The sequence below is a fragment of the Ctenopharyngodon idella genome, chromosome 5 (genome assembly GCF_019924925.1).
Source record: "Ctenopharyngodon idella isolate HZGC_01 chromosome 5, HZGC01, whole genome shotgun sequence".
Taxonomy (NCBI): domain Eukaryota; kingdom Metazoa; phylum Chordata; class Actinopteri; order Cypriniformes; family Xenocyprididae; genus Ctenopharyngodon; species Ctenopharyngodon idella.
The window spans coordinates 4710550-4846773 of record NC_067224.1 but is presented as its reverse complement, the minus strand read 5'-3'; the positions used below and the strand labels follow the sequence as shown (position 1 = coordinate 4846773).

General features: G+C 38.0%; 1 protein-coding gene across 3 annotated transcripts; it reads right to left on the bottom strand.

Moving 5' to 3' along the window:
* Positions 1-32546: 32546 nt before the first annotated feature.
* flrt1a (fibronectin leucine rich transmembrane protein 1a) lies at positions 32547-121963 on the bottom strand. 3 transcript variants are annotated; one of them, XM_051895131.1, is made up of 3 exons: positions 120772-121874; positions 65200-65881; positions 32547-42353 (listed from the first exon to the last, which is right to left on the bottom strand). In XM_051895131.1, the coding sequence occupies exon 3, from the start codon at positions 42223-42225 to the stop codon at positions 40135-40137; it is 2091 nt and encodes a 696-aa protein (XP_051751091.1). In that variant the 5' UTR covers positions 42226-42353; positions 65200-65881; positions 120772-121874; the 3' UTR covers positions 32547-40134. The 3 variants fall into 3 exon arrangements, 2 of the variants coding, with proteins under 2 accessions (XP_051751091.1, XP_051751092.1); XM_051895132.1 differs by lacking the exons at positions 65200-65881; positions 120772-121874 and adding an exon at positions 50795-51881; XR_007930397.1 differs by lacking the exons at positions 32547-42353; positions 65200-65881 and adding an exon at positions 106676-110794 and having other exon boundaries at positions 120772-121963.
* Positions 121964-136224: the final 14261 nt, after the last annotated feature.

Below are 136224 nucleotides of genomic sequence, written 5' to 3'. Positions count from 1 at the left end.
AATTTTGGGTTATACAGACATTTACGGAAACTTCAATACCTTGGCTCAGAATGGTCCTTGCTCAAAACATTGATTTCTAGTGCACATTCAAGGTTTTGCAAATCACAGTAACACAATGCAAATAAATCATTTTATTACATTTTATCCCTAACCCTAAACGGTAGGTCACAGAAAACTTTCTGCATTTTTACATTTCCAAAAAAACTTAGTATGATTTATAAGCTGTTTTCCTCATGGGGACCACAAGGACAAGGATTTTGAATATTGCTGTTAAGTTTGGTTTTGAATTATGTTTAGGTTTTCATGTCTTTTATATACATCTCTTTTGTATTATCATAGTTAAGTGGTGCTTCTCACTTCTTATTTGTGGATCCCCCTGCGGGAGCGTAAAGGAACATTACTGCTGCGGCAGTGGAGAAAATTTTCAAAGAAACAGCTCCTGCGGGAACAGGGAACATCACTGCTGTGGCAGTGGAGAAATTTTCCCAAAAAACTGAGCTCCTGCGGGAGCATGGGGGAACATCACTGCCACAGCAGTGGAGAAAATTCTCCAAAGAAACTGAGCTCCTGCGGGAGCAGAGGGAACATCACTGTTGCGGCAGTAGAGAAATTTTTCCCAGAGAAATTGAGCTCCTGTGGGAGTATGAGGGAACATCACTGCTGCAGCAGTGTAAAATTTGCCAGAGAAAACTGAAAATTTTCAAAGAAACTGAGCTCCTGCGGGAACGTGAAATAATATCACTGTGGAGAAATTTTGTCAGAGAGAACTGAGCTCCTGTGGGAGCAGATGGGAACTTCACTGCTGCAGCATTAGAGAAAAGGCATTTCTGTGGAAGCGCAGGAAATAGCGTTGCTGAGGCAGTGGAACAATTTGGATGGAGAAGCAGAGTTTCTCTGGGAGTTGTTGTGACAGTTGGTTCCTGCGGGAGCGCGTGGGTGGATGCTGCTGCGGCAGTTAGAATGGAAATATTTCCACTATTTAGTGGATTGATGGTGTTAAAGTGGATAAGATGAGCCTGTAGGTTTGGGTGTGTGGAAACAAGCTGGTGTTAATGAATTTAGGTGATGAGAGTTGTTGAGCGTCTTTGATGTGGGAGTGATTTGATCGAATGTAACTCCTGAAAGCCTCTGATGACCAGCATTTAATTGCTTGGATTTGCTGCTGGGAAAGCCTTTTTGGGCAGCTATGGTTGCTGCACCTATACGAAATGAATGGCTGGAAAAAAAACTCTATCTGGGATGCCGGATTGGAGCAAAATAGACTTAAGGTGTCTTTGAAACCAGAAACGTGTGACGGGGAGTCATTAGAGTCATCTGAAAAAAAAAGGGTCATATGGTATTTTTGCCTGTGAGCTTCTGAAATGAAGGTAGGCTAAGAGGGATTGGTATGGCTGAATTGGTGATGGGAGATTTTTCATTTGATCTGTTTTGCTTTGCTTAATGATGTAAGAGATGGTTTCGTCATCAAGCACTGATAAATCTGAGATTGTGGGATGGACTTTTTGATTGAAGCGTGTTGGTGAGTTCTGAGCATTTGAGGAAACAAAAAAGCCAATATCAACATTGCGTCAAGTGTGTGGGCAGTGTGGATGGAGTGGTGTCCTCGGAAGAGGGTGAAGATACATTTGGTGAGTATTTCTAAAGTTATTGGTCGCCTGCCATCTGGGCGGGTGGGTTGGGTTCTTTGGATACCTTTGATAAGCATAGATGTCTGTGAATTGGCTATTTCTGAGGAGGGTGAAACAAAAATGAGTTTGTGGAAAAATTGGATTCCGCTTAGGTAACCTTTGATAGAGCTGGTTTTGACGTTCTTGGTGATGTTGAGATGAAAAATGAATGAAGTGATGGTGAGCAGAGAAAAATTGGGAAAAGGCAGGTTGTATGTGGAGTGGAAAGACTTAAAACACTTCCATGCAGCTAGGGAAATGGCTTGATGAATGGAATTGAGAGAGGCATCAAGGAGGGGTTTCAATGGGTGGTTTATGGGAATATCAGCTCTGAATAGTGAGCTACCGGGGCTGAGAATGGGTCCGCCTCTGGTGCCAGCAGCCGTGGCCCAGACTGGCTGAAGGCCTGCTGCCGCGACCTGACGCTCACAGAAGAACTGATCTTGCCAGGGAGGGAGATTCTTGGGGCCTGGCGATTCTTGCTCGCTTTGTTAGCGGCTTTGGAAGGTGGAGTGGATTTTGGAGATAGGAATGCTGACTGCAGTGAAACATACAGGTTAGCTCTGTCTTATTCATTCTTCTGAAAATATTAGCGCTTGTCTTATCCCCAACACTGTCCATTTTTCTAATGTAAAGATTGTGGGGTGTGCTGATGTGTAGGAGGATGCTGAAGATGATGGTGGATGTCTTGACAGTGTAGTTGAAGGCAAACCTCAGTGTCTTGGGGTACGAGAAGCGGCGCAGCTGGGCCGACGACCGCACGGTGTTGCTGGAGGCTCGGTTGCGGTGTCCTGTCAAGCACGTGTGCTCCTTGCATCGGTGGTATGCGGCGAAGGATCCTGGGCAACGAAGGATTTGTCATCAGACGGGAACAATTCAGTCTCAGACATCGTAACAAATGTGTGGGCCAAAATGTCGAGGAATGTAGGTGAGTCGACTGGGCTTCCTCTCATGCTGCTAGGATAGACATGGTAATTGCTGATGACGAGTTGATTGGATAGATCATTTGCACGCGATCCGAACTTTGTTAATAAAACATAATTTTGAGTCCATGTTTATGTCCATGTTTATTTTCCATTTAAACCATGTATTAAGTCAAGTTATTTCAAGTCTACATTTGGTTTAAGTTTGCTTCACATCAATAAACTGCACCTGGGTTCTCGCTTTCAGCTCGCGTCATGGCCTCAGTGGATATATTGCAATTTTTGAGGGGACATTTTGTCCCCAAAACGTAGGGAATACTTGAACACCACACATACACAGGTTGGGTTATCATGTTATGGACCTTCCATAGACATGATGATTTTTATACTATACAAACTCTAGCCTATATTCTATACCCTAACACTAAACCTACCCCTAAACAATCCTCACAGAAAGCTTTCTGCATTTTTGCATTTTCAAAAAACATCATATAAAATGATTAGGACCAAAATAAAAAATGGGGACCAAAATAAAAAAAATAAAATAAAAGATTTCTGGTATTACTATTCTCGTGGGGACATTTTGTTCCTATAATGTAGGGGATACCTGAACACCCATCCCCCATCTATTAGTGTGGATGATTAAAGACCAGCTTTCATTCACAGGCACTTCACACAGTTTCATCAGTGTCAGCACTGCATACACAGGCAGCAATCAATACTGTGGAATCAGTCTGTCTGCACTACTCAGTGCCTGTCACCACCTTTTTGTCTGTCTGACCTCCTGCCTGTCTGTCTCCCACCAGAAGCTCTGGAGTTGACTTTGGTGTGACAATCTCTCTTCCCCAAAGAAACTTGGGTGCTGTAAGCCAATTTGAACTATCAGCTATGACACTTGAGGCCTCTGGAAGCATGAAATGTTTCAGAAAGATATTTTTTTGCAGTGGTTCATCAGCAGAACAATCTAAAAACACATTAAATAACAGTACAACCCACAGAAGAGATGCACGTCTATCCCTCACAGCCTCGCTTTCATTCCTGTAAAAAAATCAAAGATGGCGCTGCTGTGAATAATGTCTATTATCAGGTTAAGTGACTCGTGACGTGTGCAGGTGCACGACCACACAATTTCTTTCTTTCTTCTTTTCTACCATACTCATCATCACTCCTTTTCATGAATGGATAATCATCATTTTAAATAATATCTGCAGCTCCATGTAACTGTAGTTACACGTATCTTACAGCAGATGGCAGTCACAGCATTTATAAATAATAAAAATAAATAATAAAATGCAGGCCTGGATTTTCTCCAGTTTTCCACTATTTATGTGGTTGCATCTGTATGTGCGCGCATAGGACCATGCGATATGTATTGTGTAATTAAATCATTCAACTTAATTGTATAATTATATAATAATTGTCATCATGTGTATACGCACACAAATTATGCTTAAGCCAAGACACAAACAAAATAATAACAGGCTATACTGTGTGCACTATGAAAGTCCCATGTTTTTTTTTGTTTTTTTTTTAAAAACATTTTGCAATAATAGGTAAATACAATGATATATGACTATAGCAATCATTAAGCACCAAATTCAGGGGCCATTTTTATTTATTTATTTTTTTCTTACTTCATTTGTTTGTTCCTACACTGTAACAATAGATAAAGTCTTGGGATTTTGTCATGAAACTTATATTTTGGCTGAAGTATATTTTTCTGGGTTACACTTTATTTTAAGGTGTCTTTGTTACACTGTAATTATACATTTAAGTACTGCGTATTATTAAGTAACTACATGTACTTACTATAGGGTTAGGATTAGGGTTTGGTTTTGTTTAGGGTTAGTTGCATGTAATTATGCATAATTTATAGTTATTACTATAGTAACTACATGTCACATATGTAACAATAACACTGTAAAATAAAGTGTTACCTTTTTCTGTCTACTCAATACATATTATAAACCTGGTTAGATTGAAGGTGAATTAACATCTACAAATCATATAGGCTATTTTAAAATGCATTCAAAGCTATACATATGCAATCAGTGGATGTTTGTAGATTTCAAGAGTAGCTTGGCAGGAAATCCAGCTTTCACCATATCAGAGTTATAAATGCTGACATGAGGATGTTTGCCAAGTGAAGTGTCACAAGTAAATCTGCCATTTAGTCTTGGCCTAGTGGTTAGCAAATGTGCTTTGACACAGAGCTGGGGTTCTTACTAGCCCATGTGTAAAGAGCCCACCTCCAATAAACACACCTTATTTTACAATGCGGAAGTAAGCTATTTTCTGTGAATGTGTGAGAATTCATTAGCTGCTATGGGTAAATAACAAGAAGAATAACAAAGCGCAGTAAACAATAAAAATATTTGCACTACAAACCAGTGTGTTCCTGATTATGATATTCAATTAAAATAATACAAACCCGATTCCAAAAAAGTTGGGACACTGTACAAATTTTGAATAACATAGATGACATATCAAATGTTTAAACTGAGAAAATGTATCATTTTAAGGGAAAAATAAGTTGATTTTAAATTTCATGGCATCAACACATCTCAAAAAAGTTGGGACAAGGCCATGTTTACCACTGTGTGGCATCCCCTCTTCTTTTTATAACAGTCTGCAAACATCTGGGGACTGAGGAGACAAGTTGCTCAAGTTTAGGAATAGGAATGTTGTCCCATTCTTGTCTAATACAGGCTTCTAGTTGCTCAACTGTCTTAGGTCTTCTTTGTCGCATCTTCCTCTTTATGATGCACCAAATGTTTTCTATGGGTGAAAGATCTGGACTGCAGGCTGGCCATTTCAGTACCCGGATCCTTCTTCTACGCAGCCATGATGTTGTAATTGATGCAGTTTGTGGTCTGGCATTGTCATGTTGGAAAATGCAAGGTCTTCCCTGAAAGAGATGACGTCTGGATGGGAGCATATGTTGTTCTAGAACTTGGATATACCTTTCAGCATTAATGGTGCCTTTCCAGATGTGTAAGCTGCCCATGCCACACGCACTCATGCAACCCCATACCATCAGAGATGCAGGCTTCTGAACTGAGCGCTGATAACAACTTGGGCTGTCCTTGTCCTCTTTAGTCCGGATGACATGGCATCCCAGTTTTCCAAAAAGAACTTCAAATTTTGATTCGTCTGACCACAGAACAGTTTTCCACTTTGCCACAGTCCATTTTAAATGAGCCTTGGCCCAGAGAAAACGCCTGTGCTTCTGGATCATGTTTAGATATGGCTTCTTTTTTGACCTATAGAGTTTTAGCCGGCAACGGCGAATGGCACGGTGGATTGTGTTCACCGACAATGTTTTCTGGAAGTATTCCTGAGCCCATGTTGTGATTTCCACTACAGTAGCATTCCTGTATGTGATGCAGTGCCGTCTAAGGGCCCGAAGATCTCGGGCATCCAGTATGGTTTTCCGGCCTTGACCCTTACGCACAGAGATTGTTCCAGATTCTCTGAATCTTTGGATGATATTATGCACTGTAGATGATGATAACTTCAAACTCTTTGCAATTCTTCTCTGAGAAACTCCTTTCTGATATTGCTCCACTATTTTTCGCCACAGCATTGGGGGAATTGGTGATCCTCTGCCCATCTTGACTTCTGAGAGACACTGCCACTCTGAGAGGCTCTTTTTATACCCAATCATGTTGCCAATTGACCTAATAAGTTGCAAATTGGTCCTCCAGCTATTCCTTATATGTACATTTGACTTTTCCGGCCTCTTATTGCTACCTGTCCCAACTTTTTTGGAATGTGTAGCTCTCATGAAATCCAAAATGAGCCAATATTTGGGATAACATTTCAAAATGTCTCACTTTCAACATTTGATATGTTATCTATATTCTATTGTAAATAAAATAGAAGTTTATGAGGTTTGTAAATTATTGCATTCCTTTTTTATTCACAATTTGTACAGTGTCCCAACTTTTTTGGAATCGGGTTTGTATAACAAATAACATTTTCCAATATCAAGCAGCATAACGGACTGTTTTTGTACACATAGAATCACTGGAAGCCAGACACATTTAAGTTCAAATGGCCACACCTGCTCTTAAATCAAAAGTAAGGTGAATTGTGACCTGTATATATGGCTCTAGTCTATGTTTTCTTCAGCCATTTTATCATCCACCAGGCAAAAGTCATAAGTCTGAACATTTATAAAAGCAATAGCACACCTTTTCTCAGCAAGCTGCATGGTTTGAGGTATCATTCGTGCCTTCAACCTCGAACACTGCAGGACGAGTTACGCATTGAAGTTTAATATCTAGATTAGGGGTTGCCTTAGCAAACACCACTAAAAACCTGCCACTAAAAACCTGTCACTCAGATGTTTACATTCACAGTCTTTCCGCACCACTTTTCTCTCTAAAGACTCTGTCCTCAGAAATGTCTCTCTCGGTGTGTGTGTGTGTGTGTGTGTGTCCTGTGCACATTGACGTGATTGGGAGTGACAGACTGAGAAGGGAGAGAGACTGTAAACAGCAGAGGAGCTGTGAAATCAGAGCTGGGAGGTAAACCTGTGTTCCCACTGCACCAGGATCAGTCATTAAAACCAACACAAACCTGCTGCATCTAGTCATGCTTAGAAGGAAATTCAAAGTCTTTGTAGAAATACACCAGAAGGATTAGGGCCGTTTTTTAAATGATGCTTGCTAAGGCTCAAACTTAGTGTAAAGGTGCAGTCACACCAGTGATTCCCCGGAGGTTTACCATTTTGAATTATCCATGGTCTATTTTTCTCATTCTTTGTGACGACAAACCTTCAGATACTTTCAGATATTTCAGAGAAATTTTGTGGGCAAAAGTCCATTTTTTATGGTCAATAGTGTAGAGATGTATGAAGCAAAGCTTGCTTTCAAACCAAGCATCTTTCTGTTGGTCAGTGCGCTAAATTTGCGCGACAGCAAAATCTGCATTCGCCCTCACACAAAACTCCCGAATACGCAATTTTGGATTGAAATGACTAGATTTCAATGGTAAATATGATCATAAGGTCCTTGAAGGTTCTTAAATCATGTTACTTTTTAAGAAGGTGTAATGCTACTTTTCTATCTTCTTAGACTTTGATTTAGGGGCCCAAGCAATATCTAGAGACCAGAATATCTAGACTTGGATGAGAACGTTTGACTTGAACCAGTAAGCAAAATTATTATCAATGTATTAGGAAAGGTGTTTATCTCAGGTACTGTTTCTCAGGAACACTACTTTACATTGTTATCATTTTTATTCACCTTTTTGCCATCATTTTAAAAGGTCCTATGGGAAATTAATTTTGAAAACACAAGGTGTGTGTGTAGTTCAGGTATTCTGTATATTGTGGGGACAAGTAATACCAGAAATGTTCAACTTGTGGGCACATTTTTCGGTCCCCATGAGGAAAATAATTTATAAATGATACTAAATGACTTTTTGTTTGTTTGTGTGTTAAAAAATGCAAAATGTTTTCTGTGAGTGCTGTGTTTAGGGGGTTAGGGGATAGAATATACAGTTTGTACAGTATAAAAATCATGTCTCTCTCAAATTCAGTGTGTGTGTGTGTGTGTGTTTTCATGGCTTGATTATGCAAGAAAAATCATCTGTCTCAGCTGATAGAGACACTTACCTGTAAAATTTCTTTTTCATGTGCCAAATAGCTGTTGCTGCACTGATAGGTGTTGAGAGGCTGTATAAATCTGTATGTTTGTGTCTTGAGTGTGTGTGTGTGTGTGTGTGTGTGTGTGTGTGTGTGTGTGTGTGAGAGAGAGAGAGAGAGAGAGAGAGAGAGTCTTTCACAGCCCAGTGCACAGCTAGATTGCCTGCAGAAAAAACGACAGCATGAAGAGAAAAATGAGGGAGGCCCTGCCAAAAGGAAAGGAAGTACAGCACGCTGAGGACAACTGTGGAGAGATAGACGAGTAGAGTGTGAGATAAACGTGTATATGAGGAGGAAAGACCGGTAGCATGCTAAAGAGAGCAGTGCACAATCACATAATCATGCAGACAAAAAAACAAAACAAAAAAAAAACATTGGCTCTGATTCAAGAGTGAGCCGCTCTGCTGTCTACTGCATACATAGACAGCATTCATGTAAGACAACCACATAAGTTTCCTAATCTTACTAACATTATTTTTCATTTTTAAATTTTATATATCCTCATTTTCTGCTGGACAACATTAAGCATTATTAGTAATATTTATTATTTATATTGAGTTACTTTAAAACTAAAAACAATCTGTAAAGTGGGTGAAAACAGACTCTCTGTTTACATTTCCACCATTATTATTCACCTTTTTGCCATCATTTTAAAAGGGTTGCAAAAGGCAAAGGAATTAGGAGCACTTTATATTCAGAGTATTCACTACTAACTTAGATTGATAATTTGATTTAATGCATGTATTGTGTACATACATGTTTTTAAGTTATACTTGCATTTAGAACAATACCTGCATGTACATCTGTAATTAATTTCTGTAATTGCATATATAATTACACGGTTCAACCGTCCCTTACATCTTAACCCAGCCTTAAACCTAGCCATACCATGCAATCTGTCCCTAACCTTAACCTTATCCTGCTTAAATAATATGTAAGTTTACGGAATCAAACACTTAAGTTCATGGTAAGTACTTAGTAGGCACCTAACATAAAATGAAATTGTGTATTGAGATACTATTATAGTTTTTATTAATATTTTGAATCAGTTTTTATTTTTACATTTTCTGATTTCATTTTAAATTTCTTTAAAGTTTTAGTTATTTTGTTGTGTATTTTTGTAATTTTTGGTTGTTTCGTTTTTTTTTTTTTAAATATATATATATATATATATATATAGTTTTAGTTTTAGTTATTTAGTCTACAAGTCATGTTAAACTAAATTAAAATGAGAAATGTTGCCTTGGCAACTAGCTAAAATAAGTTTTTAAAATATTATTTAATTTTAGTTTTTATTGATTTTCAGTTAATAGTTTTGCTTCATTGTAAACTTATTTTAGTTTATTGCTTATAAACTAAAATAATTTAGTTTATAATTTTCGATTAGTTCAAATTTTTCAACTAATATTTATATTTTATTTAATTTCAGCTTTATTTCAATTAACAGAAATAGTTTTAGTTTTAGTTAACGACAATAACTTTGGTTGTGACATTGTAATGTGAAACATAAGGGCTGTTTACACGACACTATTTTTTTTAGCTAAAAATGGAAAACTTTGTGTTTTTTTGCATTCATTTACACAACAACAGTGTTTTGGTGGCCTGAAAATGCAAGCTTTTGAATTCCGGTTTCAAAGTGCACGTTTTTGATACCGTTATTGTCTCCATGTAAACAGCAAAAACATGAATTTATGAAAATAATGACGTCATGTGCATGTGTACGCATTCAGTGTATAGGCATGTAGTGTTTCTTTAGTAATGTTCTTGATGTCGCCAACTACTGGCCTGGCAGCATAACACAGCGTTTTTAGTCATTTTTGCAGATCCTTGTGAACGGGGATTGTTTTGACAATGTTGTTGTCTGTACGCGAAAAATGCAAAGAAAAAAACTTTTCCGTATTTAGTACATTGTTGTCGTGTAAACCTACCCATAGAAACAGAGTGAGAAAGAACAGTTGTAGAACTGACGCAGGTGCCCAGCTGTGACGACCCCTGCTGTTTGGTTTAGGGAGTTTTTGTGGTTGCTCCGCCCACTAAATCTGCAGTCCATTGGTAACACCTGTCACTGTGGTTTAGACGCTCCTTTAAAAAGAGACTGTCAACTGAGTCAAATGGGGGACTTTGGTTTGGGACATCGTTTGTGCTGTGTTTTGTTTTTTTCTGAGCACTTGCTACACTGCAGCAGTATATTACACATCCAGCCATTATACTCTGATGTTACTGACACTTACAGAAACTTTATTTCCTTAATTATTGTGTTCTGTCAATGAAGATTTACTTTAATTTTTGTGATTACTAAAGCCTTATCTTCTGAGTCTAATTTACATGTGTCCCTCGTTTTGTTGCTTCCCCTTGAGCCAGGAGTCATAACACAAGAATGAGGAGAAAAGATGGGAAATGTTAAAAAGGACATCTTCTGTGTCAGAGAGAGAGAGAGAGAGAGAGAGAGGATATGCTGGAGTGATATTTGATTGATTTATTCCATCTGCAGCAATGTCCAGACAGCTGTGTCCATGTGGGAATAGTCGTAGGATTAAGGCACTGGTTCGTGTAATTAATGGCTCGTGTGTGCCAGCGAGAAGGAGATCAACACTAAATCAAAGCAGAGAATGTGTGAGTGTGTGTGTGTGTGTGTTACACAAGGGAGAAAGGGTCAATACTAAATCACAAAAGCGCAAAAAAAAAAAAAAAACCCTCAAACCAATAGGCTTTAGAAAAGAGCAGAGATTGTGTATTTAGTGATTAAAGCATGTCTGTGTGTGGCATGGAACATGTGTGTGTGTTTGTATCTGTGTTGCATTAGTGTGTTTTCAAGATAAGAGATTAGATTAAATTTCCTTGTGCTCACAGTGCACCAACTTCCAAGAGGCCACATCTCATGTTATCGGGAGCATGTTTCAACCGAGGGGGAAACCAATCATGCGGTTGTTCTGTATTCCAGGAGTGTTGTGATGACCATTAGCCTTGTGCCTGCATATGCAAAACTCTTGCTCGTGTGATATTGCTTATAGCGATGTTCTTGATAAATCCTAGCTGCTGTTTTAATGTTCACAATTGTATTACAGTTTTTTGTTGCTTTGGTGCTGTTTTCACAAGCCTGTAAAAACTCTTAGTACTAATGTCACAACAGATCATTAAGCACAAGCACAAAACCTAAACCATAGTAGCACAAAAACTCATGGCCTCATATCTTTTGATAACACACTGAAGAAATACTATTAAAAACATTATGGATTTGATGTCAATTTAGTCCCAGCCTCAGACATCACACCTTCGGACTATTGGCTGAACGTCTGATGCATATGGCACACTTTTTTTAAATTTTTTTTTATTGCATAACAATAACAATAACAACATACATACAGAGGATCACAGTGTATTCAACTATTATCTATTACATTCATAATAGCATCGAAGGAAACAACAGAAAGAAAAAGAAAAGAAAAGAAAGAGAGAAAAAAAAACTATACAGGGGAAAAAAAAACTTCCAAAAAGAAAAGGATTCAAAAATTCTATACATCCGTTTCGCTTTTTTATTTCTTGCATCTTTTAGGGCCTCAATATAATGCTTAAGTTCAATTTTTCATAATATAATGTTAGGTTTATTATTATTCCATTTCTGTTTGTGTATATGGTATTTCCCATACATAATTATTAAGTTAATCACCAAATTATGCTCCAAAATTTTATTTTTTATATAACAAAAATATATCTTTACCAGATAGTCAAATCTTTAATTTTGTGAATTTGAATATTAGATATTCAATATCAATCCAAAACGATTGGGTAAATACACATTCAAAAAATATGGATTCTTCTTCTGAATGACAAAAGACGCATATAGTCTCTAAAAAATCTTGAGACTACTTGTCTCACTGGATAAATCAAATGAATAACCTTATATGTAATTTCTTTAACTTTATTGGTGAGGCAGTATTTATCTTAAACTCCAGACCTCTTTCCATTCAATCTGATTATACATCGAGTTCCAAAAAGGTTTGCATTTAGGCAATAATGTACTTCTACATAATTTTTTAATATAAAAGTTTTCACACCATTAATACTTAACTGATCTGTATATAAGGGAACAGGCTCAGAAGATATACTGCCTGATAAAAGTTAAATAAGACCACTAGGAATGGCATCAAATACTACTGCAAACTCCTTAGCAGTTACAGAGATCTTATAATGATTCAGGAACTCACAGTAATTAAAGAGCTGTCCGTTATTCTTAAATAGTTGCCTCACCAAAATTATACCATTATTGTGTAAAATAAAGATTTATTTTTAAACTTAATATATTTGTTGATCCAAATCACAGAGTTGTGTGGAGAAAAGTTATGCTTAAAAATGAGCATCCATAATAAAAAAACCTGTTTATGAAAAGAAGAAAGCTTTATCGGAACCTTGTTTACATCAAAATTACACCTCAAAAAAAATAAATAAATAAATAAAAATAAAAATTCTAAACCCCCCAATTTATCAAAAATGAATTCAGGGATGATATTCCAAATCTTGTCTTTAGAGTTCAAATAGTTCTTTATCCATTTGTTCTTATAGTTAGCAGTATTAAAGTCAAGTACATTTAGACCACCATCTTCAACTGGGTTACATATAACTGTTCTTTTTTAATAATGTGGTCTGTTCTTCCAGATGAAATTAATATTAGAATAAAAATATTATCTACCTCTTTTATAACAGATTGTGGAACGTCTAATGCAAGAGATGCGTGACAACCCTTCAGTTTTAGATAATAATTCCTTTTAATGATAGATCTCTCATTAACCATGAGTTTCATTTTTGTTTAATTTTCTTAATAATTGGTGTAAAATTTTAATTATTTCTCTCCTTTTGGTCCTTACAGATCTTAATACCTAAATAATCTAGTATCTCCTTTACTGGAATACCCAGTATGTTATTATGATTACATGTTTTCAAAGGAAATAACACACATTTTTTAATGTTTAAACATAAACCAGATACAGACGAGAAAATATTAAGGCACTCAATAGCTTTTTTAATTTCAGTTTCTTTTTTTTTCTTTTTTTAAATGGCAGTGTCGTCTGATAATTGAGAACATTTTAATTCTTTCTCTAAAATTCTAATACCACAAAATGTATCTCTTTTAATATGAATGGCCATGGTTTGTGTTACAAGTAAGAAAAGAAACGGAGAAATGGGGCAGCCCTGACGTATACCTCTACTGATTTTAAACCTGGATGACGTTCCATATGATCATTTAATTGAGCTGTTACAGCCAATTTGCCATAGTGTTTGAATATTCTCCAAAACCAAACAAACTTAAGGTCTCTAACATAAAGTTATGATCGATAGTACAAATGCTTTAAAAAAAAATCAACAAATTAAACTATTATCTGTAACAAATTCATTATAGACAGTTAAACATAAAATGAGCCTAATATTATTACAAATGTGTCGACCTTTCATAAATCCTGATTGACAATCATCAATTATAGGATCAAGACATTTCTTCAATCTTTCGGCAAATATGCATGCAAAAAATTTTGCATCATTATTAATTAGTGTAATTGGATGCCAATTTTCTAGAAATAATAAATCTTTATTGGGCTTTGGTAATAAAGTTATTAAGCCTTGTTTCAGTGAATTGGGTAAATAACCTTGTTGTACAGCTTCACTGAATACACCTACCAAAAAAGGTGACAATTCTTCTTGAAAGTATTTATAAAATTAAACCATCATTTCCAGGTGACTTATTGTCTTTCATTTAAAGAAATCTCTTGGTCGCACATTTTACTAGAAGACTCACTTATCTTTTGAATGTCATTTTTTATAGATTCTAAGAATGACTGTGCATTACTCAATTTGTTATCACAGGAATATAATTTCTCATAAAACTCGGCTGCATATTTTGATATTTCTTTAGAATTTTCTGTTAACTGTCCATTAATATTAAGTTTGACCAAAGAAGTAAGTTCTACCTTCCTTTTTTCCATGTTAAAAAAGTATTTTGCATGTTTTTCTCCTTCCTAACCATTTCTTTCTTGATCTTATGAAAGCACCCTTTGCTTTATATTCATATATTTTATCTAACTCTAACTGTAGTTGTAGTAATTTATTTTTCTTTTCTTTATATATTTTTCTATATTACAATTTCCAGAAAGGCTTATAATTTCTCGTATAATTTTTCCTTCATTTTCTCGTCTATGTTTTGCTATTTCTTTTCCTCTCCTTATGGCTAAAGTTCTGATTTTATATTTCATGAATTCCCAATTTGCACCAAAAGGGTTAGTTAACTTTGCCTTCTTCCAGGATTCTATGATAACCTTTTTTGCTTCATTTTTAAACTGCACATCTGTCAATATATTCTGGTTCATTTTCCAATACGTAACATTTTTTACATCTTTGGATTTAGTTGTATTTAATGAGAGAAAAATAGCTTTATGATCTGTAAGAACAGATGGCTCTATAGAAACCTCATTAACATAATTAATTAAATTCCTTGAAATTCTGGACACGTATGTCTCCATATATCAATCAAATCAAAAGTAGAACATAAATTATATAATTCTGGAAGAACAGACCTGTTACTTGGAAGGGGTGGATAACAATCCTTTTCAGAATCCCGTATTGTATTAGTACTATTTTTTTTTTTTTTTTTTCAATTTGTTCTTCAAAGTTCAAAAATAATTTTTTATTTTGTGTGGTAAAATTACATAGATATTCCCCAAAATAAAGAATTCAGCATTCTTTTCAATTACCGATATTACCCATCGACCCGAATCGTGCATTTTAGTTTGAATTATTTTCCCCTTAAATGTACCTTTTAAGATTCCACACCAGCTGCTCGATTACTCCCATATGACATCCATAAATCATCCCCCCACTGACTCTTCCAAAAATTATAATCTGACAAAGATGCATGTGTTTCTTGAATATAATAGAAGTCACATTTAAATTTCCTGCAAAACAAAAAAAAAAACTGCTTTCCTTTTCAGCAAATCACGAATTCCCCTGACATTTAAAGATAAAACTGACAAAGATACCAATGTGCTATATTAGCAACCTTAGGCTTAACAAATGTGAAACAAAACATGTTCCCAACACCTCAACATTATAACTTCAACCCAAATTGACCTTAATAATACTTAACTTAAATCAAAACCTTTAAAAATACTGTACAATATAACATTATGTGTGTGCTTGAGATAACACTTGTGATGTGTGAACACAGAACAGGATAGAGTACAAGGAAGAGGAAACAATCAATGACTGTGAAACCATCAGATTGATCAGAGATGCATCAGAAGGAGGGAGACGGATAGCAGGTAACTGCTGTATCAGATACAGACATTTTGCTTTACAGTGTGCCATGTGATACTGTAAACCGAGGCCTTACCATGGGACTGTCAAATTACTGTAAGTCACCATTTCAATTACCAAAGTAAGCTAATGTAAGTCCATTTTCTAATGTGACATATCTTTATTACTGTTACATATTTATTCAGCAACTAGAGTGATTTGAAACATGTATCTTACTTTGTTTGCTATTGACTGGAACGTAGACTGAGACTAAAATTAGCTTTATCAGTTCCTTTTTGTCCTTCTTAACATCATCTCAAAATACTGCTGACCTCATTAGAAAGTAGTGATCACACAATACACATACACACAGTTGAAAATTTGTCCTTGCTAATGCTATCTTTCCATGCTTAATTAGCTGCTTTGAAATGCACTAATCAAATGAAATAATACATTATAATTCAATCCCCTCTCTTAATAAGATTTGCAAGGTAAGTAAATGCTGTGTCCTGCTCTCTCTGATGCTTTCAACCTTGCACATGGCTGTAGGCAATTCAGCCACGCTTACTGTTGTGAGATAAAAAGGAAAATGGGATTGATTGATTTATAAGAGTCAAATGAAGAACAAAGAGTCAGAAAAGAAGGGTTGAATGAATGGACAGTTGGATGGAAGATTAGGAAACGGAGGGAGCATGGCGAGACAGAGACAAATGGAGGTCAATGAACAAGAAGACAGGGGAAAAAGTCAAATGTGTAGCCAGTGACCTCTCCCTTTTTCTGGGATAATCAATAAGAGAGAGAGAGAGACAAACAGTGACAGAGACAGAAGGGGGGACTATAATAACAAAACCCATCTTTCCTTTTACATTCTTTCGAGTCCATTCGACTTCTGTGGAATTCTCAACCAAAGTCTTTTTTAAGCATGTCAGTTCACCCGATGACCATTTTGGTAACGCCCCGGGGCTTCTAGCCATGCATGTACATCTCCTACTGTATGCTTGAATTGAAATGCAGGACTTCCTGCAGCTGGCATGATGGGCCTGTTTCACATGTGTAAGCGGTAATGCAGCATGACTGCATCAGTAGACTTGCATTGTGCTTTCACACTAAGAGCCAGAGCCTTTACATGCACTTTAAAAGTTCGATTTCAAAAAGGACAAAAAAAAAAAAAAAACGGGCATGCACAAAGCTTTTATATAATCACCATCTACTTTCATGTGGAAAAGAGCACCCTTGTGAAAAACAAGTGTGCTTAATTGTATTCAATGTGCACTTGTAGTGTATTTAAAATCTTAAAAGTGTATTTAAAAAAACTGTATAATATAATTGTCATGGTCACCAGCTCAGTCACCGTCACTAACAATTGCTCATTGGAACAATACGTTCTATATGCCCTCCTGCCGAGCTGGTCCACTCCCGAAAGACCGCCTATCCTTCCTGTGATTCCAGAGTCTGCTCCAGAATGCTCTCCAGAGTCCTCTCCAGAATGGTCTCCAGAGCTCAGCCAGGAGCCTAGAGAGCGTTGCATTGCCTATAATGGTACTAACATTTGTGTGTGTCTGGCCCACACACATTGGCTCCAGCTCATGACCCCGCTCCAGAGTCCACTCCAGCCCATGAGCCCACTCCAAAGTCTGCTTCCATTTACAACCCCATAGCTGCCCCCAAGAATTTTGTTTTTGGGTCGGGGGTGGGGGCATGTCATTGGCCATAGTGTCTGAGCCTGGCTTCCTTGGCAAGGCCATGAAGGCTGATCCTCCTTGGGCCCCTGAACCGCCGGAACCTCCCTGGTCACCCGAGCATCCGGCGCCTCCCTGCTTACCGGTACCGCCCTGGAGGCTTCTTAGCCTGCCAGCACCGCCCTAGTCGCCTGCCAAGACTCCAGGACGCTTGTTGCTGAATTAAAAAATGTTACGGTAATTCAGACTACAGTTGCTATATTGGAAAATACACTTACATTAGCCAACTGACATAAAATCCAAAGTTTACAATAGTTCTGTCCATTGTCTTATCAAATGTGTGATGAAGGTATGACATGGCCACAGTTTGCTGCCAATACCATTTTCACTGTACCATATGATTGAGTCTATATCCTTTCAAGGTGAGATACAGTCATTTGTCAGTTTCTACCATGGTAAGGCCTGTGTTTACAGTATCATGTGGCATACTGTAATGTAAAATGCCTGTATTTGATGCCATCTGTCTCCCTACCTCTGATCAATCCGACGGTTACACAGTCAAAGATTGTTTCATCTCTCTTGTACTCGATCTTGTACTGCTCTGTGTTCACAAATTGCAAATGATCTCTCTCTCTCACACACACACACACACACACACACACACACACACACAAACATTGTGGTTATTATCTGACATAAATCATTTATACTGTAACAAGAATTCATTACATTTAGTTATCCATTTAAGAAATTGCATGCTATAGAATCTATTTCTATAGAAATCAATATATGTACCAAATAACCATTACAATCAAGATTAAATGATAGAAAAATGCATTAAACTCAATGGGTAGAAATTCAAATGAAAAGTATGATAGCAATAGCATTATGAAAGGCAGTTAATGTGAATGGAATGTTTTGTATAGTACAAAGGATAAAGAATTTTGAAAATGTACCACTTGCTTCTGAAAATTGCACTAAAGCAAATAAAAAAGTGTAAGTAACAAGTAGGCTCTAGAATGGCAGGGGTAGTAAAGAGTATGAATGAGGAGAGGGAGTGAGTGAAAAGGATGGACGGTAAGATTGTGTCCTCTGGTGCAGTATGGGTTCTCCAGAGAGGCCATCTGTCATGTTTGACTGCACAGCCTCCGGCCCTCTGTCACTTCACCCTGTTACCCAAGCCTACACCAGCCCAACATGCCTTTCACAGTCATCATTTACCTAGCAGCTGAGTGAAGGGAAGTATGTGTCTTGCTCCAGCTCTTGTCATCAAGTATGCGACGAGCAGCACAGTATGTCTTTGAATGCTACAATATGAGGGACAGTTGGTGATCTGATCTGATCTGTCTGTGCCTCCATTACTAAACTTAGATCTGTTATCACTTTATTTAGCACATTTAATTTATGCTTGGTCTTTTGTTTACCTTTCTTTTACACTTTTAATCAGTGTACAGTAATAGAAAACCAGAAAATATTAGGGAATTTTAATAGATATACATTTTTTCTAGTTATGCTCAGCTCTGAAATATTTAATCAGCTAATTTTGCTAATTTTGCTAATAGCTAATTTTGAATGCAATCACTTTATGAGATTTACAAGATTTTTTGTCATTTATGAAAATTGCATAATGTCAGAGAAGGTACTACATTTGAATTTGAATTTACTTCATGACCGTTAAAGGGGCGGTTCATTGCGATTTCACTTTTTTAACTTTAGTTAGTGTGTAATGTTGCTGTTTGAGCATAAACAGTTTCTGCAAAGTTACAGCGCTGAAAGTTCAATGCAAACGGAGATATTGTCTTTTAAAGTTGTGGCAGTTTAATGCCTATAATACGACCGGTTTGGACTACAGCGAGCTTCTTCCCGGGTTGGTGACATCATAAACCCTGCAATTAACATAAACACTGCCCATGGGAACACGCAACAAAGTGGGCGAGGTCATGTCGCGCGGCATTATGGAAGCTGAAAAGTTGTCTACATCGGACACGAGCGATGCGCGCAACGCGTCAAAAGATAATAGAACCCATTATAATCAGTGATACTGTCTACACTGGATGTGGCGCGAAAGACAGCTTCCAGAATCTACACGAGTTCAATGTTGGATTTGCACAAAGGCTATTACTGAAAGATGAAGCAGTTCCCACTTTAAAAGCAGAAGCTGCTGTTTATGGGCCCCAAACTGTAAGTACGTTTTATTGTTTGTACATGTCTTTTAAATGTATAGTTCTGTTGCTATTTTCTGGTTGCATCAAGGACGTAAACAAAGACCAACACGGTTTGGCTTCGCTAGCCAGTTAGCTAAATTCTATTGCATACTTCTCCAACAAACGCCTACAAACACCAACTTCACCAACTTCTATGTTCATAGACAAACAGTTGTTCATGCTATAAATTAAACGATACCTTTACAAAAATGCTACTACTCAGTCATGTATTAGGCTACAGTAAAGCTTTAATCAGGATAAAACCGTATATTGAAAGCTAACATAAACAGCAGTAACTTTTACAAGTGACAGCATATCTAAACACTTTGACACAAATACAAAAATACTTACCATTCAGAAACATCCTTTAAAAGCCGTGCTTGAAGAGGTTCTGCTTGACCCTCTTCATCATTACTGCTATCTGGGTCTGATTCGGGCTCAATTTAATACGGCAATATAGACGCCATTGTTTACATTTCCACAGAAGCACATGTAACAACTAATGGTAAGGGGCATGGCATTTTCTGCGAATCACAATACACTGGGCCAGCTAACCAATCTGAGCCCATTGCGTATTTCGGAGTCAGTGGTATCATAGAATCAGGAAGTCAAACCGGCCATTCAAATGACAATGGAAACAGTGGTGTAAAATAAAGGTAAAATATATGAAAAATAGGGCGTTTTTTTTTTAAAAAACTAAGCATTAAAACATGTTAAACTGCGCCCCATAAACACAATCAAGCCTAGAAAAAAAAGTGAACCACCCCTTTAAAAACATATGTTCTATGAATATGGGAAGTATGAAAGAAAATTTGGACATATTACATCTGCCATATTGTTACTGTCACGTGACCTACCCGTGTCAGCTGGGTCGCTTCACTGCCATTCACAAATCTGTATAGCTACTATATAGTAGGGAAGTATTTGATGTCACACGCAGCAAATGCCATTAACAAGATTTTCCATCATTTATGACTCAACGATTCCCTGCCATTGAAGGGTTTTTCCAGCAATCCATGTTTTCACTGTTATACAGTAGGGGGCGCAGTTACGGATCTTCTGAAATAGTACAACAAGCAAAGAAGAAGATCTGCATAAACATGAAGGAGTGGAGAGATGTTTTTTTTTACGCACAAGTAAACAGGTAAGCTAATGTGATAAAACATTCAACAGCATAATATATAAATCAAAACTGCCTAACAGTACTGAAAAAAATGTCGAACCAAAGAAGAGGAATTTGACTGTGCAAGGTTTGGAAGTGTTGATGGACTCAGTCTACTCTATCTATGTTTTGATCATCATTCTGAATCAGATTTAGATTCAGTCTTTGACAAAAATGCTCAGCTTTTTGTTGTTCACTTACATTCAAGTGTTGATAAAAGAAAAATGAAAGAGGCTCTCTTTTCTCTCCCTTTTGATATATTGTCTGTTTACATATTTGTACAACAAAATTTTCTTGAGGTTATGAAATTTTTGTGAATATGATCAAAAATGCTGGTGCTGGCTGGCAACTTTTTAAGTAAACGCTGGTGGGGAAAAAGTTAAAATGATTTGTCAAAATTCTAATCAAAAATCACAAATGAAATGTGTTATTTTATGTTTATTTTATCTGATTGGACAAGCATTGTTACAGTAACACACAAACCTTGATGCTTTGGCTTTTCTTTTTCTTTTTTTTGTAGAGGGTGAACAATTTTGCTTATTTCATGTCAATACCTAGGAAAAATAAAAAGTAGAGGAATGTTGATATTGCTGTGCCATTGCAGTTAGGAGAAAGATAAATGAGAACGAGAGAGAGTGGAAAGCATAGAGAGAGACTGGTGTACTATTACCTTAGGACTGTCTGTCTGTTGTGGAAATGACAAACAAAGCCATTTCTGGTAAGTTGAGGAAGGCTGTTCAGAGCCACATGTGTTGACTAAAAAGAGTCATTTTCAGCAGATTCTTTCCCCACGGATGAGGACGATGTTGATTCAGAATAATCTTTTCAGCATTTCTCTCACCTCTCTCTTATTTCCTCTCCTTCTGTTCAGAGAGGGCCCAGGTGCAGGGATAGACAGAATCATAGCTCTTCTCCATTGGACTGATGCACATTTCTCAACCTGGCTTCACATGCATCCACAGCATCTCTTTGCATTTTTTTCTGTTTAGGGATTTGTAATATTGGCAGTCAACAAAGTAGCACAAAAATACAAAAAAAAAATTCTGCAAAGCACAGCTAAGTGTGTTTATGTGAGACAGAGTAACATTTAGAGTTTTCACGCTACGTTTAGCCAGTGTATAAATGTCTACATGCTAGCAGTTATGTGATGTCTACCATCCAATCAATTTTGATTAATTACACCATGTACAATTTAAAAAATTGTTTTTCAAAAAAATTGCTTTTGTTTTATATTTTAAAAGTTTGTGTCTCCACTGAAAATAACATAAAAAATACTTACCTTGAGGTCAGTGGTCTTCACATGGCGTGCTGCCTGTGTTGAGCGGGGCGGGGCAGAGAGCCGTGGGAACGGAGGGAGGCCAGTGGCAAGAGTGTGAATGAGCATCACATGCGCACCACACCAGTCTCAAGTCCCACGGAGGAGCTCCGAAAGGATAAAAGGTGCGAGACGAGAGAAGATCAGGCCTGGACTTTATGATGGTGCTTTATTTAAGTTTATGTGGCAGTCGTCCATGAGGGGCTGCCGCTTTACTTTCGCTTTGTTCTTTATGTGTATTTGGTGATAAAATTTTATGTTTACTAATCACTGGGTCCTACCTCCTTTAACATTATTACACTGCTATTTTATTTTCCAGATGTCAGTTATTTTCAGTTATGTTGTCCTGTGTAGAATTTAATATATCTTTGTAGTGATTTTTACTTTCGCCCATCCAAGGATGCGAAGTAAAATAGGGATTGGTACTCACGTCACCACTGACGTTGTAATTTTTGGATCACACGTCTCTTAAGGTGTGGTTATGAGTACATCAGATGACCACTTCCCCCCTTTTCCTAGTTCAGGGCACCATTCAAGGTCTTTACCTTGGCAGTATGAGAACACTCCCAACAGGGGCTTTCATTCATTTGGAGTTAATGTAAAGCGGTCAGCTGATTTATCTGAAAGATTGGTGAGATTGCTAACTTGTAGAGCCTTTTCTGTATTATCAGCACAAGGAAGACACAAGTGTAATAAAATAAATTTTATTAACAAAAGATAAACAAGAATAACTAACACAACTACTAAATGAATGCCATGAATGATAAAGGAATAAAGTGCATAAGATACATAGAATACAAGTGATTAAGTTGGGTGTGGCTATGGAAGAGTTACGTTATCTTATGGAAGGATAAACTGTTTCTCTGAAAAATAATAAGGTGGAGAACCTTATTATGCACTAAACAAATAAACGAAAGATTATTTGTTATTAACTAACATCAGCTATATTACATCTAATGGGAATTAGGAAATTATATACTGATAATATACAACAATGCCAAGGTCTCTGGAAAGAGGTTTGGTTAAGTGATATTTACGTTCCACATGGTTGAGTCCGATGACGGTGACGTCTTCCACTGGTTGTGCTGGGTGACAATGCAGTGAGGAGAGGAGTCAGAATCTGTTTCAACAGTCTTGAACACGAAGCTCTGCGGGATGCTGATCTCCGGAAGCACCAAAGGGTCCTAAAATCTGGAACACGCAGATGAGGCCCTGGTGTAGGTGCAGAAGGTCCTTAACAATCTGGAACACGCAGACGAAGGTACCTTGGAGTGAAGGTTTGCTCTCCTGAGCTTAACCTTGTTGCAGATGTCGTTACTGTCTCGCTGGACGGAAACTCTGAACGTAGTGTTTGTTAATGTCTCTTTCCTCACAGGCTGGAGGCTCAGAACGTGGTCGTCTCTGTTGCTGCCTCGCCAGCTGTAGACTCAGATCATGGGATCTGTTGTTGTCTCTCTGGACGAACCAGAGGCTCAGAACGAGAATGTATCTGTCAATGCCTATCCCCGTGCAGGACAGACTCAGAACGGTGTATCTGTTAATGTCTCACTCCTTACAGAGTTGAGACCCAGAACGGTATATCTGTTATGTCTTTCCCCTTTGAAGGGCAGACTCAGAACAAGGAATGTCTGTTGAAAGGGTACCTTTATCCCTTTCCGATGAGGAGGAGATTGCAGTTTGGCGCTTCTCCATTCGAGTGCTGTGATTGGCTGCTGGCATCAGAGGGGACACACATAGTGTGGCCCACCCTTCTTTCCCCTGTGGAACTCATTTGCATAAAGCACAAAGTTGGAAGTCTTTACAGTGTCTTTAAAGTTTACCAATGCATTTCTCACTTTCCAAACCACCACCAGAATACCTTTGGCAATATTCTAAACAAATAGAGACTAAACATGATGGAAGAAGATTGAACCGTCATGCTTTCATTCAATTGTACATTAACAGCTGAATCTGTGTCAGATGTTGCACTACAAATAGCTGTCACTGAGAATACTTATTCCTGTGAATAAGTATGAAATGGATGTGTAGTTTGCATCAGTTCTAAGGTTTTCAAACATAGTTTTGAATGGCTTTGGATGGATCTTTGTGATCTCTCTTTGCTTCACCCATTGCTGCTGAGGTCCCAAGGAATTTTTATGGCAGTCTCTGGCCAACCTTAGGAAGTAGTCTCTAGATGGGTGAAGGGCAGAAACTGCATGTGGACCAATGAGAAGTCCTGTCCTTCCCAGGCTTGGTACAAGAGGTCTTCTTCTTGCCCTCTAAGAGAGGTCTGGATGTTGTCCTTACATCTTTATCTGATGGCGTTGGACAGTTTGTTTGTGTTAGTCCACCAAGATCCAATCAAAATGTAGCAAACCTTTGTCCGCTGTTACGGACAGAGAGGGGCCCGGCCATAAACTGGGCCCTGGAATGTGCTGTTCACTACATCCCCCCTGATCGGCTTGATCGAGGACCTGAAGTCGTTGATCTGGGCGATGCACTGAAAAGGAACAGTGGGAACAAAACACACACACCTCACCTCCTCCGTCTGACCAATGGCATTGGAAATAAAATTTGGCTCAATATGTTCTACATAGAGTTCAATGAGCTAAATGAAATGTCTGTTAGAATAATTTCTAAACAGGTTAGGAGCATTCTAGAGAAGGTACCTATGTGTGGATGAAAATCTCTAAAGAGTATTACGAGTGAGAGTAAACATTAAAAAAATGTTTTAGCAGATTTAGCAGGAAACCAGTTCTTTAAATGTCTGGATTGACAATTTGGTATGGCACTTTTCAAGCTGTAAACTAAGTGCACCTGCTTTGTTTAAATAGTTCCTTGCATTGCCTGATTACAAGAATCCTCAACTAGTTCCCCTGGTACCACAAATGACAAGACTGTATCTATTGTCACCTTATCAGGAGCAAAGCTCACAAGTAAAAATTGCACTAATATACAGACTAATTAATGGGAGTAGTCATGTTGTATGACATCCATTATCTTGGCTACCCTAGATGGTGCAGCTCAAGGGGCTGTATGTTGACCAGCAGTGGGGATTGGGAATTTAAGTGTTCTGCCTAAAGTCTGCAGCTTCCTCTGGAGGACTGCACCACAGGTCCAATCCACTATCTCTTATTTCTGGAGGTCTCCTATAAGGAAGTTTGAACGACTGGAATGAAGAACAAAATATACAACCCTGGCTGTGATCTGCAATATTTTACTCTACATGTGGCCAGTAAACTAGCTGAATGGGAATTTCACAGGAGGCTTTGACCCCCCTTTCCTGACATCCAAAGGGATTGTCATGGGCATGCAAAATCAACTTTGTGGTTTATAGAAATTGACTGGAAAGTCTTAAGCAAAACTAAAGTGGAAAGTAATGAATCCTTCTTAGGCTGAAGTTGAGGTTTAAAAGTTACAGGGACTTGATGTCTGCCGAATCTGAAAGACCCTGTTCAGTTATGGGCTACCCCCCATTCCCTGGCTGTTGTCCACAGTCTGAGATGTTATGTGGAGGGGGAGGGGCCCCAAACTGGTTATGCTGAGAAAACCAGGTCTCTGTCAGTGGAGATGTACTCCTCTGACTTAAGGTCTTTGAGGGCTTTGAGAAGTATGTGCTGGATCTCTGCTAAGTTCTCAGCATCCTTACTTTTGGTCCCTCTAGATTTCCTACTTCTATTATGACTACTCTGTTTTTGGCCATTCTCAGAGTTATCTCTACCCTTCTTCTGTCTTTGCCCTCTGTCATCCCACTGCCTGCTCTCCTTTCTGGGGGCATACCTGTGATTGTTATGTCCCCTGTAACCTGAGAACCTAGGGCTCTCTGTGCTCTGCTGGAGATTGCTGCAGTGGGCATAGCTGTTTTGGGGAAGTTCTGACTCTTCCATTTGAATGGGAGTCTTAGAGTCATGTCTAGATTCATGCACAGAAGCAAATGGCTCTCTGTCTTCCCTGTCTGTGCCTATACTGTCCCAGGCTCGCATGGCGAGCTGCCTCAGTTCTCCTGCAGACATGTTTTCAATGTCTACCATGAGTATGAGTGGTTTCCTAACAGTGGGGTAAAGGTTACTTACAAACAGGCTCTTAAACATAACATCCTCCTCTGCCCTAGGGTCATCTTTGCCAGCAAAATACATTTTCCTTAATCGCTCATAGTACTCTCTGGGAGATTCATGGCGGCCTTGCTTAATTCGGAAAGCTGAGAGACGAGAGGCAGATGGGTTCTGATACAGAGTGTACTCTACCAGAAGGGCTTTACACAACTCGTCATAATTGTTAGCGATAGCTGGGCTTTGTCTATCCATAAAGCCATGGACAGTCTGTGCTGTGGTCTTTCTCAGAAGAAAGACTTTGTCAGCCATGCTGGCTTCAGGAAAGTATGTCAAGGCTGCATTTACGTCCTTTAAATACAGCTCTATGTTGTTATCAGTAGTCTCAGGGTTAAAAACCTCTAAGTCACGTGCCAATTCTCTAAGAATTTGCAGTCTGTTGCTAGATGGTAGCATACTAGGAAGCTCAGGTAAGGAGCGGACAGGTTTAGGAGAGTCACTCACAGTTAGGCTGCTTGAGGCTGTGACATCACTGTCCTGATAATGCTTTCTCTGTTCAAAGCTATAAAACAGTGGGTCCCTAACAGCTGAACCAAAGGAGCAGGGGTGCACACTTTGTGGTTCAGGTTGCTGGTGGGGGAGACGCCTGCCTTTTTCCAAGTCACTGATCCTTGTTCCTATTCCTTCACATCTCTGCCTTGCAATGCTATCTTTGTTTACCAACACTGATGTTTTAGCTGTAGTCTCAGCTCCTACTCTACCCAAGTGTTCCCTATGCTGGATTTGGGTACCATTTGAGTCGGGAAGCTGTTGTTTGAACAGAACACAAGTTTCGTTTTCTATTTCTTGTTGCTTTTTCAGCTCAGAAATTTCAAACAAAGCTGAACGTAACTCAGCTTTAGTCCTAGCCTCACTAGAGCTTAGAGAATTTAACTTCTCTGTCTGTACCAGCAGGTCATTTCGAGTATGGGTCAACTCTGTTTGCAGAGTGCCCATGTCAGTTTTGACTCTTTTAAGTTCAACTTCCTGACTGTCAGTAATGGACTGTAAGCTTTTTGTCTCTGATGACAATCTACATATTTTAGCCCTTAATTTTAAATTATCCCTACGCAGATCAGCCAGCTCATTTTTGAGTTCCTGGAACAAATCTTTGTTCTGTTCTTGGGCAAGGGATATTTTGTCTGTGGCCTGGTTTGGTTGTACAGGCCAATTTAGTGCTAGGCTGGAAAGAAGCTTTATTAGTGAAGCGCCCTTTAAGGCCTGGCTTACTGCTTCAGCGGTCATATCAGCCATCTTTATTTATTATCTATACACTTGTCTTGTATATGTAATAAATAAATACACCACCTGAATTAGCTAAACTCTGAAAGTTTACCACAAGTGTAAGCAGCTCTGAGCCACTGCGACAATGAATGTCACACACACACTAGGGGGTGAGAATACAAGCACTTGTCTATAAATTGTCAGAGGGCATTACCCTTACCTGACAGATTCACGTAAAAATTCCAAAACCGTATGATAGACTTACAAGGTGAACACCATATGCTATATTTCTAGTAGTAATTAGTTATAATCAACAATTACAACGTGCGCTAAAATAATGCAAGCTCTTACACAATAAAATCACAATTCTATACACTTTGCAACCAATCCTATTCATAAATAGTACCAAAGAGTTTAGCAGGGAAACTATGAATCAGGCTTAGAGAGAACCACTCTTGCTGTGCAATTGGTTTCTGACTTGGTGAAAGACTTTGTTTCCTGCTAAAGTTACTTTGTTTGTTATCTTTCAGTGTATTGACTTGTGTTGATAAAACAGAAGGCTCATTTCAATCTAAATTAGCCCACCCAGGGACGCCAATTATGTAGTGATTTTTACTTTCGCCCATCCAAGGATGCGAAGTAAAATAGGGATTGGTACTCACGTCACCACTGACGTTGTAATTTTTGGATCACACGTCTCTTAAGGTGTGGTTATGAGTACATCAGATGACCACTTCCCCCCTTTTCCTAGTTCAGGGCACCATTCAAGGTCTTTACCTTGGCAGTATGAGAACACTCCCAACAGGGGCTTTCATTCATTTGGAGTTAATGTAAAGCGGTCAGCTGATTTATCTGAAAGATTGGTGAGATTGCTAACTTGTAGAGCCTTTTCTGTATTATCAGCACAAGGAAGACACAAGTGTAATAAAATAAATTTTATTAACAAAAGATAAACAAGAATAACTAACACAACTACTAAATGAATGCCATGAATGATAAAGGAATAAAGTGCATAAGATACATAGAATACAAGTGATTAAGTTGGGTGTGGCTATGGAAGAGTTACGTTATCTTATGGAAGGATAAACTGTTTCTCTGAAAAATAATAAGGTGGAGAACCTTATTATGCACTAAACAAATAAACGAAAGATTATTTGTTATTAACTAACATCAGCTATATTACATCTAATGGGAATTAGGAAATTATATACTGATAATATACAACAATGCCAAGGTCTCTGGAAAGAGGTTTGGTTAAGTGATATTTACGTTCCACATGGTTGAGTCCGATGACGGTGACGTCTTCCACTGGTTGTGCTGGGTGACAATGCAGTGAGGAGAGGAGTCAGAATCTGTTTCAACAGTCTTGAACACGAAGCTCTGCGGGATGCTGATCTCCGGAAGCACCAAAGGGTCCTAAAATCTGGAACACGCAGATGAGGCCCTGGTGTAGGTGCAGAAGGTCCTTAACAATCTGGAACACGCAGACGAAGGTACCTTGGAGTGAAGGTTTGCTCTCCTGAGCTTAACCTTGTTGCAGATGTCGTTACTGTCTCGCTGGACGGAAACTCTGAACGTAGTGTTTGTTAATGTCTCTTTCCTCACAGGCTGGAGGCTCAGAACGTGGTCGTCTCTGTTGCTGCCTCGCCAGCTGTAGACTCAGATCATGGGATCTGTTGTTGTCTCTCTGGACGAACCAGAGGCTCAGAACGAGAATGTATCTGTCAATGCCTATCCCCGTGCAGGACAGACTCAGAACGGTGTATCTGTTAATGTCTCACTCCTTACAGAGTTGAGACCCAGAACGGTATATCTGTTATGTCTTTCCCCTTTGAAGGGCAGACTCAGAACAAGGAATGTCTGTTGAAAGGGTACCTTTATCCCTTTCCGATGAGGAGGAGATTGCAGTTTGGCGCTTCTCCATTCGAGTGCTGTGATTGGCTGCTGGCATCAGAGGGGACACACATAGTGTGGCCCACCCTTCTTTCCCCTGTGGAACTCATTTGCATAAAGCACAAAGTTGGAAGTCTTTACAGTGTCTTTAAAGTTTACCAATGCATTTCTCACTTTCCAAACCACCACCAGAATACCTTTGGCAATATTCTAAACAAATAGAGACTAAACATGATGGAAGAAGATTGAACCGTCATGCTTTCATTCAATTGTACATTAACAGCTGAATCTGTGTCAGATGTTGCACTACAAATAGCTGTCACTGAGAATACTTATTCCTGTGAATAAGTATGAAATGGATGTGTAGTTTGCATCAGTTCTAAGGTTTTCAAACATAGTTTTGAATGGCTTTGGATGGATCTTTGTGATCTCTCTTTGCTTCACCCATTGCTGCTGAGGTCCCAAGGAATTTTTATGGCAGTCTCTGGCCAACCTTAGGAAGTAGTCTCTAGATGGGTGAAGGGCAGAAACTGCATGTGGACCAATGAGAAGTCCTGTCCTTCCCAGGCTTGGTACAAGAGGTCTTCTTCTTGCCCTCTAAGAGAGGTCTGGATGTTGTCCTTACATCTTTATCTGATGGCGTTGGACAGTTTGTTTGTGTTAGTCCACCAAGATCCAATCAAAATGTAGCAAACCTTTGTCCGCTGTTACGGACAGAGAGGGGCCCGGCCATAAACTGGGCCCTGGAATGTGCTGTTCACTACATCTTCATGCTCATAAAGTATTATATTCGTTCATTCTGCATCATGCATCATCCTTTGGATCATCTATACAGCTAACCGCTGACAGAACACAAGACCGAGAAAAGATTTCAACAGCAAAATTAAACATTAAATAGATATCCCCCCTGTCCATCTCCTCCTGCTGGAGCAGGGGGATCGCTCCCTCAAGGATCACAGAAGGGAATTTCTCAATCTGGTGTGCCTAACTCACTACCCTTACCAGGCGCTATGTGTTTTCTACAACACCAGCCTCAAAGAGCAGTCGTAGGCACTACTGCCAGTGCAAGATACTTGAGGGAGCTTTGCTGAGTTTGTGGAGTGGGTGCTGGTAGAAAATGACTCACCATTTACTGTTTACATCGCTGAAGAGGACATCGCCATCCCCACTCTAGACACAGAGCTCAGCCAACCTTCAGCCATGCTCACCGAGGATATGCCAGAGCCCACCGCTGACTTGGAGCCCCAGCCAGCCATGAAAACAAAGCCAGAGCAATATCCAGAGTTCGAGGGTATGGATTGGAGCCCTGCCACAACCCCACCGCTGATGTCGTCTCAGTCATTGCTGAATAAGCCCAGTTCCAAGCTGTCCAAGTCATCACTGGTTAAGCCCAGCTTCGAGTGTCTCCTTCATTGTGGATGGTCCTGCCCAGCCTCCCTCTTTCTCCTCCACTGCCAAAGCCAACCAGTTCATCTGTGTCATCTCAGCTGTCTCCCTTCACCCCTTCGGCTCCTCCAGTAGTTCCGCTCTGCTGCACAGATCCAGATCTTGGCTTGTGGATCCCTCAGCTCCACCTTAAGCCTCCAAGCCCCGGACTCCACCTCGGCCCTCCAACCCATTGGCTTAACGCTCCCTCAGCTCCATCATGGACCATCATCCCTCAGGTCTGCTGGGCTCCCTCATCCCTCTGGCTCCACCTTGGACCATTGTAGCTCTGGCTTTGCCTCGGACTTCCGAGTCAGCAGCTGCACGTTGATCCTCCGCTCCTCTGACTCCACCAGGCTCCTGCTTTCCAACTGGAAAGCCTGGTAGTGTGATCTTCAGTCATTTCTCTTTAACCATTTATAAAGTTAGTAAGTGTATGATGCCTAATGTTTTAAAATCTTTTCAGATTATTTAAGCCTTTGAGAGGTGCTTTTTTTACTTTTTTACATTTTAAATTTCCTTTAGTGTGTAATGATGCTGTCTGAGCATGAAAAAGGTCTACTCCAAAGGGAGTTTTTCTCTTTATCAGTAAGCACTATTTCTGAACTCCTTCAATTGTATTCTTAAGTTTTCTTCCAGGAACACGTCACAATATTCCTCATTTAAATAATTTCCACTCAAGGCATACGCTATATAAAGCAACAAAAGCCTGGTTGAGTTGCATTAGTAATGTTTTGAAACTTACTGTTGTGGTGAGGGGTGTGACATTTCCCACAACACGCTGGACCAGCAGACCAATCAGAGCACATTGCACTTTTTTGTAAGGTGGGGCTTTATAGAAACAGAAACTATACATACAGACTGGAAAGAGAGATACTGCAACAATGTAAAATATGTGAAAAACAATGTTCTTTTTTTTCTTTTCTTGTTTTTTTATTTTTGAACATTCAAGCATGAAAACCTATTCTAGTAGGTAAACAAAATCAAGACTTTGTAAAAGGGCATAATAGGTCCCCATTAAGAATTATTTCACATCTGACAAGCTGCTAGAACACTAATTGCTCCTTTTTGGGACTATTTTCAAATTATTTTCATAATTAGAGGAGTACATATGTTGCCAATTGTAAGGACTCCTTTAAAAGACACCTTTTTGCCTAACAAGCCTTAAAGGAGGATGAAAGATTGTTTTAAAGAAATAAAGTTCGAGTTTTTATCTGCAGAATGAGTGTTGCACTTTTTTTTCTAAAGTGTGATACAGACTGGAAATATACCTGTATCAGTTTTCATTGCTGTGACAGCAATAGAAATCAATATAAATATCTAGTTCAGTCATGAAACTCTAGAGAGCACAGGCTGATAGGTCCTTTCCATGCAATCTGCAAGCAAATCATTACCACATGGCACAAGCTAATTGGCTTCTGCTGATCCTGCAGCCAATGAGATTGCTTGCTCAACATTTAAATAGTCTGGTCCTGTTTGCTGTAAGCTAGTCCTGCAGCGTGATTTCAAAGTTTCCCTGAAACCCTCCACCTCCCCCAGCTCCACCTGTCTAGATCTGCTATGGGATTAATGTAACCTATGTCTATTTATCAAGCAGCAGAATATCTTATATGCTCACCACAGCATGTCTGTGTATCTATTAGCAGTAGCAAGTCCATACTTGTTCTGCAGCAGCAGCAGCAGCAGTTGCAACAATCAGCAGCATAGCAGATCTATTCCGCCAAGACCTAATACATTAACATTGCCATATTCAATAACATGCTAAAACTGTTGTCATGACTGAAATCCATGTTTTGCTTTGCAGAGATTAACATACTGTATTTGAGTAAACACCAATCTAATTCACCAAGTTATGTATGAGTAATGATACATTTTCATTTTTGGGAAAATTATTCAGTCTTACTTTATATTAGGTATTGTTAACTACTATGTGCAATACAACATGAATACAAGTACTTTATTTGGTACTGACATCTTTCTAATGCACATATAACAGATAAAACATACAAGTTAACAAATTCACATTGTTTAAAGAACTCAGTCCCAGAGGCAGTTTCAATACATTTGCCTTTATTCACATAGAAAAAAAAAACATACTTTATACAAAATAGTGTTGTTGTTTTTTTGTTTTTTGTTTTTTTGTGTGTTTTTGTCTCTGAGTTTTTATCACACAGCTTGACAGAGAAAGAGAGAGTCATATTTTCAAAAGCTGCAACCTACAAAAAAAAAGACATTCATAAAACTGTTTTTCTCTTGCTTGGTGAGATGACAAATAAACAATCATAAGACAGTCAGTGACCTCATACCTACTACTTTTAAAAACACTTAAGAGAACAGAACTAAAACATAACAATGTGATTCACTTGGGGTTTCAGGTTTTGTTTGTTAAGTAATGATAGCAGCATTTGTTTGCTCTGATGATATTATCCAACAGCAGTTCATACAATGAAATATGCATCAAACATGAGAAACAGTAAGGGGTTCTCTTAGTCTGAAAAATAAGGACAAAAATGTAGTAAATATAACAAAATGATAAGGATTGAATTAAAAAGTATGATGTATTTGTGTGCACTGTGTATCTGGTATACTGCCAACTTTAACAATAATTAGGGGTTTAGTTCATTGTAAGTTACATTTACTATATTTGCAAAGAAAAAAAAAAGAAAAAAATGTGATTTTTTTTGTGCGTCTTGAAAGTTCCATTATGATAACACAATAACACTATTATCAAGTAAACTGGACTGAATGTTACACGTTTTCGGTACAGCACTATTCAGTACAGTATTTACCACAACACATATTTGCTGGTTTTGTTGTAAATATAGGGGCAACAAATAAAAAGTATAGAACCATTTTATTCATGCTTTTAATGTCAGTAAATAATAATAATAATAATAATAATAATAATAATAATAATAATGGTAAAATGTAATACCATGGTGCTTTATACACTACACAAAAATGATTTAAACCATCTTAATCAGTATTTTGTCATGTTTTCCTGTAAAAAAAAAAGTATCTAAACATCCTTAAACCATAAATTTACTAAACTGATGAATACAGTCTTTTTTTGTTGTTGTTGTGAATAAATTTGATTTGGCGTCCCCCATTGGCATTTTTTTTCTTTTTCTTGTTTTAAAGGTACACTATGTAACTTTTTTTGTTCACAATTAACAAAAATTAAAGTCAATACATCATCAATTCTTTTTTTCTAAAACGTGTTTTTGTCTTACCATGATTCACTATGGTAAGCCTATTATAAGTGTTTATTAATCCCCCATTTTTTAAAAAAACACCGAACAGAGGAGTCTGCTGGTTAAAAGAGAACGTGACAAAGCTTGTAATAAAACAAGAATCAACATTGTCTTGACTTTTTGGAGATGATGAGAATCAAGGGATTAGAAATGCTGTAAAAGCAATGCACACATGACGTTTTTATTTGGCGTTTTACTCAACAGATAAATTGTCATATGTAGCTCTCTAAAAGAGTTCTTTGTAGCATTATCTATTGTGAGGGGTCATTTCATTATGGTTGTTGTAGCGCTGTGCTGGAATTTATTTTCAAGGAAGTAGCGTGTCTATTAACGAGTAAAGCTACAGTAATGTCTTCAGCTAGTCAGCTTGAGATCCTTTCCATCTAAACTGGTTATATATCTCTTTAGCCTAGCAGTGAATGTTTTATGAGCAGCAGGATCCGCACAGTCACGCAGAGCCGAAGCTCAACCAAAACAATGTTCTTCTGCAAAATGCATGAAGTTTTGTTTTTTAACCTCTAGAGGGACAAAAGTTACATAGTGTTCCCTTTTTTACAGTGTTATAATCATTCAGTACCAGTATATGTCAAAGTACCATGTTATTACTATCTGATACCTCTAGTGTACCATGCTCTGCCACATAACTTGTTATGAGGGGGGATCTACTGTAATTTTCCCATAACATAAAACTGACTGCGAATGAAATGAAATCCATTTTGAAATCCACTGAAGCCTTGTATCGGGAATGTTTTCCTATTGTTGCACACAACCGAACTCTATAAGCCAGGGGTCATTAACTGCTTGCATCACTTACATCACTTAGACAGCATAAAAGAGTCATATTACACCATTCCCAGATGCCTCAGTTATGACAGTGTGGAAGGCCATAGAGATGAGATGAGAGTGCACCAGTGACATATGACAGACAGAGAATGAGTGGAAGCCTTCAGATGATATCGCTGAGTGACAGGCTCTCACTCTCAAGGCATCAACTACTGCCAAGTTCAAATTGAAAATAATACCCCAAAATATCATCACTCCGAATTCTTCATATACAGAAGCAGCTGATTAAGGGCCAGATTTACTAAATATGGGAAATTAGTGTGCAGTCGCAATCTAATAAAATCTCTGATGGGAGTTGAAAGTTCTGTGGGTGATCTACTGAGAATGCGCAAATTCAGTGTCAGGCACAAAATTTGTGTTTTTGAGTAGTAAATAATGGCGCAAAACATGTCACAAACTTTTCAACGCTGCATTTCTGAGTAAATCCTGACAGTAGTTTTTAAAAGCCAAAAGAGGTTTTGCGCTGGCGCAAGCTGTTACTAAATCTAGTTTTAAATGCACAAAAATACTTAATCAATTTATAATACAGCTTCCTTTTGAAATCTGGAACATCATAAGGCGGCTTTCATACTAGCACTTTCATTTGAAGTCAGAGTTTGGTTCGTTTGAATGATGTGAATGCTGTTTGAACTCAGTTGCGCACCCGCAAACTTTATCCGAGTCCACTTAAAAAGGTGGTCTGCGGTGTGGTTCATGTGAACTCCAGTATGGTTTACTGCTGATATGAAAGGAATCGTACTAAATCAGAGAGTGAACCGCTATTGATGACATGTGATTTGGTAAATTTGTTTGTGTTCTCACTCGCTTTTCTGAAGAGGGACTGACGCACTGCAAGCTGCAAGAATGTAGCCTATATTTCGTTTTTGCTCGCCTTCAGCAGAAATGGACTCCTGCTTTCTTTAGATAGGGTTTCCCAGACAGGTTTGCAACCCCCCGGGGGTTCGTGAGGGAACTGCAGGGGTTTCATGATGACAAGCTAATTAATTGAATCAAATGTAATATTAAAATAAATACACACAATCCTGCACAATTAATCGAAATAAATATGAAATTCACAATGTAGCTTAGTGTGATTGTCAAAGCTATTATATTACACATTCACATAATTTCCACCAATTTTTGTGGATAGAAGTTTACAGCATTCCACCAGTATTCCACCAAAATAAAAGCTTTATGATTTGAAATGTTAAAAGCTTGAGAGTTTGAACATTTGAAGTAAAAAAAATTTAAATTTAAGACATAAATATTAGTATTAGAATTGTTTTTATAATATCACATATTCATTTTTTTATTTGACAAAACAGTTGTAATTTATAACAGTGATACATTTCTGTTATTCATTATTCATAATTAAAGTTAAAATTAAAACTACTACTACTACTAATCCTTAAATGCATACCTCGGGTCTTTATAGACCCGGGACATCATTCACCAAATTCCCCTCTCCTTAATTTTTTAAAGTTATAAACATCAACCTTGTTAGTATTCCTGAATCTATTCATAAACAATATAACAAGAAAAAAATACAATGATAAAAGAACGTCTGTTTTCTAATTATGTGTATAGTGACCCGAGATATGTAATAGTGTAAGAATTTTTTTTTCTGAGCAACAATTGAATCTCTGATGACTTAGTAAGTGCAATTCACCTTTATTCCTCAAGGTGGTGATGTCTGAAACACAATGATGACAAAAGAATACAAAAGAATACACAAGTATCATCAGCAAAACTTGAAATGGCTCAGCGATTTACTGCAGTTCAAGTTCTGTATGCAATCAAATATTAGTATCACTATCCTTTTGCTGCATTCTCCTGCGTTGTTCTTACCTATCAATAGGAGCAAACAGCAGCTGCTTTGATAATGTACAAATACCGCAGTTCAGAATAAAAGAAATATACAGTGTGAATACAATTCAGTGGAGGATGGGAGGAGAAATCGAACTCTGGTTCGGACCAAGCAACTGATCCAAGTATGGAAGCACCCGACACTAAATATTTTGTGCTGAAAGCAATAGAGTTAATGGCCATGTTGCTATAAAGGCACTAAGGGACACCTTTATCATCTGTGTGTAGTGACATGAAAAACTCGAGCAGCAGTTTTTGATGCCTTGGGAGTGAGAACGGGTTGTGTGTGAGGTGAAAAGAATTGCTGTTATTTTACAGAATGAGTATGCAGGTTGAGCTCCTGTCTCAGGGGTGACAACAGAAGGAGTGTGTGTGCTTGTGTATGCGTGCGTATATACAGTTGGAGTGTGTGCTTGTGCAAAGAGACATCTGCGTTAATGGGGTGCAGGTGGAACAACTGCTGGTCAGAGTCGGCAGGAGATACCGAATTTGCAGATGGTTTAAATAAAACAGACAGGAAAAATTGCAACAGAAAATACTTTTAATGTACGCCTCCATATTTTTGAAGCCCTAAAGAACATCATCATCACACACGCAAGGACACACACTGACTCTGTAATCCTTCTTTGCACATGCTGCAAATTCAAATGAAAACAATGGCGGCAGATCAAAGAGGTTTCTCAAGATGGGAGGGGGAAGTGAAGACAGGAAATGAACGCCTGAACATTTCAGCTGCAAGCTGAGATAAAAATACGATCTATAGGTGGAAGTTGAATGCAAGACCCCATTTACACCTGTAGAGTTGCAAAACCTGCAATCTCATTGCCTTTGTGAGAGCTGCATGAATCTGCATTACAGTAATAATGAGAAATAAAATAAGTTTATTTAACCGGTTTCAAGTGCTCTTGAGATGCAATGAATATTCTCTTGAAAGCAGTTGCAAATTATATTTGAGATGAATGCAAACAGTTCAGCCAAAAATGAGCTAAGAATTTACTAACCTTCATTCAGTTAAATTTGGCTAGTTTTGATTACAAGTCATACAAGAACTCATGGCATCTTGTGTCATTAATTTCATATATCTACAGTATGAGAACTATTCCGATAAGTGCTTGGAGAATGGATGGAGAACTATTCCTTCATGGTTGAATGAGTGCAAGCATGAATTTGATTTGATAACAATTCAATTTCAACATGTTTCTCACACAAAGGATTTGGAATATAGTCTTCAGAGTCATACGGACTATTTTTTTTGTGCTTTTATGGTGACTTTTTGTCTTTTTTGGAGCTTGGCAGCCCCTAATGACTGTTTTATCAACATCCTGCTTCACCAATCTGGTAAACTATTTTTCCAAAACAGTTTTTATGTGTTTCAAAAGTAAGTCCATTTCTTGTCAATTTCATGTTATCAAAGCAATGGCAACAGTGGGTGGTTGTCTCTCAACTGGCCTATAAATAAAAGTCTGAAAACCCCACAGGTAAAATTTAAGAAGGCTCATTAAAAGCACAATGATATTTTTGGTTTACAAAGAAAAACTTATTGTGAGACTGTAAAGCCAATTTGTACTGAAATGCCATGAAGTCTTGATTCATTTCCGTCTCTGAAACAGAAGTTAGTAGTCATCCTTTGTGCAGAGAGAAAGGAGAAAGACCAAACGCCAGCACAACAGCAGACAGCAAAAAGATGACAAAACATTTCATGCACAGTTCACACCACGGCCTTCATTTCGGTTAGGCCCCTGTTTTAATATGAAATCCATGTTTTATCTTTAAAATCTCTTGGTATTTTTCAGTTTGAAACATTCTACTTCTCTCTCGCTTTCTCTCTCCATCCATCCTTTCCAATTTTTGACAAGTACAGTACATTGCCAAAGAGTACATAAAATACAAGGCAGTGTAAGCTGTCTTAAATTCTCCACAAGTCCTCAAATACATAAATACAAATACAGCAGAGCAGAACAGAAATGTCCAGAGACTCAGGGAAAGTCTTTCGTACAATACACACATACCTTTCCTCGCTGTCTACCTTTGTGTAAATTGACTGATAAGAGCTCCTTAATTAGCATTCTCTCCTGCTGTTGGCTTAAATTAATGGGTTGAAGACATTAACAAACTGATAATTGATACACAAGGAAATAAATGAAAAAGAATTTTCAGCAAAAATGTATCCACCTTACAAAATTATACAACATTCTAATGCACTCTCTATCTCCCACAGTGATGGTCCACAGTGTTATGGTTCAAATTCCTGGTTTCCCTCTAACACCCTCCCTCTTCTTCCTAAAACTCGTAGCAGTACAACCGCTGTGGTTAGCAGCGAGGCCATATCCTTTTCTTCAGTGACATTTGGAGATGTAAATAAGCAATATTGTGCTAAGAATGTGGCTAAGCAACCTACAAACCATGGTCCACCTTAATAGAACATTGGTTTACTCTCTGTGCAAAACATTACTGGGGACAATCTATTGAAAACAAGCAAGTTTTGTGTTACCATGAAGTTTTTTACAGACATATTCCCATTTTTAATAAGTGTGAGACTGTCATGTTTGTGTAAACTGGGACAGTTTGTTGATATAGTGGGATAGCTTGGCTTGTCTGGCTGCTGTAGGTCTGATTGGTTGTTTGGGGGATTTAAAAATGGAAAAGTGATAACTCACTGACCTCAGTTATAGAGGAAAACCTTTGAATAGTTCACTTTAACTATCAGCAGGGCTTTATAACATAAAAATTTAAGTGAAACAAATTTGGAAAGAACAATGAAACAAAAATCACTAGGGAACAGAGTCATGACAATGTCAAATATCTAACTTGCGTTGTTTGTATCTATCAACACACCAGGGTTCTGTTGCAATTTTAAAAATTGAAAGTTCTCAAGACACATAAACCCCTTTCATTCATCTTCTCAACTTTACACCAGTCTGAAAGTAATACAGTCAGCGTAACGCTTGTTGGACGTTATCATAGTAGCATCAGGCAGCTTTCAAGTGTATAAGATTTCAAATTAATTTAGTTTTTGAGGCATTTCAAACCTTGCTGTAGTTTTTCGGGGCCATGTCGTTGCTTGGTCCAGACACTCCTTCTTTAATAGGAATAGTAGTCATGTTCTGCAGCTCATATCTCCAAAAAAAAAACTATGCATGTGAACCCATGCATTTTCCATAAGGATCACATCCCACAACACATTTCCAGTTTCTCTGAGCAAAAAAGTTATCTTCCTTTATGCAGGACTCACAATCCTGGATCAAATCCTTGACTCAGGGACCTTCATTTCACAGGAGTCAACTATTAAAATGTATAGCAGGTTGGTTATTTCCTTTGAGAAGGCTGCCTCTCTGCCATATATGCATTGAGCTCTGTGAACTGTCTGTAAGCTGAATGCAGTGTGGGCTGCCCTTGAATCCACCTCAGTGCACGGCCAGAGATAAAACAGCAATGTCAGGGACACTGATCATTACACCGGGAGGTGAAAATAGCATTTGGTATCACCACCTGAAATGGCATCATTGCCTCCTGGCACCACATTTATAATGCTTCCTATAAGCATCTGGGCCAATTAAAAGTTTTATAGTCTCATGAACAGCAGGCTACATTGTAATGGAGACCAGAAGGCACAAAGGGATTCTGCAGAGCCCATGTTGATTAAAAACTGTGTATCTATGCAATACATGACTCCTAATTATGGTTTCTAAATCAAAGCTATCATGTGTAAGAGTAATCTATATCTGGAATGCCTCCTTCTCTATAGCCACGGTTGGTACCATAGCCAGAGTTGGTCATGTTTTGGGATGGCTTGTATAGACCTGTGCCATTCGAGGGGAAGATGGTGTGTATAATGTAGTCCTCTCGCACTGGTTTGGGTTGAAGAGACTGCCTTGTTGCCATTGGTGTCATCTGAAATCCAGGACCTCTGATCTCTAAGATAGTATTGTCTTTCTTTGTGCCTGACTCAATGTAGTCATCATAGTGTTTGCTCTTGCGAGAGCCACTATGGCTGTAATGGTCTCGTGATGCGAGGTGCCCTGCACGGTGCCCATACCAGCAGAAAATGGCAATAATAAGAGCAAGGGAAACTATTGCCGTAGCACCTCCAATAATTCCCGCAAGTGGAAGAGAAGTCATTTGATCAGAGCTCTCGTCTTCACCTTGTTCATCATCAGGCTGGCTGGGATCAGACGTTTCTGTTCTGGCACAAACTGGAACATCATTTGATTCTGTGTCACCACCAGGCAAACTGCTTCTGCTTCCACTGTTAGACACTAGAGGCACCATGCAGATGATGTAGCTGGAAGCAGGCTGCAGGGAAGTGAGAAGGTACTCTCGCCGGTCACCTCTAACCAAAGTTTCTGTGATGGACCCCATGGCAGAGCTAGTTCCTAGGCGAAGCCAGCTTAATCGAAAGGAAGAAGATGTTTGTGCTACACTCCAAGTAACACGGATGCTGTCATGGGATAGGGGTTTCACATTCAGGGCTAGGTTCTTGCCCACACCACTGCTGCTTAATGTGTAGTCCAACCCTGTTTCTGGAAGACCCAGGCCTGGTCGCTTGGATCTGAGAGTGAACAGGGACCCTTGAGGGGGAGAAAGAGTGGTAGAAATAGCTCCCACCGCTCCTCCGCTCACCCTGTTACCACCAACGCCAACCCCTGTACCTACTCCTCCACCGCCAGCAGCACCAGCTAACTCACATTCATCCATCTGATTTGTGAGGTCTCTAAGCGCCATGTCTCGGACTCGCTCTGGTGTCTGGCAGATAAAGCCTCTCACGGTAATTGTGTTCCCCTTTGCCTCAAGCCAGTCATGCAGCCAGCGCAAGTTGCACCCACAGTGCCATGGGTTTCCTCGCACAAGTAGCTGCCCAAGGTTCTCCAAGTCCCTGAACAATCCTCTGGGAAGGGTAGTCAGATTGTTTCCAGAAAGATCTAGGCGTTGTAGTCTGCGCATTCCATCCAGTGAGCCCCGAGGCATGTGTATAAGGTTATTGTCCTGAAGGGAGAGTCTCTGCAGATGGGCACTGGGCAAGTTAAGTGGGGGTGTTTGAAGTGAATTACGGACCAGGGAGAGTTCTGTTAAGTTTGACAGGCGTGAGAAGGTATCGTCAGCTATGCGTTGATTAGCTAAAAGATTACCATCCAAGACCAGGCGGCGTAAAGAGGACAAACCTCGGAAGGCATGAGTGGGAATTGTAGAGATTCGGTTGTCATCTAAACGGAGCTCTTCAAGTGAGGCAGGAAGACCAGATGGGATGCTGGAAAGGTGGTTTCTGGAAAGGAAGAGGAGACGTAACCGAGGGTTGTCCGCAAAGGCTTGGTCCTCAATACTCACTGTAGAAACAGAGTTGTCGTCCAGATGCAACTTTTCAAGGAGCGGAAGTCTAGCAAGTGCAGTCCTTGGCAACACTCTAATGTTGTTGTCCTGGAGGTGGAGCTCTCTTAATGAAGGTGGCAAATGCATGGGAAAGTCATCAAGCTCGTTATCATAGAGATATATAACACGCACAGTAGTGTGATGCTCCAAGGACCGAGGAAGCCCTGCATTGTCAATGTGATTGTTCTGAAGATAAAGGACAGTTGCAGATGGTGGTAGAGGTGGGATTGCACTCAATCCACGGTCGTTGCAGTAAATAAAGTCCTCATCACAGCGACACACAGAAGGGCACACTATGTCACCTTCACCATCCAATCCCTGTGAAGAAGCTGCAGTCATCTCCAGTAGCTCAGCCAACAGTGTGAAGCACAGCAGCAGAAAGAAGAGCAAGTCTCGAAGCTCCCCTATACCTTCAGGAGCCATCATGCAACCAGCAAGCTCTCCTCACCTCTGCTTGCCTTTTATAGCACAATTCAACCAATATAATGGTTCTTTACAGAAGACGATTCAGAAGTCCATTTGGACTTTGGACTTGTGGTGTGTTTTCTTTCACCCTGGAAATAGATATAGAGAGAGAAACACACACTAGTTAGCAAGTTAATACCTTGCATAGATTTTTATGATGTTCCAATAAAAGTCAGTGAAAGGTTAACATCATACATGAAAGCACATGTTAATTGAATCATGTCCAATTGCTTAGTCATGCTGACTATTTAAGCTGTTTTGCATAGTTGCAGTTTAATTGATGTTTGAACTTGCTGGCCTCATTTACTGATGCACTAATCATGAAGTATTAGTATGTTTTGAGTGAGAAAGACTGACATAGTATGACATGTCTTCCTCTTCAACAAAAAGTTATTGTATGACAAGTGTTGTAACTAAAAGTTGCAATGCTACAAATTTAACATTTAGTTTAGCAACAGTAGCTTAGCTAAGTTTTCAAAATAATCTATCTTATGAAAACTAACAACACATGAAATATGTACCAAAAAACAATATATATAACCATGGAAATCATTGGGTTAGTGAGATATCTTTTCAAATATTTTGTTTTAATTGGACATAAATGTCTGGCAGTTGAAAAAATGTATTCAATATCATTAGAATATATAAAAAGGTAAAGGTACTATTTAATCTATAAACATTTTGAAGATCACAGATTTCTTTGCAAAATGAATTATATTAAAAGTTATACACTAAGTGTACCATGTTAGTACAAATTGATTTCTATTTAATTTTTTATTGCATGTTCAGCTATTCAACCAAACTATGAGACATAAAAAGATGTATTACAGCCTTCCTCTGTCATTCACATTGATATAAAATGGCTAAACATTTAGAGATAATCATCATGTGTGTTCCAACTTTTGTAAAGTTTGGACATTGTGTTTACCAGAAATAGACCAATTTATCATTATGGGCAACACCCTGCAAAAGCATATGTTTCAACCAGGTATACCAACGCTATCCCACGACCAATTCGTACGTATTTTATGAGGTGGCTAATTCGTATGAATTCATACGACCTCACTCGTACGAATTTGTACGGGTCATCCCAGTGACGGGTAGGTTTAGGGGCGGGGTTTGGGGTAGGTCATTCGTATGAATTCATACGAATTTGTCGATTTAGCAAAAAACATATGAATTCGTACGAGTGAGGTCGTATGAATTCGTATGAATTAGCCACCTCGTAAAATACGTACGAATTGGCGTGAGATCGGGTTGGGTATACCCAATGACCTAAGAGGAGACTCACTTTTAGGGCAGAAAAAGCATAACTGGCAAAACGTTACAAATACAATAGGGTGAAAATGGAGCTACGGTTTAATGCAAAAGCAGTGCATGTCTGTTTGCAGCCACATATGTTGTGTTTTAAGCAAAACATCTGGTCAAATGAGACTGCTGACCAATATTGAGTATTCAGGTCACTGCATACAGTACAGAGATGAATGATTGAGAGAGAAGGAGAGAGACTGATATGCAGAGGGAGTGGGAGAGATTAGTAAACGTGTTTGTGACTGTCTGGATTAAGCAGGTATTTTAGCTTACAAGCTTCACACACTTTTATGTTCAGCCTCAACTGACAGCAGAGACAATCCACAATCTATGTTTATGATAATATTTACATGTGTATTTTCTAGAGCAGGGATTCCAACCTGGGGCTTTAGTTGGGCAACATTTTTTTTTTAATTATTACTGTTTGGTGGCATTTTGCATATGCAAGCATTTCTCACATTTTCTTGAGAAAATGTACAAATTTAGTTTTTAAAACAATTCCATTTCTTATCATGCTAAAAAATGGATAGATGTTACCTAAAATTTCAGGTGATATATACATCAAATAATTTAGATCATAATTTAAGGCTCGGTTGTAAAAAAAATGTTTCTTTTTCATTCTTACATGTTTTCCCAATGACCCTTGCATGTAATAGCTTTTACCAAAGTGCATGTGGTGACATTTCTGCAAAAAGATAGTTTGTTGCTTCTTGCATATTTCGTGACACTTTTAAAGTAAAATGTCCAGTGAGTAGCGATAAAAGTTTGTTCAGTTTTCTCCGAAACTGATGAATGTGAATCTTGATGAATCTTAAAACATTTTATATCAGTTGTAGTAGCCTATATATATTAGAATATTTTTGGTGCGCCAAAAAAACTAAATAACTACTTATATAGTGATGGCCGATTTCAAAACACTGCTTCATGAAGCTTCGGAGTATAATGAATCAGCGTGTCGAATCATGATTCGGATCGCGTGTCAAACCGCCAAACTGCTGAAATCACGTGACTTTGGCGCTCCGAACCGCTGATTCGACACGCTGATGAACTGATTTAAATATGTTTTTAGTACATTAATGGATCTTGAGAGAGGAAATGTCATTGCTGGCTATGCAGGCCTCATTGAGCCATCGGATTTCAACAAAAATATCTTAATTTGTGTTCCGAAGATGAATGAAGGTCTTACGGGTGTGGAACGGCATGAGGGTAAGTAATAAATTACATTATTTTCATTTTTGCGTGAACTAACCCTTTAACGTCATTTTCAAGAGATGGTGGCAAATCCTGCTTCCAACGAGCGTAGCGTGGAGCTGCCTTATGTCATACATAAAAATAAACTTTAACATTAGACATTATGTTTACATAAGGATACCTTCATTTTTGCTTTTTTACAGCCGTTTTTAAAGCAAACTCCAGCATTTTTTTTTTTTTTTCTGTTTTTGCCATAATTGCCAAAAACACGAATGCTTACATGTTTACTACGATTATGAGCTTAATCACATTACTTTAATTAAAGTTTTGCATTTACATGAGGAAAAGTTTAATTGCAATATTGCCAAAATCCCATTATAATCGCATTACGAGGGTGCATGTAAATGCACTCATTGAGCTCTTTTATTGTGACTCGTGTTTCACAGGACTCGCACCCGAGTGCTCCGCATCACAAGTGCAGTGCTGTACCAGGTAAACTACTGAGCAACCTTGTTATTCTAGAAAATCCATAAATACGGAGCTGGTTATGTGATGTGAAAATGTATTATTAATGGTAAAGTGTTTTAAGGGCATAATATCCCTGCTGAAAAATCCTACATAACCCAGCATAAATTCCATGTTTGTCCAGGCTGGTTTATGCTGGTTAGAGCTGGTATAATGCTGGTGTAGCTGGTGGACAGACATAGTCATGCTGTTCTCAAGCAAAACTGAGCTGGTGTTGCTGGTCCACCAGCACTCCTGCTTCCCATGTTGGGGACCAGCAAACCAGCATCCAATGCCGGTCCCAGCATGCAGAACATACCTTATGCTGATGACCAGCAATGCTATATTTTCCAGCAGGGATAGCATTGTGAACCATATGAAAATAAGTCTTTATCTACCCCCGTAATCATAATTTGTGTGTAAAGGAGTAAAAATGGTTAGTGTTTAACTGCCACTAGTGTTCATTTCAGCTGGAAATGCAGTAAATTATATGTGTAGGTACGTTTTTGTTGTTTTTTGCTAGTTTTGCAAAAATCTAGGCAGAGGCACGTTTTTTTCCCAATGAGCCTATGCTGATTATGTGTGTATCAGACATGGACACCACAGCTTACAAACCAGGAGACTGACTGTAATTAGACCATCCACACAGCTGGTGTCATTGTATGTATATGTGCACATACTGTATGCTGGTATGTGGATGTTTGTATCTGTACATGGCATATGTTTTATGCATGCCATCCTCAGTGTGTATATGAGATGTTCAGGTGCACGTGTGTGGAGGCGAGTAAGGAGTGTGGCGTAGTCACAAGGGGACTTGTAAAAATGGGGATGTCCAGACAGACTGTCGCCTTGGGGTGTCTTGCACTCTCTCCTTTCCAATATTCCATCCATTGGGAGGGCAGGACAAGACTATATCAATTTACATCCAGGGACTCTGGGACAGACCAGAGGAACATCTGAATGACTCTGTGTGCATCGCTTCAGTGCTGTATCTACCACTAAAACTCAGTGAAATAAAATGATTTCAGCTCATCCCTACTGCCAATTGGTAGCTTATAGTAAAACTGTGTTTTATTTGAAAAGAACAATACACTAGTCTGGCTACATTCTTGAGCCGTACTATAACAATAAGGTTTGTATAAAAATGCTTGTTTCATCAAGCTGTGGTTATGTATAGCCTATTGGTTTTAAAAACCAGCTCCAAATGTTCTAGACTGTCAGTGTGAAATGGAAGTTGTGATCGTCTTTTCTTCTTTGTTGTGCCATATATCTGAGTTCTTGGATTCTTGAACAAGAAAAAAAAAAATGTAGGGTAGGACTTTATTTTGTCTATCAGGAATTGATCGCTGCAAGAGTGAGGGGATGTTATTTGTGCACAGATAAATAATTTATAATAAATACTGCAATATTACATAAAAAAAAAAAAAAGAATTGACATTTTTTATTTAACGGTGAGTATAAACAAAAATAGTAGATGTCACAATTGTTTTGAAACAGTTTAACACATTCATTTACAATCAACTAGAGTGCATTCAGAGTGCCCATTTATTTTTTTGTTTGTTTGTTTGTTGCCCAAAACAAAGGTTTGACATTTTGGCATGTTATCTTTTTCATTTTTGCTGTTTCATGAATTATTTTTTTATCTCTTAATTATTAACATTTTGCTGAAAAGGTATTAAATTGCTTATAGATTTTAAATACAGATATAATGTGAAAGATATCTTTTAATACATTAGATAGTATTTCATATTTAAACAAAGCTATCCTTCTCAAATTATTGTCAATAAACAGCAGGTTCCTGTTGTATCAATTTAGCCCATATAGTATGACAACATACCCGGTATAGATCCACATGTGTTCAATGCAATATATCTTTTTTTCCCCTAGCAATGTTCAATGTAAATTGGAAAAAACAAAAAAACAAAACAAAAAAAACACTGAGAATCATTTACTAGACTTACTTTAATAAGTGCATCAAGTTAATTTCAAAGTATTTAAATTGATATTTTATATTTGCATCTATGCAAAATTGTTTGACTAATTAACTATTAGAGAATATTTGTTTCCACTTCTGTTTGCTTTCAATTACAGCAAACTACAGAAGCCACATGGCCGTTCAAACTGCGTGGATGTGTTCTCTCAGAGGTTTAAGCCAACCTACTAATTGTAATGATTAATGAAGGTAAGAAAGAAGGTAAGTTAGTCTTTTATTTGCTTTAAACTGAAAATTGTCATGTCACTTCATAGTCCTATTACTTTTTTCTGTTATATATATAAAAAAATAATAATATAGTCTCAAATCTCGCCGCATAAAAACTGGACTATGAATACTAAAGAAGAAGTGAATGGTTGTGGTCTTCAGACCATGTCTATTTTTTAAAAGCATGCTTATGTTTCAATAGATCTTGAAGTTTGTATTTTGGCTTTTTGACAAATGGACTGTAAACACTGTTAAAACACAAATTTATGGCATCATGTGTCGACTGCAACGTTCCTGTGGAAAGTCGTTACACGCCATTACAGCTTATCTGTCAGGCAATGCATTGCTGTAAATATTTTGGGAACTGAAAATGTCAGATTCAGGAGAGAGAGAGAGATGGGTATGATGATGGACGTTTACAAGTAACTGAGGAAACAGAGCGATTAAAGGTTGAATGAAAGCTGCGAGGGAGATGGAGGGACAGGGGTGAGAGACACTGTTAAGTCAGTGAGCTCTTGGATTGATGTTTTGGGATGAGATGTCTCTTTATACAGGTCCCACTGTGGATTTCACATAGCGTTAAAGGATTTACCTAATACATCCGTCAGTTTACTGAGACAGGCAGCATGCCAGTCAAATCTATTCATACTCCTGCTATCAATTTACTATCAATCTATCAATTTATTTTTACAACAGCCTGTTCAAGTTGTGAAGTAAAACACATTTCAACCTTTTCAGATCAAACACCTAATGCTGATTTCTCCAGCGGCAAAAAATGCCAATTTTCAATATTTTAACTTAATAAAAACAAGTATTAAATGTATGTGTCAATGTATTAAAACTTAATACATTAATCAACAAAATCACAATAAATTAGATTATATACAGTCTCTCACAGAAGTGAGTACACCCCTCACATTTTTGTAAATATTTTATTATATCTTTTCATGTGACAACACTGAAGAAATGACACTTTGCTACAATGTAAAGTAGTGAGTGTACAGCTTGTATAACAGTGTAAATTTGCTGTCCCCTCAAAATAACTCAACACACAGCCATTAAAGTCTAAACCGCTGGCCACAAAAGTGACTACACCCCTAAGTAAAAATGTCCAAATTGGGCCCAATTAGCCATTTTCTCTCCCCAGTGTCATGTGACTCGTTAGTGTTGAATGGGGAGCAGGTGTGTTAAATTTGGTGTTATCGCTCTCACTCTCTCATACTGGTCACTGGAAGTTCAACATGGCACCTCATGGCAAAGAACTCTCTGAGGATCTGAAAAAAAGAATTGTTGCTCTACATAAAGATGGCGTAGGCTATAAGAAGATTGCCAAGACCCTGAAACTGAGCTGCAGCACGGTGACCAAGACCATACAGCGGTTTAACAGGACAGGTTCCACTCAGAACAGGCCTCACCATGGTCGACCAAAGAAGTTGAGTGCACGTGCTCAGCGTCATATCCAGAGGTTGTGTTTGGGAAATAGACGTATGAGTGCTGCCAGCATTGCTGCAGAGGTTGAAGGGGTGGGAGGTCAGCCTGTCAGTGCTCAGACCATACGCCGCACACTGCATCAAATTGGTCTGCATGTCTGTCGTCCCAGAAGGAAGACTCTCCTAAAGATGATGCACAAGAAAGCCCGCAAACAGTTTGCTGAAGACAAGCAGACTAAGGACACGGATAACTGGAACCATGTCCTGTGGTCTGATGAGACCAAGATGAACTTATTTGGTTCAGATGGTGTCAAGCGTGTGTGGCAGCAACCAGGTGAGGAGTACAAAGACAAGTGTGTCTTGACTACAGTCAAGCATGGTGGTGGGAGTGTCATGGTCTGGGGCTGCATGAGTGCTGCCGGTACCGGGGAGCTACAGTTCATTGAGGGAACCATGAATGCCAACATGTACTGTGACATACTGAAGCAGAGCATGATCCCCTACCTTCCGAGACTGGGCCGCAGGGCAGTATTCCAATATGATAACGACCCCAAACACACCTCCGAGACGACCACTGCCTTGCTAAAGAAGCTGAGGGTAAAGGTGATGGACTGGCCAAGCATGTCTCCAGACCTAAACCCTATTGAGCATCCTCAAACGGAAGGTGGAGGAGCGCAAGGTCTCTAACATCCACCAGCTCTGTGATGTCGTCATGGAGGAGTGGAAGAGGACTCCAGTGGCAACCTTTGAAGCTCTGGTGAACTCCATGCCAAAGAGGGTTAAGGCAGTGCTGGAAAATAATGGTGGCCACACAAAATATTGACACTTTGGGCCCAATTTGGACATTTTCACTTAGGGGTGTACTCACTTTTGTGGTCAGCGGTTTAGACATTAATGGCTGTCTGTTGAGTTATTTTGAGGGGACAGCAAATTTACACTGTTATACAAGCTGTACACTCACTACTTTACATTGTAGCAAAGTGTCATTTCTTCAGTGTTGTCACATGAAAAGATATAATAAAATATTTACAAAAATGTGAGGGGTGTACTCACTTCTGTGAGATACTGTAGTTCTTTATCTTAGCTAGCTGCTGTACAGCCGAAATGAACTCTGTTTGCATCACTGAATCATTTTCCTGTTATCACTGTAAAGCTGCTTTGACACAATCTGTATTGTATAAAGAGCAATATAAATAAAGGTGACTTGACTTGACTAGGCTGTTTACGGTACAGATATGTGTACAGTATAAGGTGCTCTGAATGGGACTCATCCAATCTGATTTCAGAATCCAGTCGTATCTATTGTTAAAAGTGGCAGTATAGAGTGTAACAATTGTGTTCTGAAGGAAAAAAACATACAGTACCTATTTCCTCGATAGGAAAACTAATTTTTAACGATAACTTATAAACCTTTAAAGGACCTACTGTGTTTTCCGAGGTTGTTAATCAATGGTATTTGGTTTTGTTAAAGCCATTTGTTCACTTTATTTAAACTTATTTTTAAAATAATTATGTTTAACAGCTAAATTTGTTGTGAAAAACTTTATAACTCATGATGCTATACAGAAAATTCCACCAATCAGAGAGCAAAATTGTGTCAAAAAAGCTTGCTGGAAACATCCACTCCCATGAAGCACCGCAAATGACATTATCGAGTCGGTCTTGCTATGCTGGCAAAATAATAAAATGTGTGTGTGTTTTAATATATATATTAAAAAACATAAAAATTATTGTTTCTATAGATATAATTAACAACTTTAAATGACTAGCTTTATATTTCTACAATCGTATTATGTCATTCACAATGCTTCATGGGATTGTAGTTCTTTCCCTCACTAAAGCAATTAAAGGGTTAGTTCACCCAAAAATGAAATTTCTGTCATTAATTACTCACCCTCATGTCGTTCCACACCCGTAAGTCCTTCATTCATCTTCAGAACACAAATTAAGATATTTTTGATGAAATCTGAGAGTCTTTTTTATCCTCCATTAAAAGTAACAAAATTACAGTCATTCAAGGTCCAGAAAAGTAGTAAAAACATCATTAAAATAGTCAACATGACTAGTGTGGTTTCATTCTCATACGCTATTTTCATTGCAGAGCTTCTGTGTTTACGTCCAAATGCCGGCTCAGTATTGGCTGGCTCTGGTCATGTGAGCAGCACGATGAGCAATACTGAGTCGGCGTTCGGACATAAACACAGAAGCTGAGAATGACAGAGGACAGACGAATTTGTTGAATAAAGTGGTTATTTTTGTTTTGTTTTTGCACACAAAAAGTATTCTCATTGCTTCATAACATTAAGGTTGAACCATAGTATACGTTGACTATTTTACCAATGTTTTTACTACTTTTCTGGACTTTGAATGATGGTAATTTTGTTGCTTTCAATGGAGGATGAAAAAAACCTCTCGGATTTCATCAAAATATCTTAATTTGTGCTCTGAAGATGAACAGTCTTACGGGTTTGGAACGACATGAGGGTGAGTAATTAATGACAGAAATTTCATTTTTGGGTGAACTAATCCTTTAAGTACACAGTTGTGTATATTTGTCTTTTTGACTAATTTTAAGATACTCCTCTGCTTCAAATCAAAATTTGTAATGTTGTAATTCACCTTGTAGCTGGTTGCTTTGGTTCATGGCTTATAAAGCTTTAACAAAGATGTTTTTTTTTTTTTTTTTTTTTTTTTTTTTTTATCCCTATGGTAAAAATGACTGGAGTAAATACTTCCAGAACCAACACTGCTGAAAAGTGGACAGTACAGACTCATGCCTGACTGTCATTGTTTGTGGTGCATGCACAGCGCCGGATGAAATAAAATAGACTATTTAACCCTTAAATGCATACCTCCAGTCTTTATTGACCCGGGACATCATTCACTACCCTCCACCTCATTCATTTTTTTTTAAAGTTAGACATCAACTTTCTTACACTCTAAAAAATTCTGGGTTGAAAATGGACAAACCCAGCGATTGGGTTCTTTTACATGTTTGCCCAACCTGCTGGGTAGTTTTATTTAACCCAACTATTGTTTAAAAATGACTATATGGATGGCTTAAAATGAACCCAAAATAGGTTGGAAATTAGAAATCAGAATTCATAATTACTAGAGGCAACCATAGTAGGTGAACAAAAGGTGAACATTTATTAATAAGCAATTTAATAAATGTGTAGTTTAATTATTATTCATTAAACTTATTAATAAATGTTCATTTATTAAACATAGTAATACATGTTAATTTCCAACATACTTTGGGTTCATTTTAAGCAAGCAATACAGTAATTTTTAAACAATCATTGAGTTAAATAAAACTACCCAGCAGGTTGGGCAAACATTTAACCCAACTGCTGGGTTAAAACAATCCAGTTCAGTTCAGGCTGTTCTAAATTTAGCGGGCCAAAACGAGTGAAAATGAATTAAATTTGGTAGTGGTATCATGGTAACTTGTCTGTATTCACTGTAAACCTGCTGTGTATCTAAGACATATTTATGTCTTAATATGTCTTAGATACACATTTAGATGTGGTCTGAAATGTGTTTATATCATGGATGTAGACTTTTCAAACATGTTGACCTAGTCAATTTTCCTTTTTTATTTATTTATTTATTTTTTTTATGTAATATTATACAATGCTCTGCCATCTGTAAGTTACTCAGTATCTTTTAGTCTCATAGTTGTAGTAACATGTTTGTTAATGTCCGACAAATGCGTGAATGGGCCACTTCTGTACTGGTCACAATTATTTGTTGTTGTATGTAAAAGAAGCATCTACATACTTTAATTATTCTCCACAAAAAACAATAACAACTTTCAGGTTTTGAATAATTTCATATTTTTGTTTTTTGAGTGAACTATTGCTGTAAAGTGGGAAAGGAGAAACACAGACAAAAATTACAGACTTCACCTTTAAAACGACATTGTGGTTCCAACCTCCATATTTTCTCTGACACAATGTACACAAGCCACAAATCCTAACAAAACCTGAGGAAGAGGGAGAAATAATGGTTTTCATATTCTCCTTGTGTCAGCAGTCTGCTGTCAGTGCAACTACATTTTACTGACAATCAAACCTTCAGATCTCTATCTCTCTCCCTCCCGCCTCTCTTTGAGAGTGACGTTAAATAAGTACATATTCGAGATCCCTGTTGGATGCTAAAGGAGCCGTTCCACCATCAAAACCTGTTGCCATCAAATTCATCTGGCTCAATGTCTGTCCCAACAGAATCTCTGATTAAAAATAAATCCTGGAAGCATTAGCGCTGAAGCTGTGTTCGCCTCCACAATCAAGTGGCAGGGGACTGAACAAAAAGGCCACACAACCATGTGAGGAAAACTGGAGGAGAAAATAATATTCAAATGTGAATAACTGAATAAGAATTAAATCTTGTGCTGTCATGTTTTTTTTTTTTGTTTGTTTTGTTTTTTGGCATGAAGGATATGCTTCGTATGGAAACTTGTTTCTGCCACTGAATAAAAAATGAAAAAGGTATAACTGCGACTTTTTCTCACAATTTTGACTATTTTCTCAGAATTGCATGATATAAACTCAATTGCGAGAAAAAAAGTCAGAACTCGCAATCGTGAGTTTATAACTCTCAATTTTGAATTTATTCCTTGCAATTGTGTTTATATCTCACAATTGCAAGAAAATAAGTCAGAATTGTGAGTCTATATCGCAACTGCGAGAAAAAGTCAGAATTGCGAGAAAAAAGTCAGAATTGCGAGTTTATATCTCGCAAATGCAATATAACTAACATAAATGTAATTTATAACTCGCAATTCTGACTTTATTTCTTGCAATTGCTTATTTCTCGCCATTCTGACTATTTTGTTGCAATTGTTAGTTTATATCAATTTTGAGAAAGAAGTCAGAATTGCGAGATGTAAACTCTCAATTGTGAGAAAAAAAGTCAGAATTGTGAGATTAAAAGTCACAATTACCTTTTTTAATTTTTTATTTATTGGTGGAAATAAGCTTCCATGGATTCACTTTATAAAGTAATTTAATCAAATGAAAAACATTTTCTGCTATAAAATATGCAGTTTCTTCTTTTTATTTGTATTTGTGAACACTGAAGACCATTTCTGGACACAAAGGAAAGAAAATCACAAAGGAATCTTTTTAATATCTCGGATGTGTGCTAATGAGATCATGTACAGACTTTTCTCAAATCTGCTTTTCTCCTGAGATTAAGACTTCAAGAATCTCACACGAGTCTCCAAGAGATCTCAACAAAGTTCTAAACAGTGCTCAGATTTGCAGTGTCCCCAGGAGAACTCATTATGAACTCAAATATCTTTCTCAAACTCTCCCAAGAGTAAATGATCTGAGCTATGCTTCTGTTCTCTTACTGTATGTACTGTAAGTTATTGTTTATTTTTATTAAGTCCTGAGCAAAAGAAATAGCAACATCTGAGCAATAAAATTGTCATCTGAGCAAGCAGCTTGAAAAATTGATATTATCCTTATCTTTATCGAACATGCAGTGCCAACTAAAAGTGACTAATACAATATTACAGCTGGCACTATCAACATGTTACTAAAGACTTTGCATTCATAACATGCATATCTTTAGTGTCACATGCAACAAAAGCTTCTAGCCTGTTGGCAGTGGTTTGAAATGTGTCAGTAGCAGTAAAAGAAACTGGCATGATTAATTTGTCATTTTCTTGTACAAGAGCCCTCATGACAGTCATGCAGTAGTCATTGAAATTTTTTAAACGCCTGCATATTATACATGTGCCATTCTCTGCTCTGTGTCTTTTCATGTCAGCCTTCTCTTTACCGTAAATTTTAAAATTTTATTCTAGCTTCATAGCATGAAAATGGATTTGGATAGAAGGTATTTAATATTACAATGAATAATAAGCGACACACATTCATGTTAGGTCATGTCTACTTTAAAAAATGACTTTCGGTTGCTTTGTTGCTTCAAATCACTGTCAGTGCTCTTTTACAATATAGATCATAATTTTCACTTTGTAAGTTTTGACATTACATAACAGATTTAAAATCATTCTAAGAGCTACATAATAGCAGCTTAACATAAAACTGTGAACCAAGTAAAAATTACAGCAGTTTTACTACCTAGGCTATGTTCCAAATAGAATAGGCCTACAGTATGTGGAAATTATGTATTTCAGTATGTGAAATAATATGCTGTACTTTGTATGACGATAAACATTTTCTATCTTACTCTTGTCATATTTTATCAAATGACCTCACTACAATATGTAGCATTTTTAATGGCATCCAGTTATCACATATATATATATATATATATATAAAAATATAATTTTGCCTTTTTATTCTGATTTTGTCTTTGTGCAGTCTGATCAAATATTTAAGAAAGACTCGTTTTGGTTCATTCATCACATTAAAAACAGAAGGTCATGTCAAGGGCATTGTAGGATATGTAGTCCATGCAGTGTGCTTCTGTTATATAAGATTATTGAAGATATTATACATCATCGGCATTGCTGGATTATGAACTGAGCCAACGAGGCCTGCCAAAGGAAGCTGAACACCAGAACCATTGGTGCAAACAGCACAAGCTGACCACTACGATCCCCTGTATAGGGCAGGGCAAGGCCTGGTTGAGCTGAGTTAGTAGTGTGTTGAAACTTGCGGTTATGCTGAGGGGTGTGACATTTCCCAAACACGCTCGAAGCGTTGACCAATCACAACACACTGGTCCAGCCGACCAATCAGAGCACATTGTGCTTTTCGGAAGGAGGGGCTTCATAGAAACAGGAACTAAACATGGGTGCATTTCCCAAAGCCAACTATGGTCACAAGTTCTGTCGTTACCAACACAATTCAACTGAACTGGTGACCTAACAATGCTTTTGGGAAACGCACCCCATATGACCATCAGAAATGCACCATCAGATGACGACTTCGAAACTCCTGGAGTGTTTCCAATTTTGTGTGCCATCAGATGCTCAGCCAACGGTCCGTGGGCGTGACGTCTGAGGCTGAGACTAGTGACAGACTGGGAGAGATGTACTGCAACAGTGTATAATATATGAAAAATAATGTTTTAAGCAACATTCAAAGCATGAAAACCTGTTGTAGTACACTCCAAAAACAAAATCAAGACTTTGAATAAGGGCATAATATGGCTTCTTTAAAAAATAGCAGGTAGACTGCTAAGAAATACTGTAATGTCTTTCAAGACTCCATTATTGAACGTTTTATTGCTCAGAGGTGGCTTTCTCTAAGCTTATGAGCTCAGGATATTTTTCTGAGCTTTGTTCCCATTTAATGGACAGGACAGCATGGAAGAAGAGACATTAATCAAGGACAGGAGAGAGAGGAACAGGAACGGGAAAGGACCTTCAGTCAGGAATGGAAATCATGTTGCTTGAGGCTCTTTCTAAACTCAGGAGTGGTGATTCTCTTAAACATCTCATTTAGGTATCAACTTTGTCTTCAGATGATTCTCCTAAAATTCCTTAGCAATATGTGCTTGACTGAAATGTTGTGGATGAATAGGATTGAAACTAATTAAAAGGTACTAAATAAAATAAAACATAAACACTGATCATGAAATCTTCAAGTTTATGTTGAAGGCAGTTCACCAAAAAATGAAAATTCATCATATAAAAGCAATCATTTTTCTTCACAAGACTTAAACTGCTTGATTCATATGGATTCATTTTATGACACATTTATAAGCTTTTTGGATCTTTTAAAGGGTTAGTTCACCCAAAAATTCTGTCATTAATTACTCACCTTCGTTCATCTTCGGAACACAAATTAAGATATTTTTGATAAAATCCGATGGCTCAGTGAGGCCTGCATTGCCAGCAAGACAATTAACACTTTCAATGCCCAGGAAGCTACTAAAGACATATTTAAAACAGTTCATGTGACTACAGTGGTTTAACCTTAATGTTATGAAGCGACGAGAATACTTATTGTGCACCAAAAAAACAAAATAACGACTTTATTCAACAATATCTAGTGATGGGCGATTTCAAAACACTGCTTCATGAAGCTTCGAAGCTTTATGAATCTTTTGTTTCGAATCAGTGGTTCGGAGCTTGTGGAGCTTCAAACTGCCAAAGTCACGTGATTTCAGTAAACGAGGCTTCGTTATGTCATAAGTGTTTCAAAATTTCAATAGTTCACCACTGGGGGCGTGACTTTGGCAGTTTGACACACGCTCCGAACCACTGATTCGAAACAAAAGATTCGTAAATCTTCGAAGCTTCATGAAGCAGTGTTTTGAAATCGCCCATCACTAGATATTGCTGAATAAAGTCGTTATTTTTTTTTTTTTTTTTTTTTTTTGCCACACAAATAGTATTCTCGTCACTACATAATATTAAGGTTAAACCACTGTAGTCACATGAACTGTTTTAAATATGTCTTTAGTAGCTTTCTGGGCAAGTGTTAATTATCTTGCTGGCAATGAAGGCCTCGCTGAGCCATCGGATTTTATCCAAAATATATTAATTTGTGTTCCAAAGATGAACGAAGGTCATATGGGTGTAGAACAACATGAGGGTGAGTAATTAATGACAGAATTTTCATTCATTCAACCCTTTAAGTTTTGGTTACCTTGACTTTCAATGAGGACAAAAACGTCTCAGGTTTCACAAAAAATATATTAATTTGTGTTTCAAACACTAACTAAAGTCTTATGGGTTTGAAACGACATGAGAGTGAGTGCATGATGACAGAATTTTCATTTTTGAGCACTGACTTAAACACACTGTCCTCCCACCCTCTCTTCCTTCTGTATGATTCCGTATGATTCATCATTCTAAGGTGCGGTTCCCAGAGGCAAGACATGTCTTTCTCTACACGTGGACATCTCTATTCACAGCTTTGATCTTAAACAGAGCAGAAATGAAATTCCAGGGAATGCCCATTAATAAATAATGAGGCCACCTGTTTAAAACAGGCCGCAATAGAGGTTGTTTAATTTCAGCCCACATGTATATTTTAGATGAATAAGAGTTTAAAAAAATGGCCTTGATATTGCCCTTGTCCTTCAATATATGTGCATGTATATGTGTGCTGGGTTTAAAATAAATGAATGTACTATTGAATCTCCAGCTGTTCTAGACACCCTTCATGTCTTTATGTGACTTTCACTGCCACATTTTTGCTATTCATTATGATGTGGATCTTTTTTCCCCTTTAGCACTGATCTTTTTTCATTCTCTTGCTCTTTCTTTCTTTATTTCCACATGACGTGAGAAGATTCTTCACTGACAAATGATGTCCAACTCTTTTATGAGGACTTGTGTCCACAGGAGAAAAAAAAAAGAAAATTAAATCTCTTACATATCTCAGTTGTTTCTAGATATCAATCAATCAATCAATCAATCAATCAATCAATCAATCAAATCTGTACGTTTCTCCATCCATGCATCCATCCATTTTCTGAGAAAATAATTATATCTACAAAAATCAACAAAGAACTCAATAAATCTCCTGAGCTATGACAGATAAAGCTCTAAGCAAACATAATTTTTTTTATTTTTTTTATTGTGTTTTTTATGATGGGCAAATGTTCTTTACTGAAAGTATCTTATATTATAATAAAGCTTGTTAACTGAGCAAAAGGTTCCTCCGCTATGTGCTAGATTTGAAATATAGCTTATATTTTCTGCTTTGGTTGGACATAAAATGACTCAATAACAGAGACTGAATCAGAATTAAGACAAATGCTTCACAGTCAACTAAAAAGTCAGAAGCCTCAATTAAAAGCAATTACAGTTAATCACTATTAGCATTTGAACATGTCTTTAGTTACTATAGACACTACAATGACCTGAATCAATACATAAACAAACTGAAATTAAGTTAAATTATTATACCTTGAATCAAATGTTGGCACCATAAGAACTATAATAACCATAATAAGGAAATGTTAGTGTTGGTATGAAAAAAGAAATAAAATCTACCTGAATCCTCTCTCGGAAACAATTTTATAAGTGATCCGGCAACGTTTTAAATTTGCTCTTTTCCATCTTTGCACTGTCATTTGTAATATATACAAAACTTAGTTCTATAACTTCTATCAGTGTTTTGCAAACTGAAATCATTGCTTACACTGGCAAGTATGGTAAAGAATAATTTGAGGGTAGTTAGCTCTATAGCCATTAACTGTATATGAATACATGCTGTATCAATTATAGAAGACCAAAAGCAATTAGAAATTTAGACTGTTTCTTGGCCAGGTGCGTGTCATTGCATCATTAGCTTCTGCACCAAACGTTTTAGAGCTGATTTTATGCGTGACATTTGCATTTGCAGTCTGTCGTTGTTGTTGTTGTCTCTCAAGTGTAGATTTTTTTAGGGAATGACGATTTCACAAGAATGTTGCCTTTCAATTTGCGCGTTTGTCTGGTTGAGTCAGTAAGGTGTGTATTTATTCAGCAGGAGAACTGCATTTGTATTCAATTCATCATTCTTTGTAAGATGGCAGTGTGTTTAAATCCAGGCCGAACAATCTCAATCCCCTCGCCACATCTCCCTCCCTCTCTCACCCCCGTCATCTCTCTCTCCTTTTCCGAACGTGCCCTGCATGAGAAGCGAGGCAGACGATTGAGTCGCAATTTCTCTGCGCCGCTTTCATGCCCTTCTGTTTCATCATGGCACTATTTTTACTGTTCTTTTCAAATTTCAGCTTCTTTTTTTCCACTGACGCTTGCATTTGAACTGCAATATTTTATAATCTTCCTCTCAATTCATCTTTATTTGATTCTCTTTTCATTTGTCAGTTCCTGCAAACCACAGACCTGACTTCCTCTAACTCTTTAATCCCAAATCATTCCTTTATAGCAGACACAATCCTGATAGTCTTGCATGCAAAAAAAAAAAAAAACATGTAGTGATAATCTGCTTTCTGACTGCCGATGTCTAATAGCATCAGTGACCTCTGCCACATCCCTCAGTCTGATCTGATTCTGATGGGCTGAGCAGTTGGAACAGTTGGATTCCAACTGTAAGGATTAGGGATGTAATGATTCATTTGTTTTCTTGATGAGTCGATTTAAAATTCTGACACAACCGCATTGATCTGTTCCCACCAGTTTTGGCTTGGCTGGTTTTGTCAACATCACTTTATGAAATAGTGCTCCTTCCTGCAAAAACTATGAAAAATTTCAGTCCGGATTCAGGCTCCATAAACTGCGCTTATTAAAATGACAAATGACTTACTTCTAGCTTTTGACCAAGGCTGCATCTCAATACTAGTTTTACTTTATCTTAGTGCTGCGTTCGACACTATAGATCATGACATGCTCTTAGATCGTCTACAAAATCACACTGGTATTCAGGGACAGGATTTAGGGTGGTTTAGATCATACCTACCAGACCATTACCATTTTGTTTATTTAAATGAGGAATTATCTAATTTAATGTCAGTAAATTATGGAGTGCCACAAGGGTCTGTGTTAGGCCCTCTTCTGTTTTTAATATACATGCTGCTGCTTGGTAATATTATTAGAAAACATGGAATTAGTTTCCATTGTTATGTCGATGATACTCAGTTATATATTTCACCATGACCAGAAGAAATCTCTAAATTATTTAAGTTGAGAGAGTGTGTTAAATATATAGAATATTGGATGACCAGTTATTTTTTTCTATTAAATTCAGATAAGATTGAGGTATTACTTATTGGACCAAAAACCTTTACACTGAATTTGTTAGAATATAATTTGCATCTAGAAGGATGTACTGTTATTGTATCCTCTACAGTTAAAGACCTGGGTGTTATATTAGACAGCAACTTGTCTTTTGAAAATCATATTTCATATGTTACAAAAGCAGCCTTCTCCCACCTCAGAAACATCGCTAAGCTATGGAACATGTTATGTGTTTCTGATGCAGAAAAGCATGCATTCATGACCTCTAGACTGGATTACTGTAATGCATTACTAGCTGGTTGTCCTGCATCCTCAATAAACAAGCTACAGTTAGTCCAAAATGCAGCTGTTAGAGTTCTTACAAGGTCAAGAAAATATGATCATATAACACCAATTTTATCATCTCTACACTGGTTACCTATTAAGTTACGTATCGATTACAAAGAATTGCTACTGACCTATAAGGCCCTAAATGGTTCAGCTCCTGTGTATTTAACCAATCTTCTATCGCCTTACAATCCATCACGCTCTTTAAGGTCACAAAACTCTGAAAAAAAAAAATTCTAAAAAATTTTGGTTGTACCTAGGATATCTAAGTCCACTAAAGGAGGTAGAGCGTTTTCACATCTCCTAAACTCTGGAATAGCTGGGGGTTTATATCTAGATTAAAGACATATCTCTTTAGCCAAGCATTCACATAACCTTGTACTCCAGTTATATCAGATCCTTTGCTTGAAATGCTATGAACAGCAGCTATGCTAATTATTTTCCATTTGCTTTTCTGTTTCTACCTCGGGATGCAAACCACACCAGAGTTTGTTGATGTACAAAAGAAGGGTTGATAATGAATTCAAGAATGTCCTTTACATAGCAGCAGCAGTTAGTATACAAACTTAATGCATCCAGGTCAATAGGTGTCAGTATAAAGACCAAAGATTCTGCTACTATATGCTTAAGACGTGACGTAATGAATACTGTTTCTGGGTCTGAACTTCCACTCCAATACTATCTCAACAGCTGTTTATGAACACTATTTATATCACACATTTAAGCTAAGCTTTACAAAAGTCACTCATAAAAAATGAATCACTGTCTAGGCAAATTGAGATTTTGGTTTGGAGATAAATATTAGGATCATGATTTTTCAGTAGTATTACAGCACACTGAGAGTGTAGAGTAGCACTGTATGTTGTTTTCTTATAGAATCATATTGGACCCTTAAACTGTGACACGTGTCCTCAGATTCAAAGTCACCGTGAAATCAAAGCTGACTTTTTTAAAAGTGATTTATCTTTTTTCTTTTTTTTCTTTTTTATTCGTGCCTTCATAATCTTTAATCAAAATAACTTCCCGTCCCTGTTGCAGCAACATCTCTTCTCTTCTCTGATGACGTGTTTGCTGGCACCAGGGCGGGACAACCTGTCACTCAAATGAGATTGACCAATAGCAAACCACAATGATCCAATCAATTCCTGATGGACAAAATCAAGTCCGCCCTACCTTTTTGTCTTGTTTGAAAAGCTGTTTCACTCAAACATGTCACAACAGGGAACTAATGAAACTAATGAAATGTGCAATTAATTTGTGATTAATGTAATTCATTAATAAGCATATCATGTAATTTATTGGATCTTTTTATTCAACCTACAGCCCTATTTTAAATATATATGGTCATTTTTGTCCCTGCCATTTTATGAAATAGCTTGCAGCAAGGATATGTCTAAAACAGGAAACATCTACAGTTGTTGAGCAGGATTTTCATTTTGGAGATGTGCATTATAATAAGAGGCAGTCCAGCACTATAATTTGTTATCAGTTGTGGAAAGTGACAGTGGCAATGTTCTTTCGCAGGCAGCTCTAAGACATGCGCTCTAATCTATTGTCTATTCGTGGCTCGCTATGTTCTAGTGAAATCAAAATACAATGCAAACTAATGTGTCACCAAATCATCATGGTATACACACAAGATACAGTAGCAATCTATTAAAGTAAAAAGTAGGGCTGTGAATCTTTTTTTTTTTTTACTAATTAATCACGCATGGCTTGATCATATTTAACTGCACCTAACAATATAAAATATTTAAACATTTAATCTGTATCTTATGATAAATATAAACTTCAATCATCCTATAAAGCTATAACAATAAATGTCTCGTTTACTGTAGCTTTGGTTTATTATTTATGAGAAGTAACTCCAGATGGTGTTTCTCTGTCTCTGTCATCATTCTATCTGCTCTACTGTTTGGATGAAATGTCTGTTCATATTTTACTTCAAAGCTGATTTTACACATTCATGCAAATTACTTGCACTAAATTTTATTGCTTAAATTACTAATTAAAACATTTGTGTCAGTATTTTTATGTGATAATTGATCCTCTCTTGTATATAATGTCAGTATCGTGTTTCAATATTTCTATGAAAAATGCCCTGTATGGACTTAAAGACAAGAAGCATTATTTCCAAACATATTGCCACTCTAAGCAAGATGATGCATGGTGTAAGACTATGGATTTCAATGCAATGTAGTACAATATAGTATTAGAGGCTTGGAATTTGCTCATAATCAAAGTGAAAAAAACAGATGATGCATTAAACACATAAATTATTATTATTATTATTTTAAAATGTACCTACATTTCACTGCAGTTTCCAGCTGAAATGAACGCTAATGGCAGTAAATTCTTTTCACACAAATTATAAATGGGCTACAGGGGTAGGTTACTGATTAATAAAAGCTTATTTTTGTATGGTTACTACCTCAAAACACCTTTACCATAGTGCATGATTTGTAAATGATAATTACATTTTGACAATTGTATCACATAACCAGCTCTATATGGCTTTTCTGATGTAGTAAATTTGCTTTGTAGCTCAAGTAGTACAACACTGAACTTGAGTCATGATAAATAAGCTCAAAGACTTGTAGAAGCAAGCTAAAATGGCATAGTTGCTTCAGCAAATGCATTTTATTTCACGTTTGCTTTTAACACTCGTTAGATTTAGGGTGTGTGTGGTATGTTATTTTCAAAATCGGTAGAGCATTAACCTTTTATGTTTTGTTAAAACTGAAAACACTTTTTGCACCACTTACTTTGAACTTTAATAGTGCTGTAAAAAGTGCAATAAGCAACATGTATCATTTTGCAGAAGTGTTACTATAGGCATGTTTTTCCTTGAAAATATTACCACTAGACCAACATCTCATATTTGCAAAAAACTTTAGATTTGAATTTAATGGGAAAGAATTGTAATTTATTAATACATTTCAGTATTAAATATTCATCCATTCAACCAACCACTTGTTACCCACTGAGCCACCATGCCACCAGTATTCAACATAAGTACACATATAAGTATATCTTCTGCTTTTTCTGCCATTTAATTGGAGAATTATCTTGGAGAACTCAAAACAAAGGGCCAAAACAAGATATCTTTGAAGGCAGCCAGCAATTTGGAATAATCTTTGTGTTATGTGTCTAAGTGAAAGTCTAAGAGTCAAAGTGTCTATAACTATACTTCCATCCACCTATATTTATGTGCATTTTTGGATATTGTATAAAAACACGCTGGATGGAAGAAAATGCCAAGATGCGCATAAATTCTAAAAAACATGCTCAAATGAATCAGATAAATTTTTTATGCGATACGAAACATGCACTCTGAGGCGCAAGTATTTTATTATATACGAAAATTATTATATACTGTGGCCTCTATTGCAGCAACTTCCATTTTTAGTGATATTTAGCGGCAGTTTATCAGGATGTGACGATTCTGTTCGCTTCCACTTCTTCCGGTCAAGCATATGTGGGGTAACGCAGCGCTGTTTTATCATATTAGATACATTTGTGTGCTGAAAGTTGTTATAGTGCTACTCTGCGTTCGCTCGGTGGCTGCTATGAGACACTTGTTGCGCACTGCAATAAGCTAGGCATGGTAAAACATGGTACTCGCTGTAAATCAGGAAAACGAGATTTAAACAAGACTTATTGAATGTATCCAAACAGTTGCTCACCGGTCTAATAAAAACATAATATATTAAAGCGTCTTTAGTATTTCCATGGAAACCAAGGGTAACGCAGGTATAATGTCGTTGATAGGCGATGCACGGACATGGTCCGTGTCCTGGTTAAAATTGCTTATTCCTCTGGATTTAAACATTCTTGGAAACAATTGGGACATTGTAAGTGCACAAGTCAACAAAATATATAACACTGTTCTAGTGGTTTTTGGATATTTTAATTAAAAAATCTTACATATTGTGCCTTTAATTTAGGGCATCATCCGGGTTTTTAAAGTGCACTTTTTCTTTTTGAACACACTACTCGCACTATTTATTCTTAAAAACATAGAATACTGCATAAGTACACGATTAGGGACGCACCTATAGCTTATGATGCCTGAAAATGCTGTCTAGGTAGGCAGCTCACTAGGTTTTGAAATCCGTTTAGTTTACACTTGATAATTTGTCAATAACTGCTTATTTAATATGGACCTTAACCACATACCATCCAAATCAATTGGCAATTCTGGTGGCACAAAAGTAACCTGAAAACAGGACAACAAAGACTAACGTACCCTTTTAAGTTTGATTTGGACATTAGTTCTGTCAATAGCAGGATCAGGATAAGCTAGCCGGAGAGAGTGGGACAGAAGGAGATAACATAGAGAGAGCTCTTACTTCTGACACCAAAGCTGAGTAGGTGCTGTTTCAGCTCTGAGGGAGATCTGGCAGTGAAAGCTAATGGACTCCACATCGACTCACTGGATTTCTTTCCTGCTGTTTGAGTGACTGTTGTTTGCCAGACTGTGAGTATGCTTCTTCTCATTGGGTTGATGTTTGAGAATCAGTGAGATGCAACGGTGTACATCCTGAGCGGTTTTATTCCAGAGGATTGGCGGTCCGTGCAGAATGTCCAGGAAAGTTGAGAGTCGCAAGAACTATCCAATCAGTAAAAAGATTCTGTGACAGGAAGTGATTGAATCATTTAAATCAGCAATAATATGCTCACTTTGTGTCAATAAAATGGCCCTCAGGATGGAAAAACTATAAGATATCTCACCCAAGATCCCTTATGAATTCCAACTAACCAGTTCAGTTGCAAGCCAGTATTTCAAATCCTCTTTCACGGCACGCAAGCTCACAAAATCTGAGTTCTCTTCCTCACTCAGAATGAAAAGCCACAAAAAGGAGTTATTTGTAATTATGTGCCATTGTTCACTGTCATTGTTCAGTTCTGGCTTTAGGAAAGAAGTGTCCTCAGATGTCCTCGCTAATTGAAGTGGAGCCCCTTCTGTTGTGCCGGACCAGTCAAGGAAAAAGCACATTCATCATTTTTTGTTTAGTCCAAAGGGATGTTGTTCTGTAGACAAAGCAAAAGGGAATATTCAATAATCAGATATGAGCTAGCGTTGCTAACAGTTTTCAGTGATGGCAGCTTTAAAGATACATCACACTGACAGTATAGTCCTGTTGACGTTTTGTATGAAAGGAAATGGGTCATTTATTAAAGATGGATAGAGAGTGAATGGATTCAAAGAAACCAGGGCTGCGTTTCCCAAAAGTATCGTGAGCCCAAGATGATCGTGGAGACCATTGTCACCGATGTTCTTTATGATCAACTTGGCTTACAATGCTTTTGGGAAATGCAGCCCAGAACAGTCAAACCTTGTTTAGAAAATCAGGTCATTAATGCGCTCTACCAGCTCTAACCAGCCTGACCAAGATGAAACATCTATACCACCATGATCATAACTTAGGGTGTGTTCTCTTGGTTCTTTTGGTCCGGACCAAAGAAGAAAATTATACATTTAGTCCTGGTTCCCTTAGCATTCACACTGTCATTTTTAACACCAAACCTAAAGATAAAAAAGGCTTTTATGATGTATATTTTGCGACGGAACTTGCCGAACATCCAAAACAATGCTGCGTGCTGAGCTAAATGCGCTCGCTGTATGTTCGTACATATGATGGTATATGATGGAGCACACACAAATTAAGATCTGCTTCGAGGAGACGCGGTTCTGGTGTCTGTACAGAACTGTAATGGACAACATCGCACCAATGACGAGAAAAACAGGTATGCTTAAGCATTCTCTACTTTTTAAGGCTGCATCTTGTAACATCATGTCCTGTTTTTGGTTAATTTAGATGTCTTTGGTCCATGTTGCATTCATATTTCAGTCGAACCGCACCAGAGTTCATTTGAAAGCAGACTAAGACCCACCTTTTCAGTGTACTGTATTTAGGCCCTAGACAGTAAGATGGCTTCCTAGGTATTGGAACAGAGCTACTGTGTATCTGTGTTTGTGTTGCAGGCTGATATATCATATATTCTGAACAGGCAGTGTGAATGTAAATTCAATTACTGCCTGTTTTAGAACTACTTGTGTTCACAAGTTTCATCCATATACACCCACAAACAAAAATAAAAACAATTCAAGACACACACATACTGTACCAGCATATGCAATGCAGAAAGAAAATGTTAATTAAGTCGCATATACAGAATATTAATTTAATGCCAATCTTAATTACTTTTTAAAGACTTAAATATTGGCAAGCGATCAGTTACAATGTAAAGAGGGATAGCTAGTGGATGTGTCACTGGGCCTTTTAGCGACAGGAGATTTCAAAGTCTGTCAGTCATTCTTAATACTGACAGTCACTCTCAATAGAGTTCAAAATCTGCCAATAAAACGTATCCATTCGGCCTGATGCCAGAATGCTGAATGGCTATAAAAATGCTAAATTTAATCTACTAAAATTGAATTCTCTGACCTCTATGAAAAATGCAAAAGGAAAGAAAAACCATCTTAAACCATACAAAAGTAGAAATACCAATATCCAGAGTGTTTCAGTTTTTCAGAGTCTTCCAAAATAGTTAAAATAACCCAGAGGAAATAGGCTGCTCTTCCATAGCTCAGGGTATGAGTTCTCACATAGTTTTCTTCTACGTAATTAAATTGTTCATTTAAATATGTTCAAGATGTTCTTCCTAAAATTTCAAATATATACACATATATACATATATACACTATATTGCCAAAAGTATTGGGACACCCCTCCAAATCATTGAATTCAGGCGTTCCAATCACTTTCATGGCCACAGGTGTATCAAATCAAGCACCTAGGCATGCAGACTGCTTCTACAAACATTTGTGAAAGAATGGGTCGCTCTCAGGAGCTCAGTGAATTCAAGCGTGGTACCGTGATAGGTTGCCACCTGTCCATTTGTGAAATTTCATCACTACTAAATATTCCACAGTCAACTGTTAGTGGTATTTTAACAAAGTGGAAGCAATTGGGAACAACAGCAACTCAGCCACGATATGGTAGGCCACGTAAAATCACAGAGCGGGGGTCAGCGCATGCTGAGGCGCACAGTGTGCAGAAGCCGCCAACTTTCTGCAGAGTCAATAGCTACAAACCTCCAAACTTCATGTGCCCTTCAGATTAGCTCAAGAACAGTGCGTAGAGAGCTTCATGGAATGGGTTTCCATGGCCGAACAGCTGCATCTAAGCCTTACATCACCAAGTGCAATGTAAAGCATTGGATGGAGTGGTGTAAAGCACGCCGCCACTGGACTCTAGAGCAGTGGAGACGTGCTCTCTGGAGTGACGAATCTCGCTTCTCTGTCTGGCAATCCAATGGACGAGTCTGGGTTTGGCGGTTGCCAGGAGAACAGTAGTTGCCTGACTGCATTGTGCCAAGTGTAAAGTTTGGTGGAGGGGGGATTATGGTGTGGGGTTGTTTTTCAGGGGTTGGGCAGTGAAAGGAAATCTAAATGCTTCAGTATACCAAGACATTTTAGATTATTTCATGCTCCCAACTTGGGGAGTTTGGGGATGGCCCCTTCCTGTTCCAACATGACTGTGCACCAGTGCACAAAGCAAGGTCCATAAAGACATGGATGAGCGAGTTTGGTGTGGAGGAACTTGACTGGCCTGCACAGAGTCCTGACATCAACCCGACAGAACACCTTTGGGATGAATTAGAGCGGAGACTGCGAGCCAGGCCTTCTCGTCCAACATCAGTGCCTGACCTCACAAATGCGCTTCAAGAAGAATGGTCAAAAATTCCCATAAACACACCCCTAAACCTTGTGGAAAGCCTTCCCAGAAGAGTTGAAGCCGTTATAGCTGCAAAGGGTGGGCCAACTCCATATTAAACCCTACGGATTAAGAATGGGATGTCATTAAAGTTCATGTGCATGTAAAGGCAGGCATTCCAAAACTTTTGGCAATATAGTGTGTGTTTGTGTATATATATATATATATATATATATATATATATATATATATATATATATATATATATATATATATATATATGGTCACACTAGTTTAGGTCCAATTCTGACTATTAACTACGACTTTTGCCTCAATAAACTTCTAATTACTGCTTATTAATAGTTAGTAAGGTAGTTGTTAAATTTAGGTATTGGGTAGGATTAAGGGATGTAGAATATGGTCATGCAGAATAAGGCATTTTGGTAACACTTAAGGGAACACTTATAGGGAACAGATATAAACTATTAACTATGACTTTTCCCTTAATAAACTCCTAATATACTGCTTATTAATAGTTAGTAAGTTAGTTGTTAAGTTTAGGTATTAGGTGGGATTAAGAATGTAGAATAAGGTCATGCAGAATAAGGCATTAATATGTGCTTAATAAGTACTAATAAATAACTAATATTCTAGTAATATACATGCTAATAAGGAACTAGTCCCTAACTAGACCCTAAAATAAAGTGTTATCAGCATTTTGATGTGCTTTATAAGTACTAATAAACCAACACAATCTTACGGCAATTCGTAACTATTTTATGTTTTGTTGATTCATATGTTTTCAAATGATCTGTTTAAACCCCAGTGATGGGTTAGAGGTTAGGGGTGGTCCTTCATAATGAGATTCCTTTGAAAATCATACATTTTTGTACGAATCAAATTGCACAAATTGATACAAAATCGTCACCTCGTAAATTATTTACATTTTCACGTGAGGTTGGGTTAAATGTAAATTTTCTAGTTATAATGAAGTATTTCTTCAGCTAAAAAAAAGTTCTCTTTGTGGGTCCAATCTCTATGTCTATATATTTTCCTGTTATCACAAGCATCTGGAAAAATACAGTCAGGAACCTTGATAAAAGTATAGAGTTTTAAAATCAATGTGCATAGCTTAGATGTTTTAGTCATGGAAGAATGTTTTGAGTTCAAGCTAAAATCTCAGAATCTCTGTCTTTAGTGTCTTGGCAAATCAGAGCAGTTTGTGAGATTGCTGAGAACTCTTCTGAAACTCAAGAGACAAGTGTGAGATTACTAGAGGGGTTTTTCAGGAGACTTAAGCAAAAGCATTTAGCAGATGCATTTAATCTCACTGCTATCTAGTAGGAACAATTAAGATAATAATCATCTCATTATTTCATCATCTCATTATTTTTTCTTTCCTTTGGGAAAGTGTGCCCTATAACAGTTGTAGACAGAAAACTGGGGACTGGGGTTAACTAAAATCTGTGAGCTGTAGTGAATTTGTGTAGGTAATTTTGCCTCAGCAAATAAGCCACTTTGAATGCATGAAAATATCGACTGCTATATTAACATGTCTACATGTCTGCCGACACTTTTTTCTGTCAGAAACTGATCCATGAATGGTGTACGTGACAGTTAGAGAGTTAACCTGGTCTGCTAGAATGAAACCAGGTCCAACAGCTAGACCATCCAGTGACCAACTACACTATGTCAACTATATACCTATATGTAAAACCAGCTACCATCAGAAGCATAGAAATGAAGCTTCAGCTCTTTTGAATTAAGAGCAGAGGTGATAGAAACTAGCATTTTAATATAGTACTCTATCTGTGATCTCAACAATTTGCATCCAAAAGAAAATCTTAAGAGTGAATTTCACATCTGGATACTATTTCACACTATTTCAGTAAAAACAAAAATATTTATTTGCAGAAAATTAAGCCTACTTTAAGACTATTAATAATGCACTGCAATGTCATTTTCATGACATTTAAGCAAATTTTCCACCAGAATGTTTAATTAGGAATTTGCTCTTTTAAGTTTGTTTGTAATTTGTATTGTTCCCATTGATCATTCTCATTAGATTTTATTGCTGTAGTTTTATTGTGTGTGTGTGTGTGTGTGTGTGTGTGTGTGTGGCCATGGTAAACCCTACTTTACTGGGACAAAGTGTCCCCACAAATATGGCAATATCCGAAATCCTTGTCCTCCATACTAAGTGAAGTTTTTTTGAAATCTAAAAATGCAGAAAGTTTTCTGTGATGGGTAGGTTTGGTGGTAGGGTTAGGGTTAAAGGATAGAATATACGGTTTGTACAGTATAAAAATCATTATGTCTATGGAAAGATAACTGGTTATTATTATCCTTGTGAGAACATAATGTATGGAACACACACACACACACACACACACCAGTGCTTAAATTCTCAATTATCGTTTAGAGAGGAATGAGAAAATGAACAGAAATGATGAAGGCTGAGTGGGAGATGGTTGTGAACTCTGAATACATTGGAGGCTGGAATTACTGTCAGAGGGAAGAACGTTTGAATTAATTGGACACAGAACTCATATACTGACAAGAAACAGCATACAAACCTGAGAGAACCCATTTCACAGTGTGTGCATGTACGTGTTTAAACCATAAAAAAAATGTGAGAGCAGTAGAGCGGTAATAAACCTCTAGCTTTATGTGTACAGTAGGAATGGCTCTTGATGTGTGAATGCAGAGCTGTTCTCAAAACAGGGCTTCTATAATGAGCAGTAAAATGTGAAGAGAAGCATGTATGCAGTGTTTATTATACTCTTTTATTATTAAAACAATCTCTCTTTTTCTTTCTTCTAATAGCCATAGCCCATCTAGCTTAAATCTCTGAATCATATTCTCGGTAACACTAGTATAGGGAACATATATAAACTATTAACTACAACTTTTCCCTCAATAATCTCCTAATTTACTGCTTATTCATAGTTAGTAAGGTAGTTGTTAAGTTTAGGTATTGGGTAGGGTTAAGAATGTAGGATAAAGTCATGCAGAATAAGGCATTAATATGTGCTTTATAAGTACTAATAAACAGCCAATATTCTAGTAATATGCATGCTAATAAGCAACTAGTTAAAAGACCTTAAAATAAAGTGTTCTCTACTCAGAGCTTAAAAGCTGCTCAGGTTGAAGGACAGAAATGCTTATAAAAAGCACATTAGATGGTCAAACATTTACTCCAAAGAATCTTATAAAAATTCAAGAAAGGTCACTTTTCAGCCCGAAAATCAAAAGAAATAAATACAATTTAAAATTTGCTATAGGACTGTTATTTTAACACAGTTAATGTAGGCTATATATTAAATTTGACACTGCCAGTGTTGGGGTAACGCATTACAAGTAACTTGAGTTACGTAATCAGATTACTTTTTTAAGTAACTAGTAAAGTAATGCATTATATTTCAATTTACAACAAAATAAGTTACTTTTTCAAACAAGTAACGCAAGTTACTTTTTCACATTTATTGACTGACAGCTCTCCTGTCCCCAAGTGCAGAGGTGTTGTAGTTCTAGACTAAATGTGAACATGCATTTACTCATCTCACTTGCATAAAAACATTCAGTATTCCTCAAAATGAATAAAAACAGTGAAAAACAATCTCAGAATTATATGCAAACCTGTAATAATTAACTGTATTAAATTACACAAATTAATCGATGTCTTTGCTGATGACCTTTAATGATCTAATTCAACCATACTAAGCAAAAATTACTTTAAATTAGATTTAGAAATACGAGTGTTGAACTTCTCCTGTATCATATTCTTCTTTAATCTAGTATGGCAGCACAGCTGAAAGGTTTATTTAAGCTGCGCCCTCTATTGTACAGGCATAAATATGCATTTCCTTCAGCCTGAGGCTTATTCATTTCACTTTTGGTGTGAAAGGTCCTTAACATTTGCCAAAAAATAGAACTTATTTGTTGTTATTAAAAAACAAACAAGCAAGCCCAGTCCAGGTGAGAAAAAGTAACACAAAAGTAATTTGACGTAAAGTAAATAAGTAACGCAATTAGTTACTTTTTTAAGGAGTAACGCAATATTGTAATGCATTACTTTTAAAGTAACTGGACAAGGGATTGATCATAGATAAACATTTTAACTAGCAGCCCTAATTTTGCACAAATTGAGCATATTTTAGGACCATTCAGATATTATTCATATATTATTTCACAACAATAAAGTACATTTGCAGTCAATATGAAATCAAAATCTACTCTACATACTTTCTTAAAGTGCTTTTCTGGTCTTATTGTGAATAATTCATAAGTGTCTGTTATTCCAAGTAAATGGAAATTTGTCTCTGAGATCTTTCAAAATGTAATTTGTAAGTTGCTCTGTCTCTGAAATGACTTTTCAGCTAACGTCACAAATCCCTCTTACATATCAAAAGTGTGCTTCTTACAATAATTAGTATTTTGTTATACCAAATGCAATTTAAAATGATGTCTGTAAGATGGTGTCAGTTCTGTATTACAGTTAAACAAGCTTCATTTGTTTAATGCAATAACTTATTTTAATTTCTGTGTCAATAATTTCATACAAAGTCCATGAAAAGACATTTCTTCATGAGATTTAGACGCACACATGTATGTGATACACAAGCGCACCCGTGCACACGCAGGTAAACCAGAGATGTGCTGCTGTTCCAGGAATGCAGTTTGATATTAATTAGCCGTGGGAGTAACGGAAAATGCAGTAACCTGAAATGATTGGACGCCACACACATAAACACATACAGGGTGACGTGACCAGACTCTTAATGCACTGAGGCATAATAGTCATTCAGAGAGAGGTAGAGAGAGATCTGAGGAGAACAGCGCAACACAAAGCCGAGAAGAGCGAGATGAGACACCACACTTCTGTTTAAATAGCTCTGCTCAAGCACCTCCACAGCGACACGTGCCAAACGGCCAAATGAGACCGAATAAAAGGAAGACACAGACAGGAAGGAGGTGGGATGGATTCATCGTCTGTGAATCCCCTTTCTATTCCATTTCTCTTTATTCCCTTTGTTAATAATGGTGTCATTTTGAGCCTTCTACATTTATGTTCTTATTTCTGAGTTCTGTCTGTCTCTCTTCTTTAGAAATGCTGGAGGAGATGAGTTTCGGTGTGACTCATTTAGGAATAGAGAACGGAGAGGAAAAAAAGGTCAAAGACAATATGAAAAGAAAGTTAAAAAGGGAAAGTGTAAAAGAAAACGAGGGGTTTTCATGATACCATTATTTCTGAATGAAAAAGAAAAATAGGTAGAAAGAAAAAATTGTGTGGCAGTTCTGTGGGAATGAAAAATCACAAATGAGATGCTTTTAAAGGTAAAGTGTGTAATTTTTTTTGATGTGTATAATTTGTTCTTTCTCCTATCCCATTTTAGTATGCAGATGCAGCTAGAATTAAGCCATTCGTAGGTTGATTCCCATGAAACCTCTGTGGCTCAGACTGTGCTCAGATTTGCAATCAAGTGTCAGAGATCTCAATATGAACTCAAATATTTATCATCAAATTCTTTAACTTTATGAGAAACATCTGCATAACTGAAAACTGAAAAATCAGCAATATTTTTTTTTTCCTTTAGCATAGCAGTGCTGTGAAGGAGGAGCTAAACTGGTAGGTCATAAAGACCTGTTACGTGTGATCACTGAGCAGGAGTAACAATAATAGTAATAACAATACAGTAAACTCTAAAAGAAAAAAAGTTGACCTAACCTAAAAAATAAGGCAAACTAAACAATTTGTTAAAGGGGACATATCACGAAAATCTGACTTTTTCTGTATTTAAGTGCTATAATCGGGTCACCTGGTGCATCTACCAACCCAGAAAACATGAAAAAGGACAACCCAGTAACTTTGTTTTGGCCTTTCTCTGCAAGCATGTAAAAAAGCTGCTCAGATTTCACTCCCCTTGTGATGTAGGAAGGGGATCTCATTATAATATTACTGCCCCTTAATCTGCATGTTTCCACCCTCGGCGCTGCCATTTTGTTTTTGCAAGTGACAACGATATACCAGATCTAACACCATGGCAAAAGTTGGAGCAAAGCATGCTAACTGTTCTGTGGTTGGCTGCGGAGACGAGCACTGAACACTATTTAGAGTCTCGTTAGCTTGGATAGCCTGCAAGTTGACCCTGGCAAGCTTGATTGCTAAAAAAGAAGCGTTTCTGTCCAACTGATATTTTGGAAAAAAATATTAGACTATTCACAGCATTTCATAGCAATCATAAACGTTAGCCTGGTGTGTATGACTCTGTTTGGGAAACAGGTACACTATGTATAGTGGGTGTCCATACGGGTTTTGCACAAAAGATTAACATGACGGCACATGCTAGTCGATGAGTTGAATCAACTCCACAGCAACTACATAAAATTATCCACTAACCATTCAGAAACGTCCAGTTTCATTCTATAAGTTGAGTCTCTCCATCAGTGTCCGACTCCAGTTTGAACAATGTAAGGCTGAACACCATTACGCTGCATTCACATGGGGCATCGGCATCAACACTTAACGGAGGGAGTGTCTGAAGCTTGGTGCTGACGCGACCATCATAGTGGCAACAGCCAATCACATTATTTTCCAGTGTTGCATGAACACAATTGGCTAGCAACTGCTCTAGGGTATCTGCATAAGGCAATCTCATTGGCTGACGCCTGTGTTGGAGCTTGAAAAGTTGAGAAATTTTCAACTTCTGCTGCGAGCAACGCGAGTGAAGCGACGCGACGGAACCCACAATTCAGTTCGGCGACGCTTGACATCACCTATTCAAGGTAAATGCAGAATTACTGGAATCGTCATTTTGATTTTGGCTGCATGAGATTCTCCAGCTTTGTTGCTGTTGAGCAACCGAAGCGTGAGCTGTTAAAGCTTCTGGAAAGGGGGCTGGGAGCAGCAGCTCATTTGCATTTAAAGAGACACACACAAAAACGACATGTTTTTGCTCACACCCACACAGGGGCAAATTTGACAAGCTATAATAAATAATATAATAACAAGTCTTAAATATGAAACTCTGACTCTGAACTAACAATGACATAAGCAGCATAAATGAAGCTTCAGAGCAATGATACTTTTTTAATAATAGTTGCCACTTTTTTTTTTTCATGCTGCAATGCATGCTGGGAACTTACACAATATTGTGCAGCGTTAATGTTTTTGTTCAGATGACTCAATTTGGAAAGTTGGGACATCTGGACATGTGTTGAACAAATACTTGAGTATATAAGTAAGGTCAACAAAACAACTTTTGTTAGAAACAGGTTTAGAGTAATCTTTTTTCAGTTCACACAAAATAATAAACTGACTCCTAAATAATCATTGCTCAAGCTACCTTTTTTACATTTGTTAAAAGAACTTTTTTGCAGGTTGGATTATTTTTAAGAAGAAGAATGAAGAAGAAGAAGAAGAAGAAGAAGAAACATAAATTGGTGCATTTTGCACACACAAGTTGGGTTCCCTTTTGTGGGAACTGTCGACGCTGCGTATAACGCATTGGGAACCTTCTGCGTGATAGCGTCATTGAAGCACTCATGTATCTAACCAATCGCGTAGCGAGACGTCAGAGGCGGGTGACGTCACGGACCAGGAAACTATAAAGCATACCCGGATGCAGAGATCGCTAGCTTCTGTTGTCTTCAGCAAGCACTCTATGTTATCTTGTGTGTCTTATTTGGTGTTGTTTGTCTACCATCAAAAGTAGCCTGTTTAAGATCTCTTCGTCTGAGGACAAGAGTTTCACAAGCACCATATATATATATATATCACATTATATATAAAAGACACGAAAAAAAATGGTGGAAAAACAGCAGCATTTTGTCAAGTGTGTTCATCCCTGCGATAGATACCTGACACCGGGGGATACACACGAAATGTGTGTTGTTTGCCTGGGGGTTGAGCACACACAGGCAGCTCTTGAGGGGGCTGTCTGTGTGCACTGCGATAAGCTCACCCTCAGAGTGTTAAGATCACGCCGGGCACTCTTTGATAAGGAGGGTGCCTTGGCTGGTGTTCCCCGCGGATCGGGTCCCGCTGCTGCTGAGGCACAGCGCAGACTCCATTCGTGGGGTTCACAAATAGAGCTGGCAGAGGGGATGGAGACGGGCCCAGCCTTATCTCGTCCCTCACCTGCCAGGTCCAGTGTCTCTCCTCTGGTGGTGGAAGCACGCGCTGCGGTTTCTTCCCCCCGGAGAGAGACACCGGCGCTTCACTTCTCTTCCTCCGAGGAGGTTGATGCGGCGAGCGCCGAGGCTGGGGAGGAGGAACCGCCATCCTCTTCCCCAGCATATGAGGAGCTCTTGGAGGTAGTGACTAGGGCAGTTGATAAGTTAAAAATCGACTGGCCAGCAGAAAGAGCTGAAACGAAACCAAAGAGTAAGCTCGATGAACGGTTTCTCCCGGCCCGGTCACTACCCCAGCGTCAGGGTTTGCCTTTCTTCCCCGATCTCCACACCGAGGTGTCGAGATCGTGGAGAAGGCCAGTACAATACAGAGTGTTCAGCCCCCAAACATCGATCTATAGCAATATAGTGGGGCTGAAACAGCATGGCTATGGGGTGATGCCTCGGGTTGAAGAGACGCTCGCGGGCTATCTCTCGCCCGAATCTGCATCGTCCCTAAAAACCCCGACGCTGCCCACTAAGCCCCTAAAGACAACATCGGGCTTGGTGGGCAAGGCTTATGCGGCAGCAGGCCAGGCAGCAGCGTGCTTACACAATGTCGCTGCTGCAAGCATATTAAGCTGACCTGCTGGGGGAAATTGATGAGAGCGGGGAGGCCACATTTGAGTGCATCCAGGAGCTTAGGAAAGCAACAGACCTGGCTCTCCGTGCCACCAAGAGACGGCCAAGTCAGTAGGTCGCTCTATGGCAGCCTTGGTGGCCACGGAGAGGCACTTGTGGCTGAACCTCTCGGACATAAGGGACAGAGACAAAACTGCCCTTATGGACGCGCCGCTGTCTCCTGCGGGCCTGTTTGGCGACGCTGTAACGTCAGTCGTCGACAGGTTCCAGGAGACCAAAAAACAATCTGCGGCGTTCCAGAGGTTCCTCCCCCGCCGCTCAAAAATTCCCCCCGGGGCTGCTGAGCGGGAGCAGCCTCGGCCGTCTACGAGCTCCTCTGCGCACCACAGAGCGCAACAAAAGTTTAGTGTGGCCACCCGTACTCCTCCGCAGAAAACCTGGGGGTCGGGGCGGTCCACACAGCAGAAGCCTTCTGGGGGTAAAGCGGACCTGCGGGGCGTTATTATCGCCAAGAAGGCTTCAAAGCGGTCCTGACATCTGTGGGTCAGGACCCAGTGAGGGCGGCCCCCTCCGGAGGGAGCCCGGTGTTAGAATATCTGGCACCCGCTTCCCTTCGGCGCCCTCAGGGGACCGTTATGCTAACCCTGCCATCCAGTGTGCGTCAGGGCGCAGCGGTCCCCGCCGACCCTCCGAGGAGGGCCGGTCGTCACTTGATTCGGCTGTCTGTTGCCAGTGCGCCGCTTCAGAGAGCCGAGCCAAGTGCTCAAAAAACACCAGAGGCCAGTCTCGAGAGACTGGTTCCCTTAGTAGATTTTATGGCAGAATGGAAACTTCTACCGAATATATCGAAATGGGTGCCGCTCATTATAGAGAAGGGTTACAGAATTCAGTTCGGGTCTCGCCCGCCCAGGTTCAATGGGGTTCTTCCCACAGTGGTGACCCCCGAGCAGTCTCTGGTGATGGAACAAGAGGTTGTGACACTTTTGCAAAAAGGAGTTATAGAAAGGGTTCCTCCTCCCAGCAAGCTGTCAGGTTTTTACAGCCGCTACTTCATCGTTCCAAAGAAGGATGGGGGACTACGTCCTATCATAGATTTACGTGTGCTAAATCGCTCTATACAAAAGCTAAAATTCAAGATGCTTACACTCAAACAGATTATCCCACAAATCAGGGCGCATCTGTCCCCCGCTCGTGTGAGTTCCATTCTCTGTAAAACAGTTTCAGAAATTGTTGGGTCTGATGGCAGCTGCATCCAACGTGATACCTTTTGGCCTTCTGCACATGAGACCCTTACAGTGGTGGATCAAGACCAGGGGGTTTTCTCCGAGGGGAAATCCTTTTCGCATGATCAAAGTCACGCGGCGATGCCTTCGTGCTCTGGCCATGTGGAAAAATCCCTGGTTCCTGTCCCAGGGACCTGTGCTGGGGACTTCTGGTCGTCGTGTAATGCTTACGACAGATGCTTCCCTCACGGGCTGGGGGGCGATCATGAGTGGTCGCTCAGCTCAGGGTCTATGGGAGGACCATCAGCTCTCCTGGCACATAAATCGGCTGGAGATGATGGCGGTGTTTCTAGCACTGAAACACTTCCTCCCAGACCTGAGAGACCACCATGTGTTGGTCCGCACGGACAACATGTCGGTGGTCTCATACATAAACCATCAGGGGGGTCTGCGGTCTCGCCAACTATATTACTTGGCCCGTCGGATCCTCCTGTGGTCCCTAGGGAAGCTGCTCTCGCTAAGGGCAGCTTACATCCCGGGGTATCAAAATGTGGGAGCAGACGCCCTGTCGAGACAGGGGCCGAGGCCCGGGGAGTGGAAACTCCACCCGGAAGTGGTGGACCTCATATGGAGAAATTTCGGTCAAGCAGAAGTCGACCTATTTGCGTCGGGAGAATCAACCCAGTGTCCACTCTGGTACTCCCTAACACACCCAGCACCTTTGGGTCTGGATGCCATGGTACAGATGTGGCCGAGGCTACTTCTGTACACATTTCCCCCGTTCGCTCTGCTCCCGGGGGTTCTGGAGAAAGTACGCCAGGAGGGGGCCAGCCTGATACTGGTAGCCCCGTTCTGGCCAACCAGGATATGGTTCTCGGACTTAGTGTCCCTACTAGACGGCTCCCCAATGGAGCTTTCCCTCAGACAGGATCTCCTGTCGCAAGCGGGCGGCACGATAGTACATCCTCGCCCAGAAGTGTGGAAGCTATGGGCCTGGCCTCTGAGGGGGCCAGGTTCATAGATGCTGGTCTCCCAACTGAGGTTGTGGAGACCATCCTTAACTCCAGAGCTCCCTCCACGAGGAAGCTATATTCCTATAAATGGAATTTATTCTCTACTTGGTGTAGACAAAATGATACGGACCCTGTCCACTCTTCTATAAGCTTCGTGCTAAGATACCTTTAAGAAAAATTCTCAGAAGGCTTATCTCCTTCTACCTTAAAAGTCTATGTTGCGGCTATCTCAGCCTATCATGCTCCTCTTGAGGGGGATTCCTCGGTTGGACGAGACTCCCTCGTCACACGCTTCCTCCGTGGTACACTGAGGTTGAGGCCTCCTTCGGATCAGGAAAAGCTGAATCTGCTCTGCCCAGTGAGGGCTTTAGATGCGTACGTCCACAGAGCTGCCCTGTGGCGAAAATCAGATCAACTGTTTGTCTGTTATGGGTCCCCTAAGAAAGGGGGCCCAGCATCTAAGCAGAGGATGAGCAAGTGGGTGGTCGAGGCCATCTCACTTGCATATGAAGCGGCCGGACAGCCTTCCCCACTGAATGTCCGCGCCCATTCTACTAGGGGTATGGCGGCATCAAAAGCTTTGATGTCTGGAATTTCCATCAATGATATCTGTGATGCAGCTGGATGGTCATGCCAGCACACATTTATTAGGTTTTACAACCTGGATGTCGGCTCCACTCCGGGGTCTTCTGTATTGTCAAGCTAACATTGGCAAGTACTTGAAGTAACGGCACAGTTGGGATTGCGTTCCCAATGCGTTATACGCAGCGTCGACAGTTCCCACGAAAGGGAACGTCTCAGGTTACAGATGTAACCCTGGTTCCCTGAGTAGGGAACGAGACACTGCGTCTCCTGCCGTACCCCCAGCATACTTGCGAGTGCTTGCTTCAGACTTATCCCAGAAGCTAGCGATCTCTGCATCCGGGTATGCTTTATAGTTTCCTGGTCCGTGACGTCACCCGCCTCTGACGTCTCGCTACGCGATTGGTTAGATACATGAGTGCTTCAATGACGCTATCACGCAGAAGGTTCCCAATGCGTTATACGCAGCGTCTCGTTCCCTACTCAGGGAACCAGGGTTACATCTGTAACCTGAGACGTTTTCATGTTTTATGGGGACTTTCCAAAGACATAATGATTTTATACTGTACAAACTGTATATTCTATCCCCTAACTCTAAACCTACCCCTAAACAACCATCACAGAAAGCTTTCTGCATTTTTATATTTTCAAAAAACATAATTTAATATGATTCATAAGCTGTTTTCCTCATGGGGACCAATAAATGTCCCCACAAGGTCAAAGATTTGGTCCCCATAAGGGTTTACCAGGACCACACACACACACACACACAGACACAGAGAGAGAGAGAGAGAGAGAGAGAGAGAGAGAGAGAGAGACAGAGACACACACACTGTACTGTTGGGTTTTTGGGTTTTCGAAGGAATCGCCATAATATACAATCATCATTTAGATTAAAAGCTGTTTTCCTCATGGGGACAAAATTTTGTCCCCACATTGTAAAAATTCCAGGTTTTATTATCCTTGTGGGGACATTTGTTCTCTACAACACCAGGAAATACTTGGATCACACACACAAGCACACACACAGTCATTTTCATCATGCTTCAACGCTTTCCAGCATTTTCTTGTTGGATCTTTCCAACACGCACAGTTAAAAAAACACTCAGCTTAATCAAACCCCCTCTAACATCCACCCTCAAAAAAAAAAAAAAAGACCCCCACACACTCTCACACACACTGCCAGCTATCACTTCCCAGTGGAAATGATGAGGTGGCTAGAAATAAACAGGCAATTTAAGTGCTGGACACTTCAGTGATCCATCTTAACACACACACACATACACAATTTAAAGTGTGAGACCTGCCCCCCCACACACATTTGCTGTCAAGGTGTGAAGCGAGCAAGGTCAGTGCATCAATGGAAAAGAGATGAAAGAGGAATAGAAGAAGTGAACATGTTAAAGACAGCTGTAGTTACAGTCGAGTTGCTCTGAATTACTGAACACAATCAACACATTCATCCTATCTTTTCCCACATATTCTGTGTAGATCATATTCAACTTAAAATGTAAAAAGGACATAGGCCTATTTTTGCCCAAACGATATGCTTAAATGATAAAAATTTAAAATAGTTAAATAATTGTATAAATATAAATAATTTATAAAATTAATCAAAATAAAACACACTAAAAAAGAATATTTTTTAAAGATATATTTTATTTGTTTACTTGCATGTCATGTGACCATTAACCGACATCAGAGCAGGGTTATTATCATTAACTAAAACCATTACCTGAAATAAAATTAACATTAATTTAAAAACAATAAAATATTTTTTAAAAATTATTTTATTTTAGCTAGTTGCCAAGGCAGCATTTCTCATTTTTATTTAGTTTGTTGAAGCTCTAAAATAACAAAAACTACGTCAACTAAAACATAATAAAAACTATGTAGAGATATAAAAACAAATGCAAATGACAAAAATATAATTAAATAAAATTACTAAAATTTTCAAATTAAAATGAAAAATATAAATATAAAAATAAAATCTAATTCAAAATATCAACAACAAATAATAGAATATCAACAATACTGTTTACGTTTTGCTGTAACAAGACAATGTTTTATAAAAAGTATGGTATGGATTAAAATGTGTCTATATATTGTAAATTAAATAGAAATAAATAAGTATAAGAAATACAGGTGCTGGTCATATAATTAGAATATCATCAAAAAGTTGATTTATTTCACTAATTCCATTCAAAAAGTGAAACTTGTATATTATATTCATTCATTACACTCAGACTGATATATTTCAAATGTTTATTTCTTTTAATTTTGATGATTATAACTGACAACTAAGGAAAATCCCAAATTCAGTATCTCAGAAAATTAGAATATTGTGAAAAGGTTCAATATTGAAGACACCTGGTGCCACACTCTAATCAGCTAATTAACTCAAAACACCTGCAAAGGCCTTTAAATGGTCTCTCAGTCTAGTTCTGTAGGCTACACAATCATGGGGAAGACTGCTGACTTGACAGTTGTCCAAAAGACGACCATTGACACCTTGCACAAGGAGGGCAAGACACAAAAGGTCATTGCAAAAGAGGCTGGCTGTTCACAGAGCTCTGTGTCCAAGCACATTAATAGAGAGGCGAAGGGAAGGAAAAGATGTGGTAGAAAAAAGTGTACAAGCAATAGGGATAACCGCACCCTGGAGAGGATTGTGAAACAAAACCCATTCAAAAATGTGGGGGAGATTCACAAAGAGTGGACTGCAGCTGGAGTCAGTGCTTCAAGAACCACTACGCACAGACGTATGCAAGACATGGGTTTCAGCTGTCGCATTCCTTGTGTCAAGCCACTCTTGAACAACAGAAGCGTCAGAAGCGTCTCACCTGGGCTAAAGACAAAAAGGACTGGACTGCTGCTGAGTGGTCCAAAGTTATGTTCTCTGATGAAAGTAAATTTTGCATTTCCTTTGGAAATCAGGGTCCCAGAGTCTGGAGGAAGACAGGAGAGGCACACAATCCACGTTGCTTGAGGTCCAGTGTAAAGTTTCCACAGTCAGTGATGGTTTGGGGTGCCATGTCATCTGCTGGTATTGGTCCACTGTGTTTTCTGAGGTCCAAGGTCAACGCAGCCGTATACCAGGAAGTTTTAGAGCACTTCACGCTTCCTGCTGCTGACCAACTTAATGGAGATGCAGATTTCATTTTCCAACAGGACTTGGCACCTGCACACAGTCCCAAAGCTACCAGTACCTGTTCTTAATTGGCCAGCAAACTCGCCTGACTTTAACCCCATAGAAAATCTATGGGGTATTGTGAAGAGGAAGATGCGATATGCCAGACCCAACAATGCAGAAGAGCTGAAGGCCACTATCAGAGCAACCTGGGCTCTTATAACACTTGAGCAGTGCCACAGACTGATCGACTCCATGCCACATCGCATTGCTGCAGTAATTCAGGCAAAAGGAGCCCCAACTAAGTATTGAGTGCTGTACATGCTCATACTTTTCATGTTCATACTTTTCAGTTGGCCAAGATTTCTAAAAATCCTTTCTTTGTATTGGTCTTAAGTAATATTCTAATTTTCTGAGATACTGAATTTGGGATTTTCCTTAGTTGTCAGTTATATTCATCAAAATTAAAAGAAATAAACATTTGAAATATATTAGTCTGTGTAATGAATGAATATAATATACAAGTTTCACTTTTTGAATGGAATTAGTGAAATAAATCAACTTTTTGATGATATTCTAATTATATGACCAGCACCTGTAATAGCCTGAAATATACATATTTTATATATTTGTTGTTGTTGTTTATCATAAACAAACATGAAATATTAACAAGCAAACTGAAATATTAAAAAAATATTTTGATATATAAATACATATACATTAAACTATATGAGAACAACATTAATACTTCAGATGTATTATGTTCTCCATTTTGGAGAGAATTATTTTTTTCTGTTCTCTGGACTTGAAACCATAAAATCTCTCTTATACTGAAAATGAGACTGAATTGATCTGTTAAGAAATCTATATTTGTGTATGTACTGCATATTTGTTGGGAATACTCTAAGGGGAAATGCCATACGATAATCAAAAATCCAGCTTTAGTTTAAAATCTTAATTTAATAAATCACAACATATTTATTTTTACAGGGTTAGTTTAACCAAAAAGAAAATGCCAGCAGCCTCATGTGGTTTGAAACATTCATAATCTTTTTCTTCCATCAAACACAAAAGAGAGATTATTCACTGAATGATTTCACACTACTGTATATTGCATACTTGTTCACAATAGACATAAGAACCAAAAACATGTCTGTGTATTTTTTTGTTTTCCCTTCTTATACCAACCCACATATAAAAATTCTCACATAGGTCTATATTGTCTCCTCCTTAAAGAAAAGAGCAACCTGAACCATTTTACTATATATTTCTATTTTTGTTTCAAGGGAACAAAATCATATAGGTTTTAAGTGGCAAGATAAACAATAACCTTGTTTCCATCCAAAGTTGTGAATTTAACTGACAGTACACGCAAAATTTCACATAAAACAATTGCGAACAAAGCACTGTTTCCATCTAATGTTTTCAACAGAACAAAATCGTCTCTACCGGCAAATTGGCGCGAAATATCTGTAATAAAAAATAGAACATCATAAATCGTACATCATAAATGACTTGCGCCTCAGAGCACACAGACACAACACAATAAAACAGTCATGTTATCCTGCGTTCGGATGCCTGGTGTTTGAGAACACAGTCATGAGAGACACTTCTGGGAGGTCAATATACCCAACCAGTTGGATGACAGTTTTGGCTCAGGCATTTCAGACCAAACCAACATTTAAAAATGCTGTGCAGTGAAACTGATCTGTACTTGTATTTGTATAGCAATATGGTCAAAAGTAATCTAAAAGTAATCTAAAAAGTAATCAGATTATATTACCTGTAGTAATATGATGCCAACTACAGGTTTTGTCATATAATTTGTAATCAGTAACGGACTACAATTTGTAAATAATATACCCAGCACTGCTTATCACGTTTGAGTGAAATAACCCTTTAAGTACATAACACATACAATAGTGTAGCTAATTTATCTAATTGTGTGACATGAAAACTACTGCTTCACCTCATGATTCAAATGGGACCTATTATGCTCCTTTTCACAAGATGTAATATAAGTCTCTGGTGTCCCCAGAATGTGTCTGTGAAGTTTCAGCTAAAGATCATTTTTATAACTTGTCAAATTGGCCCCTCTTTGGGTGTGAGCAAAAACATGTTTTTGTGTGTGTGTGTGTGTGTCCCTTTAAATGCAAATGAGCTGCTGCTCCCAGCCCCCTTTCCAGAAGAGGGCGGAGCTTTAAAAGCTCGCGCTTCGGTTGCTCAACAACAACAAAGCTGGAGAATCTCACGCAGCCAAAATAAGGATTGTCAGTAACAGTGTTCAGCCTTACATTGTTCAAACCGGAGTCGGACACTGATGGAGAGACATCTGGACATCTGAAATGCATCTGGACATTTCTGAATGGTTAGTGGATAAATTTATGTAGTTGCTGTGGAGTTGATTCAACTCATCGACTAGCATGTGCCGTCATGTTAATCTTTTGTGCAAATCCAGTGTTGAATTGACCCTCGTTTGTGAAGCAGTCCGGCGTAAAATGACGGCATGGCAACAACACTCTACTACAACAACTCTTCCTCTTCTCCAAAGCAGCCCAACATGGCCTTGCCCCCTTTGTTGTGCGTTCTCGGGGGCAGGATTTATGTAAATTTTGGAGTTTGTGATGTCACCAACCCAGTAAGAAGCTTGTTGTAGTCCTTAGCGATTTCTGTAAAAGAAAATATCTCCCTTTGCATTGAACTTTGAGCGTCATAACCTTGCAGATGTTGTTTATGCTCAAACAGCAACATTACACACTAACTAAAGTAAAAAAAAAAAAAATGAAATCATAATCAAGGATTCCTTTAATGTTACCCTAGATTGTGTTTAAGGCATTCATTCCCTTGTATACCCACTGCCACAGGCAAAAAAATGCCATTGACAATATAAACTCCATAGATTGTATAACATAATTAAGACATATTACTACTTTTTTCTATGTATGATACCCTATACACTAACACACACAGCCTAATCAATAACTCAGATGCATGTGAGAAACTCAACAATCTAAGCAGCAGTCTAATGGCATAACAGGTCCAATCAATGGAGCAGATGGAGGTGTGTATGTGTGCACTGAGAACGCTTATAACCCTTTTCAATCTGCGTCTGCTCCTCAAACGTGTAGACACTCTCAGACTGACAGCTTCCGCTAGTGTAGAGCTCTCACTTCTCTCCCCGATAAATGTGTGTGAGTGTGCGTCTGAGTGTGTTCTGTAATGACAGATCTAGAGGAGCAGACCTAATCAAGCCTTGCTTCACTTTGCACCGCACCACTTGACGAGCAGAACCAAATGGTGCAAGAGCTGCTATGTGCAACTCTCTGCAGATTGCCAGAGAAAGACTGCTAGCATTAGACTGGCGCTCAGACTCACAGCGTGAATATTAAATGACTGCAGGTGTGGTTGGTTTTGGAGTGGAGTGGAAGCTGGGCTTAATAATAAACTGATTAATTTAATAGTGGTGCTTGCTAGGCAGTGTTATTATTACTATTTTTTCAAATTCAGGGTTAGGGAACAAACCCCTTACCTACATTATTACATTCTGATACGTACTCTTCCTGCTTCATTTGTGTTATCAAGTGGCTTGTTGAGGAGAGGTGTGGTATTAGTTTTTCAGATGACAATCATATGGCCAAAAAAAAAAAGAGATTCGATTAAATCAGTTATATCTACAGACCAGAATATCAAAGAGACTCCTTTTTCCTTAGGCTAGTAAGCAACCACTCAGATCACCCTAGCAAAAACTTAGCAACCGCATAGCAATGCCCTGGCAACCATTCAGGACTCTGCTGGAAAGATGTGGAAATGGGGGTTTGTGGCATCAACCGCCAAATGTAAATGCACAAAACCTCCAGGACTTATATGATTTGTTTAAAAGTAATTCATTTACGCTGTAGCTGCACACTGCAACACTCCAAGTACCATTTTTGTAATCAGTTTTTTCCCCTGTAATAATATCTACATGTCGTCAAAGTCGGCTGGAAACATTGTATCTCCATATTCCGTTTTTTTTTTTTTTTTTTTTAAAATAAATCAATACTACTGGTCACCCTTTATGTTTGTCTGTGGGTTTAGCAAATATGGTAACACTTTAGTTTAGGGTCCAATTCTCACTATTAACTAGTTGCTTATTAGCATGCATATTACTAGGATATTGGCTGTTTATAAAGCAGATATCAATGCCTTATTCTGCATGACCATATTCTACATCCCTTAATCTCACCCAATACCTAAACTTAACAACTACCTTACCAACCATTAATACGCAGTAATTAGGAGTTTATTGAGGCAAAAGTTGTAATTTATAGTTAATAGTGAGAATTGGACCCTAACCTAAAGTGTGAATGCAAATATTTGACCAATGAAATGTATTAAAAACAGCTTGTGACTAAACCTCATAACTCCATAGGATCCTCAAACTGTTTAATGTATTTGATGAGTGGAGAAGAATGTCTTAGTCTAGCATTTGTTGTCGAGTCAAAGACAATACGGTCTTAAACAGCCTATCCATAGCACTTTGTCTTTAATAACATGAGATTTTAGCCAAATGACACAAATCTGAGCGCCCAGATAGCTACAGTAAATGTTATAACCTCTAAGTTGATGAAAACGTAATGTGATACCTCAGATGCGGCCATTCTAATGACGGACAAAACACGTACCGTATGTCCGAATTTCTCCAAAATTCGCTGGTCAAAAACCATGCAACTCCATATGAGCTTGATTTTGGTAAAATTCTAATAATGTCATGACACATGCAAGTGTCTCAGCAAAGCCACAATATCAACTTTTATTTTAAAAATACAGTGTTTTTTTGTTTTTGTTTTTCATTTCCTGAAAGCTTGCTATTATGGTAAGAGCTGTGACATTTCCCAAACACGCTCAAAGTGGTTGACCAATCACAATACACTGGTCCAGCTGACCAATCAGAGCACAATGTGCTTTTCGGAAGGATGGGAAGAGAGATGCTGCAACAATAGCACCTCATAATGTGTTTCTAAACATTCAAGCATGAAAACCTATTCTAGTAGATCCCAAAAACAAAATCAAGACTTTGAAAAATGGCATAATATGGCCTCTTTAAAACACGTTTCATCATAAACAACGCTGGGTTTCTTGTTTAACCCAAACGCAGGGTTTAGACTGTAAGGAAGCTGGGTTGATTTTCCCTAATTTGGGTAGGTAATCATTCATAATCAGTAACCCAACGGTGCTGGGTTGGGAATGCAGACATGAAAGAGAACAAGCATGTCACACAATTTCCAACCATTCTCTGAGTGCTGAGTGCACTTCACCTATCCGTTTATGGCACTCATGACAGGAATATGTGTGGAAATTATAAGATAATTAATTGAGAAGAGAGGACTTTGAAACTGGAGGGTTTTGTCGTAGTGTGTTCTCTCACACCAAAATCACTGGCGTGGTGATCGAAAGCCAGAATTGCTCTTGAGAGGAGTGATTAAAACACTTTAATCCTGTCAATTCTTTATAATTCACAGTTTATTCCTGACTTTCAGTGTTTATTATAGGCTTTCAGTCCGTGTGTTTCTTGGCAGCGCACAAAGCCCAAGGATTGGCCCTAGTGGGACTATTTTCAGTGGCGGAAGAAAATAAAAACTGCGAAATTTGTTCTTAAATGTAAGTTAGTCAATATTTATTTAACAATGTTCACTGAACTTTTAAAACACAACTTCGTTTCACTGTATATGCTGTGTAACAGTTGATTTGCCATTTATTTTTTTGCACCTTTTCTCTATCACATACACCTGTACATTCTGCTGCCTCTGTTGTTACTGTAGTCATTTTGTTAAGGTGATTTTAATTTTTAACCCATTTTGGGTTGATTTTAAAATGTTAACAAAGCAGTATAGTATTTTTTAAACTAATCAAATATTTAACCTGCAGCTGGGTTAAAACAGCACTGTTTCATCTCTTTTTAACCTAGTTTTGGGTTGCCAAAATGTCCCAAATTAAGTTGTTTTTAACCCAGCAATTTTTTAGAGTATAAATTTACTTGAGAAGCAAAACTGTGTAAGATGTTCATAAAATGTATCTTTAAATATATTCTCTAAAAACAAGTCATGATATCTTTTGTGGAATGATCTTGGAAATATCATCTTCAGAAGAGAGTCAATATTTGAGAACCCACATGCAGTTTATTATTTTCTTTGTATGACTCACTATACAAGTTACTGTAAGACACAAATAAGACATGAATCAAAAGCATGAAACAATAACAAAACTTAACCAAACATGACACCGAACAGCAGATTCCATTATGATGGTTCAGGAACATCCAAAGACTAACCTTTTCTGTGAACGCTTGACTGAATCCTGAAACTGTATATTAAAGGGGACCTATTATGCCTCTTTTCACAAGATGTAATATAAGTCTCTGGTGTCCTCAGAATGTGTCTGTGAAGTTTCAGCTCAAAATACCCCACAGATCATTTATTATAGCTTGTCAAATTTTCCCTTATTTGGATGTGAGCAAAAATGCCATTTTTGTGTGTCCCTTTAAATGCAAATAATCTGCTGCTCCCGGCCTGCTTTTCAGAAGAGGGCGGAGCTTTAACACCTCGTGCTTCAGTTGCTCAACAGCAACAAAGCTGGAGAATCTCACGCAGCCAAAATATTAATTGTCTGTAGCGGTGTCGGCCACTGATGGAGAGACTCAGGAACTTTTAGAATGCAACTGGACGTTTCTGAATGGTTAGTGGATAAATTTATGTAGTTGTTGTGATTCAACTCATCAACTAGAATGTACCGTCATGTTAAAGGTGGGGTAAGCCATTTTTCAAAAACGCTGTTGGACACTGATGATATTTGAAATCAATCCAAACAAACCCACCCCTCTCTTCATTGCTCCGCCTACAAAACCCCAGTTTTACTCACATGTGAAGCAGAATCAAAGCAGCCTCCGCGTCTGTTTTCAGGCCTTCCTGCTTAGCTCTCTCCAGCGCTGGAAAGCTTTTCTAATATTAACACGGGTCCTAAAGTGCTTGCCCAGTCATAAACCTTCATTCCAGTGATATTCTTTTGAGCTTTTTATTGTGTCTCATCTCTCTTTCTGTTTTTCTTCAAATCTCCCTCTTGCTTGTTCTCTCTCCTCGACCGTCATACGCCCCCTAATGCTGATTGGTTACACGCTTGTTGGTGTCTGCCCGACTAACTTCCAAACAGTGCTTTTGAAAAATGACTTACCCCACCTTTAATCTTTTGTGCAAATCCAGCGTTGAACTGACCCTCGTTTGTGAAGCAGTCCGGCATAAAATGATTTGTGGAAATATATAACACTTTACTGACATTATAGGCTGGTTGTTTACACACACTGTGGACACACATCTGTGTTCAAAGTGAATTTTGCATAAATGGTCCCCTTTAACAAAAAGAATCTTCTCTATACTTTCATTTATCCATTTCTTTCCTTTTTCTATGTTCCAGCCTGTATGCTGGAAGCACTGTAGCACTTCTTGTGTTACTGCCTCTTTAGAATTAATTGCTTGTTGTATAAACACCATGGGGAAAAGTGTCTTCTAAATGAATAAATGTAAAATATCTTATTCTAGCTTATAATATTAACCCTTTATTTTGATGGTCCACTTTAGATATTCCACTAGTAACTGTGCAACTACATGTCAACTAACTCTCATTAGTGTATTAGTAGACTGTCTGCTTAAAGGATTAGTTCACTTTCAAATGAAAATAATGGGGGGGGGGGCCTTCCTAAGCGAAAATGATGTGTTTGTGTAAAAAAAAAAAAAAAAAAAATCCATATTTAAGAAGTTCTTCCGCCAGACCGCCTTCCGTATTCAAGTTACGAAGAAAGTGTAAACTGGCGTCACGTCAGTTAAGCTTTTTCCGTAAGTTGAATAGAGAAGGCGCAGGACGTAGTGTAAGCTTTTTGAACTGCGTGAGTTTTACACTTTCTTCGTAAGCAGAATACGGAAGGTGGTCTGGCGGAAGCTAGAAGGCCTTTATTAACCCACCGGAGCTATGTGGAATATGTTTATGATGGATGGATGTGGATGAAGACACTTTCTTCAGCTCATACTCGTTGGTCCTGTTCACTGCCATTATAAAGCTCGAATGCGTCAGGATATTTATTAAAATATCTTCGATTGTGCTCATCAGAAAGAAGAAAGTCATATACACCTAGGGTGAGTAAAGCTTGGGGTAATTTTCATTTGAAAGTGAACTAATTCTTTAATATCTGCTAACACTTTATTTTGATGCTCCCCAACAGACATTCAACTAACTATAAGTAACTTTGCAACTATATGTCAACTTATTCCACTAACCCTAACCCCTTATTCTACTAACCCTAACCTAACAGTCTACTAATACTCTAATGAGAGTTAGTTGACATGTACTGTGGTTGCAAAGTTACTTATACTTAGTAGATTGTCTGTTGGGGAGCATCAAAATAAAGTGTTAGCAGATATTAAGCAGACAGTCTACTAATACACTAATGAGAGTTAGTTGGCATGTACTTGCAGAGTTACTAGTAGTTACACAGTTAAGTAGACCATCAAAATAAAGTGTAACCATATATTTTTCTAAAATCAATATAATATTAATATCGTTCAAGTTTTGCTTATCAAGTAAACTGATCTCGTTTTAAAGATGTCTTGTCGTTGTATTGATACAAAAGTGTTCCAATGTATTAAGTTACTAAAGGATAAACAAATACTAAAATCTCTCATTTAATGCACAAATAAATGTGAGCTATTTCCATTTGTATTCTGTCTCAAAGTTATCCACTAATGCAAAATGACTTGAGTACAAATGCACGGTTCGTTATTTAATAATAAATAACTTTATTTATCACACAGTGAGCTCACAAAACACAGTATATTTTAACGCATGCATTCGAGGAAGGTGTTCATGTACATGTGGATCTTGTGTGTTAATATGAGATGTGCAAATACGAACTGATGTGTGCATTGATGCTGATTTAATTTTCACCATATATCCAACTGGTTCAACGTATCTCTATATGCATGTTATGCAAATCTCCCTGGAGGTGTTGATTCACCCTCAGCACCCTGGCTTCTCACAGCCTTAGGCTCTGTTTCCACCTGATGTTAAGATGCGTTTTGATCGATCGGATCACAAGTAGATGAGAGAGGCACAAACCCATTTACACCTGGTGTTTTAATCCGTCTCTTTTGTCCACTTTCAACCACTTCTGTCCTGATTTCTTCGAGGGGAGGGTCTATGTTTTTTGTTTTTTTTAATGGACAAATTAAACTTGCGCAATTTACATATGAACATGCCCAGAGACAGCGGAAAAAAATACGGAGAGCATCAGCTTTCATTTCTGCTCTGACAACCGCAAGACCACAGCGAACGCTGTGAGTGCCTGTCAGAAATCAGGAATGGTGAGAGAACATTGTGCTCGGTACGTTTTTCGTCTTCAAACCAAGTTTGGGTATTCAGCCGACAAAGTTTAAATCCCGTCTGGCTAGCACGCTTCGCATAATGTTTACGCAATAAGTCAGTAGGTGGAGAGTAGGGGGTCTTTAGTGGCTGTTCGAACACATTCGACCACATGAGCGTTTACACTACGAAAGAAATCTGGTCCAATGCGTTTTCGACTACCTCTGGAAGTAGTTGAAAGTGGACAAGCTCAAAACCTTTTAGACCCCGTTTACACCTGTATTTAGCATCATCCACTTGTGATCCGATCTACAAAATGCATCTTAATAGCAAGTGATGAAGCTTGTTGACCGGGACAAGGTTTTACAAGAAAATACTACATCAGTTTTTTTACTTCAAAATTTCACATTAAATTGACCCTTCGCCAGGAGTTTGATTGACAGGCGATCTAACCAATCATAACGCCGAATCCGCCATTTTGTCCGACAAAGCAGTCAGGGGAGTTAGCAGATTAACGTAGGTGAACTTGAACTTGAAAAACGGTGTGAACTGATGTCTTTCTGCGACTGAAACAACATTCCTTATGATGTTCATTCATGTTTATTTGATGCTATAAATGAACTAGTAGGAAGAGATGATCGGTTCACAAGCCGTTTGAACTGAGGCGCTACAGCAATCTGTCACGACACATTAAAGAGCCACAAAAACGGTATTTATTGTTTAAATTTCTTTAAAAATGACAAAATTTGAAATTTGAGACTTTTTTTCATATCAAAAGTAACCTAATCCGTCTTGTCTGTCAAGGCGTTGTCAGTGTCCTCTTTGCTCCGCAATGTATTTTTCACTGCGTCAGAACATGATGTGTGGCGAGAGATCGGCATGGCTTGTCGGACATAGCAACAGTAACTAAAGGGGGCGGGTCTTTGCGAATGGTCAATTCAATGTATTACTTTCTGTTTCTTTGTAATTATTTGTAATAATTAAACTAGCAATTCGCTATAAATTTCTGAGTGAAAATTGTTTTCAACACCATTTTCTTTATTCAGTGTAATCCTGCCATCTGCATTCTATTTAATTATTCTTCTCTGGTCTTCTTTACCTATTGGATCATGTAAGCAAGTCTTTCACACTTCTTTCAATAGTGTTCACACTCTCTTTGTTTCCTCTTATTTTCCACTCCACTACAGATGGAAATTGAAGGCACAATTCTAGTTTTGATTCTTGAGGAAGGACCCTATCTCTGATAAAATGGTCTTAAATAGATGCTAAACAAAAACAACAGAGTTTTGGTAACAGAAAGTTCTGATTGTGTATCTTTAATTTGTCATAAAATGTCATGAATGTCATAAAAATAATTAGTTTTGTGTGGTTACCAGTCTTTTCTATCACTGACAGCAGAGCAAAACTCCATTAGCTGGATTGTATTTTTTACTATAGTACTTCAGAGTACAGACACAGAGTAAACCACACCCTAATCAATCTTAACAAGGCAATGATGCAAACCATGAACTCCTAAAGATTCCTGTCTGACATGGACCCTAAACACAGAACGAACATCAATACCTCCAGATTCTACAGGCTTCCAGGAAATATGGCACAAGAACTGCAGTGAAAAAAAGTGAAATGACCGTCTCATTTATTTGAAGTGCATTTGTTTATTAGTTTAATCGAAAATCATGGTTTCTGGTTTAAACCTGTTTTGTTCAGTTTATCTCAAAGCAAATAACACTCCCCAAAGTATGTTCAAATGTATGTTCTGCTCTGTTTAGTTTCATTGTTTTGTTTCTGTTTTCCCTGTTCCTGTTTGCCTGTGTTAGCTGTCATTGTAAGTTGACCTATGCTGCATACCCAGTTCGCCTACTTATACTACGCCCTAAAAGTACATACTCATTTTGTGAAGAAAAGTACATACTTTTGAGTGTGTAGCAGAAGAGTAGACAAGCTTTGGGACATGCTATCACATCATAAAATAGAGTCTTTAAGGGTTGCTCTCTATCGCTTAGTTACACGCATCCTGTCATCGTAAACTGGCATGTAAATCATCTTGTCACAGTTAACATCCTCCACATTTCATTTAATTTCCTGCTGTATCGGAGAGAAATGCTGTAGCAGGTTGCCCTGCCAGTCGTGGGTCTTTCATGCGGAGATTCTCCTTGTATTAACGCATAGCGATGCATTTAAAAGTTAATGACCAAATGGATCTTCAAAAAAGTCCACATTTTTGTTGCAGCTGAAATATGACAGATAACATTAAATATTTTCTGTTTAATGATTTTTAGTCACTCAAACCCCTTTATCTAAACCTCTATACTTAACCATCAGTCGTGCACATCAGCCATGTTTTGTAGTTTTTTTTGAACACTCGTGTTTGTAGTTCTGAACTGAATCCTCCTCCAAAGCGCAATGAGTTGTGGGCAATATTAGCCGTTATAGTGTGCATGGATCCACACTTTGAAAACCTACCAGAAATAGTAGACCATCCAGGGACTTCTGGCATACTTTTTTCAACATACTATCCTTTGAGACACACTTATTTTAATCTCACATACTATTTAGGATGAATATTATGGACATTGGGCTAGTTCCTTGCTTACTGATTACGTTCACCTGTTGTTCCTTTAGTTTCCTCATTATCCCTTCTTGTGTATTTAAGCCATTAATTCTTCTCAGTGGTTTGTCATGCGTTAACATGGTATGGTTGCTTAGTGTTTCTCATTCCTTGTATGTGGCAGTTTATTAGATTTTATATTGTATTCTCCATCATTGTGTTTACTAACCAGCAGATTGTTCCTGGTTAAGCTAGTTACAGTAAGAGCACACTAGTGCACTTTTGACTTACGTTTAAAATAAAATAACTGATTAAGTATGGTATGGTCTTTTTAATAAATAGTACGAGCAATATATCTTTACAAAATGTATTAACCTTTGTTAATGTTAATGTTAGTTCATGTCAACATATACAACTTTAGATCTAAAAAATCTACGAGTAAATGTTGAGATTAACATTAATAAAGAATAATAAATGCTGTAGAAGTTTTGGTAATTGTTAGTTCATGTAAACTAATGTAGTCAACTAAAGTTTACCTTATTGTGAAGTGTTACAATAATCTTTTTATTTTTGGTGAATGCTTTTGTCTTTGGCAAAAGAAATATTATTGATTATTATTACACGAAAATTTAAGGTTTGAACCAAACCATAAATAGTAAGATATTGTGAAAAAATAATAAATTTGTCTATAACAAACCAGAGTATTTTTTTTTTTTTTTTTTTATGTTGGTCCAAAGTGTCTTTTTTCAGTGCTGTAGAGAAATGAACTGCAGTATTCAGAGCCCAAAAAATGACATCTTACAGTGGCTGGTAAATTGAGAATTCAACATTACACCGTATTTTTTACTTTAATTATTTACTTTGAATTATTTACTTTACTTTATAGTTTGATGCAAAGAGCACAAACTGTCCTTTACACAACAGTCTCAAATAGAAGTTGATGTGTTTTCCATGGAATATCATACTCACCTTATGATTTCACTATCGTATTGTTTGCATTCCCTAAAAGAAGGTTACCAGCCAACATTTTATTTACTCACCAAAGCCAATTTTCACTTGCGATTCGTTTTTGGCAAGTGTTCATTTGTACCCTGGCAGCATTATAGAAAACATCCTGTTGTTATGTTTTGGCAATGCGGGAAGAGAAGAAGATCGAGATTGGTGTGAAGACTGCTGAGAGGATCATGCTTTCAATCATGCTTTGATAAGGCAATTTCTATTGTTCATACTTAGGGTTAAGGATTTGAACAAACCGGGCTGGTGCTTATCTGCTGTTGCCTTTATATTACATCTGCTCTAGAGCAGCCCCACTAATTTCAGAAGCATCCATTTTGTTCTGTAACTGAAGCCTATAGCAACCCCTTGTGAAAAAGAAGTACACTTTAGCATACTTTTAAAAAGAGTACTTATTATGGAATTAATATACTTTAAAATAATATACTTGAGTGCAAAATTAACGCAATGTTTTCATGCACTCAATAGCATGTTATTTAAATTAAAATGATAATGTATTATAGTTTACATTTACATTAAATGCAATTAGTTAAACTTAAGTCCTACTTAAGTAAAAAAAAACAACGAAAACATAAAAAAAAACTTAAGTACATATTTATAAGTAATTTCATAACTACTTCTATTGTCTTTGAAATATGGTTAAAGTGTACGGCAGAATGCACTGACAAGCATTTACTGTATGGTAAACTAAATATACTTTAATGTAATTTCTGTTAAAAAAGTGTATGTTATGTATTTAAATATATTTGTATTTAGACATTTGAAATGATGCAGTTGCAATTCAGTATATTTAAAATATATTCACTTGAAATGTAATATCAAAGTTAGTATGTTAGTCAACACATCAAAATAAGTGTACTTTAAAGCATGGCGAAAGATTATTAAAACAATGATTTAAAATGTACTTTAAGGTAAAACATATAATTTGACGTTACAGTACTTAAGTGTGTTAAGAAATATACTTATGGAAGTAAACTTTGTTTATGTACTTAAATGATATTTTTTCATTAATATTACTATTACCAACAACTACAATATTTTTAAATATATACTTCTAAGATTTGAAGTACACTACAAGTGCACATTCAATACAATTAAGCACACTTCTTTTCCTTATAGAAATGCACTAAAAATCATTCAAAACACCCTAGAAATCATCCACAACAAACACAGCTTTAGCTCATACTTACTTATGTTTTTAAAAAATAATCTATGTACAGTATATAGACCATATCTGTTATGCATAGCATTCTGACTTAAGAGTAGACTGTCGATTTCCAAATGGTAGATGCATTTTATATGCATTTTATAATTTATTTGTATAATATGCAGTAGTATAGAGATCTGAAAGCCTTGCAGCAACATAAGGATAATGCTCTGATTAGGTCTTTTCACTGCTAATACAATTTGGTCTTTCCCTCAGAAAAGTGCAGGAGAAACTGGCCTGCATCCATCTTATAAAGACCCTTTTCTCTTTGACACTTAGCAAAATTGAATTTTAAATTAAGTAGATTCAATTTTCAAAGAGATTGTTAAAGCAAGTAAAATTGCAAAATACAGCTAAAAATAAAAAAAAAAAACGTAAGAAAATGTGTTGGTTGGGGGGTGTTTCTGTATACCCTGAAATATGAATCAAAAATTCATTAAACAAAGAATTCATTAAACAAAGGCTATAGGCTATTGTAACAATATACAATTTATTTTGTTCTTTTCCTAAACTGATCGGTCAACAGTACAGTCCATCCATCACATGGCTAACAAACATTCACAGCTAAGGACAATTTAGTGTTTCCAATTCAAAGTTATTATATTATATTATATTATATAAATTTGCAGTTGGATACTGTGTGTTCTCTTTCCCACAATGCAGTACATGTGTCCTTAATGCTACACCACACATTTTCTTATTAAAGTAGGAGATGGCAACCTTGGCATCTGTGTCGCTGGAGAAACGGTCAAACTGGCTGCTTGTAAGTCAATCATATAATGGTTCTGACATCACTGTAACCATTTTAGTAACCGTTTGCAGATACTTGGTAGTTTCTTTAAATGAATCCTATCTGTCCCAAACCTGCTTGAGCTTTCTCTTATAAAATGGCTATTTTGGTAGCAGACTCCAAATATACCTCAAAATTAATATCTAATGGCTAACACATTGAAAATTAGCACACAGGCAGTTGATTAATTATGCGTTTCCACACAAAAGCAGTTTATTCAGCCTACTTCAACACTGGCTAGCAAAAGAAGCTTGACATCCAGATTGTCTTTAATGTGGATTTATTACATTGTAATGGCTAATAAATAAGGGTTTTTGTAACTGTGCACCACTAATGTTACTCTTATTTTGTGATATTTTACAACAACGCTGATTTGAAGCTTTAGTAAAAGAAATAGGGGGAAAAAATCCTAATCCAAATCTAAAGTATATAATCTAGTGCTATTGCTCTTGCATGTTCCATGATGTCACATTACTAATGCAAAATCCCTATTGGCTGAACAAACATCAGTGTGTGCTTGTGAGTGTTAATGCATAGACATAAAACAAGAAGAGCTTGCGTCCCAATTCACATTTGATCTGTCCTAAATAGGCTGAGATTAGAATGTTTGCCCCCTCAAATCCTAGTATATTGGAAAATAGTTTGACCTATTTATCTTATTCTGTTTGTTTCATATGGTTCTTTTTATTATTAACTTAATTAATTTAAGAATTAAGTTTTTTATGACAGTCAATCATGACACTATAGAAATCAAAATGAATATATCATGGCAAACATGATTAGCAGACAGGCATGGTCTTGTTTTTCAGCCCTCCAGCCACCTTTCATACAGAAACCACTTTTCACCTTCCAATGAATTTCAGTGGATAAAATTAAATCCCATACAATCTTCCTATTGCAAAATTAAAGAGGTTTCATGTTGACTTTAATTGTATACATTTGATAGGTAGCTTGCGCATTTATATTAATATTCACAGAGCCTTCGGCCAGCAGAATCAAATCATGAATGTATACATGCATTGTGTCAAAGTCTGTCACAAATTGTGCATGTACAGTATGTGTGCATTAGTTTGTTTCTAATGTCATTTAGAGGTTCACCCTTTCTCCCTCCTTCGTTCTGCTGTTATGCATGTTAATGTGATCCCATTACGTCCAGCACGTGTATGTTATCAAATTAAGAAATGCCTATGTGACGGAGTGTAGCTCTTAATGCACAACATCCAATAAAGCCCTGAATGATTGCAAACATGACTGACACACTGACTGATTTCACTGTGAAACAGATGGTCAACCAGTGTCAGCCCAATAACAAAATAATTTCTTCATAAAAAAAAAAAAAGACATAAAGAATGACAAAACGGTATTCTAAATTCAGCAAAAACCCTTTCAGAAGACAAGGCAAACTTTTAAAAAAAGCAGTTATTCTTAGTTGTTTGTTTCTTTTCAAGCTGCTGCTGGTTAGTTAAGTTTCGATGGATAAATTTGAATTCTTTCATATTTACTATTAGTTATTTTGATGATTTCTGTTATTTGTTCATACAGGCAGTACATGAGCCACCCTGTAAGCTGTTCTATTCAGGACTTTTGAGAGCCACACCTGTTAACTCTTTCCCCGCTAGCGTTTAATTTTTAAAGGGGGGGTATAATGCTATTTCATGCATTCTGACTTATTTGCACTGTTAAACAGTTTGATTATCATGCTAAACATGGCCAAAGTTTCAAAACACAAGTCGGACATATGACGGAGTATTTCTGTGCCAAAAATACTCTTCCAAATCCTCACGAACTTCGGTTTTTTTTTTTTTTTTTTTTTTTTTTTTGAGTCTGGGCCTGAGTGACGTAAACGGGGGTGGAATTCCTTGTACAGGCACTTCTCCCGGAAAGGCGCGCGCACACACACGTCGACCAGAGAGAACAAGAGCACGCCCATCAACGCGCGTTCGGCTTTACGGAAGTCGTCGGCAGTGCTGCACGAAATCAACAATGTCACCAAAGAAGTGTGTTTTTGGATGTGAGGGAAAGATACCCTTGTTTCCCAAAGAACCCAGTGTTAAGTGGAGCTGAGAGTTTTGTTCTCACGCATTACATTAGTGTACTCTCGATATTTGTCATTAAAATACCCATAGAAACTGATAGTTGCAGTCACGTTTTTATTGGTTAAAATGAATGGAGAATATCTCGTGTTTTTCCGTGCCTGCTCGAGCCCTCGGGATCGGCGCTTATGGTTTCATAAACAAGGCCCAGTTCTACGCTGGATTTACAGATCGTTTGAAACTTAAAGATAATGATCCAAGTCATGAGTCGGAACCGCAGGTGATGAGTAAAACTGCTTCAAATGTCTGTTTTGTTGGCAACAGGCGCCTAAGTGCATATAATGTAAACAATACGAACGTAGTGAATTTATAAATTCATTATTCATCATTCACTATACGCTATATTTATTATAGTGATTCAAAAGTTATCCATGGATAACGCGATGGTGTATTGAGTGTGTTTAAATATATTTGTTTAGCTAACCATTGATAGCTTGCAGCCGATCTCTGCGCGTGCTCGTGACAGCTCGTCACTCTATCTCCGCTCACAACGACATGCCTCCAGGCACTCGGCTGTTTTCGGAAAGACTCAGTACAGCATATGTATCTTTTATAAATATGATAAAACTAAAGACTTTTTGGCGATATGAAGGATGCTATACTACTCTATAGGTACTTAAGATTAACATGAGATTGGCAGAAACTGTGTGTGCTACCCCCCCAAAACGTTCACAAAACGTTTATGGCACCCAGAATATTTTGTTGTATGAATTTGTAAACAGTGAATATATATATATCGAAAGAAAGGACAGAGCCTCTGCTTTTAAACAAACAAATAAAAACATTTTATTCTCGGTTTATTCATTCTTTTTATCAACACTTAAATGTGGATAACTCACAAAAAAAAGAAAAAAAAACATTTTAAACAATAAGACTTAATCTGTGGTGGCTTCAGAACGATAATCAAAACATAGATCACGTTAGCTTACATGTGCTTAATGCTGCCTTCACATGGTATCGGAAATTGGATAATTCCCACTTCTGAAGTCATGATTAAGAGTTCATTGCATTCAAGTTTCGAAATGGGAGGGTGTTCAAGTGCAATTTTTACCTAGAAAACTTGTATTTACGTTAATTCCAAGAGCATGTGAAGGCAGCATAAGAAACTTCTATCCTCTCCTTCTGGTTTATGCAGATTTTCTTCATTGAAAACACGGATTGCCTGAAAAACTCATCAATGGCAGGAAAACGTTTTGTAATAAATTACGGAAAATCATGTCAATGGCGGAGAAAGCGTTAACTAAATATGGCTGTCAATTTCAAATAATGCCTGTATGAACAGCCAGTCTGTTAAATAACATCCAGGAAATATTCTGCCTTGCCATATAAACACAACCAAACAATGAAGAATTAGCTAGTTGTAATTGTCTGGATGAAGGTATTTGTAATTAATTTAGTGGAAAAATAGTTTTTCATTCACTTTGAAGATCTAGAGCTGTTCTTCTGAGAGTGTGTTGTGATATGTGTGTAGTTTGTCATTGTCGCAAGTACAGCCTGGAAAGCTCAGCCTACGCAAACCAAATCAAGATTGCTTATCATTAATTAGTGTTGATTGCTAAATATAGCAGCAGTTCTGATATTTATCTAATGAGGCTCTTTGACACACACTGACTTTAGCATTCTCCTCCATTCATTGTGTTTGTCACTCCTTGTGTGTCTTCCTCACACTCGTCACGACTTTTGTACAGATCACAATTTGTACAGAGACACAAAATGTGTCTCTTTTGAAAGCAACATAAATCAACATTTTCATTACTCAAAACAACATTATAAATAATAATAAATGTTGAATAAACATTAACTGAAATAAAATAAAATATAATTTCAGCTAGTTGCCAAGACAACATTTTTCATTTAGTTTAACTTGGTATACTAAAATAACTAAAACAGAAATGTATAACATTATTTTACAAAAACTACTGAAAATGACAAAAGCACACAACAAAATTATTCAAAATCAAAATGAAAACAGAAAATATAAAAGTAAAAACTAACTCAAAATATTAATTTCTGAGAAACAGTTATTTAAAATCAACTCAAACAAACACATCCCTTCAATGCTCCACCCCCAAAATGCACAAACACACAAGAGTGGATGTCACTTTATCATAGCTGAAGCAAAGCTAAATAATGCTTGGCAAAAAGTAAAGCAAAGATGAAGAACGGACAACAAGAAAGAACAAAAAATGAACATACAGTACACAAGACTATACAAGCCAGTTGCCAGCAGCACAGCAGCTCCAGGCAAACAATGACACTCAAAACTGTCCTGTTACTACAGCTAACACTACAACAACAGCATATCTTGGTTCTGTGAAACAGCAAAACCAGTGTTACTCACGTATGGAGCAGAAATAGTGTAACCTCTGTGACCATTTTCAGGCCTTCCCACTTAGTTCTCTCCACTGCTGGAAAGCTTTTCTAATATTAACGCGGGTCCTAAAGCTCTTGCCTGATCATAACTCTTCTTTTCCCACTGATATTCCTCTGACCTTTTCTCTTTTGCAATGTTGATCAGCCATCTCTCTTTTTACAGTCTTTCTTAAAAGCTCCCTTTTGCTCACTCTCTCTCCTCCCCCATCATGAGTGGACATGCCCCCTACTGCTGACTGGCTACAAGTGTGATCCACTTTCAACACTTCTCTAAGAAATCGCTTACTGCACCTTTAATGGTACACAAATTAAAAACATATTTGGCTGAATCTCACAAGACCTGTTAAGAACATGTCCTTGTCATGCTTGTTCTTATAAGAAATTGTAGTTTGCACAAAGAAATTAAGTCTAATTTTAGGACCATTAAACTGTTTTGCATTGTGAAATTATATGACAAACCTTATTATCTTACAACTTTGCTTCTTAAGTAAATGTATCTTGTTTTAAAAATGTTTGGATATTTTATTGGAAAACAAGACAAAATTACTTTTGCTGTGGCATCACTATGCATTTTGTTATTCACATTGCACACTTACAACAGGTTGTTCAAAACTTTAGGACTAACTGTCCACACTATTTAGCAAGCGATTAAATCATGTCCATTTGTTTAGGCGGTGCAGTTTATTTTCAGTTTTTATCTACATTGGTTGCTATGGTAATGATGTAGGTGTCAGCACAATGCCAAGTGATTTCTACAACAAGTGAAATTAGAAAGAATTCAGGAGGCATAAAGCGGATGTAAAACTGAAAATGAAGCCTCTGCTCACCTCCATCGAGGCATCCCACTGTGGTTATGAACAAGGAGGCATAGCTAGATTGTACAAAACCATGCCTAGACACTACTGAGTAGTTAATACATGTTCCTTCCCAAAGTACAAAGAATACTGAATCCAAATCAGACAAAAACAGATCTCAGAAATTAAGATTTGAATCCAATTTCAAAACTTATAAATGCGACCAGATTTGAGTCAGATGCAAGTAACTAAAAATCTAATTTCAAAATCTGTCAGTGCAGAGCCGAAACCACCAAACACATTGACTATGATCACAGTGTCAGTCCAAATCTGATTATTTGTGTATCCGATTAAAATAATTGACTGTCCACACTGTGTATAGCAACTGTCCAATTTGTGTGTCCTGCGGCTCTCTTTCGTTTTCTGGAATATCTGCGATTGTTTCTATGGACATGATGTTGCGTTGGTAGGCATACACCGAAAACAACATAAAAAGATTTTAAATGCTGTCTTACAATATGACAATAATGTATAGCTGGACTACTATGTCTAATGAACCAGCGGCAGAACTGTAGGAGGCTGGTATGCGTGGCTGTATTCCATGCTGCCATCTCCGCTGGTCTCCAAATTCAAAGAGACACCTCATCATTGGACATGACCTGCACATCAACAACAACACAACACAACCTTGTTTCTGCAAGGACGTTGCATGTGTTAAGGTTGCATGAGAAAGTGACATAAGCAAAAAAGCTACACAAAATCCGAATAGAGCGGTCACGGATTTGTAAAATTCAGATTTCATGTGATTTTTTTTTTTTGTAGTTCACACTTGCTAATTGGATTCCAACTGATATGCACAAAAATCGGATTTGGACTGACACAGTCTGAACTAGGTTAAAGAGTCCTCCTTACATTTGGTCCTCCAATCCCAAACATGTGGTTACATCCTGTGTGGTGGGCTCATCTTGTAAAGCAGTAAGTCGAAAATGTCATGTCTAGTGTCACTTTATATATGTTTGTGTGTGTGTGTGTGTGTGTGTGTGTGTGTGTGTGTGTGTGTGTGTGTGTGTAAAAGCAAACAGATGCGTGCATGTTCCATGTTTGTGTGTGGGAAGTTTGTGTGTATAATCTTTGCACAGCACCATTGCACACATCTTTAAAGTGTTAGACTGTCTCAGCAGCTGAACACACAGTTCTTTTAACGCAGCTCTTAAAGGCACAGTGCACTCAAAGAAAATTCTGCCATCATCAGTTTCACTCTGCTATTGTTTGGCTTTTTAGGACTAAGAACAAGGATAGACAATTCTGGTCTTGGAGGTCCACTTTCCTGCAGAATCTAGCTCCATCCCTAATTAAAGACACCTGCCTGTAATTTCCAAGTCATCCTGAAGATGTTGTTTAGATTTTTCAGATGTGTTTGACTAAGAATGGAGCTAAACTCTGCAGGACACTGGCCCTCCAGGACCAGAATTGTGCATATACATTTTGTAGACATATTGATTAATTTTACTTTTTTGCAGCTTGACACTTTCATTGGGTGAAAAAGGAGCAACTTGGACAATCTTCTAAATATCTTCTGTTCCTCAAAATAAACAAGTCTTCCTACTAAGCTCAATGATAAGATCAATATGATGGGGAGTAGATGATAGAATTTTCAATTTTTAAAACTGTTTCACAGTTCAACATCAGACACGCAGAAATGAGACACAACAGGAACTCAACAGTAAAATCAACTACATTTTATAAAGTAATATTTAAAATAATGATTCTCAACTGGTTTTGCTTCAGGACAGTTTTCATACTTTTCATACACAAACACTCCATAACCTGCTGCTTGGAGCTGTGAAATTTTGTCAGTAAGTAATGATCATAAAATATAAATGTATCCGTTCAAAATGACATATTAAAGGAAAAGTTCACCAGCAAATAAAATTCATTCATCTGCTCATGTTCATGTCACTCGAAAGCAGTACGATTTTTCTTTTCCCACAGAACACAAAAGTAGTTCTCTTTTCTATCAAGGAAATGGATGATAACTTCAGCTGTCAAGCTCCAAAATGACAAAATACCCCAAAAGTAGTTGATATGACTTCTGTGTTATATTCCAAGCCTTCTCAATCCAAATGTAAGGAACAATTGACCATGGGCTGTTGAATTATTAGAAAATAATGCACACCTGAGGTGGCAATTTGCATTGTGGCCATTACACCTTGGGTGTGCACTGTTTTCTAATAATTCAATGGACTAGAGTCAATTATTCCACTTATACTACAGTTACCACACCCCAAGACATTGTTCAGCTGTTGTATTTCAAGGCATTTGTCAGGTTTTTGTCCTCTTGTTTGTAGGACTAATCTCATCCCATGCCTCTGTTGCTAATTCCAAAACGTCATTTTAGAGCTAGTAACAGAGGCTTGAACCATTGATAGCAGGATAATACAGTTATTAGAGAGAGAGAGAGAGAGAGATTAAGTGTGTGTGAATTACCTGACACTGTGCGTCTCTCAACAGTGTTTAGCAGCAGCATCTCTAGTAATAGCGAAACTGTACGTTTATCTGCTTCAAGAAGAGGACCATTATTACCTCGCTAGTGAGAAATGTCATGTAGCTTTTAAGTTGCTGAACTATTTTACTGATAAAATCGCCAGAGCAGCACTGACAACAAGTTTCTGTGCAAGTGTGTGTCCGTACTGTAAGTGTGTGCGTAAAAGAAAGAGAGTATAAAAAACATAATAAAACATAATTTTGTGGCAAAAACAGAGAAATAATTTATCGTTTTGTCGACAGTCACTAGTTACCAGGGCTTGACTGTGGCTAGTGGTTTTCATGGTCAGCATTTTCTCTGGCCACAATTTTGACATCGATACCATGGGGAAAAACTGCCATATAGATATTTTTAATATCTCATAATTTGGCAGCAGGTTTATTGTAACCTGCTGTCACTTTAAGACCTGACGCACATATCCATTATACTGTTATACATGCGTTTCCTTTCACAACTGTTTACGTTAACTTAAAACATAACTGATTGTGTTTACTTGGATACTCGCCAAGACCAGCATTTTGACATTATTTTGTGTGTATTAGGGCTGCACGATTTATCGCACGATACGAAAAATATCATTGAACTTGAACGCGATTATCACTTAAACACGATTCTTAGTGTGATTATGAAATAGCAAAGGCTGTGATTATTTTTTTTTATGCGCAGCTTGTCAATGAAGTATGGCTCCAAATACTAATCTATCTGAAAGCACTGCGAGTTTGAATCGATTATAATGTACATTTGAAAAAGCAACACGCCTCAAACATCTTTTCAGACATGAGAAGCATTTATTAATATCTTTTCCAACAAAAGACAACATTTAATAACATGTTTTACTCCAAACTCACTTCATAACAACAGTTGAGCATCCCTCTGTGAGATGATGTGGCTTCTTACACAGAATAAGGCAGTCGTGTGTTTATTAGTCATGTTTAATTAATCAAAGCGTTTCAATCTTCTGTTTATTTAGGTACAGCGATATGATGCGTGTTATCTAGTGACCTAGTGTGTATTTGACTGTTTAAGCGCAATAAGCAGCGAAAAAATAACTCAATGTAGTACTGAAAGGTGGCTTTATGTGTGCGCACTTTGGGTGTAAGCACAAAATCTGCGGGAATGAGTAGAATTATGCACAAGACGTGCAATCCCATGCCGAAATTCAAGCCCTGTAACACCAACAATATTCATCTGGAGCAAATGAAACGAGCGAGTGAGGGGAGGCGGATTTGTGTGTCAAACCGCAATCGGAGAGATGAGAGAGAAAGAGCAGCTGGTATTGTGTATCTATTCTGCAGAAGATTAGCATTGCATGCATTTCAGATATTTCAGTATCGATATTGAAAAAAAAATATTTTTTGACAACACTACATTGCACTTAGTTTATTATTTCAGATGACTTTTTAAAAGACTAGAATTAAAAAATGTATATATTATATATAAAATTAAACCCACCAAAGTGGCTAGTAGGAGTGACTGCGTTACACGTCACTGCTGAAATCCACCCGCATTTGGCGGGTTGGCGGGTGTTAATGTCAAGCCCTGCTAGTCACACTTCATTTTCATTATGTGGAAAAGAGCAGCCTGGACAGTCTGCAAAATTGCTTGTTTTGTAGAAAAACTAAAAAAGAAATCATTTATAGGTGGACATTTAATATCATATTCCATTCCACATCCAGTTTAATATACTACCATACATTTAAATGAATTCTGAGCTAACGTGAAATTCATTAAATTGAAATAGTCCACACAAACCTCCAATCAAATCAGCAAAAGAAAGGCCAACTCTGACTTGTTTGTTTGGGATACACAAGACAAATAGATTTCCCGTACAACTGTTTCGGCTTCCGCGGACTCTCACAGATAAATAGTCTGGACCGACTCCAACACATTTAAAGTAAAGAGAGTGGTAAGGCTTGGAGGATATGCCTTGTGTAGTGCAGTGTGAATCTAGGGCGGAATCCATTGATCCAAACACATGAACTACGCTGGCGCGAGGTGTCGCATTAATCAAACAGGAAGCCTTAGCAGGAAAGAGAAGGAAAGTCATTCCTTCCCATATTTAAAACGTTTTAGGTGGGTTTTGTTTCAGCAGGGTGGGCCTAATCCTGTTTCCATGGTTACCGGCGGCCGCGCTCTTGATTTGTATGTAAGAGCGTGTGCGCCTTGAGCTAGCAGCTGTACCGTTTCACAGTTTTCTACTAAATCCACTTTTATAATCTGGTCACACAATATGCTAACATTTTACCCACTGCTGATGTGATGCAATATGCTCCATTTGTCAAGGTACAGGGGTAAAGTATGTGTGCGAATTCACCTGTGTGTCCTACAGTGCTCAACAGTGCAACAAAATTCTATGGGTGCAGCACATATAACATGCATAGAATTTGTAATGTGTATAATATGCTGTGCCTGATGGAACGCAGAAGCACAATGTTACTAGAATGTTATTTTATGCATTGTGTGTGTTACATGTGTATAAATGTGTATAATACGCTATGCATGATTGAAAGTACATTTATAATGTAGTTTTATTTGTAAGGAATTTGTAGTTTTATGCATTATACATGCATTAAATGTGTAGGCTACAGAATGCATATTTATAATGTTAGAATTTAGCTTTTTATGAATTATGTGTGCAGCATAAATGTATATGATGTATTGTACATAGTTGAAAACATTTATTATGAATTCTGTTGTTTTATTAATTATACAAGTTACTGTTATTAAATATGTATACCTACACACTGTAAAAAAAAATATTTTCATAATTTGTTTTCACAGCATTTTCCTTTTGTCAAATCAACTTCAATAATTAATGTGGTTCAGATAACATATTCTGAGTTTCATTGTATTAACTCAAATTTTTTATTTCAATGAACTCAAAATTTTAAGGCAAGTCAGTTAGACTTTTTTAAGTTAAACCAACAATTCTTTTTTACAGTGTAGTTGTGCGCTGAGGTAAACAATATATTAATGTTACAATTTTATGGTTTTATGTATTACACTTGTCACATGTATTATGTATGTGTGTATATATATATATATATATATATATATAATATGATATATTTTGTGTAGGATTAACTTTGAAACAAAACTCAGTAGTAAATTTCACAAATAATTACAAAGAAACAGCAAGTAATTTTGAAGTAGAAAGACTGAAATAGTATTTTCTTGTAAAACATACAATAATCTTTGTTTAATTTACAGTTTCAAAAAATCGTTTTTACAGTCCACATCTGACACCCAAATGGTTTATTTAAAATAATTATAAAGTAAAATGCTGGGTTGTTTCAACCCATGTTTGGGCTAAATATGGACAAACTGTTGGGATTAAAAATTTAATTAAAAAATTTAAACCAACAGTTTGGTTTGCCCATATTTGACCCAATCTTAGGTTGAAACAACCCAGCATTTATATTGCTGGTTGTAAGATTATTATGATCATGGTTATGTGTATGGTATGTATTGCACACATGCAGAAAACTGGATGTAGGTCTCTGCTGTGAGTCTGTAAGGCTGACTTCCTTTGGCAATGCCACTGTACCCTACTGCTAGCCAGCTGTCACCCTGTGAATGAGAAAGGGTTGGTGGGGGACAAAGACACACACCCATGTCTCTCTTCTGTAACCCAACCTCACTATGTTATGGCTTCTTGGTCTCTCCTCTGTCCATTCCTCTTTTCAATCCTTTTCTCTGATGACACAAGCAACATGGCTATTTACAACAGCCTGGCAAAGACAGACAGAGAGGGAGGGGCATCTGCTCGAGCAAGGCGAGAACAACGGAGACAGATCAAAGAAACATCACAACATGAGGAAAAAATCACAGATGGAGAGAGGGAGATAACTACAAAAGGAGGGAAATTGTATTCACCACAAGAAGCCCTCTTAAAAAAATAAATTTATAAAATAAGCATTTATACAGCCAAATATAACAAGAGATGCCTATTCACAAATTATTGCATCTTTGTCCTTGTTTGTCCTTTGTCCTAAATGTGGGCTTCCTGTCTGCTTGTGTTTAAGGCGTTTCATTCTTTAATTAACAAAACAACTGACCAGAATTTTAGCTGAATATTTGAATTGCTTACTGCTAGTATTGCCCAAATGTAAAGAACAAAATGTATTCCAGTATGGCACATAACTCGAATCATGCAGCTTGTTGCGATTACGTTTCTATGTGTTCAGACTTACAGGAATATTCCATGTACTTACAGTGTAGGAGGGACCTGAGCCGAAACTTAGGGATGGGCTCTTTTGCCATGGGTCAGTTAGCATCTACAGTATAGCAACCACTGAGAACAACCAACTAGCAACATGTTAAAATCCCCTTAGAACAACTTAGCATACATACATGGCTGCTGTGCAGCCAAAATTATATACCAGTTATCACTGTAAAGCTGCTTTGACACAATCTGCATTGTAAAAAGCACTAAATAAAGGTGACTTGACTTGACATAGCATAATTTTGTGTTTGTTTTTGTCTTTTCTTGTACAAATATCTAAACATTCTTAAATCAAGATACATTTGCTTGAGAAGCAAAATATTAAAGTCGTCATGAAACAGTAGTCTTTTCTTCTTTATTGTGACATATATCTGAGTGAAACGGCTTCTTGAACAAGAGAAAATGTAGGACGGGACTTGATTTTGTCCATCAGGAATTGATTGGATGGTTGGATGGTTGTGGTTTGCTATTGGTCGATCTCATGTGAGTGACAGGTTGCCCCGCCCTCGTGCCAGTAAACGCATCATCAGAGAAGAGAAGAGATGTCACTGCAAGAGGGAGGGGAAATTATTTTGATTAAAGATTATGAGGGCATATGAATTTAAAGAAATGATGTGCACAGATAAATATATCATTTATAATAAATACTACAATATTTTATAAAAATCATTTTTGTTTCATGGTGACTTTAAGTCTTATTGTTCATGAAGAAGGTTCAACATCAATGTTGGGTGTAACTGATTACCAAGTAATCTAATTACTGTAATTGAATTACTTTTTCCTTGAAAAAGTAAAGTAAGGGTTTACTCTCAGGGCCTATTTTAACGATCTAAGCACATGGTCTGAAGCGCACGGCGCAAGTGCACTTAGGTCGTGTCCGAATCCACTTTTGCTAGTTTAAAAAAGGGAAAAATGGTCGGCGTGCCCGGCGCATGGTCTAAAAGGGTTGTACCTTGTCTCTTAATGAGTCATGGGTGTGTTTTGAGCTTTAACCTCGTGCACGAGCAGATCCGTTTCCTCGCTAGAGAAGCGTTTCGTTTTTCCGCTTGCAAATTCCGCCATGTAAATGGCTCTTAAAAGGAATGGGAGATGAGGCTCTGATTCCACCAAAGCATTTTTATCTTTATGCACACAATAATAATCTTTTACATTTTACATTTACATTTAATATTTGGCATGTTTGTGTGCTGCTGCGCATCCCTGTGTGTGTAATAAGCAGAGTGTACGTGCGTTGTGCACCCGCATATATGCGCATGTTACTAACGCACCCTTTAATTAACAAAAAAAAAAAAATTGTGCCACTGACTTTAGACCATGTTTCAGTTTGTCAATGGCGCAGTCTATTTCAGCCAACAATGCGCCTGAACACACCTCGTTTTCAGACCAGCATGCCCATGGGCGAACAGATCGATGCAAATGCATTTGCTATTTAAACAACGTGGCGCAGGATGTGAAAATGATAACAGCGTCGGGCTGAAACTAGCATAAAACGCTTGCATCGCGCATGGCTTGGGTCAAATATGGACAAACCCAACCATTGGTTTAAATTTTTGAATTAAATTGACAAAAACAACAACAAAAAAAAGGAGTCGGGGGGGTATCTGATGATGATGATCAGATGATGATCATTTCAACACTTGTATTGGCCAATACTGATATGGTCACCAGTATACTTGCATCCCTGTTTTCTACACAACATTGCACTGTGCTTTGTATACTATTTAAATTACTTTCGACAAAGAAAACAACAATAATAAAAAAGGAGCAATGCACTGATACCTATGCAGGCAAAACAGCATTGACCTTTTAACCAACTCATATTCTCAAACCATATATTCACAATAGTGCCTTCAAATGTCTGAAATCATTTGCAGTGAAGGGAAATACAGAGACCTTCGCTACCCATCAGAGAGGCCATAAATGATGCACATACTCGTCCATATCCACTCTGACAGTCAGGAAGACTGAGAGAGAACATGTTTACCACCAGGATGGTCTCTTGGATCTGGAAGAGCTGAAAACATGATCCATTCCCCCGAGATATTCACGGAAAGAAGCAGGGAAGCTCTTCACAATGAAAAGCAAAAACGAGGAACATCTGAATTCTGAACAAATTGCTCCAAGTGCTAACAACTGTTATTCAGATAAGATGATCTTTAAAATGATTGATGTTACCGTGACTGTAAGGCAATACATGAAGCCGTTTCGATGGTCATGCTTGAAAAAGCATGAAATGTTTATGACTAAAATATATCTGAGTTATTTCTGCAGCATGGAGATAGGACTTCAATACCCACATAGACTTATTGACCCCTGATTTGAATATAAACGAAAATGATCTAAGCGCGAAAATGATCAATATCCTTGGAGCTCTGCATGTAGTCTTCAAAGAAGAATTCAACTGAAGGGCAGCTGAATCAATCAATCATGCATTCAATCTACATTGTTAAGTAGAAGCAAGCAGTAGCATTTGATTGGTATTTCAAGGTCTGAGAGCAGGCACTCGCTGGTTATAAACTTTGTGCAATACTCAGAACCTAATTTGTTAAAAAGACAGCTGTTCTGAGTGTTAAGTAATCTTATGGTATGGACCTCAAAAGCCTCATTCATATGTGGAAATAAATCTGATATGAATCGGATACGTGCATTTGAGTCTGCCATGTAAGCAGACAGACTAGACATTTCCCTGCCAATGCAAGTCGTACCTCATTGAAAAAGCGACGGTGGCGAATAACGTCAACTCAGGTGGATACCAATCGAGATCACATGACTCTTTTTAATGCCGCAATGGAGGAACGAAGGCTCAACCCAGTGGAGTCGTGCTGAAGTTTTATGTCTTTTGAGCCTCTGGGGCGACCTTTAAAAATGTTGCAGAAAGCAAAAGCTTGTATTATCATTTCGTCTGCATCCATTGCAATCACCCTTTTTTTTAACTTTCTTTTCGGCCTAAGCTTTTCCGGATCAGTACGTCTATCTTGGGTTGTTTCGCCAAGTGTATAATGTAAATGCAGATATCGGATATGGCTCATTTTTATGTAAGCTGGTCATCAAACAAAATCATATATCGTCAACAAATTGGAATTGGGCATCAAGACCTGCAGTGTAAATGCAGCCAAAGTCAACTGGATGTAGGGTAGAGCGGACCACAAAGATTTTTGACTTTCTCAGTTTGTGTAGGGTTCAGAGAATTTCCACATTAATTTCACACATGTCTGGTACAAATATGTGGCTTTGTTTCATTAATAAAGTGTATACTTTTTTCTTTATTCACCCCGAAAGAAGAGAAGTTAAATGTGACATGTAACATGACCATATGACAGCTTAAAATGTTATCTGATTTAATGAAAAAATATATATATACATGACAAACTAAAATATTTTGTCAATAAAAGACAATTATTTTTTTTCATATAAAATAATACTATTTTTTTTAGAAATTCAAATTTAAATAATTTTGTAGTTTGACAATGAACACTGCAAAACACAGCTATAACAGCATTTGTCAAAACAATACAGACAAACAGCTGAAGAGAAACATTCAGAAAAACACAGAGCTGAACAAAACACTCTCCTCCCTCCACTCACAGCTCTCACAGAACACGAGATAAACAGACGAGCCAGAACAAATGCTGTAAATTGCTAGAAATAATATTTTCTGAATGTTCAAGTTCCTCTCAGTCTTTATTCACCTGGTTTCTTAACAGAAATTCATAAAAGTTAATTATTCCAATTGTATCGTAACTGTATGGAATAGCATAGTTCTAACAGCGGGGCACATTGTAACGCAGTGTTACAATGAACCCTATCTGTGCAACTAGAAATTTAAACCTGGTTAGTATCTTCTGCTAGTTAGTGAAGCATTAAGGAACTATCTAAACTGCTAAATAACAGATTGGATATAAAAAATAATATAAGATTTGTTTAAAATTTAATTTAAAATAAACACAAAAAATATAGATGAAAAACTAACTTAAGAAATTTACTTTTGCTATTGTTAAATACAGTGGGTACGGAAAGTATTCAGAGCCCCTTAAATTTTTCACTCTTTGTTATATTGCAGCCATTTGCTAAAGTCATTTAAGTTCATTTTTTTCCTCATTAATGTACACACAGCACCCCATATTGACAGAAAAACACAGATTTGTTGACATTTTTGCAGATTTATTAAAAAAGAAAAACTGAAATATCACATGGTCCTAAGTATTCAGACCCTTTGCTGTGACACTCATATATTTAACTCAGGTGCTGTCCATTTCTTCTGATCATCCTTGAGATGGTTCTGCACCTTCATTTGAGTCCAGCTGTGTTTGATTATACTGATTGGACTTGATTAGGAAAGCCACACACCTGTCTATATAAGACCTTACAGCTCACAGTGCATGTCAGAGCAAATGAGAATCATGAGGTCAAAGGAACTGCCTGAAGAGCTCAGAGACAGAATTGTGGAAGGCACAGATCTGGCCAAGGTTACAAAAAAATTTCTGCTGCACTTAAGGTTCCTAAGAGCACAGTGGCCTCCATAATCCTTAAATGGAAGACGTTTGGGACGACCAGAACCCTTCCTAGAGCTGGCCGTCCGGCCAAACTGAGCTATCGGGGGAGAAGAGCCTTGGTGAGAGAGGTAAAGAAGAACCCAAAGATCACTGTGGCTGAGCTCCAGAGATGCAGTCGGGAGATGGGAGAAAGTTGTAGAAAGTCAACCATCACTGCAGCCCTCCACCAGTCGGGGCTTTATGGCAGAGTGGCCCGACGGAAGCCTCTCCTCAGTGCAAGACACATGAAAGCCCGCATGGAGTTTGCTAAAGATGGTGAGAAATAAGATTCTCTGGTCTGATGAGACCAAGATAGAACTTTTTGGCCTTAATTCTAAGCGGTATGTGTGGAGAAAACCAGGCACTGCTCATCACCTGTCCAATACAGTCCCAACAGTGAAGCATGGTGGTGGCAGCATCATGCTGTGGGGGTGTTTTTCAGCTGCAGGGACAGGACGACTGGTTGCAATCGAGGGAAAGATGAATGCGGCCAAGTACAGGGATATCCTGGACGAAAACCTTCTCCAGAGTGCTCAGGACCTCAGACTGGGCTGAAGGTTTACCTTCCAACAAGACAATGACCCTAAGCACACAGCTAAAATAACGAAGGAGTGGCTTCACAACAACTCTGTGACTGTTCCTGAATGGCCCAGCCAGAGCCCTGACTTAAACCCAACTGAGCATCTCTGGAGAGACCTAAAAATGGCTGTCCACCAACGTTTACCATCCAACCTGACAGAACTGGAGAGGATCTGCAAGGAGGAATGGCAGAGGATCCCCAAATCCAGGTGTGAAAAACTTGTTGCATCTTTCCCAAAAAGACTCATGGCTGTATTAGATCAAAAGGGTGCTTCTACTAAATACTGAGCAAAGGGTCTGAATACTTAGGACCATGTGATATTTCAGTTTTTCTTTTTTAATAAATCTGCAAAAATGTCAACAATTCTGTGTTTTTCTGTCAATATGGGGTGCTGTGTGTACATTAATGAGGAAAAAAATGGACTTAAATGATTTTAGCAAATGGCTGCAATATAACAAAGAGTGAAAAATTTAAGGGGGTCTGAATACTTTCCGTACCCACTGTAAATGTTCAGTGATATTTCCCAAAGATTTCTGAATTTTTGCGCATTTTTTTCTCTATATATTGTCGATATGGCAACTAGTAAATACACGAAGATTCATCATGCTAGCATATGTGGAAGTATTTACACCATGTGTGTTACAACTAACCCCGCGTTAGGCTGTGCCCCGCGCTCCCCTACTACATCACCTATGACAGATTTTCAGTCGTTATTCACTGAATAGCTCTCAAACACTATTTGCATGTTCCAAACAGTTTACAAACGGTTACGCAACATTATTGGGTATTCACTGCTGCCAAGTCTGACACAATACTTGACACACCAAATTTAAATACGTAAATAACATATCTGTGAATAACGAATTACATTTCAGCCTGCATCTCACAGAAAGCTGTTGTATGGCTTTAGAAGACTTGTCATATAGGATAAACTACTTTTATGGTGCATTATAGGACTGGACGATATGACCTGAAATCAAAATATCGATTAATTTAACTTTTTTTTTTTTTTTTTTTTTTGCTTTTTTGCCCTCGTAGTTCACTGACAAGGTTTGTACTTTAAATATGCTTTACTATTAAAGGTGGGATATTTTTTCCAAATGAAAGAGTGCTCCGACATAACACCTCACTTTCAGCAGTTATTTTATATATGGTTCATAACAGTTCTTACAGATTTCTGCTTGTTGTAAATCAGATACAGATAAATTAGCACAGTACCACTACATTTATTTGAATGCATTAATGAGAGAGCGATTGCATGTGTGAATTAGTCATACCGTCTCTCTGTTAATTGTTGTAAGTAATTACTTCAAAAGTAGAAAAATATATGCTATAACTTAGGGCTGCACGATGTATCGCACGACACAAAGAAAATAACACTGACATCGCATTAAACGCGATTCTTAGTGCAATTATGAAATCGCAAAGGCTGCAATTATCTTTTTATGTGCACCTTGTCAATGAAGTATGGCTCCAAATCAGGGGCGTTTCCTCCGAGGAGGCAAGGGAGGCAGTGCCTCCTCAAAAAAAAATAGGATGAGAAATTAATCCATATTACATATAAAACAACACAAATATTACAAATTATGACATTAAAAAGAGCGCAAGTCACTCGTATTTCTAAAGGAACACTGCCCAACAGCGACACCCGCAGGTAAAGTTACTGCAGGAGTCATGCCTCCCTTTCCACTCATAGAAAACCATTAGAACCCCTATAGCGTGCGGTTGGTTTTGTGGGGGGTAACTGAGAATGAATGGGGGAAAGTCACGTGAGAGGAGGCAATGTCTCCATCGCGCTATGATTGGATATAATTGGTTATGATTGGATATGATTGGTTTGTGTGATAAATCCCGCCTCTTGTTGACGTGCACGTTCCACGCATCAGTTTGAATGAACAAATGATGGCGTCAATGGGAAGACTAATTGAAAAGTAAGTAAACAGATAACCCAGTTAGATATTACCGCTTTATGTCACGTCAAAATCAAACTTGAAATGGACTGAAAACACGATGACTGCGGGGTTTTTTAGTGTAATCAGCTTGGTGAAATTAAAAATACATCTTCGTGTCTGTGACAGACGGTGTTTACAGAGCATGACTAATGATGCTAAATAGCCTTAGTTGACTATTAAAAAGAAAGACATCAATACACAAATAAAATATATTGTTTAAATTGTTACAGCCTTTAGTTATTATTTTGGAATGAATGTAGAAATGCTTAAAACACTAAATTGATGAGATTGACTTGGTTTTGATAAATAGAACATTTATTACAATGCATTGTTAATGTAAAATTACAAAATAGAATTGTATTTGGTTTCTTTTTTTCTTTTTTGATGTAATGTAAAGTAATGTTCATTTAACAAGGAAGATGTGTCAACGTTAAGAGTAATGCACATGAATTTACATTTGATTCATAAAAAATTAAAAAATGTGCCTCCTCATTTCAGAACACCACTGCACGTCACTGCTCCAAATGCTAATCCATCTGAAAGCACTGGAGTTTGAATCGCTTATAATGTACATTTGAAAAAGCAACATGCGTCAAACATCTTTCCAGATATGAGAAGCATTTATTAACATCTTGTCCAACAAAAGACAACATTTAATAACGTTTTTATTCCAAACTCACTTCATAACGACAGTTGAGCATCCCTCTGTGAGATGAGGTGGCTTCTCACACAGAATAAGGCAGTCGTGTGTTTATTAGTCATGTTTAATTAATCATAGCGTTTCAATCTTCTGTTTACTCAGCTACAGCGATAGTATGATGCCTATAGGGATTTCCTGGAATGACACGCATTATCTACTTCTGCGGCAGGGCATATTTGGAGTTTCTGCACGAGAGCGCCCTCTGGCTTTCAGATGGAAAAGCATTTACTACTGATCACAGAGCCGTACAGCTCTGACAAGCTGCGCATAAAATAATGGCAGCCTTTGCCATATCGCGTGCGATCAAATTTGCGATAAATCACGATATATTGTGCAGCCCTACTATAACTTGAGTTTCTAAGCTACTTCAGTGATAAATCACAGGACAGCATTGACAACGAGTTTCCGCGCTCCTCTCTGTGCGAGCGATCTTCACGTGATGTGCAGCTACTGTCTGTATGAGTGTTCGTGTGCCACAATGCATCAGCGCAGTAGCTCAGTATAATAATACACATCTGATGGTCTAAAATCGCTTGAAAAAGCCTTAAAACATACAATTGACAAAGTTTAGTGAAGATGCAAGTGAAATGATCTCACTTTGGGGCTTGCCGCTCGCGCGCTGTGTTGACTCTGCATTTGTGTTTGCCTCCGTGTTGCTTCCATGCCGCTGACTGGACGGGGTAGAGTCACATGACTACACACATGGTATATGTTTTTAAGGGGAAAGTATTAACGGGATTTAAAAAATGAAATAACCGACATGGGAAAATTACATCGGTTAGAGGTTTTGAATTATGGTTTTGATTACTTTTCAATTAATTGTCTAGCCCTAAAGCATTATTGTTCTTTTTGACGGATAAAAGCCCCCGTTTCCATTCACTTTTATTGTACCAAAAAAAAGCAGCATTAACATTCTTAAAAAATGCCTCCATTTATGTTCCATGGACTGTTTTGGAATAACTTGAGGGTGAGTAAATACTGACATAATTTTCATTTATGGGTGAACTGTTCCTTTAAATGCTAACTTGCTGATTTCAAGATGCAATGATTGTTATCTAACTGTGAACTGTCTTGTTAGTGCCCTGTGGGAGAGCCAGAGTGTTACGCAGGCAGAATCCTCGTTTATTCAACCACTCCAAATTTGTTAAAGCTCAAGGCCAGGGGATTATTCATTCAACAACACAACATTAAAGCCGTTTTAACCCGGCTGTGCCTTAAGAGGATATTGCTTAGGTTTTCCTATTGAATCAAAGGCACGTCTTATGTGGCCATGCTTTTGCTTCTCTGATAACACAGGTATGTCAAACAGTCTAATTGATGTGTGCACTTTCATCTGGAAAATGTAATTTATAGAGCTATTGCTAATCTGCAGTAGGCTATGTCTCAAAAACGTTCCCTTGGCTGACATTAAAATAATGTTTATGATTAAGAATATATGTGAATGAAGCTGTTTATCAGATGTTTAACAACAATTAGATGCTTTCCAAATGACATGCTCTTTAGCAGAAATATTGGATGTGCTTATTGGGTTATTATTATAATATAAAAACACTGATAGCCTTCAGTGATGGTTCAGCCAGTGCTACCTGCTGCCGTGATCACACTAACTCTTCAGTGAGCACAATGTGCCACTTAAATGTAAATAAATAAGTGATTTTAAGCCGTTTTGCTAACCTCCAAAATTTGGCTAACCTCAACGACACGTCCTCTTCCCGAAACCCCGCCCTCCAAAGACATGTCAACCTACACAATGTCAGTAATCTGCAAATTCAAAATGATTGACAGGCAGAAGTTGTTTCTGATTAGCAAAAGAGCACGGGCCAATCCCTTGACTCCTTTTTGCCGATGCTATCACAGGTGTTATTTCTCACCACACCTAGCCTATTTTAATGATATCTTCCAGGTAGAAGACACATTTTATTTTTGGTGTTCACAAATATAGCTTGCTGCACCTTGAAGGGTATATCTCTTGAGTTTCAACAATTAAATCTAAAGGTTTTGTCATTAGACACCGTTCATAAAAGACGGTTCAGCACCGCTACCTGCCGCCTTGACCGCACTGACTCCAGCTGTTCATGAGCACAATGTACCGCATTAATGAAAAAACAATATTTGAAGGTGGTCTAAATGCCTTACCATTATAGGTACTTTAACCTGCCCGTCAAACAGACTACACATCCACATTATGAATGGCAAAGATTCGCGCCAAAGCCAGATATCGCGCAGGGTTTATCATGAGGTAATGAACACCAGCACGCGCACATGAATTCTTATTGAACTTTTTTTTTTTTTTTTTTTTCATAAAACGATAATCCCCTTACGGAGTGCAACAGAAAGAAATAAAACGCTTTTAAAAAAAAATAAAAAAAAAAAAATGTTGAACTGTTATTAACTTAAAGACATGCGCCTTGAAACAACGCTCGCGACGCCACTGCCACGCATGTGTACATAGATCAACAATTAAACGATTGCGCAGAAACACATAACACGTGTGAACAGCTCTTATGTTGTGCTTGTCAAGCTGCATTCGGTTGTAGGTCATATTTCTGCAAAACCCCAGCAATGTTGAAAGTCTCAGCAGTTGCTTTGTATGCTGTGACAGTTGTGCTTAATTTTGACTGCGCTAAACGCGTCTGTTTTTATATTCCAGTGGATTCACGTTCATTTACACAGCAGCGATTTCGTGTGATGGTAAGCAATGCCTGAAAACTGCACACACTCAGCTAATAATATAGCAAAATGGAATATTATGACAACTTACCTTTTCATCAGAGAGCCCTTCCTTTGCCTGTTTCTCCATCCATCTCTCCTTTACCGGATAAAACGCTTTTTTATTATTTCCTCAGAATTGCGAAGTTCCACGCTATTCAAGCTGTAATTCAAAATTAAGTGACGGTCCGCTGTAGCCTCTAAGTCATCATTAAAATCATATACCCCCTGTCTCACTCACTCTCTCTTCCTTTCTCCGACCATCCGATATCGGCTATCGTTTTCTTTTGCAATAAAATCCACCCCGTGTAGTACTGCGTAGCAATAAAACACTATATTAAATTAATCATACGTGCGTACATAACGCTGCGACGAGAAACCGCTTCACATAACTTCATCGCCCTTTTAATGCATCTTCTCCGAGTCCTCTGTCCTCCTCTCTGAGCATCACTTTCCCTTGTTAGTCCGAATGCATAATTCAACGCTCGGTTCACAGCGTAGCGATGTCCGATTCTTAAACGAATCATTCATTTGAGTCGGTTCCTTGATTCATTCGAATTGATTCTAGTATTTTATGAAGTAGGCTATACTGTGTACTAGGTGACAAGTTGGAGCCATAATCAACGAAACTATTGGAACAATATTTAAGCAATGAGAAAATCACAGACTAGACGTGGAAGTAGGAACACAGATTTATGCAAAATATGGCAAAAAAAAAAGAAAAAAAAAGAAGAAGAAACAAAAGGTAAATTTTAGTAAATAAATAACAGTATTTGACTAAAATATTTCTCACAAAAAAAAATCGCGAAACCGCGCCGGGACTTCTGGGAACACTTTTAAATGGTGACTCGAAAAAATCAATTCACCGAAATGAATCGTCTGAGCGAACCGACTCACTGAAGTGAATCGGATTTCCCATCGTTAGAGAGCTCGCTGTATTGTCTCGTTCGTGTCAGCTTGATTCGTCTGCCATTTCTCAGCGATGTCAAGCGCAGGATGTTTCAGCGCCCCTTCATCAGCCCAGACAGAGCAGGAGAGTGGAATAATAGCTTTATGTGCTTAGGAAGTGCTGATATCACGTAGTGACGGACGCGGAGCAGCAGAGGGGAGCGAGTCTTCCTCAGAGAGGGGTTTCTTTGTTATAGTATGAGCTTTAATCTAGTGATATTATCCCTGTTAGCACCACAATTTAGCAGCATATAATTACCCTAGTACTACTTTTATTGTAATACTGTTTTATTAAGTCAGTACAAAAATACCCCTACATTCTTTTTACAATGTAACTAATGTTATATATTTAATAGCATATACATTAGTTTATATATATATATATATATATATATATATATATATATACACACACACACACACACACCGATCAGGCAACATTATGACCACCTTCCTAATATTGTGTTGGTCCCCATTTTTCTGCAAAACAGCCCTGGCCCGTCAAGGCATGGACTGGACTCCACTAGACCCCTGAAGGTGTGCTGTGGTATCTGGCACCAAGATGTTAGCAGCAGATCCTTTAAGCCCTGTAAGTTGTGAGGTGGGGCCTCCATGGATCGGACTTGTTTGTTCAGCACATCCCACAGATGCTCGATTGGATTGAGATCTGGGGAATTTGGAGGCCAAGTCAACACCTCAAACTTGTTGTTGTGCTCCTCAAACCATTCCTGAACCATTTTTGCTTTGTGGCAGGGCACATTATCCTGCTGAAAGAGGCCACAGCCACCTGGGAATACTGTTTCCATGAAAGGGTGTACATGGTCTGCAACAGTGCTTAGGTAGGAGGTACATGTCAAAGTAACATCCACATGGATGGCAGGATCCAAGGTTTCCCAGCAGAACATTGCCCAAAGCATCACACTGCCTCCGCCGGCTTGCCTTCTTCCCATAGTGCATCCTGGTGCCATGTGTTCCCCAGGTAAGCGGCGCACACGCACCCGGCCATCCACGTGATGTAAATTGCTCCGTGGTCCAGTACTGATGCTCACATGCCCACTGTTTGCGCTTTCGGCGGTGGACAGGGGTCAGCATGGGCACCCTGACTGGTCTGTGGCTATGCAGCCCCATATGCAACTGTGATGCTCTGTGTATTCTGACACCTTTCTATCAGAACCAGCATTAACTTCTTGAGCAATTTGAGCTTTCAACATCAATGAGCCTTGGCTGGCCATGACCCTGTCGCTGGTTCACCACTGTTCCTTCCTTGGAGCACTTTTGATAGATCCTGACCACTGCAGACCGGGAACATCCCACAAGAGCTGCAGTGTGTGTATATATATATATATATATATATATATATATATATATATATATATATATATATATATATGTATATATATATATATATGTATATATATATATATATATATATGTATATATATATATGTGTGTGTGTGTGTATATATGTGTATATATAGGCCTATATACAGTTATATGGATGGGGGGCTTAATTGTCATGATAATGTTTAAAAAAAAATGTAATGCTTCAAAATATGCAAAATATAATGTCTTTAGTCGTGTTTTGTGATATTCACATTATCTCTTTGTTTTGCTCCCTCAATTTGACACACATGCAGGATACAATGGCATATTATCAATTTGTCAGAAAACATAAAACTTTAATAATTAGCAGTTAATGTATGTGCTTAGTTACCATTAGTACTCTCAGTCATGGTTAGCTCACTTATGCAACAGACTAATGAGCATCATAGTCCATAAATTCATCTGCAACCATTAAACTAACTGCTTTCCCATTAACCCTACAAATGCAATAAATGATGTGCCTACTCTTGAGAGGATAATGTCTGTAAGTAAAGTCTGGTTAATGCAACTGAGTTGCTATTGTGATGCACAGGGTCGAATTTACCTCATATTGTAACATAGGCAAAATAATTTTTTGGGTCCCCCAACAAATGGAGTTTTTTGACCAGCGAATGTTGGACATACGTGTTTTGTCCGTCATTAAAATGGTTGGAAATATGGTTTCTGCCCTATACTTTAAATTTTGTTAATTTAGACTTATCTAGTCATCGTATAGTGTTTTACCATTAGAGTGAAATAATAATAATTATTATTATAAAAAAATATATTATTTCTCTTTATTGTAATTGATGCACGTGCCTAGAATGCCTATAAATCCTGGCCCTGGTGATGCATAAACCACAATGCAGTTATTTACATATTCACATTATCTCCATATGTCCACAGTCGATTGTACCCATTTTCTAAGTGGGACAGTTGTCCTTGTGAACGTGTGGGCATCATGCCCAAGAGGCAAATGTTACAATGTGGGTTTGAACCCCCAAAGAGGGTTAAATGTGCATGCTCAAAAGCCTCAACATAAGATTACGTAACAAACATATTTCAAAATAAATATTAGAAGAATACAGAACACACCCTACAGCTATTACGCCTTTTATATTTGCATAATATCTATAGCCTTTTGAAGTAAGAATATGCTGAAAGAGCTGCTGTTATGAGCAGACTGTAAATGCACTAGCATATGATCTGGTGACCCTGTTTGAAAATGATAAATGGCTTGTCATTTTTAGGTTAATTGCATCTAAATTATGCTTTGTTAATATTACTGTCAGTAAGAATATTTGCCTCTTAGTGGAAGGAAATGAGAATTTTGTAATTATGAACACCTTATGTACACAGTAGATGAGTTTTTGCTTTTCTGTCCTAAATGATTTTATTTTTGAATGTTGATTTTACAGCTGACTTTTTGTTTCAGTTGTTCAGCATGTGGACTTCTGGCTCAGCCAACACTAAACAATGCTGGGTTAAAACCAACCCAAGCTGGGTTGAAAATGGACAAACCCAGCAAATGGGTTGTTTTAACCCAGTGGTTGGGTTAAATGTTTGCCCAACCTGCTGGGTAGTTTTATTTAACTCAACTATTGTTTAAAAATTACTGTATTGCTTGCTTAAAATGAACCCAAAGTATGTTGAAAATTAACATTTATTAATATGTTTAATAAATGAACATTTATTTATAAGTTTAATGAATAATAATTAAACAATAAACATGCATTTAACCCATCCGCTGGGTTAAAACAACCCAATCGCTGGGTTTGTCCATTTTCAACCCAACTTGGGCTGTTTTTAACCCAACAATTTTTAGAGTGAATGGTTTGAGTTTGTTGAGTATCAGTGGAGGATGGGGTGGGCCACCTTTCAAGCATTCAAGATACCCCAACAACCACCTAGCAACCACATAGCAACACGTTAAAAAGTAGTCAACACCTTAACAACTGCATAGCAATACCCTGACAACCACACACAACGCACTAGGATTGTGGCTGCAAGTTTTCCAAGCACCACAATGTTTCCAAGCAAACATTTTTGCAAATAAAATTCTGGTTGGTGCTCCTAGTTGGTGCAGAAATTACACACTTCACCTTTAAAAAGCTATTACAGTGCCTCCATTAATAAAGGTTGGTGTGGCTGACAGAGATGTACTGTTAGTTTATGAGATGGAGGCCATGTTGTGTTCTCCACAGGAAGCACTGCTCCTTTGAGACGAGTCCATCTGTGGTGTTCTCCACACAGGTAAGCATATTCCCAAAACACATTAATGATTTAATGTATGTATTTCATGAGCTGTAATATGTCATATACAAGCCCTTAGGGGAAACCAATGTAGGTTTTGCTGCTCTCTATTTCTCCCAGTTATTCATTCACATAATATAATATTGATTATACTAGACTGAAGGTGAGGTCACTTGCTGCTCATCTTTTTTTTTTTGTCCCTTTGTCCCCTACCATATGTTTCCTTGTCAAGTTATCAAGATGCTGCTAAACTTAAAATACATTTAATGTCACCTTATTTCCAAACATGTATGCTTTCTTTCTTCTGTAGAGCACAAAAGATGATTTACTGGAATGATGTATTGGTCTATTACATATTTTGGGTAAACTACTTTTTTGAAGAACCGAAGAACCCGTCTTATAGGTTGTAGACTTTATAGTGTTGTACTTCAAACCTGCTTTTATTAACCCTCTTGTGCTGCGGTCAAAAATGATTATTTTTTCTGATTTTTTTTTTTTCTCAATGAAATGAATGTATATTTTAGTTTTATAATGTTTATTACTTAATATTTTGTATTTTTAGGGGATTTTATGGTACTAAATTATATTTAAGGAATAGTTATGATCCATTTATTACCTGTTCACCACTTTTTGAGCATGGACTTGAAAATGAAATTTCCAACTTAAACTTTGGAACACAGTTTTGTCTCTTTTTAAAGAAGACACTTGGCAGATTATTGGGGGAGTGGGAAAAAAAGTTATGTAAGTTTATTATTATGAAAAATGCACAAAAATACTTCTTTTTTTTTTTTTTTTTTTAACACTAAAGCTGTGAGAAAATCAAAGCCATAAATCTAATCAAGTTGTGTTCCAAATTTGAGGTTGATATCTCAAGAAATTAGCTTTCAGTAAGATTTTGTTTAGGCGCAATACCAAACTTTTCAATTAGATGAAATTTGTCTCCCATTCATTTCCAATGCAGTCATTTTTTGGACCGTGAACAAAAGTGAGACTGTTTTTTTCAGGACCATTTAACTTTTTCGAAGCATGTCCATGATTTTGTGTGTGTGTGTGTGTGTGTTCACGTACCAAGTGCCAAAACCTTTACCAAGTTTCGTACCATTCCGATGAAGTAAAAGTTCTAAAAAACCAAAACATAACATTTTCAGTAAAAAAAAAAGTGACCGAACAACACCAGAGGTTTAAAAGCATAAAAAGGGATTTGGTAAAGTGGTGATTCAGTGGTAGCATTGTTGCCTCACAGCAAGAAGGTCCCAGGTTTGAATCCCGGCTGGCCAGAAAATTACTAAGACCAGAATTTGTGAAATATTACTTTATTCGTGAAAAAAGTGGAACCATTGTACAGTTTGGGAAGATTTGTAAGCATGCATTACATGTTGAGCTGTCTTTTTGCCTGCTAGTCATTGCAAATGACTGAGTAACACTTTACAATAGCATTCCATTTGTAAACATTAGTTAAAATGTACTAAACAATGAACATTACAGCATTTAACAATGGTTAACGTTAATTTCAATATCTAACACGTTTAAAATGAAAAGTTTAGCGTTACTTAATACACTGAACTAACATGAACAAACAATGAACAATAGTATTTTTACTATTTTTACTACATTCTGTTATTTTGTAGCATAAATAGTGTGAGTAGTGTGTTCACATTGAAAATTCCATGCATATAGTGCATATTTGGGACACAGCTATATTGCTTATTGTTAGTTCATGTTAGCTAATGCATTAACTAATGTTAACAAATGAAACCTTATTGTGAAGTGTACTGGCTCTGGCCTTTTAGCCAAAGCAGCTTGTAAAAAGCAAATTGCAGGGACAGTCCCCTGGGCTAACCTGCAGGGTTAAGTATCCTACTTGAGGGAATAATGGATACTCACGGATTATGGGTTTTTCATATAAAGACTAATGCAAGATAATGATGACATAATGATTACTTAACACATAGACTTGTTCTTTATCCAAAAAATCAACTGACCTATCGTTGTCGGATATATCATCATTATTGTAATGCAGTCAAAAGTAGGGCAGTTAATCAATGCTTTAGGGGAAAGAGCTGCCACTCACTTTAGTGATTAATTAAATATGATGAAAGTGTTAATTCTATTTAACACAATTAACACATTTACCTTATTTGACATTAAAGAGTCAATCTTGGGGAAAAATGATGGGTCTTTTTTTTTTTTTTTTTTTTTTTTTTTCAATTCATTTGAAAAAACTGGGTTGTTTTAACTCATTAATTTGCAACTACAGTACATGTCAATTAAAAGATTAGTTCACTTTTTAAATTTTTTCTGATAATTTACTCACCCCCATGTCATCCAAGATGTTTATGTCTTTCTTTCTTTGATTCCAGACGAGGAATAAGAGTCTTGTCTAACGAAACAATCGGTCATTTTCTAAAAAAATTAAAAAATTATACTTTTTCACAAATGCTCATCTTGCACTAGCTCTGCGATGCGCCACGCATTATGTAATCACTTTGGAAAGGTCACACGTGACGCAGGCGGAAGTACCAGGCAAGTGTTTACAAAGCAAATGGGCAAAGACTAAGTCAAATGGCCTGTACAAAACAAAAAAAAAAAAAAGGTAAAACAACTATGTCGGCTGAAAAAAGAAAGACATAAACATCTTGGATGACATGGGGGTGAGTAAATTATCAGGAAATTTTAATTCTGAAGTGAACTAATCCTTTAACTCTCATTAGAGCATTAGTAGACTGTTAGGGTTTGGGTTAGTAGAATAAGTTGACATGTAGTTGCAAAGTTACTTATAGTCAGTAGAATGTCTGTTGGTGGAGTATCAAAATAAAGTGTTAGCAGATATTAAGCAAACAGTCTACTAATACTCTAATGACTGCTAGTTGACATGTACTTGCAAAACTGCATAGAAAATGGACTATCGAAATGAGAGTTTGGGGGTTTTGAACACCCACACACAACATTCCCAGAATGGCTCTCGTTTAATAATGAATACATTTCTGTTATTTTATCAAGAGAGCTTATTTTATTAACAGGAACTTAATGGATTCAAATTGAATGCACTGCATGGAACATGAAAAATGCTAGGAAATGTAAATTTTAAAATGCATTGCATTAATAATTAATTTTTAATATGTTGAAAACCCAAATTGATTCTTCTGCATATTTAAACTTGATGCGTTGTGGTTAGTTAGGAGACATGAGAACAATGATTGTTTGGCATCCTTGACATCAAACCTGACACAGCACACCAAGTATGAATATGCACAAGACTGAATGAGATTTAAAATATTTATAGGCCTGGTTTCACAGACAGGGTTTAGATCAAGCCAGGATTAGGCCTTAGTTCAATTAGGGCATTTAAGTAGCTTTTATAAACATGCCTTAGAAAAACAAACATTACTGGAGTGCATCTAGTGACAAGTCAATGGCACTGACATATTTTAAGATGTGCCAGTGCAAGTTGCTTTCAGTTAAAACAGCTCAAACATGTATTGTATTCTGCGACTAGGCTTAAGCCTTATCTGTGAAACCAGGCAATAATGACTGTATATATAATGACTTAAATTATTTTCTGTTCCTCAAGCAAAGCTCATAAGGCTTCAAAAGATATGAGCCTTTTCTCTCAGAACATGTTTTTGTTTCACAGATGAAAGGAGGAGGAACAGTATGAGGGTGAGTAAATGATCAGAATTTTCATTTTTGGTTGAGCAGTTACAGTAAAGAGTTTGCTGTGCACAATAGGCTGCAAATGTGCCAACTCTATAGGCCATTCTACAGAATCAGCCCTGCATTCTTACATTAATGTCTGCTCATTCTGAAGCAGTATTAGCAGTCTGTCCACATCAACACACTTCGCCTCTTGGTGGAGGACAGATTGGATTTCTCCGCCTTACACACGCACGCACATTTTTATTCATCTATATAACTGTCTGGCAGTGTGTGTTTTTACAGTCTTTATTTGTTATTTTATCTCTCATTTTTTTCCATTCACCTTTTGTGTCTTTTTTTCCAGGAGGGGTGGATGGATAGAAAGGTGGGTAGAAGGAGAGCTGCCACAAGAGAGAGATAAAGCTATCTTTCCCGCTCCATAATTAACCGGGTTTCGGTAACAAGCCTTTGGGCTTTGCCGTTGCCATGGTGACCTCCTGTCCACAAGTTTTTCATCTGAGCCTCTGACAGTGTGTGTACTTGGACTCTCTCCATCTCAGCCTATCACTCCTATTTGATTTGTACATATTCCCTCTCCCTCCTTTCCATTTCTCCATATTCCCGGTTCTCTTCATATCTCTCTCACACACACACACACACACACACTTGAAGCCCCTTAGAGCACTTACTGCTTCCAGACACATCGGTTTTGAGAGTTGGGTCTGAGATCAGGCAGCTTTACTAACATCACTTCATATTACCAGCAGGTCAGCATAAATAATATCACACACACACAGAGACACACAAACGCACACTGTTTGCCACCCTCCACACAGGCCTTTTCAGCACAACACGTACAGCACTGCAATTATCAGTGCTCAGACTGCAGCAAAATCAACAATATGATGTTAGGTGTGTTCTTTCCCAGTAGGCAAGGGACATATCCTTAAAAAAATGGATGTGAAAATAATCAACAGTACAAAATGTGAGTCTGAATAATGCATACCTTGCTAACAGGGAACATTCTCAGACTTTGGCAAATGTTCTGGTAAGGTTCTTTCAAAGTTACAAGCAAATGTTCTTTCAGTAGCATTAATAGAATCGTTCAAAGTTTTTAAAGTTTTTCTTTAATAGTGTTCTCAAACTGTTAGCACAAAAACAGTATTTATACATTGTTCATTGAAGGTTTCTGTGCTGAAACAATTTAGGTAATCTAACATTTTTAAATGTTACTACTTGTTTCAAAATGATAAAATGGAATGTTCCCTTAAGTAATTAATGAAAGAATTTTCATTTTTGGGTGAACTAACCCTAGTTCACCCAAAAATGAAAATTCTTTCATTAATTACTCACCCTCATGTCGTTCCAAACCCATAAGACTTTCGTTCATCTTCAGAACACAAATGAAGATGTTTTTAATGAAATCTGAGAGCTTTCTGTCTCTCCATTGATAGCCTACACAACTACCAATTTCAAAGCCCAGAAAGATAGTAAAGACATCATTAAAGTAACCCATGTGACTCAAGTGGTTTAACCTCAATTTTATGAAGCAGCGAGTGTTTTGTTTGCACAAAAAAACATAATTTACCCCTTTTATTTACAAAATATTAATCTGAGAGCACCACGACTCGTGTGTGTTGTGTTGATGCGAGATGTTGTTGCGTGAACGTGCATTAGAGATTAATATTAAATAAAGTGATGAATTATTCTTTTTGTGCAAACAAAGCGCTTGTGGCTTCATTAAAACTGAGGTTAAACCACTAGAGTCACATGAATTACTTTAATGATGTCTTTAGTGCCTTTCTGGGGCTTGAAAGTGGTAGTTGCATAGTCTGTCAATGGAGAGACAGAAAGCTCTCAGATTTCATTAAAAAGATCTTAATTTGTGTTCCGAAGATGAACGAAAGTCTTACGGGTTTGAAACGGCATGAGAGTGAGTAATTAATGAAAGAATTTTCATTTTTGGGTGAACTAACCCTTATCAAGGAAAAAAAGAAAGTTTTTTAAAAAATCGGAAAAAAAACTGGATGTTTTGAAGATTCAGAAATAACATTGCCATAACTTTCTTTTAAAGGGTTAGTTCACCCAAAAATGAAAATTCTGTCATTAATTACTCACCCTCATGCCGTTCCACACCCGTAAGACCTTCATTCATCTTCAGAACACAATTTAAGATATTTTTGTTGAAATCCGATGGCTCAGTGAGGCCTGCATAGCCAGCAATGACATTTCCTCTCTCATCAATGTACTAAAAACATATTTAAATCAGTTCATGTGAGTACAGTGGCTCAATATTAATATTATAAAGCGACGAGAATATTTTTGGTGTGCCAAAGAAACAAAATAACGACTTATATTGTGATGGCTGATTTCAAAGCGTTATGAATCAGCATGTCGAATCAGCGGTTCGGAGCGCCAACGTCACGTGATTTTAGCAGTTTGGCGGTTTGACACGCGATCCGAATCATGATTCGACATGCTGATTCATTACGCTCCGAAGCTTCCTGAAGCAGTGTTTTGAAATCGGCCATCACTATGTAAGTCGTTATTTTGTTTCTTTGGCACACCAAAAATATTCTTGTTGCTTTATAATATTAATATTGAACCACTGTACTCACATGAACTGATTTAAATATGTTTTTAGTACATTAATGGATCTTGAGAGAGGAAATGTCATTTCTGGCTATGCAGGCCTCACTGAGCCATCGGATTTCAACAAAAATATCTTAATTTGCGTTCTGAAGATTAACAAAGGTCTTATGGGTGTGGAACGACATGAGGGTAAGTAATAAATGACATTATTTTCATTTTTGGGTGAACTAACCCTTTAAGTAAAGATCATGCTCCATGAAGATATTTTGTAAATTTCCTACCGTAAATATATCAAAAATGTATTTTTTGTGAGTGGATATGCATTGCTAAGGACTTAATTGGGACAACTTTAAAGGCCTCAGATTCCAGATTTTCATCAATGGAAAGCTTATTTATTCAGCTTTCAGATGATGTATAAATCTCAATTTCAAAAAAATTGACCCTTATAACTGGTTTTGTGGTCCAGGGTCACATATAAGATGAGGCACTGCCTCCACATTCCTATGATTGACTGATTAAACAGTAAAAGTCATAATGATTGCCAATTATATTTGCAATTGGTTCACAAATTTGCATGAATGGAACAAAATGGTAGAAATGAACAGAAAAATCACAGAATTAATAGCTCCTTTGGTCCATCCATACATTGTGATACATTCATGAACAAAACTATAGTGTGTTGGGCAGAGAAAATAACTTTAACTAATAGCCTAATAACTATTTAAGGATTTTTAGGCTGCTGTTGTAGGTAACACAGTCAATAACACATTTTGGTCAGTTACTCACCTAAAGCTTCAGAAGACTTTGAATATAATGCGAAAGTGGGCCACATTTTGATACTTTTATGGTGCTTTTTTTGGAGCATGACAACCCCAGTCCCCATTCATTTTCATTATGTTAAAAAGAGCAGCCAGGATATTCTTTAAAAAAAAAAAAAAAAACACTCTTTGTGTTCTACAGAGGAACGTTATACCCGTTTGGGATGAAATTATGACAAAATATACATCTATGGGTAACTGTTATTTTAATTCATCTGAAGTGTTACACAGATACTTTTAATACACATACTTTAAAGAATGATTTAGTAGATGGTTGGTACATCATTTTACAGGTTTACGGTAAAATCTTGATTTGTTTGTCTGCATGATCTGTTATATCCTTCCCATCTACAATAGCCTGCAGTCCCAGACTCATTCACTTACTCTAATGTCTTTAATACTTATCCCAGTCTATGTGATCTAATTACAGTCTGGGTTCCCTATATTAACGTCATTTACGGCAGACGCAATGGGGGAGGGTGGGGGAGAGGAGCAGAAGCACAGAGAGGAGCAGGAGAGGGAAAGGAGGGGTGGGAATTGAAACCAGTGCAATGGCTAATGTGGAAATCTTATAAGGGTGGTGTAATTTTTCAAGAGTGGGCATAGAAAAATTCACCATTTAGCATTATAGTACAGGAAAAACACAAATAAGTACTACAGTGCATTCAGAAAGTATTTAGACCCTTTCATTTTTTTCAGATTTTATGTTGCAGTCTAATGCTAATGCTTTAATTTTTTTTTTTTTTTTTTTTTTTCACATAACTCTATACTCCATACCCTTTAATGATGAAGCGAAAACCAGACTTGTGATAACTTTATCATATTGACACAAGTATTCAGACCCTTAACTCAGTACTTAGTTGGAGCACCTTTGACACCAATTACAGCCTCAAGTCTTTTTTGGGTTTGATGTGACAAGATTTGCTCCTGGCTTTGGGGATTTTTTTGTCATTCATCTCCACAGGTCCTCTCGAGTTCTGTCAGGTTGGATGTCTGTCGGTGGACAGACATTTTCAGGTACATCTAGAGATGTTTGATTGGGTTCAAGTCCAGGCTCTGACTGGCAACTCAAGGACCTTCACAGAGTTGTCCCTATGCAACTCTTGAATTGTCTTGGCTGTGTGCTTAGGGTCAGTGTCCTGTTGGAAGGTGAACCTACGGCCTAGTCTGAAGTCCTGAGTGCTCTAGTCTAGAGCAATTTTTCATTATAAGGATATATCTGTACTGAATTTCGCTGCATTCAGCTTTTCTCTAACCTGACCAGTCTTCCAGTACCTGCCTCTAAAAAACACCCTTACAGTATGATGCTCCACCACCATGTTTCACTTTTGGAATGGCATTGCACAGGTGATGAGCAGTGCCTGGTTTCCTCCAGACATGATGCTTGGATTCACCAATCCTGTTTACCCCAGTCTGAGAGCCCTTTAGGCTCATCTTTTGCATATTTCAAGTGTGCTTTCATGTGTCTTGCACTGAGGAGAGGCTTGAGTCTGGCCATAAAGCAGAGTGAAGTATTGCAGTAATGGTTGTCCTATACTGCACGTTTATCCCATCTCCACACATGATCTCTGGGGCTCAACCCAAAATTTAGTGGAGGGCCTTCCCACAAAAGTATAATCTGTTACAGAGTAAAAGCAAACAGAGTATAAAACCAACTCCCTGTTAATGCCCATGCTTTTGAAATTGAACTCTCAAATATCACCACTGGTTATAGTGTCCAGGAGTCCACTTACTCTTGGTCATGTAATTGAGGCAGATATTACTATGGCTGGATATTAAACCAGTTTTATTCATTTATTTATTGAGTGTTTGGTATATTTCAGGAGTTGGGGATCCATGGATCCATTGTTGGTGGTGGTGGCATGTTTTCCTCACTGTGTGATGTTTTTCTATCTATTTGTGATTTAGTGTTTTGTGATAGAGTGACAGTTTTTTAACAAGGCCTAAAATTCAGCCTTGCATAATTGGTTGTAACTGTATCCACCATCAAAGAGACAAGCTTCTAGGTCACAGCCCCTGGACCTAAGAAGAGGCCATGAACTGACATTCGTCAACTACCATGCCTACTGACCTGAATGAGCATAAAGTGGAAGCTGAGCTGCCATCTAATAATGACCAGTCCCTTTCTGGACCTTCCCAAATCTGCACTGCCCAATTCCCAGCCAGCACAAAGATGCCACGCCCCCACTCTCCTTTTAGTTACTGCACTTTATTCCCATTACTTCATTGAGTGCAATAATGACAAACTGATTATGGCTTAATGGCAGCAAGCTTCTATTAATGAGGACAAGTCTGGGTAGACACGAGTTTTCAGAGCTTTATTGATGTTTGCTGTCTTTACCAATACAAAAATGTAATACATGATATATTTCCCTGTATCAAGAGTGGAACTGCCATAGATGTTACAGGTAATATATTATTTAGACATCCTCTGGATATATTAAGATATAAGTTTATAACACGTAGGGCCTATAAATATCCATAGAAAAATCTGTAGATGTTATGTAACATGTTGCTGTGTATAAAGCTCACGAAGACGACAAATACTGAGAACAGACTTTATTATAAACACGCAGGAGATACACGGGAGAAAAAGTAACACAACAACAAATATAAAACAAGATCAGACAAGAAACTGAAAGAACACAGGACTTATAAACACTGGGAGAAAGGGGGAGGCAGGAGGAGCCAGATAATGAACCAGAGGCCAGCCAGGATGATGCCCCATGGGGGAGTCGAAAGAGGGAGAAGCCATGGTGGAGAACTCGACGCTATGGGGATGATGGATGGAGACGGAGCTGATGAGAAGGGAGCCAAGAGCGTAGGTGAAGAGCTGGTGGACCAGAGTGATACCGCAGGCTTCTGAGACCACAATGCAGCCCAGTGGTGGAACCAGGGTGCTGGAGGGCTGAGGTGGAGCCGGGGCAATAGAGGGCCATGGTGGAGCTGGAGGGAGGGCGGAGCCATAGGGGTGGAGAAACGGACCTCAGCGGAGGATCAATGGAGCCCAGTGGCGACGTAAGGCAATGGTCCCAGCTGGAACCGAGGGAGGGAGGAGCCAAGGCGGAGGAGTCTGAACGCCGGGCCACATGGAGTGATGGGATTAGCGGCTGGAGACGGAACTCCTTCTGGCATCCCTTCGTCCAGAAGGAGCTGGATGCTGTAAGGCCAGAGGTGGATTCACACCACAGAGGGGCGGTAGAGAAGAAGAAATCAAGGGGCTGATGGGAGACAGCAGTGACTGGGCAAAAGAACTGGCTGGAATTTGAAGAGGAGAGGGGGGAATAGGGAGTCATAGGGAACACAGACAACATGGGGATGGGCAAAACCAGTGGAGAAACCAGAGACTCAGGGCTGGGCGGAACCAGTGGAGAAATAGGAGATTCAGGGCTGGATGGGACCAACGGGGGGTTGGAGAAACAGGGAAACATCCTCTTCAAACCAAAAAACATAGAGTCCAGCAGCAGCTCACCCTCTGTGGCAGCTCACCCTCTCTCCTATCCATTCCCTCGAACTCCACAAGGACTCCCACAATAACAGACAATGTTGCTGGCTCAAACACGTGATCAAACATCTTGTGAGGTAACTCCAGCAACTCCAGCATTGACTCATGCATTGCGGCAGGCTCTGGCATTCGCTCCATGCAGTGGGATGGTGGCTGGCTGTTCTCTGGGTCATGGGCTGTAAATGAAAGCCCTCCGTGCTGGGGCATCCAGCCCAAATACTCCAACCACACTTTACATTGCACTCATGAAGCATGAGTGCAATGTAAGCATGAAGAAGAGATAGAAGCATAGCTTATGTAAGCTAACACGGTCATCAAACATTAAACAGCATATAAATCAAAAGTGCTTAAAGTTACCGAATTAAATGTTGACCCAGGACAAGGTTCGGGA

Excerpts from the sequence above, each read along its gene's own strand:
- flrt1a (XM_051895131.1), bottom strand. The coding sequence starts at position 42,225 with ATGATGGCTCCTGAAGGTATAGGGGAGCTTCGAGACTTGCTCTTCTTT.